The sequence below is a fragment of the Grampus griseus genome, assembly GCF_964374135.1.
Source record: "Grampus griseus genome assembly, chromosome: 5".
Taxonomy (NCBI): Eukaryota; Metazoa; Chordata; class Mammalia; order Artiodactyla; family Delphinidae; genus Grampus; species Grampus griseus.
This window is the reverse complement of record NC_138998.1, coordinates 28,484,787-28,587,149: the sequence shown is the minus strand read 5'-3', so window position 1 is coordinate 28,587,149 and position 102,363 is coordinate 28,484,787. Positions and strand designations below refer to the sequence as shown.

The window sequence follows — 102,363 nt, the reverse complement described above, 5'->3', positions numbered from 1 at the left end:
CCAAAATTTGGTGCTGTGAGGCTTTGAAAGTTTAGCCACGCTAATGGTGATGTAGTGGTATCTCAGTGTGGCTTTCATTTCTTTTCCCTGATGACTAATGGTATTGAGCACTATTTAATGCACTTATCAGTCATTTGTATATCTTCTGTGAGATGTGTCCATTGATCTGTCCATTTTCCTTAAATTGGATTGTTGACCAATTTAAAGTATATTATTAGATTATATATACTTTTGGTGGGGGACAAGTTCTTGTCAGAAATATGTATTATAAAAAATTTCTCTCCAAGTTTGAGGTTGGCCTATTAATTTCCTTAACAGTTTTTGTTGAGCAGAAGTTTTTAATATTGATGAAATCAAATGGATTAAATTTTAGTTTTATGGTTAAGGTTACTATGTCCTTCTTAGGAAACCTTTCCTCAAAGTCATAAAGATGCTCTCCTATTTTCTTCTGGAAGCTTTACAATTTAGGCTTTCACATTTAAGCCTGTGAGCCGTTTGAAATTAATTTTTGTGAGGGAACGATTGGGGTTAATTTTTTTTTCATGTGTAGGTATAGTTGTTTCTGCAAAAGTTGCTGAAAAAAATTTATTTCCCTATTAACTTGCTTTGTTGAAAACCAATTGATTGCATAAGTATGGGTTTATTTTGGACTCTATTCTGTTTTATTGACCTATTTATTCTTATTCCAGTACTATACTATTTTGATTACTGTAGCTTTATGATAAGTCTTGGAATCAGGCCGTGTAAGGCTTCCATATGTGTTTTTCTTTTTCAAGATTGTTTTGGCTATTCTAGCTCCTTTACATTTTCATATACATATCAGAACCAGCTTGTCAATTTCTGCAATTATTTTAACTGGGATTGCATTGAATCTATGGATCGATTTGGGATAAAACTGAAATCTTAACAAGACTGAATCTTCCAGTACATGAACATAATGTTTCTTGACACTTATTAAATAGTCCTTAATTTTTCACAGCAACGTTTCATAGTTTTTGGTGTGTATGTTTTGCACACCTTTTGTTAAATATATCCCAACATCTACATCCTAAGTAATTAACAGTTGCGTTTATTGCCATTTCTTCACATTTTTCTCTTATCTATCTACAAAGTATTTTGGTTTATATCAGAAATGAGAATCAAAGAAATACATATTATAAATAGTACATTATTAATAGTGTACATTTTTGTATAATGTTTTTATTTGGAAATAATTTCAAACTTACAGAAAATATGCAAGTACAGTGTAAATAATCTTTTCTTGAACTATTTGAAAGTAAATTACTAACCTGATTTCCTGTTATCCCCGAACACATTATTCAACATAACCACAGTACAATCATCAAAGTCAAGAAATAAACACTGATATATTATTACTATCTAATCCCCAGACCCCATTTAAGTTTTATCAATCATCCCAATAATGTCCTGAATAGCAAAGGATCTAAACAGAATCATGTGCTGGATTTATTTGTCAAGTCTCTTTAGTCTGTCTTAGTCTGTAACAGTTCTTCAGCTGTTCTTTGATTTTCATGACCTTGATACTTGTGAAGACTACAGGGAGGGTTATTTTGTAGAATGCCCCTCAGTTTGGGTGTGTTTGGTGTTTCCTCCTGATTAGAAGCAGGCTGTGCATCTTTGGATTGGTTGGAATGGTTGAATTGGTTAGAACTGATTGGATTAGTTGGAACTGATTGGGATTAGTTGACACTAGTTGGACTGGTTGGAATTAGTTGGATTGGTTAGAACTGGTTGGATTAGTTGAAACTGGTTGGATTGGCTGGAATTAGTTGGATTGGTTAGAACTGGTTGGGATTGGTCGGAACTGGTTGGCTTGGTTGGAACTGGTTGGATTGCTTGGAATTAGTTGGACTGGTTGGAACTGGTTGGATTGGTTGGAATTAGTTGGATTAGTTGGAACTGGCTGGATTAGTTGGAATTGGTTGGATTGGAATTGGTTTGGATCAGTTGGAACTGGTTGGATCAGTTGGATTGCTTGGAATTAGGTTGGATTGGTTGGAACTGGTTGGATTGGCTGGAATTAGTTGGATTGGTTAGAGCTGGTTGGGATTGGTCAGAACTGGTTGGATTAGCTGGAACTAGTTGGATTGGTTGGAGTGTCAGAATCAGAAGAATGTTCTCTCATATTATCCTCTCAGGTGACACATACTGTTGATCTGCCTCCATGATGATGTTCACTTTGATCACTTGATTAAGATGGTCTGTCAGACTTCTGCACTGTGAAATTATTCTCTTTCCCTTTGTAATTAATAAGTTTTTGTGGAGAGCTGCTTTGAAAAAATATAAATTAAAAGACCATGACAATTACCGCTCATTGTTAACACAGGTATGCTAAGGTGTTTGTCTCTTTAAAAGGGCTGGAAACATGTAACATCTGCAAATCCTCTATTAAACACCCATCTTTCTCAATAATTCAGGCTTCCATACATTTTTTGTTTCTATGAAAAAAAAAGGAAGAAAAAACAGAAAAGTCTTCATGATGCCTTACATGCCGTAAGAGAGTTGGACTGGTGTCATCCTGAGCCCACAACTATAGTCCTGAGGAAAATGATAGAACTCAGGAGTCCTCACCCTCTCTCTCATAACAGTCACTTTCAGAGACTCAGCTGTCAGTCAGTGGCAACTCTCTGTGGTGCACCCCCATCATGGACTGAGCCACACCAGGGCCAGGACTCTGGACAGCTGAAGAACCTCACTCCTAGGAGCAGCGCAGGAACAGAGAGGTATGGGAAATACCTGGACCTCGAGAAATCCTACATGAGGTAGAGAATGAATGGCGAATGTGTGGCACCTTTTGACCACACTGTCTCTTGATATCCTGCAATTCCTGTCTTAGTCACAGAAGGAACCCTAAATAGTCTTACCCAGAGAGAGAACAGGGTTCCTGGGTTGGCAGACCCTAAAGCACTGCTTTCAAGGAGTTGACCTGGTAGACAGGCAACGCTTACACAGATGCCTCAGTGCATAGCCACCCCGACCTCAGCAAATGGGAGCACTTCCTTTGAGGACCGCAGTGAACTCAGAGCTCTGAGGAATACGCGTGGAAAAAGAATTGGTGAAAAATGCTATTACTCTCAAAGGGGATATAAGGTATAGACACAAGAAAAGACAGTCGTATGGGGCAAAAATCTTAGAGCCACGACAGACAGCATTCAGACCAGCCTGGAAATGTCTAAAGAAGTCTCATCATAACAACTCTGCTGGTTATGCATTATCCGTCCTGTTTACATAAAGAGCATGGAGGCTCAGAGAGGTTGAGGAAATCATTCACAGCAATAAGTGGTAGGACCAGGTGCTTAGAATTGATTTACAGACAGAATACAGCCAGAGGAAAAGTTTTATAACTCTAGAGTGCTAGAATATCAATGCTGGAAGGCCCTTAGGTATAATTCACCCAACATCCTCATTCCACAGGTGAGCAAGCTATAGCCCAGAGAGGTTACATGATTTATCCAAAGTCCCGGAGCTGGCTAAGAGAAGAGGTAAGAACTACATCAAGTCTTCGACTTCCGGTCCGAAGATCTTCCCTCCTCCCCCACCCCGCCCCCTGCACACTATCCTCAGCCTGACATTGCTTTCTCCCTTTTAAAAATCACTAGGCTTTTGGAATTCACATGTAGAGTGCTGGTGCCACAGAGAAAAATAAAGGAGAAATCAGATGACTCAAGACCACTGCCGCTCTTCTCTCCAGGAAGTGCCTAGAGCCTGAGCACGTACCCTGATGGACTGAACTGACTATGAGACATTTTAAAGTGTGCTTTCAAAGGTATCCATATTATACATCATCCAGATGATCTTATGATAAAGCCCTCCCTTCCGCTGCCAGGACCCATGCCTGCATCACTTTAGAGTCAACCACCACTTACTGTCCAGGACCAGGGAATAAAAGAGCAGACCCTGGCTTATGGAGTCACTTATCACAGGCACAAATGAAGTAAGGCACTCTATAATGAAAGTGCAGTGCACAAAATATCAAAACATATTTCTTGAATAAGCGAATGATTTTAGAGAGTAGTGGTGTGAGAACTGGGTCTGCAGAGAGGGCATAGTTACAGACACATGACCAAACTTAAAAGAACCGATACCATATTCTCTCAGCAAGCCACAATTATACTTCAACAAAAAAAGATGTCAACATCGAATTATACTGATTCATATTTTCTTGTTTTTTTAGTTTTATGTTAATTCATGTTTGAGTTTTATGGTTGCATAAGCACTATAAGCATAAACAGCTTACACCCAAGTTTATGTGTGTTTATATTTAAGTGCACAAAAAATTTGTCATCACTAGAGATCCAAGATAAGGGTTTTTTTTTCCCTTTAAGATGGAAGGTACAATATTAAAGTTTGAGAAGGCTGTCTGTCACATACTACTGGCAAACAATATCTTTTTTTTTTTTTTTGAGGTACGCGGGCCTCTCACTGTTGTGGCCTCTCCCGTTGCGGAGCACAGGCTCCGGACGCGCAGGCTCAGCGGCCATGGCTCACGGGCCCAGCCACTCCGCGGCATGTGGGATCTTCCCGGACCGGGGCACGAACCCGTGTCCCCTGCATCGGCAGGCGGACTCTCAACCACTGCGCCACCAGGGAAACCCACAATATCGTTTTTATACTCCACTTCCCGCTCCACACCATCCTCCTCGCCCCCCAACCCCAGTCAAGTGCTGGAAGGAAGCTCCTCTTTGAGGCTTACCTGCAGGGCCATTTCCTTCTTGCTCCCCATGGCACTGCAAAGAAGACAGAAGCTCTGTTACTGACAAAACGTTGCGCTGATCAGCAAGCCGAGACCCTCCTTCAGACAAAGCCCCCCCGCCCCTTTAAGTTAGAGTGGCAGCAAATAAACGCAATGATGCAAAATGAACACCCCACGGGAGAAGCAGAGCTTGCGGCCCGCGGGCTCATGGCTCGCCGGAAGATTTTCTGAGGATTTGCGGAGCCCCTTTCCCGCCCCGGAGCTGGCCAAGGGGTACGCGCAGAGGCCAGAGTACGAGCTCCCGGGCCACGCAGCCCGTCAGGTATCCGAGCGCCTGCCGAGGAATTCGGATGGAAAAAGTCTACAGAACCTTGCTATCCCTACTGTTCCAATTTATTCCTGGGAAACTGAGTCACTGCAAACAGATACACCGTCTTCAACCTGCAGCGAGAGTTTCCAACAAAATTTGCTGCGACCCAGCCACGGTCGTCATGGCAACACAGCGCTGGCCTAAGGCGGCCAAGAAATAAACAGGAGTACACATAAGCCACGCCTACTCTGAGCCCAGCGGAAAGGCAGGAGGGTGTCCCGCCCCTTGCTGTCAGAATTGGACTGTAGGAACACTTCATTGGCTAAAGAGTTTGTCCCTGTCGGGGGCATATGAACCCACCACGCAAAGACCCGGTGCATTCATGTACTGTAGAGTTGCATCCTCGAATCCCTGCATCCCTTCTGTCCCACCAGGACTGGCATGCAGCTTTTCTGTTGCTAGTTAATACATGCCGGGCAGGGGTGGCTCCAGGGTTTGAGGGTCGAAAGAGGTTCCCTTTAAGACAAAGAATACAAAATTACAGATTCAAAATTAAGTATGAAAGTCAAGTGGAGCAAATAGAAAACAAGTACAAACCTGTTGTAAATGATCTACACCAATTAAAAGACGGAAATTGTCAATGGATAAAACAACAAGGCCCAACTGTATGCTGTCTACAAGAAATCCACTTTAAACATAAAGACACAGGTTTAAAAGTTTAAAAAAAAAAGACACTTAAAAGTAAAGTAAAGGGGTGGAGAAAGCTATGCCATGCTAACACTAATCAAAAGAAAGCTGGAGTAGCTATATTAATTTCAGGCAAAGCAGATTTCAGAACAAGGAAATGTATCAGGGATAAAGAGAGGGCACTACATAATGTTAAAGGGATCAGTTCTCCAGGAAGACATAACAATACTTACTGTGTATGCACCTAACAACAGAGCATCCAAATACGAGGAAAAAACTATCTGAACTGCCAAGAAAATATAGATAAACCCACTATTATAATTGAAGACTTTAACACCACATCTTTAGGAATGAGTAGATCCAGCAGGCAGATAATGAGCAAGCATATAGTTGAACTGAGCAAACATCAGCCAACCCGATCTAATTGACATCTAGACAATACTTCCTCTGAACAGCAGAATAGATTCTTCTCAAGTTCACATGGAACATTCACCAAGATAGGCCACATGCCACGTCATAAAAATACCCTAACAAACTTAAAAGAATAGAAATCATACAGAGTATATCCTCAGACCACAATGGAATTAAACTAGAAATCAGTAATAGCTGGTGAAAGACATCTAAAAGATTTATATAAATGGAGAGATATTCCATGCTTGTGGAGGGGAAGAATCAATATTTTTAGATGTGATCTATAGATTAAACACAGTTTCAGTCAAAATCCCAGCAAGCTATTTTGTAGATAACAACAAACTAATTCTAGATTTTATATGAAAAGATAAGAGACAAAGAATAGTCAACACAACAGTGAAGAATAACAAAGTTGGAGAACTGACACTATTGGACTTCGAGACTTACCATTAAGCTACAATAAGCAAGACAGCATTTTAGTGAAAGAATAGATACATAGATCAATGGAATAGAATAAAAAGTGCAGAAAAAGACCTGTACAAATGTAGTCAACTGATCTTTGACAAAGGGGTAAAGGAAAGTGATTGTAGAAAGAATGGTCTTTTCAAAAAATGTTGCTGGAGTAATTGGACATCCATTTGCAAAAAAAAATCTGGACGTAGACCTTACACTTTTCACAAAAATTGACTCAAAATGGATCATAGACATAAATATAAAATGGAAAACCTTAAAACTTGAGAAGAAAACAAAGGAGAAAATCTAGGTGAACTTGGGTTTGGCAATGACTTTTTAAGATAAAACATCAAAAGAATGATCCATGAAAGAAAAAATTTATAAGTTAGATTTTATTAAAATTAAAAACTTGTGCTCTTCAAAAGACTGTTAAGAGAATGGAAAGACAAGGGAGAAAATATTTGCAAAACACATATCTGATAAGGGACTTGTATCCAAAATATACAAAACTCAACAATACGAAAACAACCCAGGATTCCCTGGTGGTGCAGTGGTTAAGAATCCGCCAGACAATGCAGGGGACACAGCTTCGAGCCCTGGTCCGGGAAGATCCCACATGCCACGGAGCAACTAAGCCCCTGTGCCACAACTACTGAAGCCTGCATGCCTAGAGCCTGTGCTCCGCAACAAGATAAGCCACCGCAATGAGAAACCCGCGCACGGCAAGGAAGAGTAGCCCCCACTCACCGCAACTAGAGAAAGCCCGCGCCCAGCAACGAAGACCCAACACAGCCAAAAATAAATTAATTAAACAAAAAAATTTATTTTTTTAAAAAGTAAACAACCCAATTTTTAAAATGGGCAAGAGATCTGAACAGATACCTCACCAAAGAAGATATACAGATGAAAAGTAAACAAATGAAAAATACACTCAACCCCTTTTGTTATTAGGGAATTACAAATGAAAACAATAATGAGAGACTTCTACATACCTATTAGAATGTCTAAAATTTTAAAGAAGACCTATGTTAAATGCTGGTGGAGATATAGAGCCACAGGCACTCTCATTTATTGTTGGTGGGAATGCAAAATTGTACAGCCACTTTGGAAGACAGTTTAGCAGCTTCTTACAAAGCTAAGCATAGTCTTACCATATGACCTAGCAATTGTGCTCCTATATATTTACCCAACAGACTTGAAAACTTATGTGTACACAAAAACCTGCACATAAAAATTTATAGCAGCTTTATTCATAATCACCCAAAATTGGAAGCAACCAAGATGTCCTTCAGTAGGTGAGTGAGTAGTCTGTGTTACATCCATACAATGATATCTGTAAGACACAGCATTACCGACTGGGTCTACTAAGTGCAAGTGATGTTTTTGGCCACATGGTGGTGGTTATTCAAGTTCTTGAATCATTTGAAATCTCCCTTAGATCTTCGTTCCCAAAATAAAATTCAAATCAGGTACTAAACTCCTCCTGCCAGCACTCAGAGAGATAAAGACTTTTTGTTCACTTTAAAAAGGTTAGATTTCTCATCACGTGGTCTCTGCTATAAAATGCAGTCACAACTTTGCCAGGCTAAAACACAGAAACAAATATGGGGAATAACATGTCTTTACACCCTGACCTTACACTTACTGTCCCGTGTAATTAGTAATAGCAATGCTTTTTACTTTCAAAAGTGTACAGTTTACAGGACTTCCCTGGTGGCACGGTGGTTAAGAATCTGCTTGCCAATGCAGGGGATACGGGTTCGAGTCCTGGTCCGGGAAGATCCCACGTGCCGCAGAGCAACTAAGCCCATGTGCCACAACTACTGAGCCTGTGCTCTAGAGCCTGCGAGCCACAACTACTGATCCCGTGTGCCACAACTACTGAAGGCTGTGTGCCTAGAGCCTATGCTCTGGAGTAAGAGAAGACACCGCAGTAAGTCCACACACCGCAACGAAGAGTAGCTCCCGCTTGCTGCAGCTAGAGAAAAGCCCACGCACAGCAACGAAGACCCAACACAGCCAAAAATAAAATTTTTTTTTAAAGTGTACAGTTTAAACAGTATGGAACCTCCTCAATTTTCCCCCAAATGGATCACTCCAACTTTTAACGTCTTGATTTAATGAAATTTCCATGTTACCTATTTTATGACATGGGTCAGTGATTTGATTGCTTTGCCCAGAAGTCAGATACCTTTTTCAAAGACACCCGTTTTAATTAAGTCCATCCTAAGGAAGGTACTTTTTCCATTTGTTTGTTTTGCTTTGTTTACTGCAAAAACTTCCAACTTAAGTGTTACCACTGTGTTTTGGAGTTTGAAAGACTGGAAACAAACAGACAAAAACCCTTCTTTCTCGTGCGAGTTATGTTCATTGCCACAAGGTGGTGGTTTCCTCAAGGGAAACACTTCTGTGATCCAAACTGAACACCAGGAGCATTTTCTCGATTAAAACTCTTCAGAGCCGTGATGTGACCATGTAAAAGAAGAATGAACCTACTCGCTTTAACAGCAAATCACAAACCAGAGCAAATTATTTCCCCAGATAACTTCCAGTCTTCCATGTTAGATAAGAATACATATACATATTAGATACATATAATACATCGTTGTCTATGCTGACAAATATCTCTGCTTCTGGATATTATGTTTTCTTTTTCCATAAGTACCAGCATGTCCCTACTGTAACTTGCTCTGAGGAAGGCAGCCAGGAGTCATAGAACTGGGAACTTTCGAGTCTAATAGGCTTGGGTGAGCCCTGGACCTACCACCTACTGCCCGTGTGAGCTTGGGCAAGTTACTTCAACTTCTTCAACTTCCTCAGCCTCGGTTTCCTTGTCTTTAAAAGGAGGAGTATAATACCTACCATTCAGGGATGTTGTGGAGAGAGATAATGCCTTTTAAAGTTTCTGGACAGTAAAGCCGTTATTGGTATTGTTGTTAAAGTATCATGTTTGGAGTGTAGGATCATTGCTGGGAGGTAGCTTCCCAGTCAAGGATCAAGATGACCACTCCCTCCCTTGCCTACAGATGGAGCCATTGGATTAGTTTTCCTCAGTCAGGGTGGACATGGTTAGTGTTACTCGGGGGCCTAAGTGGTGAAGTATCAGATGTAGAATCTTCCACACTCTGCTCCTAGCTGCCAGCTTGATGTTACCAGGATGGCTTTAATGACCAGAAATTTTACTTTTTTTTTTTGAAATTTTACATTTTTGATGAGATTTAATTTACCAATTTTTTATTCTATTTATTGTTTTCTTTGTCTGAAGAGATCTTTTCCTAAGGAATCTTTGCCTACTCCCATGAAGACATACCCTTTATCTTAAAGTTATAATACTAGAAATTATTTTTTAATTATAATAAAAGAAGTTATTTAAAATTCACATTTAAATGATTAAAATTCACATTTGAGATGATCCATCTCAAATTCACTTTTTCATTGAAATTTTTATTGAGATAATTATAGACTCACACAGTTGTAAAAATAACCTTGAGAAAATCTTTGTACACTCTGCCGAGTTTCCCCCAATGGTAACATTTTGTAAAACTATAGTATAATATTGCAACCAGGATATTAACATCAATACAATCCACCCATCTTACTCAGGTTTCCCTAGTTTTAGTTGTACTCATTTGTGTGCGTGTGTGTGTGTGTGTGTGTGTGTGTGTGTGTGTATTAGGTTCTATAAAATGTTGTCATATTTAGGTTCATGTATTCACCACCATAGTCAAGATCCTGAACACAAGGATCTTCTGTGTTGCCCTTTATAGCCACAACCACCTCCCTTCTACATATCTCTCCCCACCAGTCCCTAACTTCTGGCAACCAGTATTATGCCCTCCGTTTCTAAAATTTTGTCATTTAAAAAATATCTAGTATAGCACAGGGAATTCTGCTCAATATTCTGTAATAACGTAAATGGGAAAAGAATTTTAAAAAGAATGGATACATGTATATGTATACCTGAATCACTTTGCTGTACACCTGAAACTAATACAACATTGTTAATCAACTATACCCTAATATAAGATAAAAATTTTTTAAATGATATCTAAATCATATCACACAGTATGTAGCCTTTGGGGATTGGCTTTTTGTCATTCAGCATAATTCCCTACAGTTGTTGCATGTATCAATATTTTGTCCCTTTTTAATTGCTGCACATCCCACAGTATGGTTGTACCACTGTTTCAGATTAATTTTTGTGGAGGATATGAGATAGAGGTCAAGGTTCTTTTTTTATTCCATATGGATTTCTGACTGCGAGCATCATTTGTTGAAAAACTTTCCTTTACTCCATTGGATTATTTTGGCACCTTTGTCAAATATCAATTGGTTGTTAAGTGTGAGTTTCTTTCAGGACTCTCTAGTCTATTCCACTGATCTATTTGTCTATCCCTATGTCAGGACTCCTCTGACTTGATTATTATAGTTGCATAGTGTTATGGGCTGAATGTTTGTGTCCCCTCGGAATTCATATGTTGAAACCCATTTCCTAATGGGATGGTATTTGAAGGTGAGGCTTTTAGGAGGTAATTAGGTTATGAGGGTGATGCCCTCATGAGTGGGATTAGTGCCCTTATAAGAAGAGGCCAAATCATTAGCTAGCTCTCTTTCTGCCATGTGCCATCCTAAAATTTGTGTGGACATCTAAGGTCTTGATTCTAAATGGCCTCTGAGTTCTCTAAACTTCGTTAATATTTATCTCAAAGATTTGCATGTGTCTTGGAATACTACCATATACATATCTGTTTTAATGTAAAAATAATGTTTTAAAATCCTAACCATCAGAGATCTAAAATTCTTCTGTCTTGTTTGTTGACGGGGTGATGCTATTGGATTTCAGAAAATTGGGCTAAATTGAAATGAGCCAACCTTGCATTTTCAGTTTCAAAATCCAAGCAATTTCCCTTTTTCTGACTTGGTATTATAATATTTCAAATACTAAGACATGAAAACACATGGCTACAAATGATGATCATTTTCCAATCATTTTGCAAGCTGGGGCTGGGCATTAGTCAGAAGTGGTGCTGAGGATGCTGGTCCCAGGCTCTGAGCTGCAGAATGATGTTGGGGGCTGGCCACATTGTTAATGTGGCAGAGAATGGCTCTCACTCAAGATCAGCTTCTTATCAGCTGCCAGGAAATGGGTTTTTTCATCAAAGGGTTTTTTTCAATGAAGAAAGATTTCTGACACTTAAAATTTTATTTTTTACCCTGCTGTCAGCAATATAACTATGATGAGCCTGCGTGTAGTTTTCTTTGTGTTTATCCTTTTTGGAATTCATCAAACTCCTTGAATCTATGGATTTATGTCTTTCACCAGTTTTGGAAAATTCTCTGCCATTGTCTCTCTGAATACAGTCATTTCCCACTTTTTGAAAGTTCACTTTATGTCACCTTGCTTTTATAAAAGACCTACATTAGTACATGTTTTCACTAATAGAAAGAAATCCATAGAGGCTTTTCACTTTTAAGGAAAAAGGAAAAAATCAAAAATAACATTCAGCATTTGTTTTGCATGGAGCTGTTACAGAAGCAGCAAAAGTAGCATCGCCACACTCCTTCCCAGGAACTACATTCAGTGTCTCAGCATCAAGGCACCATAGCTTTGAATGGTGTCTGTGAGCATGTGTGCCTTATTTCAATTTATTTTGTGCATCTATTAGCACAAAGGTAATTGCTATTTCATTTTATACTATTTCAGCCTATGAAAGTTTTCATAGGAACGTTCTACTTTCAGATAGTGGGGAAAACCTGTATTGCTTCTGTTTCATTTTCTCTCTCTCCTCTCCTTCTGCGAATCGGGTGATATGAATGTTAGACATTTGAATATGTCCCACATATCTTTTTGATACTATTATCTCTTTTTCTCTCCATCTTTTTTCTCCCTCTGTGCTTTAGTTTCAACATGTTCTTTTGACTCATCTTCAAGTTCATTAATTTTGTGCTCAACAGTGTTCAATCTGTTATTAAACTTATCCAATGAGTTCTTGATTTCAGTTATTATACTTTTTAAGTTCTAGAATGTTCACTTTGTTTTTATAGTTTTGGTTTTTTGGTAGATTCCACTTATCTGGTGCCATTTTTCTCCATCTAATCTGTCTACATTTTTCTCCACTTTATTCAACATATTAATCTAAGTGAAGGTATTATGAATTTTTAAAGTACAGTTTACCCTTGAAAGGCACGGGTTTCAATTGCACTGGTCCACTTTTACGTGGATTTTTTTTCAATAAATATACAGGCTGGTGGCCCTCGGTATCCATGAATTCCACATCCACAGATCCAACCAATTCAACCAACTGCAAATCGCAAACTGAACACATGCTCTGAGGTTTGTTGAATCTGTGGATGCAGAACCAGCAGATACTGGAGGGCCGACCATGGGGCTTGAGCACCTGTGGAGTTTGCTGTCTGCATCGGGTCCTGGAACCAATCCCCTGTGGGTACCGAGGGATGACTGTGTAATACACATACAGTGAAATGTGTAAAGTGTGCTAATCATTAATGCACAGCTTATTGAACTTTCACGTTGGTATATATTCATAAAACCACCACCCACATCAAGATACATAACACTTCTGGCACTTCTGTCCCACCCAAGCTGTTATCTTCCTCTCGCCCAAGAGAAAACCACTATTCTGACATCAATCACCATCAGTTAGTTTTACCTTTTACTGGACTTCATAAATGTCTTTTGCATCTGGCTTCTTTCACTTAATATAGTATCTGTGAGATTCATTCCTGTTGTTTTTGTATCATTCTTAGTTATTGCAGTAGAGTATTCCATTGTATGAATAAACTACAACTTATTTATTCACCCTCCAGTTAATAAACATTTGGATTGTCTCCTGTTTAGGGGCTAATTTCTCTTAGAAATATACCTAGGAGTAGAAACGTTGAGTCCAAAGGTAGCTGTATGTTTAGTTTTAGTAGATTCTGCTAAACAGTTTCTCAAAGCCAGTTGTGCCAGTTATCAATTTATTACCTCTCAGATCCAAATCCATACTTAATGACCTGCCCTGTGCTAATGGAGCTGGGCCCTGCAAACATTTCTCCTTTGCCATCTGGCACAGTGTTAAGGTTTGTCAGTAGGGAGCACTGGCAGTCACTGCAGGAGAAAGAGGACTCTCTTCCTGGTTCTGATGTTCTCACCTGGAAGACTCCTGCAGCATGTGGCAACCAGAAATACAAAGCACATCTCCATGGGCAGCTTCCTCCAAAACTCCAGAGGTTGACCTGCCAATGCATCACTCCTGGGGGAAGTTTTCCAGCAATTTCCACGGTGTGGCGCCCTTCCAGGGATGGCTTCCCTCAGCAACAAGAGGAATGCTTTCCAATGAATACCATCTGCATAGACCTTCAGCAAACCTCTTCATCATCCAGTGGGTCATGGCTACATAATCTCCAACAAGGTATGGTTCTCAGCCCCCTGGTAGAAGGTGAACGTTGGGACTCATACAGACTTGTTCCTTCTTTGGGTGCTCTGTCTCAGCCCAAGAGGCTTCTCCCGACATCTGCTGTAACTATCTTCTTCAGAGTTCTCTTTTCTCCTTAGTAGGTAGTCTCCTCTAATACTTAATAATTCTTTATATTAAAATTTCCTGTCCAAAGTACTGTGTAGTTTCTGTATCCTGCATACACCCTGGCTGATGCATGGATATACCATTTTACACCTCCACCAGCAGTGTATGAGAGTTCCAGGTCCTCCGCAGTCAAAGTCCTGTCTACTGACTCCAATATCTGAATGATCTGGGTGTCTACAATGTTTTCTCTTCCTTATCAGTTATATGTTCATGCCTCTTCACAAGACTAGTTATGTTTTACTATACACACACATGGTAAATAAGAAGTAGAGAGACTCCAGATGATGTCATTTGACCCACAGTGTTCCCTCTTTCCTCTGACAAGCAGGTGGGTTGAGGAGTGATCACCTCAATCCATTGAAGGATTGAGCTGGGTTGTGGCTGGGTTTCAGTTTTTACAGGACTCAACGTATCTCCGGTTTATCCCTATTCCTCGTGTGTGGATTTTGATCGAGAGCCTTGCAGATCTCTGCCTCCTAAGCCATGGAAGGTTATGGAGAGTCAGCTCTGCCCTTCAGAAGTTCCCGGTCCAGCTCTCTGGCCACTGTCCCCACGGAGCTTCAAAATCTGGCAAATCTCAGGAGGAGGCAGGAGCTGGCCTCGTTTTTGAGGCAGGCTCTTTCTTCTTGCGAAGGCTTTATTTTCTAAGCACTGTGGGACTTTGGAAGATTTCACTCTGCTTTTTAGATGCATTTAGATTCGTTCCAATACCATGTGACCAGTAAAAGCTTTACTGGTTTCTCTTTATCCCATTAGAAGTCTTCTTTCTGGACAAAGATTGATCATCAGCCAGTGCCCCGAATTAGCAAATGTCCTTGGGGAGGGGAGAGGGAACAGCTGGAGAGCCTCATCTCATTTTGTTGCAATAGGAGAATTGACCGGCCGCAACCTACCACGTCCTACTTAGAAGAGGAAATCTCCTGGGCTTATGAAACTCAAAACTCTTTTCAAACTATTGTCCCTAGCATGTGTTTCAAAATCTTAGAGTAGACTTTTCTTTCTTGACAAATTTTTATCATGTCACTACCCTGAGGCTATAGGTGTCAAAACATGGTTCACGGGCTTCCCTGGTGGCACAGTCATTGAGAGTCTGCCTGCCAATGCAGGGGACATGGGTTCGAGCCCTTGTCTGGGAGGATCTCACATGCCGCGGAGCAACTGGGCCCGTGAGCCACAATTACTGAGCCTGCGCGTCTGGAGCCTGTGCTCCGCAACAACAGAGGCTGCGATAGTGAGAGGCCCGCGCACCACCATGAAGAGTGGCCCCCACTTGCCACAATTAGAGAAAGCCCTCACACAGAAATGAAGACCCTGCACAGCCATAAATAAATAAATTTAAAATGGAAAAACAAACAAAAAAAACGCCACGGTTCAGTGTTTTTCAAACTGTAGGTCACAACCCATTAGTGGGGCATGAAATCAATTTAGTAGGTCTTGCTAGCATTTTCTAATGAAACAGAATAGAATAGAATAGATCAGAGTGCATGGCACATAGTAACAATAAGTATTGTTTCATGAAATTTTTGTTGCACTTGTGTGTGTATGTCTGTGTTCTGGTTTGCAATGTCAAACCTCTTTATTGCTATGGGTTGCAGGCCAAAATGTTTATTTATTTATTTTTAAAAATATTTATTTTGTTGTGCCGGGTCTTAGTTGCAGCAGGTGGCTTCCTTAGTTGTGGCATGCAGGCTCCTTAGTTGCGGCATGCCTGTGGGATCTAGTTCTCTGACCAGAGATCGAACCCAGGCCCCTGCATTGGGAGCATGGAGTCCTATCCACTGTGCCACCAGGGAAGTCCCCCCAAATGTTTAAAAACCGCTGGATTTTAGTTTAAACAGAGGAAGGACGAAGTGGAGAAAAATAAATGATCAGAAACAAATGTTAGTTGAGTATGGACAACTCTGGGGAGAAGTTTGGCCATGAGTGGGAAGTCGATTGATTAAAAGCTGCTCTTCTGGGGGCTTCCCTGGTGGCGCAGTGGTTGAGAGTCCGCCTGCCGATGCAGGGGACGCGGGTTCGTGCCCCGGTCCGGGAAGATCCCACATGCCGCGGAGTGGCTGGGCCTGTGAGCCATGGCCGCTGAGCCTGCGCATCCGGAGCCTGTGCTCCGCAACGGGAGAGGCCACAACAGTGAGAGGCCCGCGTACCGCAAAAAAAAAAAAAAAAAAAAAAAGCTGCTCTTCTGGCCCCAGAGAGCAAGAGGGAGCCCATGCAAAGGATGGACCGCAAGCATCAGTAACCTTAAGCATCAGAGAAGAAAATCTTGGGAGGCCTAGCTCCTAGTGGGGCTGGGGCAGCTGTGGCAGGTGCAGAGGGGTAGCAGGGAGAGCTGAAGCTGAGAAACAGCTGAACCTGCGTTGGTAAAGCCCATGACAGCCCTGAGAGAAGACCATGGAGTTCCTGGTGCCAGATCACTGACCAAAGGTCTTGTAGTTGGCACAGAAGGAAGGTCAGCTGAGGGAAAGTACAGGCCTGTGGGTGGGGTGAGGCTCTTTGGCTAACCCATCGTTGGCGCTCCAGGGTCAGCAAAAGATAAATTCCAGCCACAGGCCCGAGGAGACTGGGACTGGAACAAGTGCTAGTGTTTTCTTCACCTTCTCCCTGCTTTCCCAACACCACCCCCCCCACACACACACACACAACTGACCAACCTGCCCGCCGAGGCCACCAGACATAGGAGAGAGAGTGGAGGCTCTGTGTTCAGAAGGCCCTGACTCTCAGTCCACTGGCTGGGTTGGACTGGGCTTGTGGTCTCCTATGTCTAAAGCAGGCCAGTGAGACCTTCTGCCCGGGTCCTTGGGAGGCGTGCAGACCCATCACTGTGCCCGTGTCTGGCATGCTGTGAGGGCTCCGGAGCCCAGAGCTGCTGGAACCTCCAGGGGCCGCACTGGGGCAGAGTTCTGGAGGAAGGTTGTGCCACCGTGACCTGGCTGGCTCCTGGCCCTGAAGTCCACAGGCCCCCCGGGTTTGCCTACTGAACCCCAAGACACCGGTGTGGGTCTTCTGTGAGGCGTGGCACTCAGCAAGGTTTGGGCAGAGAGGCTGGCACGGGACGCCCTGCAGCGCATCAGGCATGTTTGCTCTTGTCGCTGAGCGGGGAAGTTCTACTCTGGGTCACAGCTCCGATCTTTGTACTATTCCAGGAACTGTCTCCTGGCCTCGGGTCTGGCCTAGGACCTCAGGGCCTGAAATTTGGCCTGAGCCCTGCCTGGGTTCTTGACCTTCTATCATGCCCCATGCACACCTGGTCAGCCATGGGGATCTGCTGGAGTTTGGGGAAAGATTTCAGCTCAGTCATACCTCAGCCTATAAGGTTTTCTCCCTCCCTTCACAGCCTAGCTGATTGGTCTTTGCCCATCAAACCCTGGCTCCATCAGCACCTCTCACAGAAAACCTGCCCTGGGCACCTGCCCCTCCCCACACTGGGTTACGCGCCCCTCCTCTGGGCTCCCTCTGCGCCGCCTCTTGTTTCCACACCACTTACCCCTCCGCTGGTGCGGAGGTAGGACTGTGCACAGCACCGGCACGTAGTAGGTGCTCTGGCAGCATTTACTGAGGAATGAACCATCAATCCCAGGCCTCCCTTTTCTGCTCAGTGGTCCTGTTCTCTAAAGCTCCTGTTTGCCAGCAGCTGAGCCCTGCTTTATTTCAGGGCGCAAAGAGCAGAAGTGGCAGCCCAAGTGAGATGAACACCCTGTTGTAAGACCCCAGCCATAACCTGCAGGGTCTAATCTCACCATTAGAGAATCCCAGGTACTTGTGTGTGATTACTAGCTGGTTAAGTTCCATTTCTAAGGCAAACAGGTTCTTAAAGCTTTGTGTATGAAAGGGGTATAAAGACAAAGTTTTGACTCGTGTGCAGAGACAACCAGGACACACAGACCCCTGCCTGCCTCCCCCAGGGCCTGTGGTAAATGGAAGGGGGAGGAAGATGCGGGTCCCAGGCCAAGACCAGCCGGTCAAGATGAACATCTGTCCCTCAAGGCCCCTCCTCAACCAGTTCTTTTACTCCCTACCGAGATGAGATACTCTTGATGGTACCCAAACCTTCCCCCGAGCCATGGGGACCCGAGGGGTCCACGGGGCCTTCAGAGCAGCAGGTGGGAGTGGCTGCAGGGGGCACAATAGCTCTCACCAAATGGCTGCTTGGATGCCTGGGGTGCCAACTGAAACCACCATGGCATGAATGACTCAGGGTAGCAAAGTTTCCTGAGACCTGGGGTGGTGGGCGAAGCTCTCAAAATGATAAGGGAATGAGTTCCCCAGATGTGTAAAGCTGGTTCCAAGTCATCATCAAGGTCCGTCTACAAAAAGAACATCCTCAAAAATGACACTGATAATCTAAACTACAGTGAGATACGGCCCCCCCCCCCACAATGGCTGTAATCAAAAAGAGATGATAGGGCTTCCCTGCTGGCGCAGTGGTTGAGAGTCCGCCTGCCGATGCAGGGGACACGGGTTCGTGCCCCGGTCCGGGAAGATCCCACATGCCGCGAAGCGGCTGGGACCGTGAGCCATGGCCGCTGAGCCTGCGCGTCCGGAGCTTGTGCTCCGCAACGGGAGAGGCCACAACAGTGAGTGGCCCGCGTACCGGAAAAAAAAAAAAAAAGAGAGATGATAACAAGTGTTGGTGAGGATGTGGACACATGGAATTCTCATACATTGTTGGTTAGAATATAAAATAGCACAGCTGCTTTGGAAAACAGTTCGGGGGTTCCTCAAAATGTTAAGCATAGCTAGCATATGACCCACAAGTCTACTCCTAGGTATTGATATATACCCAAAAGGAATGAAATGTTCATACAAAGACTTGTACACTAATGTTCATAGCAGCTTTATTCATAATAGCCCAAAAGTACAATCTGTCCATCAGCTGATGAAAGATAAACAAAATGTGGTGTATCCACACGATGGAATGCTATTCAGTCACGACAAGGAGTGATGTATTTCTACATGCTGCAACGTGGATGAACCTTGAAAACATCCTGCGAAGTGAAGGAAGCTGGGTCACAAAAGACCACATGTATGATTCCACTTTCATGAAATGTCCTGACTAGGCAAATCCACAGAGACAGAAAGTGGATTAGTGGTTTCCAGGGGCTGGGGAAGGAGCAGGGAATGGGGAGTGACTGCAAATGGGTTCGGAGGTTTTTGTTTGTTTGTTTGAAGAGGGGGGGTGTTATGAAAATGATCTGGAATTAGGTAATAGTGGTGGCTGCCACTTTGTGACTATACTAAAAACCACTGAATTTTCCACTTTAAAAGCTGGAATTTTATGGTATGTGAATTACATCTCAATTTTTAAAATAAGGAAAAAATGACGCCGATGGAGAGGAGTTAGAGGAACTGAAACAATGAAATGGATCGCGAGTGTCGCCCGTCCCCGTCCGTCGCCTCCATCTGAACGAACTTTAGGCCCAGGAACCTGGCACCGAGAGGGCCTGGGGGAAGCAACGCTGGGGACTGGATCGAGGAAGAAACACGGCCCGGGATTCGAAGGGAACGCGGTTAAGGTGGCGGGCTGGGATCGCCTAGGTCGGGGGAGGCGTCTGCAGGCTCAGAAGTTGGCCGGGCGGGAGCGGAGATTTAAAGGCTGGAGTGCAGAGGCTCTTAAAGAGGCCTGGGCGAATTCCCATTCGGCGTCCACTTTAAAGCCAGCTCCGCCGCGCAGAGGGTAGGACCTGGGTAAGTGCGCGGGGCCACGGGGGAGGCGGCGGCGGGGTTCCGTGGCCGGGTCCGCTCGCCCTGCCGGGTCCGGGGCGCTCGGCGCGGATGGCCTGAGCATCGGGCCGCGCCTCCTGGGAATCTGGGGCCCGCGGGGTGTCAGGGTCGCGGCGCCGGGCCCGGCCCCCACTGCGCCCACGGCGGCGGCGCTCTATTTTTAGCAGCCGCTGTTGCATTATAAGGAATGCGCGGCGCGCCGGGCGACCAGGGCGCGCGCGGGCTGCGCGGTCGCTTTAAGGAGGCGCCGGGGCGGGGACAGGCCAGAGCGGCCGTGAGGCCGCGGGCCGGGAGCCGTCAGTCCGGCTGCCGCGGGGCCCGGCGGGCGCGGCGCTCCCTTCTCGCCGGTGCGGGCATGGAGGAGGCGGCCTGAGGCCGGAGCCGAGCCGGGCTGGAGCGCGCGGTGAGCGGTCGGGCAGGCTGGGAAGGGAGGGCACCCGGCCGGGCGCTTTGTTCCGGGGGGGAGGTGTGGCCGCCCCGGGCCCGGCCGCGCTCGCCACAGGCGGACTACGCTCAGGGGCTGGCGGAGAGTGGCCTTTTGCCCCCACGGCAGGCTCCAGCGTGACGGTGTGCGATAGAGAATTCGGAGACGATCGAGACCCCAGTGAGAAGGGCCTGCCCACCGCACAGAAAGCCCCTTTCATGGTAACCGCCCTTGGGTTCCTTGTCTGCCCTGGCGAGAACGCGCGGGGAGGTGGGCGGCGGGACTCGGGTGGATGGAGGCGGAGTTGGGGGATCTTTCCCCTTTTAAAATGGCGTTAACGAGGGCAGGGATCGGCCGAGGGAGTTGTCAGATTCATCTGAAAGATGAAAAGCAGGCTGCTTCATAAACCTTTGCTGCGCCGGGGGCCTGGGTCTCTGGTCACAACCAGGGCCCGGCTCATTCATTGACGGGAGCTGCAGGGGCGCCCACCGAATGTAGGGCACAGTGCCAGTTACCGCGCCGCGAGGAAGGTAGGGGTGCAAACTGAGCGACAGCCCAGCGTGGTCGGTACTGGGATGAGGGAAGCACGGGGGCTGTGGGAGCAGACAGCGTGGAAGGGCAGGGAAGGCCTCCTAGGGGAGGGGAGGTGATGCCTGGCGGGAGCGTGGGCACTGGTCACCAATTAGACTTTGTGGCTGGAACTGAGGTCTGTGCTGGCCAGGGCCAGAGCCGAGGCTGGAGAGGTGGAGAAGGGCCACTTCATCCCGGCCCTGATCCCCGGAGCTCTGGGACTGCCCCTCCTTCTCCCACCAGCGCCTACTCCGAGCAACCCTCCTTGGGCTTGAATGGTTCTTGCCCCTTAGGACTCACACTCTATCCTGGACCTGACCAGAGAGGGTGACTGACAAGGCTCAAAATTGTGGCCTCAAAAGAGTGACCTCCCCGGCAGCAGGAATGATAAGGAAATCTGACTAAAAGCCCTGAAGCTCCGCTGTAATAACAGCTGCCAGCAGGGCTGACACAGACCAGGCACTTGACGTGGATGTGCTTGTTCATCATTTGACAAGACTCCTGCAGAAGGGCTTTATCATGACCCCCATGTGCAATGGGGAACAGGGGCTAGAAAGAGTAACTTGCGCAAGATCATATCTAGGGTCCATGATGTAGACCCCGCAGCCCCTCAGGCCCCTCTTGTGAGGGTCTGGCTGACCTGGCCTGAAGGCTCCAGGTGCAGCTTGTGTTAGGCTTTGGCTCTATTGCCTTTCACTGGTTGGGTGAAGTGTGGGGTGGCGAGCTGCTGGTATTAATAACTGACACGTGTCAGGGGCTTTGCAGTGAACAAAGCACTTTCACCAAGACAGTTCTTAGAGTTTCTCCTACTTTTCTTCCCAGGAAAGAAACTTGAGCTGGCTAACATTTTTGTAAGTCTCCTAATTTCCTGTAAATCGCATGTCCCTGCTGACTGGGGCTGAAAATGTTCCATGAAAACATTCATGGTTTTGACCCCCAGTCTGTTCTCACTCCCAGCCAATTAGCTTTTCTGTCTGTGGTTTAAGGTGTAGTTTGTCCTTTCTCTGCTAGGTCAGGAAGGTTGGAGCTTTAATGCTCTGGGGTTTTCGAGGCACAGAGTCTGCCAGCCTCTTTGGGGGTGCGGGTGGAGGTTGCGTAAGCCGGGTGCTCTGATAGAAGCTGCCCCCCGCCTCAACATTTCCTTATGGGGGGGCAGTGTGGCCCTCTGCTGAACCCTGGTGGGGCAGTGACAGTCTTCCAGGGCTGCCAGCTCTGTTTGTATTTGCCACTACTTATGTTTTCACCTACCTAAGACATCTTTGTGACAGGTATAACTTTTATTAGCTGTAACCACAGGTATTTCACACTTTCAGTTGATCTGAGCTGCTTATAGAGAGGCAAGTCCATTATCCCTGGGGTTGGTTCCTGAGCTTGAGTGATCACCTGGCACCAGGGAGGACTTCTGGGCTCTGATGGACTGAACTAGCTCCTGGGGTGCCTGGTCCTAACATCAGCCTGATTCACATGGTGACCAGCCTGCTGCATCAAGTGACTTCTTGGGGAAATGTGGCCTCCATTTTATATTTCACATCTGGTGTCATCATTGTCTACCAATGAAGTCCCCCATATGGAGCGTGCCTCCCTGCAAGCGATTGAAAACATACCTGCTCATGAGCATCACGTAGTTTGCACAAACCATACACATGTGAACGAATTGGGAACACGTTCTTGTGCAAAGCTGGGATGTTCTCAAGTGTCCAAAGAATGTGCATTGAGTTCCAGAGGCTCTGTACTTACCTGGCCGGGGGCAGGTATCTGGCTGGCTAGGAGGTAAAGTTACCTTTGTCTGGGGATGGGAAAAAGGAAGGAACTGGGTGAGCTCCCTGTGCCCGGGGCATCTGGCAGCTGTGCATGGTCTAGAGGCTGAGCCGAGAGGTCGAGCTTTGAGAGGAATTTTGTTGGTGGACTCTGAGGCCTTGCCGCCCCTCACAGTCTTGGGTGATGCCACTGGGCCCCGTGGTACCGGATCAGTGCGGGTGCTTTTGGCTGCAAATAACGTAACCCAAGTCATAGTGGATTAAGGAGAGCTTAGATCTCCCAAAGATGTTCTCAGCTTTTGTGAAGTCTCTGGCCACAGGGATGGGATATTAGTGCCACTTCCAGCAAGTTCTTGCACGGGACAGGCAGCCAAGAGGGCTGAGTGTTCAGAGCAATGATTACCTTCTTGGGCCACTGCCTCTTTAACATGCCAGTGAGAATCCCAAAGAAAAGTTCCTTGGATGTATGAAGTTGGGCATTCAGTTTGGGAGATGTGTGGATCTCTGAAAATGAGCCCTGGATCCCAGGGTAGATCCCTTGCTTCACTACTGTTCACTGAGGACCTACCCTGGGGCTCTGCCTTCCCAGCCAGGCCAGCAGGCTGTCGCGGTAGAGCCGGTGTCAAGAGTGGAAGTAGAGCGGGACGGATGTCAGTTCTCAGCTTGTGGGTGGAAATCCATGCAATCAGCTAGTGGGTCTGTCTTGTGGAACTCTGACTGAGAGGGCAGTGCCGCCACCTCCTGCTTCAGGCAGCAGAGGACGTTGTCGAGGCTGAGGTGACAGCCATACTGCACTCCCTGGTGTCTGCCATGCATCCCTTGGTGCCCATCTCCAGTCTTCTAGGTAGCGTTCCTGCTGCGCATAATGAGGCTGGTCCCGCCTGTTTTGAGATTCCCCTGGCCTTCCACTGAGCCCCACCACTGAGCCAAGGGCCTGTAGCCCCTTGGTATGATCCATGGCAGCTTTCTGCAGCCATCCCCCTTGTAGGGGTCATGAAGTAGCAGTGTGTATTTAGCTTTTTAATGTCGCTATCATTGTCCTTTAGTATTTTTAAAGTTAATTATATGTATTTATTTTTGGCTGCGTTGGGTCTTCATTGCTGTGCGCGGGCTTTCTCTAGTTGTGGCGAGCGGGGGCTACTCTTCGTTGTGGTGCGTGGGCTTCTCATTCTGGTGGCTTCTCTTGTTGCGGAGCATGGGCTCTAGGCGTGTGGGCTTCAGTACTTGTGGCTCATGGGCTCTAGAGCGCAGGCTCAGTAGTTGTGGCACACGGGCTTAGTTGCTCTGCGGCATGCGGGATCTTCCCGGACCAGGGCTCGAACCCATGTCCCCTGCATTGGCAGGTGGATTCTTAACCACTGCGCCACCAGGGAAGCCCTCCTTTAGTATTTTTGATAGCTTTACTCGGTGGAACCTGTTGATGGCCAGATGGCCAAATGACAGTGTGGGTCATCATTGGTTGTGAAATGACATTCTGGGTCTCAGAGAGGCATATTTTCACCTACGGAGCCTGGCATCTGGCCACCTAAATGGATAAAACATCGTGATTTGGATCTGGGTTGTGTTGCTAATGAGAGTTTGGACGGTACCAGGAAGGGATTTGGCTGTGCAGTGTGTGGCAGTAGAAGGAGGGAGGGGGCATGGAGAGTTCAGCGCTGTGATTCAGGTCCTCTGTGACTGTTGACAGGGCCTTGGGAGAGTCCTGTGCTGCAGGGGCCCAGGCTCTGTCTGCGACTTCTCTACCCCGCCCTCAGGGTTGTCATGGGGATTAGATGAAACACACAGATGAGAACATGCTTGGGAGACCAGAAAGGGCCGTAAGAATTAAGAGCATTATCAGTATTCAAGCAGCCTTCAGATAACAGAATCATGGACCCAGAAGGGGCCCCTGGAGCATATTCAGTCTCAATTCAGACCCAGGAGAGCACGTTTCTCATAGTGATGAGGGAGATGGTTTCAGGTGGGACACATTTTAATAGTTTTATATATATGTATATATACACACACTTATGTGTACTATAAAAATACAGGTATGACATCAAACCCTTTTTTTTTTTTTTACTGGCTATTTTACTCAGATTAAGGCTGAGAAAGAATTTTAAGTTAAAAAGTATGGTGATTTTAAGGTAAAGATTAAACCAGTAATAGTTCAGTAGTAGACAAATACAGCCCAAATGGGAAAGTGACCCTTGAGTAGAGGCTGGGAAACTTTCAACAGGGGGTCCCTCCGGTGCAGCCTGTGAGGGGCGGGTCTTAGCTGGACGCTTTCAGAGGCAGGGTGCTTGACGCCCCTTAAATCAGTTTACCCCATTTGGGGATTCACTTATCCTGGCAGAGTTCTTTTCTTTCTCCCTTTAACCTGTCCCACTGGATCTGTGCCACGTGAACCTTGACAATCGTGCTTTTCTCCAGCACAAGCAGCCTGTGCTTTCTCCAACTGCTCCTCAGGTGGCATGGCTTAAAGACGGCCTCTCTGGAGGTCTACCCTCTCTCCGCTCCCTCCTTCCCGTCGCTTCCTTCCCTTCCTTCAGTGAAGACTTGTGGGCTGGGCTGGGGTAGATGCTCAGCATTGGCCATCTCTAAGCCTCACAACAGTTTTGCTGTTAGCCTCTTACAGATGCGGAAATGGGGGCTCAGGGTGGTTAAGTAGGCATCCCCACGGCCATGGCCTGAGAGGAGCAGAGCCTGGAAGGAGTCTCACCAAGGTCTCTGTGGTCCTGGAGCACATGCTCCGTCTGTTACTCGGTGCTGCTCCCAGGACTGATGACTTTGGTCATTTGATGATACACCCCTTCTCTCCTGGTGCTCATGGGACATGGCCCACAGGGTTCTGGCCATATATAATCAGTGCTGCAGTGGAGTGAAGGCCTCGTGAGGAGAGGGGACAGAGCAGTTCATGCACAGCGACGCTGTGAAGCAGCAGAAGCCACGGAGGTGCAGGCGTGGCTGGTTGGCAAGAAAGGCAGAGGGAGCCTAGATGGAAGTGGTTTTCCCCGATTCTCATTAATCTCACTGTCAACCAGGAACCCCTCCATCATTTGTGCCCTTGGTATATTTTTTAATTTTCAAAAATATAAAAAGATGAAGGATAATATATAACAAGCACCATGTACCCGTTACCCCAAATGAGCAGATGCGACCGTTTTGCCGGCACCTGATCCCTTTGGCAGGGCTTCAGCGCGTCCTTGGTCAGGAGGCCTGGCTGGCTGGGCCTGCCCTCAGCCTCCGGCTGGCTTTTAGAGCCTTGCTCCCAAGTTTCCGTGTCTTGGCTCTTTCACCTCCACGTCCCCAGCGAATTCACTGAAAATGCCACCTGGGTCTCCATCAAGGTTGTCGATAGATCCTTTTGCTGCCTGAACTCACCCCGGGGAGGAATGAGTGTGCATCTCGGGATTGAACCTTTTTCAAAAAGTTCCTCTATCCGAATACATACTTGCCTTGACCACTGTGGCTTCAGGCCAGGCTGTGGAGCATCATTTAGTCAGAGCTGCCCAAAGCGAACTGTAATTTAAATGGTAAATGTATATATTTGGAAAAGAGAGAAGAAAACCCCATGATTTTCTTTTTATCATTAGATGACACCGACTTGTGAAGCCGCTCATCGTCAACAAACCTGAGCAAAATACATTTCTGGTCTCAAGTGTAGGACTGCTTTACAGGAAGGAAGACCAGAGTGCAACGTAGTACCTTTGTAACCCCTAACGTGGCCTTGCCAGCTCTCCCTTTCCTCGGCTCTCACAGAAAGATGGTGTCCCAGGTGTGTGGTCCCAGGTCCTCCCCTCTGCCAAGCTCTCCAGCTGCAGAGGGGGAAGCTCTCCTTGACTACAGGAGACAGGAGAAGGCTTCTCCCCCAACTGTTTGCAGCCTCCTGCTACCCGCCCCGCCCCCGCCTGACCCCACTCCCGAGCTGGAGCCTGACGTGGCCCATTTGCAGGTAGCTTGGGCTTGACTTAGGGCAGTTAGCAAAGCACCACTTCTAAAGCTGCGCAGAAAAGATGAAAAACCTTCTGGAAAAGCCTTGCCTACCCAGGCAGATTCCATTTTCAAGGAGTCAAGGAGTTCAAACCGGGGACAGAGATGTGAACGAGTTTCGTAATAGAGCACGGAGATCTGAGGCGTCCCTGAGTTTTCTTTACTAAGTGGTGAGAATGAGTTGAGATGTTTTCCATTCCCGAGTTGCCGACAAAGGATAACACTGCCTGCGTCCTTTCCCCTGACTCCATGGAGATGCTGCAAAAGCCAGCAAAGGCTGGGACCCCAAAGACCTCAGAAGGACCTGCTTTGTTGGGGTTTGTCTTGCAGTAGAAGCGGTCAGAGACTGTACCAATGAAGGCAACTAAGCATATTCTAAAGTCCATTCCTATTGGTTTATGCAAAAATACACATACATGTTATGTTGACGGCCTACTTTTTAAAGAAAAGCTTTGGTTTAAAAAGAATCTGCTATACATACTGTGTGTTAGGCCGTCCCTAGTATCCTAACTACCCAGATTCAAAGTACAAATATTTGTAGGCATGTGGTGCTGTGTGGAGATCGCTGAAGATGCGCTGGAGTTGGGGAGGCCCACTCTCCGCTTAGGGCTGACTATTTTTAGGGGGGCCTGGGGACAGGTTCTTGCCTCCCCAAAGCATATTATATATTCACTTCAAGAGCAAAATTCATTTTAACTCAGTTCCAGTTTTTTTTCTTCTTCTTCTTTTTAGCCTTTAGAACTTTAACACACCTTCTTGAAAATTCCCCCTTTTAGATGACCGCCCAATTCACCCCTTTATATTTTAAATTCGCTGGGAATGGAGGTCCCCAGGAAGAGGCAGAGGCAAATGCATCTTTCTTGGCGAGTACCATTCTCTCACAAGGAGGCTCAGCAGCCCAAAAATAGCATCTATCATGTTCTTCTTTCAATGCCTGCTTTATTGTAACTGGAGATGATGGGAAAGGGTGGAGCCACGGTCCCAAAGCCTCGGGGGCATATATTAAATACTAACTTGTAGGAGATGTGTCTTCTCAGTGGTCCCTCCACACCCACATTCCTCAGGTTGAGATTCCCCGGGGGACAGAGTCAAAAAGGCCTAGCACTCCCCATACGCTCCGCACACCCATTCTCTTCCCGCAAAGGAAGTCAGGCCCCGGTGGCCTGCTGGCGCTCCCGGGAGCGAAGGTCAGCTGGCATCAGAGCCTTCCGGGCCACCCCACTCAGTGACCCCCGGCCCTGCCTGCCCGCAGTGGCCCCAGTCCACTTATCTGGGGCTGGGTGGGTGTTTCCTGCATGTTTGAGATTTTAAGCAGGAAATCAAAATAAAGAAACAAAGCCTTTGTTTTACTTCTGGGCTCAAACTGGGGATGGCTGGAGGGATGGAAAAGGGGAGTGGGAGCAGGTCACTTAGCACTTGCACCAAATAACCATTCTAATAAAGCACTCAACAGGGGCTGTTTTCTCCTTAGGGCTGGTGTGTGTGGATAGGAAAGCTGGGTGGAGGCCGGGAGAGCCTCTGCGTGGAAGGAGGAAGGAGAGGGCCCCAGGCAGGGTCTGGCACCACCAGCGATTGGCAGCCAGAGGGACCTCGGAACCTCAGCCCTCCCTCCCTTCCTCAGAAGACCCACAGGAGAGTGGGAAGGGGCCCGGGCTGCAGGCCAGAGGGCCTCCCTGCTGAGTCTCTGCCCCCTACCTGTCCTCTGTGTGACCTTGGGCAAGTCCCCATCTGCCGTGGGCCTCCTTAGCGGTGTCTGTAATAGGGACAGTGCTGCTGTGACACATGTCTCAGGCATCCCCACCCCCCTTTCTCCTCTAGCCCGGTCATGCGGGGCCAGGCCCTCATCCCACATATGTGGACATGGAGAGGTGCTCGCCCCAATAGATCTTCATTCTTCCCCAAAGAGTTTCTCCCTGTGCAAGTTTTCTGAGTGTATCATTTATTTTTCTTTGAAGATTACGCAGTCGTTGATGGAAACCGTCCCCATCTGCAGTGTTTCTGGGGATTGCAGGGTGGGGACCATGCCAGCAGGCCATCTGAGCTCCGGGGTCAGCTGCCACACTTTGCGTGGGTACCATAGGCGTGGCTTCCTCATTCCCTAAGCCCCGCTGAGCCACGGCTATTGTACGTAACAGGCTGTCACCAAGGGCCTCTGAGAAAGGGGGCTGCCCGTAGCTTAGAACGGGGCAGAAGTTAAAACTGAGCGTCAGACACCCTTCCCTTGCCTGCTCACACCCTTGGAGACTTTCTCCCCGGCTCTCTGTCTCCTCAAGCCTAGTTGACTGCCATTTTCCAGGGACCAATTTTTCTGGGCACTTTCCCCCAGAACTTCTGAAAACTCCCAATTTCCATTACTTTTGACTATAGAGGAGTAAAGACATGGAGACAAGGCTGGGAGCCTACCCTTTTACTCCTGAAAAGAGCCAATAAAGAGCTTGTCTGAGCAAGAGGCATATGCACCCCAGACCTACACCGTGACCTTCTGCAGGAACCACAGCAGGAGCTGTGGGGTGGTTACTGTCACTGTTCCAAGCCAGGTCAGAGTCTTAAGTCGGGCTTTCCCAATGACCAGAGCAAACTCAAGTGTTAATCTTTTTTCCTTTGTGTTAGGACAGTGTTCAGAGTAGCTGTGAGGATTAGAGCTGATGCAGATCAAGATATTTATTGAGCATCTTCTTGGTGTCAGGCATGCGCTGGGCTCCAGAGATACAGTGGAGAATAAAACGGAGGATGGGCCCTGGCCTCCTGGAGCTGACAGTCTGGTGGGGAAGACACATTACATCATAAACAATTAGGCAACTGAGTGCAGCATGCAAAGTGCTGTCAAGACAGACAGCTGGGTGTCTAGGGAACTAGAGCAGTGACCTCACCTAGTCTGAGGTGCTGGTCAGGGAAGTGTGGCATGTGGTCAGGACATGATAAACAGGCATTCTAATGATCGGCCCTGGCCACAGCACTGGGCCTGATTCCACCTCCAGCTGATTGCTGCTACCCATTCACCAAGGATAGTTTTGCACGGAGAGGTTTATACGTAATTTGTCCGAGGTCACACAGCTAGTAAGTGGCACACCCAGGATTCAAAACTGGGTCCGTTGGATTCATTTCCACGCTCCTGACATCTGCTCTGCCTCCAGCTTTACCCTACTTGGGCTCGTCCCCCCACCCCCCACCCCCGCCCGATAGGATGTACCTCCACAGTTTCTCCTTTCTCTGCACCCCCGAAACAAGCCAGCACGGACTGTGGGTGGCGATCATTCCTCAGATCGTCCCGGAATAGAATGTGCTTCCTTGCTGAACCCTGGGGTGGCCCAGCGGCAGGAGCAGTGATCCTTCGGCAGGAGCAGTGATCCTTCATCCCGCTGGGTGGCTGAGGTCTCCCTGTAGAGGAGGCTGCGCTGTGCGCCTCGCGGGCTGAAGGTGGTGATTCAAAAGCAGCTGCTTCCTTCCCCTCCTGCCCCCGGTCCTGAGTGCTCTGGGGCAGCCTGGAAAGTAGCCTTGTATGGCCCCAGGAACCCTTCTGTGCAATTTGGTGGAGGGGATGTTGGAGAGAGTTCCCACAACATACTTATGAGGATGACGATGATGATGACAGTAATAGTAACACTTTCTGTGCCAGGCACTGTTCTAAGTACTTGCGTGTATTGGCTCATTCTGTCCACAGAAAAACGCTGTGAGGTGAGGACATAGATAACAGATGAGGAAACGGAGGTGCACACCCGGGTTGAGTGATTTGCCTGACGTCACATTCCCAGCAGAGGGGCAAATGCTTTGATTCATGACTTCTTATAAAAGTGCTGTATATAGAAAAAAGAGAGGTGGGCGGCCGGTCCCCTGGCCAATGGCGGCTTCTAGATGTCTCCTGCCCCTTGGGAACGGAGTAGGTCTGCCCACTCTGCCCTTTGCCCCCTCTGCATCCAGGACTCGCTGTCTGGCCTGGCCAGGCTGGGTAGGAGGGCAGGAAAGATGCAGCCACTCTATAGGGTTTGGGGAGAGAGATGTGAATAGTGGCCTCCTCCCCTTCCGGAGTTTGGCAGGGTCCCTGAGAAGACATCCCTCCCCACCTCCAGCCTGGTTCAAGCCTCCACAACAAGGCGGCTGGACCCTCCCACCCTGGTCCTGCTTCCCTGGACTTTCCCTTTGCTGAGGAAAACCCCACACCTCCCCGGCCGCTCATTGCGCCTCGTGTTCAGGAAGTTTCCCTTTTGTTTTGCCCCAGCCCTTCTCTCTGCAGTCTGCTTACTCGTTTCGAATGGGGATTGGGTCACCTCTCCTCACCTCAGGGAAGGGCCTAGATCCTGTTTCTTTCTCATTTTGGGTCGAACATAAAATTTTTCACATTTTTCATTTATGATGTTTAACCTTTTGAATACAAACGATGGAAACAAATCAAAGCAGCAGTCATTTTTGAATGTGCCTTTCTGCCCTCTTCCTCCGAGGGCTCTGCCGTGCTCCTGGGGTGGCTGTGTGCTCTCCCCCAGCTAAAGACGGCTAGACCGGAAAGTTTCCAGGCTGAGTAAGCCCTGCAGCTGCTCCGCAGTGTCACTGCCACTTCCTTTAACCTCACACCTCTTTGCGGCCGAAGCTAGGCCAGGCCAAGGCAGTGCCAAGGGTCGTCTGCCTCGGAGTGGCCACACCACTCAATGCTGGCATGCTCGAGGTGGCAGGGTAGCAGCAGGTGCCCTTATGGGCTGCCCGCCCCCCACCCCAGGGAGGTGATTTATTTGGCTTATATAATGTGTAAAACTTTTTAATTGGTAGCCAACATGTAAAAAATCATTTTCACATAAAAATTCAGATTTCTGGCTACGCTTTAAAAATTTTGACTGTCTGGAAGCCCCGTTGCAGATATGCTTCTGTCATGGCGGTCAGGTGGTGGAAGGTACCAGTGGCCTCCTGTTTACCACAGGCCCCACTGCTCCCTATTGCCTGTCCCTGTCCCCTTCTCTCATTTATCGACCTGGCCTCTGCCTACACATGAGTTTGGGGTGTCCATTTGTCTCCTGAGTCCCTCTTTCTGCTATTGTAGGGTGAAGCAGTTGAGGTAGTGGGTCAGGTAGGATGCGGGGGGCTGGAGTTTAACCGTTCAGCCCTGGCAAGAAGCGTCCATCTCATAGGCAGGGGGTTGCTGACACAGAGGGAGGCCTGCCCCCGGCATCCAGGCCTTCCCTTTGCTGTCTGTCACCACCCCTGCCCTTCTCCTGGGCCGCTTACCTGCTGCGCTGGTGTGAAGCCATATGTTCCAGGAGGCAGCAGCTCTGGGCTGGGGCAGCGCTGAGGGACAGCCTGTGACGCTGTGCTCCGGTTGCCTCCACTCGGGAGAAAGACAGTATGAGAACCTCTGCCTTGATGCCATCAGGGGGTTCTGGGGACGGGGTGTGGCATCCCCAGCCCGAAGGCAGGGATGGTCAGGGAGCTGGGCCCTGGGAGCTACAGGGGTCTCAGTGCTTGGGAGTGTGGCTGACAGGGAAGGACCCCCGTACAGTCACCCACTCCTCCTCTGGGCTGGTACTCACATGGTATCTCCCTTGTGAGGGCCACCACCCCACTTCTCTGTGTGGCTCACAGCACTTCAGCCTACCCGCCACCCAAGCAGAATCCCAGCCAACTCCCAGGGTCACCCCTGCATTTGGGGAATGCAGACGGCAGACGCCGGAAGCGTTTCTGTGCGGAAAGCTATGCCAGGGCTCCAGGGTGACCCCGAGATAAGGAAAATGAAGCCCAGCCTGTAGCCCCCAGCCCCAGCCCCGCAGGGGAAATGTGACAGTAAAACAACTCCCAGCTCCTAGATTTGAAGGGAGAAGAGGCAGCGTGGCCATGTGGCTGAGCCGGGAGCTCGTGGTCACTTGCAGGCGGCGATGCGTGGCATGGACAACCATGGAACCTCGGGGACCTCAGGGGCTAAACAGAGCCTTCTCCACGAGGTGGCTGTGATGAATCGGCGGAATAGCGGCTGCAAAGCACTCTGGCTGCCACCTGCCACCTGGCGGCACTTCGTAGACGCAGGCAAGGCGGCTCAGTGGAAGGAGGCCTGGGGAGCAGGAGCGGCCGGGAACGAAGGGGTGGCTTCGGGAGGCGCAGGGCGGCCGTGCCTCCTAGAGGGAGTGTTTTCACAGGCCGGGGAGAGTGAAGAGGCAGTGCGGGCAGGCAGCATTCCCTGGCAGACTCCGTGAGGCCCTACGAATTGGGCACCGCCCCTGCCCCCAAGGACGCCGTACTAGGAATCAGTGGGAGAGAGGCTCTGGGCGCCGGGGACGTGATGCCGGGCAGCTCAGGGAGGGCCCGTGGGGAGAGCTTCAGGCTCCGGGGCGGTTTCCGGGAGGAGCACTGCGCCCGGGCTCGGTTGAGGGGTGGCCGCGCTGGAGTGGCGGGAGGGCGGTGCCAGTGAGGGGGGCCCAGGCAGAGGGCAGAGCCAGCCGCGGAGGGAGATGTGGCACGAGGTCTTGGCCTGGGATTTGAGGTAAAGGGATGTTGGAGCTGGCGGGGGAGGCCGAGGAGAGAGGGGCAGGGCGGGCTGGCGGGGGTCCCGTGTGCGGGGTTGAGCCTGAGCAGCCCGGGGTGTGGGGGGCTTGCAGGAGCCCCTCCTCCAGGCATGGGCCGAGGGAGCAGCTGAATCAGGATGCGGAGCGGGCTGCCAGCCTTTGGGGAGTCTGAGAGCCTCACTTTGGGGAGCCCCAGAATGTCCAGAAGACGACCCTCCGCATTGGGGTGATGGCCTGGGTGACTTTCCCGATGGGCATGCAGATGCCGGCCTGAGGCTGGGAAGCTCCTCCTCAACTGCGGGTGGGACTGCCCGGCCCTAGGGAAATCGGAATGGCCCCCAGGACTGAGAAGAAGAATCCAAAGATAAAGCCACTTCCTCCTCTCTGCCCCTCGAGGAAGCTGCGGGCCGGGCGGCAGCCCTGCCCCTCACCCCTGGACTGAGTGCAGCCCCAGCCTCCCTGTGGTGGTGGGACATGGGGACACAGGGGGCCGGGCATTGGGGTGCGACCTCAGCCCGTGAGGACGTGGGCCTGTGAGGGCCAAGCGGCCGGGTGGCAGCACCCTTGTGGCCCGGGGATGCCAGTGGAGCACGTTGTTCTGAAGGGTCGTGCGGACCCTGAGACACCGAAGCCCCCGTTAACCCCTCAGCCCGGAGACCCCCGCAGACCCACCCAGCCGCCTGGGCTAGCTGGGCGGGGAGTGGGGCAGAATTCTAGTTTTTAGTTGTCGGTCTGGATGCCAAATCCCAGCTTCACCCTTTCCCAAGCCGTGCCCTCGGGCACATGCCTCAGCGCCTCTGACTCTGCTCTCCGCTGGTAAATGGGGAGGCCAAATGCCACCCCACACAGCTCTGCCTTTGGGCCTTTGTGGCCATGCCAGCTCCGCCTGCGTGACCTTCCCGCTCCCACCAGCCTGCAGCCCTTTCCCGTCTGCTTCCCCTCTCCTCTCCTCTGAGCTTCTGGAGCCCTCAGTTTGTCCTGTGCGAGTTATGCAGCGTCCGCTGGGCTTTTCTGGCTGGTGAACTTCACTGCGGTCATCAGAAAGGGCTGTGGGCCTGCTGGACCGTGCAGCCTTCCAGTGAGCCTGCATGGCGCGCCTGTGGGGAGGGGAGGGTCCGGGGGCCTCGGGGTCACGCGGGGCCCCTGTGCTCCCCAGAGCCTCGCCCTGCAGCCCCTGCGCTTGTTCCTTCATCATTCTGTGCTGAAGAGCAGCCACTGCGTGCCCGGCACTGTGCTTAGTGCTCTGGATACAAAGACAGACGCCCCCAGATGTCAGGCAGCCAACAGGAGCTCCTCCCCACTCCCCTTCCCCCTGCACCGCACACGTCACACATTCTGCGCTCCAGTCACACGTGTTGCTTGCAGAACTTGGCACCTTCTTGGTTTTCCACACCTCTGTGCTTTACAGCTTTGCAACTTCTGGTCCTCACCTGGGATAGGCTTGTCCCTATCACTTCCCTTAGCTGATACCAACTTGGCCTTCAAGACCCCATTTTGTCATTGCCTCAACCGGGAAGCTTTCTGCAATGCCCCCAGGCTGAGTGAGATGCCCCCGGCTGCCCCTGTGCTCCCACTTAGCCTTGTATACTGTAGTCCTCTGTCTGCCCCTCCCCCACACACACCCCATGAGCCCCAAAGCCAGGCGCTGGGGCTCATTCATCTCCGTCTCCCCAGCTCTGAGGACCAGGCACATTGGAGGTGCTCTGGGAGTACTGACTAGACGTGCAAGTCTCCCGGATCTGACCCTCTGTGTGTACTGGGGGAAGGGTGGCCAGCACCGGTGGCCTGTCCACTTTCCTCCTCCTGGATCATTCTCCTCTGGGCTCAGGAAAAATGGGCCCTTTCTCATGTCATGTGTCCTTAACAGGTTTTTCTTTCCAAGGATAAATCCACCAAAACAGGAGGAACCCAGAGAGGGGCTAGGCTTTAGGATGGAGAGCACTTCTGGGTTTAAAGACCAGAGGGAGAAACCGTTTCATGCCGAGTTCCCAGCAATTTGGTATCTGCTGCGCAGTCTATTCAGTGAACAAGCATCTCCTGAATATTTGGGGAAATGTCTTTGAGGAGCTTAATTTTCCTTCATCATTGGGTCAGCAGCATGCGGGGCTTGTCGTCCTACAGCATGGCTGCAGGAGGCTGCCCCCCAAGGCGGAATGGGGGAGCTGAGACCAGCTGGCAGATGGGCGTGAGAGCGCCCCGAGGACGGAGTGGCGAGGGGCTGAGTTCCGTTGAGCTGTCATCTGTGGAACCAGCCAGTTTGCAGGGCATAAGCTCAGGAAAGACTCTGGAGAGGCAGGAGGGCTTCCTGCAGGAGGAGGGACGTGAGATGGACTGTGAAGGATGCTGGTGATGGTAACTCCCTGATGTTTATTGAATGCTCTCTATGGGCCAGACACTGGGCCAAGCAAATAAATGTAGCCTATCATGACCACCACAAGTCAAATGCTGCCACTGTCCCCACTTTTACAGAAGAGAAAACCGAGGGACAGAGTGTAAGTAACTTGCCTAAGGTTGCAGCTGTGCGAGTTCCTAGCTCAGGCTCCTTGGTGAGGGGTTCCAGTTGAGGCACCAGCCCCCAGCTTGGCGGGGAGCAGCCGGTGTGTAGGACCACAAGGAGACAGGCTGGGGCAGGGACCAGCACAGTGGAGAGGGGCCCGACAGGGGTGCTGAAATAGGAGGTCTCAGAAGCCCCTGGTGTTCCCACGATGCTGGGCAGCTGCCTGATCCCTCAGCTTTCTCCCTGGTCCTCAGGGCAGGAGCACCTGGCGGTACCAGACCTGTGCCCTATTTGGCAGACTTTGTCCCAGTTGGGATGGGGGGGCGCGTGTCTGTTCCCAGTGACTAGTATTTACCCTGGGTGCCCCTTGGGCCCTGACCCGCTCGGCTGCTTCTCCCACAGGGGCAGCAGTCCGGCCTTGGAGGCCTCCCTGACTCTGACACCACCTCCCTGGCTCACTGCTGACCTCTTCCCAGCACTTCTGGATCTGCTGCCTCTGGCCTGGCCCGCGTCTGCACCCATCCACCACTCTGCCCCACGAGAAGTTGCCTAGCCTGACGCACTGGCCGTGGGCTCTGGAGCCACACTCTTGTGGTTTTAGATCCTGGCACTGCTGCTTTCTAGCTGGCTGACCTTAGAAGAGTTACTTTACTTCTTGGTGTCTCAATTTCTTCAATTGTAACACGGGGACAAAGTTATACGTCATAGGGTTGTTACGACAACTAAATGAGTTAATTTGGTAAAATCTTCCAACAGCATCAGACACATCGCCTACGTTAATTAAGTGCTCCTATCATTTTTAACATGATCACCCTTGTAATTATTATAGCAGGTCATTTCTGGGACTCATAGCGCTGGGTTGTAGATGGCTAAGCTCCAGGCTCTGTCAGGAGGTACTCACACACTAGCAAGTAAGACCCTAGTGTTAATAGTTGTGGTATAAGGAAGCACGTGGTACTTGGGGTTCATGAGTAAGGTCAAGGGCCTGGCTTACTTCAGGCATTGGCCTTTGTCTGGATCTCAGGACTCCTGTCTGATATTTCTGCCCTGCTATCAGCAGTCCAGGTGTGATCCTGGCAGAGGAGCTTGGATTTGATGGGGTAGAAAAGCAGGGGCTAATGTATTACCCAGAAGACTTGGGTAACAGAGTTCTCCAGAGGTAGCCAGGCAGGCTCCCCCAGAAGGTCCTGAGCCCCTCCCATGGAACAGGACAGCCAGTAGGTGGGATGTTTTGGAGGGAACTTAAAGAGTAGTGGGTTCGATCTGGGACGGCAAACAAGTTTCCTCTCCGGACCAGTCACCTGGTTGTGGCTACCAAGGGTGCTGCGTTGAAAAGGGTTGTAAGACTGAGCAGGAAAGAGGACCACGATGGACTGTGGTGTCTGCCATTGGCGCTGGGAAAGCGGGGGAGGCACCCATGCCACATACCATCCAGACCTGCTGATGTTTAAGGTCCTGTACAGCATAAAATAACACACGGTTGGATTGGTGGTTAAATCTTAATAATCAAGTGAGCTGAATGCGCTGCCTTCCCGGAGGGGTTGAGTGATGCAGTGACAGTGCTGGGCTGGGATTAGCAAAGGTGGGAGACAAAGGGCAGAGCAAAGTCTTAGGGAGGGGAGAGTGGAGCCTTAGGGATGCCAAGTGGCCTAGACCCCTGGCGGGGCCGCACGCCACTTTTGCACAGCCTGCAAATCAGCAGCCCTGGGGAAGCTGCCCATTTCTGGGAATTGTGCAGAAGGGAAGGGCAGCTCCTGGAATGCAGAGCCGTTTCCTCCACATGGGTTGGGTCACCCCCCAATGTATCCTCATCCCCCTGCACTGGGCACACCCAGACGTCACAGAGATGAGATTAGCTTCCCAGGGCTGATTCAGCTCAATGTGAATGAAAGTCCATTCACTCTCCCAAGAGCTGCATTAATAACGAACGTGTCCCCCTCTTCCAGCTTTATTTACCAGACAACTCGTAGTTTGACAGATGGGGTTAGGGGAGGTCTTTAAAATAATTAGTATGGAAATAGAGAAGCAAAAAGCAGTGAAAACTAAACCTTCAATTAAGTTGGTAGCATCTTTGGGAGAGGCTCTGGGATGACCACTGCCACAGCTCCTATAGTCAGAGAAGATAAAGAGTGCCCTATGGGTTACGAGTCACAAAGACAGTCAAGGAAAAGTCCTGTGATGTTGCAAAACTAATGACCGAAAGAATTCTAGGCAGTGCAACACGACGGTTCCAAGCCTGACCTTCGGTGTCTGATCCACCCACTGCTGATGCCCACTAAATAGTGGGGGTTGTTACTGCCATGTAGCCTCTCCTGGGCACCTCTTCTTCTGGCTAGGACTATGACATCACTTCGGAAGTGGTACTTGGGGGATGGGGAGCATGGAGAGGCCAGGAAGCCCGTGAGCCCCTTGACAGTGTCTGCAGCCAAAGCCATTTCTTTTACCATGTGCCCACTTAGAAAAATGGGCAGTGTTCTGGGCTGTTCTTCTGGGAAACAAGCTCTCTAGAAGCCCTAGAAACTGGGAACTTGGGGAGAAGGTGGCAGATTTGGTAAGAGATAATAACCACTGGGCACTGCTGTTTTGGGGGGCTGCTGGGGCCCACTGCTGTCCTAGGATTTGTTACTATGTTGGGTCCTCCAGCAGCCCTATGCGTTCAGGTGCTCTCAGGGCCATGGATGGGGCAAGCAGGGGTCCAGATCACTAGGCTCTACCACATTGCAGGGAGCCCAGGGGCCCAGCTGCTTTGCACATCAGTGCAAATATGCCCTCACTGGGGGGCCCTCCATTTCCCCCCCCCCCACTGGGACTGTAATTACACATTCTTGAGGGTCCTGTTCTGTTTTATAGATGGGGAAACTGAGGCTCCCTGAAGTTAAGAAACTCGCTCCACGTCACACAGGGAGTCCGTATCAGAGACACAAGTGGAATTCAAGCTGCCTGGCTGAAGAGTCCAAGGCTATGACTGACGCTCCACCCCAAGCTGCCCCCCTGAGAACAGAGGGGGCTTTGCACAAGGCTTCCCAGGAGGTCTCAGGAACTCCCTCCAAGCACACTTTGAAAATTGCTGGGTGAAAAGGTTATTCTGGGGTCATGGGTCCACCCAGCCCCCACTTCCTAGGGACACGAGCCTACCCCTGTCCGAAGGGAGGGTGTCACGCCCTGCTTATTGGGCCAGTATGGAGTAGTCAGTCAGCGAATACACCCTGAGGTTCCCACGTGTTGGGCCCTGCCTGGCCCTGTGAGAGGTCAAGAGAATGAGGAGACGTGGCTGTTGTCCTCTTGGAGCTCCCCAGTTGCTGGGAAGACGAAATCTGCCTTTCAGGAAACAACTTCAAACCAAGCAGGCCCAGGGTGCTAATCGTGGGGAGAGAAAGGGAGCAAAAGACAGTCACCAAAAAAGTTTATTTCTCAGCCGAAAGATGCCTGAAGTTTTCGTATACACGTCATTAAAATCGTCGAGGCAGTGATACTGCCTTTTAGAGAGAAGTTTCCAGTATGAGCCGGGGTTTGGGTTGCTCGGGCACTGGGAAGGGCTCTGGGAGCGGTGGTTGCCATGGGAACCAGCGCTCGGCGCCTCCTCCGCCCAGGGGCTGCGGTTCCAAAAGTTGGTTTCTGAGTGGAGTGGGCTGTCTGGAACCTCGGAGCCATTTCCCATGGAAACAGTGTTCTAACTGATGGGTGACGTTGCCACACGAGCCTATTTAATCTGACTGCAAGGGAGCTGAGGTGGCAGCGGGGCTTCTGATGGGGGCGGGGGAGGAGGCTGGGAACCGCGGAGCCTCAGAGTGGAGGGAGGGAGGGAGACTGTGGGTCCGCCTCTTCTGGGAACAAAGTAAACAGGGCGAGAGAACAAACATTTGAGCACCTTCTTTAAGCTGGGCTCGCCTCATACATTTTAATTTCCCGCTTAGAGCAATCCTGCAAAGGATGATTCTCTAGCCAACTCTATCTTTCAAGTAAAAAAACTGAGGCTGTGAAAGGTTAACTCGCCCAAGGTCGCTCAGCTGGTGGGCAGGAGAGTATCAGGCACGGAAAATTGGTGGCGAGACTTTAAAGGGAGCCCCGGGCCCACCTTATTCCACTCTCCCACCTCGAAGGGGCCATCTATGACCCCCAAATGGTGAAGAACCAGCGTTCTAGAATGATCTCCAAGGTGCCGTCTAGTTGAATAGACTGGAGAGGAGAGGGATGTCCTAAATGGAAACAGTTTGCTCCTTAAGCACCGACCAACATTTTATCCTGTGGTGACTTTCGTCATAGCCTCTGGTGACTTTAAAAATTCTTTCTCCACACCACGTGAGATCAGCCGATTTTGTAGGAGTGTGGTGCACGCCCCTTGGCGTTTTGACTGCCCTCCCTGTTTACAAAGACATCATTTTAGTCAGGGATTATTTCGGGGGAGGTTGAAGACTGGAAAAACATGTGCATGAAGAGAAGATCTGGCCGAGAGCCCTTATAGATTGAGGGGTTTTCTGGACTCATGGTCCCGCCTTTGTAAACCTGGGCTCACACTTGCTTCCTGGAAGGGTCTTATCTGTGTGATCCGTCTGACTTGGGAGAAGGAGGGAGACAGTCCCAAGGCCTGGCCGGGAGAGCTGCCCCCGAGCCCTCTGTGTGGGGAGGCCAGTGCTGTGGCTGGTGGGTTGTCTGATGGTTGTTCAGAAAGGCCATTGTTGGGCCCCCAGTTCCTCTAGCTGACGTCTGTCCTTGCTGATGTGGTGCTGGGCCTTGGTGATCCAGGGAGGGACGAGATGCATCCCTGCCCTGTTGTGTACAGTAAGTATAGAAAACTTCAAGTGTGGTGGTGGGCTCTGCAGCAGGAACTGTGGGGCACGGGGTCGAAGGGGGTGCCTCCCGAGAGGCGATTCCTCGGCCTGGGCCTGACCTGTGAAGAGGTGTGCGCTCTCCCCAGGGCCCCAGTAGGAGGTGGGGTGGGCAGAGGGCTCCATAGGGCCACAGGGCACGCTGGGGAACACAGAGTTGCTTGGGAGAGAGTAGTGTCAGAGGCTGCAACGTGGGTCCCACTGGAGAGGTCAGCGATGGCAGCCAGTGACTGCCTTGAATGTCCAGTGAAGGGGCGAGGACTTGACCCATCAGGCATGGGAAGCACTAAAGGGTTTCTCCCCACGAGGGACCCAGTCCAAGGTTTGTGTTAACCGTGCATTCTAACCCTGTTCCACTGAGTCTGAGGTGGGAGGGAACCCCAGATTGGCCCCCCGTGGCCTCTCAGGGCCCAACTCCTGAGTGCAGGGCACTGTGAAAGGAAATCAGCCCTCATCTGACCATTTCCTGCCAGCTGCCTTGCTTCGCAAGCAGAGGGCGATTTTTTTCAAGTCCCCAGGTGGTTCTGCTGTGGGTGGTCTGAGCACCGCCTCAAAGGTTGGTCCTCTATCATATTTCCTAGTGTATTTCTCATCTTGTTTTATCTTGAGAAGAAAATCAAGGGAAACGGTTTTCCTTCCCGATACCTTCCCACCCACTTAGTATTTTTTTATTCACGTTACTGCCAGCGAGAAGGGAAGGGAGCTTTCATTTTTATTTATTTTAATTTTTTTTATTGAGGTATAGTTGATTTATAATATTATATTAGCTTCATGTGTACAACATAGTGATTCAAACTTTTTATCGATTATACTCCATTTAAAACTATTATAAAATATTGGCTATATTCCCTGTGCTATACATCATATCCTTGGAGCTTATTTATTTATTTATTTATTTATTTTTACATCTTTATTGGAGTATAATTGCTTTACAATGGTGTGTTAGTTTCCGCTCTATAACAAAGTGAATCAGTTATACATATACATATGTTCCCACATCTCCCTCTTGCGTCTCCCTCCCTCCCACCTATCCATGTGGTCACAAAGCACTGAGCTGATCTCCCTGTGCTATGCGGCTGCTTCCCACTAGCTATCTGTTTTACGTTTGGTAGTGTGTATATGTCCATGCCACTCTCTCGCTTTGTCACAGCTTACCCTTCCCCCTCCCCATATCCTCAAGTCCATTCTCTAGTAGGTCTGTGTCTTTATTCCCATCCTACCCCTAGGTTCTTCATGACATTTTTTTTTCTTGATTCCATATATATGTGTTAGCATACGGTATTTGTCTTTCTCTTTCTGACTTCAATTTTTTTTTTTTTTTACGGTACGCGGGCCTCTCACTGCTGTGGCCTCTCCCGTTGCGGAGCACAGGCTCCGGACGCGCAGGCTCAGCGGCCATGGCTCACGGACCCAGCCGCTCTGCGGCATGTGGGATCTTCCCGGACCGGGGCCCGAACCCGTGTCCCTTGCATCGGCAGGCGGACTCTCAACCACTGCGCCACCAGGGAAGCCCGAGCATTTGTATCTTCTTGGAAGGGAGCTTTAAAAACAGCCTCTTTCATAGGCAGACACGTTCACGCTGGCTTAGTGTCACCATCCTCCCCAGGCTAGGACAGCGGTTCATTTTTGTCTCCCTCACCTCCTCTCTGGCCCCTTTGGACCACCAGCTCTGTCACGTGGGAGAGCTCAGTGTGTTGAAGGCTCAGCTTAACCCCACTGTCATCCCCACCTAGGGGGGATGGGGGCACCAGATGCTGGGGCTCAGCTGGGACCTGGTCCTTCTATCCCGCACCAAAGGAGTTATAAATCCCCACTCGAAGGAGAGGGAATCGCACATTTTCAGGTGGCCCGAACATTTTATTTGGTGGAAATATTTTTTTTAACATCTTTATTGGGGTATAATTGCTTTACAATGGTGTGTTAGTTTCTGCTTTATAACAAAGTGAATCAGTTATACGTATACATATGTTCCCATATCTCTTCCCTCTTGCGTCTCCCTCCCTCCCACTCTCCCTATCCCACCCCTCCAGGCGGTCACAAAGCACCGAGCTGATCTCCCTGTGCTATGTGGCTGCTTGGTGGAAATATTTTAATACTGTTCAGCTTTTCTGATACACAAATAGAACACATGCTTCTTGTAGAAAATTGAAAATCTGAGAAAGTGTCCGTAAGTCTCCTGTAGAGACAGCTACGTGCCAATCCTCTCTATGCCTAGAACCACCCTAGACATGTAGATTCATAGATGGTAGCTTCATGGAAGTGTAATCATATGTACTTGCTGTTTTGCAGACTGGGTTTTTTTTTCCCATGTATATTATAAACCTTTTCTAGGCTAGGGAATATCGTCCTTCTGAATGGCCGTATAGTATTGCATTGTATGGATAAATTTTTCTTTAACTTGCCCCCCAGTATTTAAGTTATTTCCGTTTTTACCCCTGTTCTTAACATCTTTGTACACTTGTCTGATTACCTCCTTAGACTACATTCTCACATGTGGTATAGCTTTGAGAGAGGATATGTCTGTTTTAAATTTTGATGTATTTATGCAAGTGTATTCTCAGTCCAGTTTGGACAGATTTACATTCTCACCCACAACGTGTGAAAGCGCCTACTTTCCCTGCCACTGCAGGGAAACCCTAAATGTCAACATCAAGCTTCAGTAACTGCAAAAGATTATGCAACGACTCTCGCCTATAGCCCCATGCAAATCAGCGTGGCCACATAACCTACATTTGTGTCTAACGTCCTTTCTGTTGAAATCTAGAACGGAGGACTCTTTTAGAGCTAAGAACAGCTGTGAAAACCCAGCCCTTTAATCTATTACGTAAGGAAACTATGGCTCAGTCAGTGGCCTTCCCGAGCAGCAGTGATTGCACACAGGACACACAGTTCGTTGTCCCCTGGCGTGCTGCCTGCCCCCCTACCCTTCTATGAGTCCTGAAGCTACCCAGGAATGGCCCTACCAGAGGTGGTTTGTGCTTTTCCCTAGTTAGCATCTTAGGTCCCTGGCAACACCCTCAAATTGTTCTTTAGGTGACTCTCCTCCCTCATCCCGTACCAGTGTTTAGCCTTCGGTGCTGTCAACCTCCTCCTTCTGGAAACCCTGGGCTGCCATCACTGTGACAGATCCTGGTTCCCCTCCTATTTTTCTGAATGCTCCTTCCATGCTCTCTGCCCGCCTCTCCTCCTTGGTACTTTGTGGTGCAGTTTCCAAAGTCACTCTTCACTTCTCTGCCATCACCTCTACACAGTCAGTCCTTATCTGTTCAGGCTCAATTGCTCTTTAGGATCCTGGTCGCATATTTCCAGCCCCTGCCTAGTCAGCTTAGCTCAACGTTTCTCAGCCTTGGCACTGTGGACATTTTAGGGTGGTTCTGGGGGTGTTTTCCTGGGCATTATAGGATCTTTAGCAGCATCCCTGGCCTCTGCTGACTAGACGCTGGTAGCACCCACTTGGTTTTTGCAACCAAAAATATTTCCAGACATTGCAGATATCCCCGGGGGACAAAATTGCCCCTGGTTGAGAACCACTGCCTTAACTGGACTCAACGTCATCAAAATAAAACTTATCCCTGATCCTCCTCTTCTTCCTCCCCAGCTAAAAGAGGGGTTGACCAGATGTCATGAGAGTCTAACACGACTTTCTACATGATAGAGGCCAAGGAGATCAGAGAACAGAGCCAGGATCACAGAATTCTGAGAGTTGGAAGGGGCTCAGAGACGCTGAGCTCAGCTGTGCTAAGCTGTTGTGACTGTCTTTTCCTTTAAGCTCAGACAGCCTCCCATTCTTCTCAGCACCACAGTCCAATGACCAGAGTTGATGTGAAAGGCGAACCTCCTTGCCCTCCCTGCTCAGACTAACGCCCACGTGTTTAACTGTACAGGACTAGGGTGGAATTTGATGGTGGAAAAACTTCGTTGACATGGCCTTTGGCTGGTTAAAGGCTGTGTGGCATTATATCCCCAAGACCGGGCCTGGCACATAGTTGACATTCAGTAAATGGTTGAATAAATCATTTTAACAGTTATTGTCTCTGGGTGAGGGACCTGGGGTAGCACTTTTCTCTTGCATGTCTTCATTTTCAAAACTTTCTACAACTGGGAGTATTTGTTACTCTGTAAGAAAGGAGGAAGCCCCGTGAATATTTTCCCCTGAGTCAGAGAAGAAGAAGTCCCCTGTCTCATTCCACCTATCTTGCCTCCCCAGGTCTGACCTACCAGCGACATGGCGACCAGTGCCGTCCCCAGCGACAACCTTCCCACGTACAAGCTGGTGGTGGTGGGAGACGGGGGTGTGGGCAAGAGCGCCCTCACCATCCAGTTTTTCCAGAAGATCTTTGTGCCTGACTATGACCCCACCATCGAAGACTCCTACCTGAAGCATACAGAGATTGACAACCAGTGGGCCATCTTGGACGGTGAGACGCGATGCAGCCCTGCCTGTGGGTGGGGCGTTACGCGGGGGTCAGGGAAAGTCGATAGGCTTCAGCAGGGCATGCCAGTTTCTTCTGTGTTGCCATTATGGGATGGTTGGTATAAGGCTGTGTATGTTTTCCAGGGTGAATTCTGAACAACTTTGTGGAAACCAAAATGTGTATTCGACAAAGAGGCAAGGCTAGAATCAAGCCAATTCAGTGATGTCATGTTTATTTCTCTCTCATCAGAAGCTCTGATTAACATTTATAGATGTCTCTAGCTAATTAAAAAGGGGGAAATCAATTTTTTCTCTTAATAAACATAGTTTATTTGAAAACTGTCCCTGGGGTGGGGTGGGGAGTCTTGCATCTGACATTGTGTTTCTAGTTTAGTCTAAGTTGGTCTGGAGTAGCAGTTCTCAAAGTGTGGTAGCCAGACCAGCTGCAGGGGCACCAGCAGGAAACTTAATCGGAAATGAAAACCCTCAAGCCCTACCAGTTCAGAAATTCTGAGGGTGGGGCCCAGCAACCTGTGTTTTAACAAGCCCTTCAGGTGACGAAGTTAGAGAACCACTGTTCTAGATTCTTACTGATTCTTACTTTATACCATCTCAGTCTCGAAACAAAGAGCCATTAATCATAGAATGTCATTCTATGACATTTGAAAACCACGGGGATACAAGTCCTCTCTCAGACATGGGATTTGCAAATGTTTTTTCCTAGTCTTTGGCTTGTTTTTTATTCTCTTAACAGTGTCTTTCAAAGACGAGAGTTTTTAATTTTGATGAAGTTCAGTTTATCCGTTTGTTCTTTTAGGTGACTCTCCACCCCGCTTCGTGTTGTGTCTGAGAAATCTTTGCCTGACCCAAGGTCGCAAAGGTTTTCTCCTATGTTCTCTTTTAGAAGTTTAATGGTTTTAGGTTTTATATTTAGGTTTATGATCTATCCTGAATTAATTTTTGTATATGGTATGAGGTATGGGACAAAGTTCATCTTTTTGGTATATGGATATGCAGTTGTCCCAGCACTATTTGTTGAAAAGATTGTCCTTTCCCTACTGAATTGCCTTTTTTGTACCTTTGATGAAAACTGATTGTCCATATATTCTGTTTGATCTATTGTCTGTCTTAACACCAATAGCACACTGTCTTGGTACCTGTAGCTTTATAATAAGTCTTGAAATCAGGTACTGTTAAATCTCCAACTTCATTCTTTTTCAAAGTTGTTTTGGCTAGCCTAGGTCCTTTGCATTTCCGTATGAATTTTAGAATCAGTTAAATTCTAAGATTCTAGATTTTGATTGAGATTGTGTTGATTCATATTCGTATGGATGAATATGAGGAGAATTGACATCCTAACAATGTTGAGCCTTCCGACTCACGAACACAGTATCTCTCTCCCTTTATTTAAGTCTTCTTTAATTCGCTTATCAATTGTTTTGTAGTTTTGAGTGCATAGGCCTTTTACATATTTTGTCAGATTTATGCTTACCTCTGTATTATAAATGATACTGTTTTTTTAATTTCAGTTTTCAATTGTTTATTGCCAGTATATAGGAATACAATAGAATTTTATATATTGTAACTTGCAGCCTTGCTAATTACTTATTAGTGCTAGTGGCTTTTTTATAGGTTCTATTAGGTTTTCTGCAGAGATGATCATGTCTGTGAGTAAAGATAGTTTTACGTCTTCCTTTCCAATCTGGATGACTTCTGTTTCGTTTTCTTGCCTTATTTCATTGACTTAAAGACATACTTGTCTTGTTCTTGATCTTCAGGAGAAAGCTTTCAGTCTTTCAGCATTAAGTATAACATTAGCTGTAGGGTTTTTATAGATGCCCTTTATCACGTCAAGGAAGTTGCTTTCTATTCCTAGTTTGCTGAGAGTTTTTTATCACGAATGAATGTTATGAATGACATTGAATGTTATCAGGAATGTGATATTGTCAAATGCTTTTTCTGTGTCTATTGAGATAATCATATGGGTTTTTCTTTTTTAGTCTTTAATATGGTAAATTACATTGATTAGTTTTTCTAATGTTAAACCAAGATTGTATTCCTGGGATAAACCCCACTTGGTCATGATATATTATCTTTTTATATATTGTTGGCTTTGATTTGTTAAAAGTTTTTTAGAATTGTTGCATCTATGTTCTTTTTTTTTAATAAATTTATTTTATTTATTTTATTTTTGGCTGCATTGGGTCCTCGTTGCTGTGCACAGGTTTTCCCTAGTTGTGGCAAGCAGGGGCTACTCTTCGCTGCGGTGCACAGGCCTCTCACTGCGGTGGCCTCCCTTCATCTCGGAGCACAGGCTCCAGGCGTGCAGGCCTCAGCAGTTGTGGCACGTGGGCTCAGTAGCTGCGGCTCACGGGCTCTAGAGCACAGACTCAGCAGTTGTGGCGCACGGGCTTAGCTGCTCTGCGGCATGTGGGATCCTCCTGGACCAGTGCTCAAACCCGTGTCCCCTGCATTGGCAGGCCCACTCCCAACCACTGTACCGCCAGTGAAGCCCCATCTGTGTTCTTGAGAGATGTTGGTCTGTAGTTTTCCTGTAATGTCTGAGTAATTCTGGCTTTATAGAATGACTTGGGAAGTATTCTCTCTTTTTCAATTTTCTGGAAGAATTTCAACGACATTGGTATTACTTCTTCCTTAAATGTTTGGTAGAATTCACCTATGAAGACATCTGGGCTTGGAGTTTTCTTAGTGGGAAGGTTTTTAACTGCAAATTCAATTTCTTTAATAGATATAGGGCTATTCAGGTTATCTATTTCTTCTCCAGTGAGCTTTTGTAGTTTGTGCCTTTCAGAAACTTGATCGTTTCATCAGAGTTATCAAATTTATTGGCATCAAGTTCATAATATTCTCTTATTATCTTTTTATATTCCGTAGGATTTGTAGTGATGTTACATCTCTCATTTTTGATATTGGTAATTTGTGTCTTCTCTTTTTTCCTAATCAGGCTGGCTAGAGATTTGAAAATCAATGCCATTGATTTTCACAAAGAACCAGTAAATTGATTTTTCCCATTTAATTCTATTGATTTCCATTCTTTTTTTTTTTTTTTTTTTTTTTTGCGGTACGTGGGCCTCTCACTGTTGTGGCCTCCCCCATTGCGGAGCACAGGCTCCGGATGTGCAGGCTCAGCGGCATGGCTCACGAGCCCAGCCGCTCCACGGCATGTGGGATCTTCCCGGAGCGGGGCACGAACCCGTGTCCCCTGCATCGGCAGGCGGACTCTCAACCACTGCGCCACCAGGGAAGCCCGATTTCCATTCTTATGTTTAGTGTTCCTTTTGCCTTCCTACTTTGGATTTAATTTGCTCTAATTTTTCTAACATCTTAAAGTGGAAGCTGATGTCATTGATTTGAACATTTCTTTAATAAGATATTCATTTTGGTGCTATAAATTCCCCCTAACCACTCATTTAGCTGTATCCCACAAATTTTAATATGTTGTGTTTTCATTGCCATTAGGTTAAAAATACTTTCCAAGTTCCCTTTTTATATCTTCTTTGACCCTTAGGTTATTTAGAAGTGTATCATTTAGTTGCAACTATTTAGGAATTTTCCAGAGATCTTTCTGTCATCGATTGCTATTTTAGTTTCATTGTGTCAGAAAACATACAATATATTATTTGAATTCTTTAAAACTTATTGAGGCTCGTTTTATGACTCAGGATATGGTCTATCTTGGCAAATATTCCATGTGCACATGAAAAGAATGTGTATTCCACTCTGTTGGGTGGGGTGTTCTACGAATGTCAACCAGATCAAGCTGGTAGTGTTCTCTAAGTCTTCTGTATCCTTACTGATCTTCTGTCTACTTGTTTTGTCAATTATTGAGAGAGGGGTGTTGAATTTCACAGTTTAATTGTGGACTTGCCTATTTTTTTCCTTTTAGTTCGATCAGTTTTTGCTGCATGTATTTTGACACTCTGTTGTTAAGTGCATAAATGTTTAGGCTGGATCATCCTCTTGATGAACTGACCTTTTTATTATTATAAAATGATATTCTTTATCCCTGGGTTTCAACACTGTGGCCTAGAAGCTCTCTCAGGGCAGTAAGCTGGGAAGCTGAACGTTCATAGGTGCCTTTCCCTGTTTTTCGTTTGTTTGTTTTGGCCTTGGCTTGCAGGATCTCAGTTCCCCAGCCAGGGATTGAACCCAGGCCACAGCAGTGAAAGCCCAGAATCCTAACCACTAGGCACCAGGGAACTCCCATGCCTTCCCCTCTTTTGTATCCCATCTCTCAGGGGTCACCATCCTTTGTTGCCTGATGTCCAGTGTCTTGAAATCCAGTTTCCTATATTTTGTCTGTTTTTTGGTTGTTTAGGTGAGAAGGTAAATCTGACCCCCAGTACTTCATCTTGGCCAGAACCAGAACCAAATCATCACTCTAAAAAAATAGAACAACTTTGTGTATATACACTTTAAAAGGGCAAATATTATGGTATTTGAATTTGATTTAATTAATTTTAAAAAGCATCCCTTAGGGTTTGTCTGCCGCCCTGGAACCTGGAACCGTTCCACCAGGTGCCAAGCATATTCTCACGTCAGGGATTTGTGTCTGGTGTTCTCTCTGCCCAGCACGTTCTTCCTGCAGAAAGACAGTCTCCTTCATTTAGCTCTCCGTTCAAGTGTCCCTTTGTCTGAGAGGTCTTCCCTACACTAGTACTCACCCCACCCCTGTCACTTCTGTCCCCTTGCCCAACTGTTTTTCTTTATTCTGCCTTTTACTGTTGAACATATATTTATATGTGTTCAATATATTTTTCTGTTTGTTTGAGTTTTTGTCACTCCCCACTAAAAAGTAAATTTATGAGAGCAGGGACTTTATTTTATTTACTGCTACATTCTCAACATCTAGAATACTGCTGGGCTCATAGTAGGTCCTCAGTAAATGTCCGTGGAATGAGTGAACGAATGAGTCCTGAGCAATATATGTGCAATCATAGGTTTGATGTGCTAGCTATATTATTTGCCAACTGACATCAAAATAAATATATATAACCATTAAAATTAAAAACATTTATGCACTTTCTAAAATCATCTCATGCATCACCCATTTGAATATACACCACTCTTTGGGATATACTGAGTTAAATAAATGTAAGCAGTTTCTTTACTGCAGGGCTTGAAAGAACCTTCAATATACAAACATACGTTATAAGTATATTGGAAGAATATATTATCCTTAGGGTTTCCCAAAGGACCATTTTTTTGCACATCATTCTGGGCTAGTTCCACAGAAGACATTCTGAAAAGCATTGCATAATGCATATGTAAGAGAGTAACGTCATGCCTTGGTTCAATAAATATTATTTCTATCTACTGCCATATTAACTTTTCTAACTTTTTTTTTTAATGATGGAGATTTTTTTTAATGTTTATTTATTTATTATTTATTTGGCTGCACCGGCTCCTTAGCACATGGCTCCTGAGTTGCTGCAGGCGGGCTCCTTAGTTGCGGCGCATGGGCTTCTTAGTTGTGGCATGCAGGCTTCTTAGTTGTAGCATGCGAACTCTTAGTTGTGCCATGCGTGTGGAATCTAGTTCCCTGACCAGGGATTGAACCCAGGCCCCCTGAATTGGGAGCATGGAGTCTTAACCACTGTGCCACCAGGCAAGTCCCTCTAACATTTTTTAAAAGTAACTTTGGATATTAGATTACCCAAGGTTGTTTCTAGAAAAAGATTTTTTTTTCCTCAAGGGTGGTTTTAGGAAGATTTGGGGATGACATTTATAGCAGTGGAGGAAGCATGGCCATAGCATTACTTTATAAGTGTGAATTTGCAGAGCTTGTGTTCTGAAGCTCCTGGGCTCCCCTTAGGTGCTACGCCTCTGATCCTGCCCCCAGAATCAGGCCTGATTTAGGGCATTGCCCACCCAGGCCTGCCTCAGGAGTAGGTACTGGATTCCCAGATTAGCACACTTCTCTACTCAATTAGGTCTTGTTTTAAGAAAAGAAAGGCTTAAAGCATTACAGCTAAATACTAATTAGTCTGGCATTTAAAAGGTTGTCCCATATTTGGGGAACTTTAATCAAAGGCTGGTTGTATTAGGCTTGGGTGTAACTCTGACCCCTACTGGGGCTGAACTCTTCTGGGGTTGTTGGCTGCCCTGGGATGGACGGGACTACCCGTGACATCCTTCTTCCCTGGAGCCCACAGCATCCTGGGGGAGGTGCTAAGCCTGGGATGCCTGCCAAGCACTCTGAACTCTGGGGTTTCTCTTCTTCCAAATTCAGAAAGAGAAAAACATGGCAGCGTGATAATGATGATGAACAGGAGGAGACAATAATGATATCTGTTGGGCAGTTACTGTGTGGAAGGCCCGTGCTATGTACTGTTCATCCTTACAAACACTATTGTGGTAGCTACTTTTGTTATCACTATAAAAATAAAGCACAGAGGGAGTCACACAGCCAGCAATGGTTTCAACTTCCCTTTGTCTCCTGTACTCTCCGTCAGTGTGGCTGGGTGGGAAAACCTCTCCCACCTCACACAGTTGGTCCCTGCACCTCTGGGAATGGAGCTGAAATCCCAGGGAGAAGGGGGCGTGGCCTGGACTATCAGGGTCGGCAGACACACACACCTGCCCTTCCAGCTCCTTGCCCAAGGTCTTCAGAGGACCAGGGGCTCCAGTTCTGATCTGAATCTCAGAGCAGAGATGCTCAAACTTGCTCAGGGGGCCTTCTCTGTGGTTTCCATACTGAAGAGTCTCAGTCTTCCCACTTACAAACCTATTTCTTGTTGTCTTTCAAGGAGTCTCATTGCCCTGGTGCTCGCAGAATCTAAAAGACAGGAGATGGCCGACCTCAGGGGCCAGCAGCCAGGTTCCCCAGTGTCTGTGGGGCCCCCCAACATTGGAGCAAGCCTGCTCTGTGTTCTTTCCCACAAGGGTTTGGGACCTTTGTCTCACCTTGCAGTGTTAAGGGCCCAACTCTGGGGGCATCGCCTCCTCATCATCTGGGCCCCACCTCTGCGCTGTGGGGCTGCATCGGCTCCCCATCTCCCTCTTCGGGGGTCTGTGGCTTTGGACCCCATCACCCTGTCTGTCAGCTGTATGACTCCCCGTACCCCAGTTCTCCGGCTTCATGAATCAGGAAGACCCGAGCCTTAGTCAAAGTCCTGGAGGTTTTTTTTTTGTTGTTGTTGTTTTTTGCGGTACGCGGGCCTCTCACTGTTGGGGCCTCTCCCGTTGCGGAGCACAGGCTCCGGACGCGCAGGCTCAGCGGCCATGGCTCACGGGCCCAGCCGCTCCGCGGCATGTGGGATCTTCCCGGACCGGGGCCCGAACCCGCGTCCCCTGCATCGGCAGGCGGACTCTCAACCACTGCACCACCAGGGAGGCCCAGAGTCCTGGAGTTTTGTGTTTGTTTTTGTTTTTTTTGTGGTAAAATATACGTAATGTAAAACTGACCATCTTAAGCATGTTTAAGTGGACAGTTCTGTGGCATTCAGTACATTCACATTGTTCTGCAACCATCACCCCCATCCATCTTCAGAACATTTGCATTTCCTCCAGCTGAAACCCTGTACCTGCCAAACAAGAGCTCCCATTTCCCCATCAGCCCCAGCCCCCGGCAACCCCCATTCTACTTTCTGTCTCTATGGTTTTGACTACTCTAGGGACCCTGTACGGGTGGAATCATACAATATCCGACTGTGACTTTCTTATTTCACTTACCACATGGTTCACCCATGTTATAACATGTGCCAGAATTCCCTTCCTTTTTAAGACTGAATAATATTCCACTTTATGCACCTACCACATTTTGTTGAGCCTCTCATCCGGCAATGGACATTTGCATTTTGGCCATCGTGAACAAAGCCGCTGTGCACGTGGGCATACAGATATCTGCTCCAGTCCCTGCTCTCACTTCTTTTGTCTTGGAGTGCTTGCCTGCCTGTTCTTCCAGTCTGTTTGGAGCTGGAAGGCTCCTGAGCGCTGTGGTATCAGCCCCCTTTACTTTACACCTGAGGAAACTGCAGTGCAGATGGAGAAGTGACTGCCGGGCTCAGACATCTCTAGAGGCAGAGCCAGGCCTAGGGCCTCCTCACTCTGCCAAGTGCGTCCCATCCTGTCAGCCTGCCTCCCACTCTGGCCCAAGCCTCAGTCCTGCAGGGTAGGATGTTGACCAGATCTTCTGCCCACTTAACAATCTGGGCCTTCCCACCCACATGGCTGCCAGCCCCGCCCTCTGCCCAGCCAGCCTCTGGAAGCTGGCATCTTTCTTCCATCGACAGAGGACAGTGGCCTTGCGGACACCCCTTCCCACCTAGGGGCTCTTGGGCCCCGCTCTGCAGCCACTCTGTCCCTGGCAAGGGCTCAGTCTCTGCAGAGTGAAAACCCTGGCTCCCCTCCTGCACCCTCAGAAGCTGGGACGTTTCCACCCTGGCTTCTGCCCAAACCGCAGACACAAGTGCTGTTGTCTTCACGGAGGGGCCTGGACCTGGCTTTTCCCCGAACACTTGAATCCACATTCTTTCTGGGGAGGTGGGGGGAGGAGGACGTGGGTAGGGCAGCAAGAGGACAGGAACACTTAATGAGAGTTTTTTCTGAGCTGGGGGCTTTGCATGGTGGGCTCTATGCTCAGCAGCCCTTAGGCCAACTTCAGAGTAGACCCCTCCTTGTGGCCCCCACTAAGAGGGGGGTATGGGCAGAGCTGGCCGTCCTTCCACCCGTCCTCCCACCCATCTTCCCCTTTCCCTGCCCACAGTGATGTGGGAGGGATTTCCCTCTTTCTTTTCCTTTCTGAGGGAGCATGGCCGCTGGCCTGAGATTATGCAACTCAGCCCCGCAGGCCTCTCTGCCTGACCCTTCATCTCACCTCCATCAGCCATCCCTGCTTGAATGCTTCCAGTGACGCAGAGCTCACTGATCTCCAAGGTGCCTGGGGCGGTGCTTGCTGGTAGAAAGCCCTTCCTGACCCTGAAGCCTGGTCGCTGTCGCTCCTTCCGCCCTCAGCAGTGTTAGCAGCTACTGCTGGACAGCTGCGGGAGCAGAAGGTCTGCGTTCCCAGGGGGAGGGCTCTTGGGGACACAGGGTAGCAGCGGTGGCAGCAATTTTCCGATGGTACCGAAGTATTTTACCATTTCACCCACTGGTGCAGTAACACTGGTGTGTACTGGCCGAAGAGCAGCTGTGCTCACCTGTAAAGTGAAGACACTAATCTCAATTTAGCAGGATTGCTACAAGGATGAAATAAAGCAATCCCCGTGAAGCACTCAGCACAGGGTCCGGCCAGTACGCAGCAGTACTACTGTTGAGATACATGTATATGTATAACTGAATCACTTTGCTGGACACCTGAAACGAACACAACAGTGTTAATCAACTATACTCCAATATAAAATAAAAAGTTCAAAAAAAAAAAGAAACATCACAGATTGTAAGCTCCTTCAGGAGAGAGCCTTTGCCCACCATTGTATCTCTGGTGCCAGCAGCGCCTATTGGGTGCTTAGTTATTTGTTGAGTGACGGAGGGAACGCAGCACCTTGTGAAGCTCAGCACGTAGAAAGCCTCGGTAATGCTTTTGTTGCTAGGGCTGTTCTAATATGATTTATATTCAGAGAGTGGCTTGGTGCTTTCAAGAATAGGTCCTATCACATGTGCAGATGAGGGGTCACTGACCCATCTGCCTGCATCTGGGGAGGTCCAGAGTGAGGCTTGATCCCCTGACGTGGAGCTTCCACCTCTCCCCGCCAGTGTTGTGTGGATCGGTCCCCGAGACTTATGTATGTGGGACTGTTCACTAGTTCATTCTAGAAATACTTCTGGGCACCTGTTGCTGTCTTTGGGGCGCTTTGCGTGCAGCAGTTGGCAAAGCTAGGGCCCTGCTCTCATGAAGCTTCTGGTAGAATGGGGGAGACAGGGCATAAACAAATATGTACTGTGTCAGGTGGTGATGAATGCTGTGAAGGAGAATGAGGCAAGATAGAAGGGAATAGACAGTGAGGACGGGGTTGCTATCTTATCTGTGCCCATTAGGGAAGGCCTTCCCGATGAGGTGGTGTTGGAACAGAGACCTGAAGGGAAAAGCTGTGCCTGTACCTGGGGGGGAGAAAATCTTGGACAGAGGATCAGGTGCAAAGGTCCTGAGGCAGGGATGTGTTTGGGGAATAGCTAGGAGGCTAGAGTGCAGAGGAAGTGAGAGAGAAGCTAATAGGAGACATCAGGGAGATAGCTAGGGAGCAGTGATCTTCTAGGGCCTTGTAGGGAAATAAGCCACTGGAGGGTTTTGAGCAGAGGACAGGCATGGTCTGACTGATGTTTCAAAGGCTCACTCTGGCCGTGGTGTGGACAATAGACCAGAGAGGAGCCAGGGCAGAACTAGGGAGACCAGTTAAGAGGCTCCTAATGGTAGACTAGGGCATCGATAAAGGAGGTGGTGAGAAGGAGAGTCTGGATGTATTTTAAGGAGGAAGTAACAGAATTTGTCGATGGAGTATGTGGGATGGGGTAGGAGTATGGAGGGAAGAGCCTTTGACCTGGACAACGGGTAGAATAGAGTTACGTTTATCAAGATTAGGAAGACTGATAAATCAACTATACTTGAATGAAATAAATTTTTAAAAATATTTTAAAATAAATTTTTTTTAAAAGTTTAGAAAGACTGGTAAAAGCAAGTTTGAGGGAAAAATTAAGAGTCTAATTCTGGATATGTGAAATCTGAGATGTCTTTCACACATACAAATAAAAGTCAAACCAGCACCTGGGGTCTGAGTCTGGAGTAAGGGGAGGTGTGCAGGCTGGAGATGGAAACTTGGGAGTTGCCACATGAAGCCATGAGACAGGAGACCTCTGAGAAAGTGAACGTGTTTAGAGACGGGGTCCCGGGATTGAGCGCAGCGACCCACTGATGCTCAGAGAGTGATTAGGGTCAGAGAAGAAGCAAGATAGAGTGACATACCAAGGCCAAGTGCAGAAGGCTCTTCAAAAAGGAGGGAACCATCAAGTGCATCAGATGCTGGTGAGTGATCCAGTGGGATGAGGACCACGAAGTGTCCACTGGATTTAGTGACACGGAGGTCATGGTGACTTGACAAGCTCAGCTTTGATAGAGTGGCCTGATAACAGTGGGTTCAAGAGAGTGGAGAGGGGGAGGGAGGGAGACGCAAGAGGGAGAGATATGGGAACATATGTATATGTATAACTGATTCACTTTGTTATAAAGCAGAAACTAACACACCATTGTAAAGCAATTATGCTCCAATAAAGATGTAAAAAAAAAAGAGAGAGAGTGGAGGAGAGGAAGGGCAGGCAGTAAAAACAGATCGGTCAAGGAGTGTGGCTGTAAAGAGGACGAGAGAAATGCACGGCAGCTGGAAGGTGTGAGGTCAAGGGGAGGGGTTTTTTATTTTTAATTTTTTCTTCTTTATCTTTGTTCATTTCTTTTAAGGTGAAAGAAATTATACCATGTTTACATACTGGTGGAAATGAACCGATAGGGAAACGGATGATGCAGGAGGGGGAGGAGACAAAATAGCAGCAATGTGCTTCCATGGGTGACAGGGGACGAGATCCAGTGGGCAGCTGGAGGGATGATGGTCTTGGACAGGAGTAGGCCGGGGCGTCCACCGCAGAGAGGGGAAGGCGGAGCACGCATTTCAGAGAAGGGAGGTGGGTTTTTTCCCTCAAAATTTAGATATAATTCACGTGTAAAATCCCCCCCTTTTAAAGTGTACAGTTCAGCGGCTGATAGTATATACACAAAGGTGTGCAATCACAAACTGCTGACAGATGTCACAGATCAGCGAGCCCTGGGATCACCACTGTCTCATCCTCAACATTTTCGTCACCCTCCAGGAAACTCACACCCATTATCCGTCATTCCCCCCACCTTCACCTCCCCCCAGTCCCCAAGCCACTCATCTCCTTTCTGTCTTTATGGATTTTCCTATCCTGGACATTTCACATATGTGGAATCATATAACATGTGACCTTTGTGTCTGGTTTCTGTCCCCTAGCACAGTGCTTTCAAGGTTCATCCATGTTGTAGCATGTCTCAGGATTTCATTCCTTTTTACGTGTGAATAATATTCTAGTACAGTTGATCCTCGAACAACGTGGTGGTTAGGGGTACCGACCTCCCTCGCAGTTGAAAATCTGCTTATAACTTTTGACTCCCCCAAAACTTAACTACTAATAGCCTGCTACTGATCAAAGCCTTTACCAAAAGCATAAACTGTCGATTAGCGTGTATTTTATACATTACATATATTATATACTGTATCTTCACAATAAAGTAAGCTAAAGAAAATGTTATTAAGCAAATCATAAGGAAGAGAAAATACATTTACAGTACTGTATTTATCAATACCATAAGTTTATGTCATCTGTTTATATCTGTCTGTCAGTACCTACATCACTTTTGTCTTATAGGATACAAAGCACTGTAGATATTATATGTGTTACTAACACTAAACATCAAAAATGAAAGGATACTATGAAAAAGAAGTTCATATTTATACACAGGTATAATGATTCATGCATTGATAACAAAGAAGCAGCGACATGAGCACTTTATGGTAGCCTAGTGTAACCGATACAGCTGTTTCCCAGTAGCCTAGCTTTAACACTAATGAATGAATCGTTGTAAAGTTTTTACAGCATACAGTATTACAGTCATATTCATAATACAGTACTGGAAACACTGTTACTTTTTTTTAGAAACCACTTACTCCTGATGATAGACTCATATGCAGTTTCTCTAATTACAAGCTGAGGAGGGGAAGAGACATACTCTGCAGTTACGTAATTCTTTGAAAGCAAAGTTATAAAACAATAAGAAAACTAACAGATTAGTAATTTTAAATATCACTCACCTTATGCCTAATGTAAGGATAGGCCATCCACTTCAATACAAGTCTTGCACACGATGTTCTACACATATACTTTTGTATATTTATTGAAAAGAATCCCCGTATAAATGGTATAAATAGACCTGCTCAGTTCAAACCCATGCTGTTCAAGGGTCAGCTGTATATGGAGGGATGACATTTCGTTTATCCATTCATCAGTTGATGGACACTTGGGTTGTTTCCGCTTTGGGTCTATGATGAATAATGCTGCTGTGGGCATTGGTGTGCAAGTTTTTGTGCGGACATGTGTTTTCAGTTCTCTTGGGTACACCCCTGGGAGCGGAATTGCTGGGTCCTGTGGTAACTCTGTTTAACATTTTGAGGAACTGCCAAACTGTTTTCTAAAGTGACTGTATCATTTTACTTTCCTCACCTGCAGTGTATGAGGCTTCTGCTGTCTCCAAGGCGGGTTGGTTTGGAAAGTTGTGGAGTTTAGCTCCTGATAATCTGTTTCTGATCCTCAGCTGGGGGTGGAGGCTTGAGGAGAGAGGAAGCGGTGGGAAATGGTGGCCTGGGAATGGAGGGACTGGATGGGGATGTGTTTAGATTTACTGGGTGCTCTAAGGGTGCCCTGCGAGCTGCTCTAAGGGAACCAGGCCAGCTCAGCCGAGGTCTCTCCTCCTGGCTCCACGTGGCTGCCCAGGGGCAGATGTGGAGTAGGTGAACGGTTTGGGGTGACCAGGTGGGGGTGGGGGGAGGAGGCATAGCCTCCAGGACTTTGTCTTCCATCCCCACAAACCTCAGGTGTTCCGTCCTCACCCCTCCTTTTAGGCCTGCCCCTCTTCACAGGCCTTGGGGACACTGCTGCCAGCTCCTCACTCAGGGACTGGCAGAGCCAGGCCGGGACCCAGGCCCCCACCTGTCTCTGGGATGCTCCTGGGTCCCTGGTTACACAGGTGAGCCCCGCTGCTGCTCTTTCCCCTCTTTCTTCTCTTCCCTCCCTGAGAGCAACATGGAGGTGGGGTGCGGGGAGGTCCAGGCTCCTCTAAGAATCCCACAAAGCCATGGATCCCCTCCCTGAAAGGGTGTGCACCCACACATGCAATGTGCCCACCAAGTCCATGAATCTGTGGACCTCATGGAAACGTCTCCCAAGACCTCCCCCACTTTACCCCACTCCTGCAGCTGCAGCGGTATGGTCATGAGAACAAGTGTCCCCTGGGGCCGGTGGCCAGCACTTTTCCCCTGGGGTCAGCTAGTCAAGGTTGGGGCCACTGCCAGAGGAAATCTTCCCCCATCGCCAGGGAGCCAGCTGGCGCCTGCCACGGGATTTTAGCTCCCTCCCCTTAGAGCGGCCTGGCTCCCACACTGGGCCAGCACTTTGGAGAAGGAAAAAGCGGCCCTTTTTCTGGGAACAGTGCCTGGTCGATGCATCCAGCCCTCTGCCCGGCACCCAGCCTACCCAATACACACCCTCTCCCAGAAAGGGGAGGCTTCATCACTATTGACCCTCAACTAGGTGGCATTTCTTAATGGGAGTCTTTTCTTAGGAAGAGCACAGGCTTCGCTGCCTGACTGCCCTGTAAAATGGGCACATCCCTCCTGCCTTGCACAGTGGGCCCGTGCATGAGAGGGGTATAGAAAACACCACGCACGGTCCTTGGAGGCATATTATCTCCAGAAATGGTCATCTGTGTTACTTCATGTTCCAGAACCCTTACTTCACCCTGAAGGGTGAGTTATAGGACTTCAAAAGTCTGTTTTTAGTGGTTTCCCTTACAGCTGGCGTGAGCTGCTTGAACACAATAACTGCATTTCCTGTAGCGTGCGTGCGATTTGTCCAGTCATTCTGTAAATATTTTTTGAGCCCTTCATTGGGTGCTGAAGCTTTTGGGGGACCCAGGGAAATGAAAGCCAGACTCCCACGCTCTGGGGCTCCACCACCTGGTGGGGAGCTGAGCCCGGCCTAGAGGCACAGTCTGGGAGGAACCAGAGCCACACACACCAGCAAGGGTTCAAAGACGGAGGTCGGAGGTCAGAGGCCGGCGGGGCCCTCAGGAGAGGAGGAGGGCTGTAGCCCTTCTGGAGGGCAGCTGGGGGGAGCCCCAAGAGGGCATTCTGGTTGGAGTCATGGCTGGGCAAAGGCCTGGAGTCGAGACACAGCCCGGCCAGATCCACACCCTCTGGTTGAAGCAAACAGCCTGGATGAGCTGAGGCAGCTGGGCCTTGGGGAGTTAGAGCACCCTCCTCCCCAGCGTGTGGCCTTAAGCAGATCCCTTTAACTCCCTGGGCCTCAGTTTTCTCATCTGTGCAAGGGGGACAGTAATACCTTCTTTCCAGGGCCATGAAAAGGACTGCAAGGACGTGTGTGTATAAAGCCCCAGCGCGGTGCTTGCCGCCAGTCGGAACAGTGAGTGGGACTGCGCTTAGCCAAAGAGCTTGGACTGTACCCTGAGCTTGGGCCAGTGTCAGAGCCACCAGACCCCTTGCCAGGGTTTGCCTCCCTCTGGGAGCCCTGGAGGAGGAGGAGGAAGGAGAGGGAGAGACCTAGGGAGGGGGATGGGGGGAGGGTTCAGCAGGGCCCCAAGCAGGTGCTGCCTCCATGCTGGCTGCCCGCCGGCCTGGGGCCCCATCCCCGCCAGCATGTGGGCTCGGCTTCTGAATCCACCAGATCCAAGAACGGCTCCAGGGTTTCCACTTAAATCCTCCTCAGCAGCACTGCAGGGCCCGTCCACCCCCGGGTGGGAAGACTGGGGCAGGGCGGATGGAGATGCACAGCACTGGCCCCCTCTGTCTCTCTCCTCCCTCTTTCTCCAGTCTGGCTGCCTCTGTCTGTCCCTGTCTCTGTCTGTCTGCCCGTCTGTCTCGCTCACACATGCACACATTGGCAGAACACCTCTCACAGTGACTAATACTTCCTGTCTCAGGAGTCCTCCTACCTTCATGACATCAGGCATGGGGGATGCAGGCAGAATCATGATTTTTTTTTTAAAGCATAGCTGCCCGTTTTCTGCAGCCTCCCCAGAAGTCTTGGAGGCAGAGCTGCTGACCAGGGGCCTGTGACCAGGCTTTTGCAGGATATGTGGAGGGGAGGGGTGGGCAAGGGGTGGACCGCAAACCAGACAAGGCCCAGCTCGGCCCCCACTCCTCCCTGGTTGAACCTGCCTTCCTGGGGCCCAAGGTTTGGAATTTCCAAGGCGCCCTCAACTCTGCTCTCCCCCCTTGGCCCCCATTCCCTGTGTTCCATGTCCTCGGGGTGCCCCTGTTCATTCTTTCCCCTCCCTCTGAAGCACACTGCCTTTGCTTACACCCTGGTAGCCTCTGCTCGGGGTCCTTCTCCACCTCTTCACAAGCACCCTCCTTCAGCCCCCTCCCTCTCTGGATGCCAAACTCTCTCTCCCCTGACTACATCCCTTTCCTTTCTGGACCTTCAATAGCTCCCCAGTGCCCCCCAAGTTCTAACATTTTAGTTTAGGATCCAAGGTCCCAGCCTCTGATCTCCCTGTCTCCTCTTTCTCTTTCTCCCTCCTCTTCCCAACACAGACCTTTTCCCCCAGCACACCAGCCTCCTCACTGCTCTCTCCTTTCCAGCCCCCGGGCCCTTGCCCATGCTGTTCCTCTGCCTACGAGGCCCTTCCCCAGGCTCTGTCTTTTTGTGTGTGTGTGTGGTACGCGGGCCTCTCACTGTTGTGGCCTCTCCCGTTGTGGAGCACAGGCTCCGGACGCGCAGGCTCAGCGGCCATGGCTCACAGGCCCAGCCGTTCCACGGCATGTGGGATCTTCCCGGACCGGGTCACGAACCCATGTCCCCTGCATCGGCAGGCGGACTCTCAACCACTGCGCCACCAGGGAAGCCCGATAGTTTCTTTTATACTCATGTTTCTGTTCATTTCTGATGACCCATATGACTTATGCTTTCTGGAATTTGTTGAAATTTTTATTTATGGCCTAATATATGGCCAATTTTTATGACAATTTCATGTGTGTTTGAAAATACTTATTTATGGTTTTGAATGTAAAGTTCATTCTTTCAGTCTCTCAGATTACATTTGTGAATTGTATTATTTAACGATAAATCATTATTTTGGGAGTCACTTGTTCTATCTCTAAGGGAGGACTGTTCAATTCTCCCACAATGATTGTGGGATTTGTCATTTCCTACTGTTTTAAAAATTAGTTTTTTATACATATATATATATATTTTAGGCAACATTCTTATATGCTTATGACTCATGACTTTGGCATTTCTTGATGCTGTACTTTTTCCTATTATAAATACCCTGGTTTGTTCTGTTTAATTCCTTAGCCTTGAATTCTGTTTTGTGGATGCATGTGGCTAGCATATCCTTTTTTATCTTTTCATTTTTCACTCTTTCTGTGTCATTTTGTTTTAGACGTGTCTTTTATAGTAGCAGACAAGTGGATTTTGTACTGAGTATCTGTTTTTAATGGGTGAATTTAACCCATTTGCATTTACTGTCATTCATCATAGGTTTATTTCTGCCATCTTATTTCATGTCTACTTTTTTTTTTTTTTTTTCGGTACGCGGGCCCCTCACTGCTGTGGCCTCTCCCGTTGCGGAGCACATTCTCCGGATGCGCAGGCTCAGCAGCCGTGGGTCACGGGCCCAGCCGCTCTGCGGCATGTGGGATCTTCCCGGACCGGGGCACGAACACGTGTCCCCCGCATCAGCAGGCAGACTCTCAACCACTGCGCCACCAGGGAAGCCCTCATGTCTACTTTTTAAACTTTCTTATTTTTGTATAGTTTCATTGGATTGGTCCCGTTTACTTAGTCCTGTTTTTCTTTCCTCTAATGATTAGGAAGGTTTGAGTTTTATTTCAGGTGGTTATTCTATATACATATGTGTGTATATACTTATGTTTTTCTATCAACATCTGGATGTGATCAATATCTTTAAACTCTTCCCAGATAAGGCAAGCACTTTAGTAATGACTTACTTTTTCCCAGCCCATACCCTCACATATAGATCAGCATAGATTTTAGTTCTAAATTGCCATTCATTTTCTCCAAGTTGTGTTATATTTATTTAAATTTAACTCTTAGGTTTTGCTGTTTCCTTTGCATACCATTGGTACCATTGTTTATAATACCACTTGTCTTTCTTTCGTGGATCTATTTTTTCACTTTGCTGGTGTATATCCTCCAAGAATTCTCTTAGAAACTGTGGGTAATGTAATTTCTAAGGCCATCAATGTCTGAAATGACTTTTTCTCCATTCTAGAGGGTCCATTTTGATTTTCAACTCCCTGTTGAATCGTTTTTTTTTAAGTTCTGAATGATCAGATTTTTAAATATCTTAGACCTCTAGTTTTTGTTTTGGATAATATACACCCTCAAAATCTATGAGCATATTAACTACAATATTACCTGAATGTCTTTTGCTATTCAGTTCAGGCCTCCCCATCCCCACTTCAGCCAAATCCATGCCATTTTCATCTGTTTTCTTGATTGCATTTCTGAGTGGGACTTACTTAGGACCAAAGGCTCCACTCCCTCTGGGTGAAGGTGCAGTCTTCGTTCCCCACCCCCTCCCTAGGAAATTGGGGAAACTGCCTCAGTCACCCCACTGGTCCTCAGCTGTAGATCTTATTTTCTTAGCCCCTTCATTTGATATCCAGACCAAAGAATTCTAGGATATCAGAACTCAATCCTGAAGACCCAGGAGCCCTGCCCCGCCTTTCGTCCATGAGGAGACCGAGGCTCTTGTGCGTGGGGCACAGCCTGGGTCCGTGTGTCCGCCGAGCCTTGCCCCTCGGCCATGCTGAGTGACTCAGGAGGGTGTGCAGGGGCGACAGGCTGTGGGGACGAGGTCACTTTCTCAGGCACGGGCTCAAGATGTCTCCTGAGGAGACGTGGCTTCCTGGGGGTCCTGGTTAGCCCGTCCTGTGGCTTTCCTTGCCATCCACACACATGTAGATGGATATATCCTACATCTGTATCTCTTGCCCCTCTTCTCAGTTTCTGACTGAAGTCTGCAAATGCCTATTTGAAACCCACATAGGAGTCTGAGAGGTTCTGAAGTGTGTGTCAAAAACTCAGCCCTGGGCTTCCCTGGTGGCGCAGTGGTTGAGAGTCCGCCTGCCAATGCAGGGGACACGGGTTCGTGCCCCGGTCCGGGAAGATCCCACATGCCACATAGCGGCTGGGCCCGTGAGCCATAGCCGCTGAGCCTGCGCGTCTGGAGCCTGTGCTCCGCAATGGGAGAGGCCACAACGGTGAGAGGCTCGCGTACCACAAAAAAAAAAAAACAGAAAAAAACAACTCAGCCCTCCTAACCCCCTTTTTCACCGTCTTCCCCACCTCGGGATGTGACACCACCATTCATTTGGCCCAGGCCCCAGACAGCCACTGTCCTCAACACTCTTCTCTCCCACTCCCACGTCTGCATATTTCCACCCAGAACGCCCCGCTCCTGTTGGCTCTGTCTTAGAAAGTGGCCTAAGCCTGGTCACTTCTCACAGCGTCCACCCCATCCCACCGTTGGTCCAGCCCTCCATCCTGTCTTGCTGGTTAACCTGGTCACTTCTCACAGCGTCCACCCCATCCCACCGCTGGTCCAGCCCTCCATCCTGTCCTGCTGGTTATGGCATAACCTCCTACCTAGTGCCGCTGCTTCTACTCTTGGTCTGGGTTTTCCCAACAGCCAGGATAAACTTTTCAAATGTCCTATAGATCATTTCGCTCGTTGGCCCAGTCTCTGCGGTGGCCCGTTTCTTGCTTAGAATGAAGTCAGCCTTACCCCGGTGCAGCAGCCCACGCCCCCCCATCACCTGCCCCCACCTCCTATCCTCCACTCACCAGTCCCTCCGCTTTCCCAGGCCAACGGGCCTGCCCTTGCACACCTCCACGCACTGTGTTCCCTCTGCCGGGAATGCTCTTGCCCTCGGCCACGTGGCTCCCCCTCCCCCATCATTTAGTCACTGTTCAAAAGCTTCTCCTAGAGACGCCATCCTTCCCTATCCAAAACGACACCAACTTCTTCCAGTTTCCTTGAACTGGTGCCATTGTTCTTCATAGTATGTGCTCATCTTTACTAGATATAATATTATCCATTCATTTATCTGCCTTCCTATCAGAGTATATGTAAGTCCTATGGGAGCAAGGATTTTGCCCCATTCCCCCTGTATCCATAGTGCCTAGAACACTGCCTGACACACAGTAGGCTCTCAGATATTTCCTGAATGAATGAATGGATGCATGAAACCAAATAGACTTCACATTCATTTATTCATTCAACTACTATTTGAGTACTGTTTGTGCCAGGCTCTGAGTAGATGAGTGACACACAAACCAGGTCCCTGCCTCTGGGAACTGACAGTCCAGCTGGGGGCCTTTTCATGGGCAGTGAGAACAGCGTCATGAAGGGTCTGTATGGGGGTGGTGAGAGTCATGGGGGCTCAGGAGCAGAATTCTGTGAGTCAGAGCCTGCTCACCAAGCTAGGGGAGCAGAGAGGAGGGGTGGCTGGGGGAAGGAGTCCCAGGCCCGGAGGTGGGAGAGGACACAGGCACACAGCAGATGCTCCTATAGGGCTTCTTTGTGCCAGCACTGCTCCGAGGGCCTGAGTGCATTCACTCAAAACAGCCCCGACAAGCCCCATTTTAGGAAGAGGAGGCACAGAGAAGTGAGCTTGCCCAGGGTCACACTCTAGGGATATGAGGAGCCAGACTCAGCCCAGAACCCGGCTTCGAAATTGGTAACTAGCCGCTCCGCTGCGTGCAGGAGAGGGGAAGTGAGTCTGGGGCAGGGGCTTGCAGGCCGCTGAGGGGTTCAGATTTCACAATGCCCACAGGGCTGGAGCCGGCCAGGCTTGCAGGTCTAAAGGGAGACACCCCCGCCCCCTACGCCGCTGAGGCTGTGACCTCTCTCTGAAACAGTCAGGGAGAGCATTTTATCTCTGGAGAATAGCGGTGCAGGTAGTGGAAGAGATGGATGGGTTGGGGGGAGGAGCCTTTGTGGAGAGGTTCCCCCCGCAGCCTCCGTCTCCCCAGCTGCCTCAGCTCCCACATCCCACCACCCTGTAGCAGCCGCATCCTAGGTGGCGAGGGCCCCGGCTCTTAGGGGGCTGCTTCTTCTCCTCGCCCTGCCTGGCGTCTGTCCGCACAGGGACTGAGGACCCTTCCTGACCCGGGGATGGCCTCTTGGGGCTTCCATCAGGCTTGTCCCAGGGCTCTCCTCCAAAGGAGCTGCAAGGTAGAGGCATTGTGTCCATTTTTTTTTTTTTTTAGTTTATTTATTTTTATGTTTGGCTGCGTTGGGTCTTCGTTGCTGCGCGCGGGCTTTCTCTAGTTGCGGCGAGCAGGGGCTACTCTTGATTGTGGTGCACAGTCTTCTCATTACGGTGGCTTCTCTTGTTGCGGAGCACAGGCTCTAGAACGCAGGCTCAGTAATTGTGGCTCACGGGCTCTAGAGCGCAGGCTCAGTAGTTGTGGCACACGGGCTCAGTAGTTATGTCTTGCAGGCTCTAGAGCACAGTCTCAGTAGTTGTGGCTCGCGGGCTCTAGAGTGCAGGCTCAGTAGTTGTGGCACACGGGCTTAGTTGCTCCGCGGCATGTGGGATCTTCCCGGACCAGGGCTCGAACCCGTGTCCCCTGCACGGGCAGGAGGATTCTTAACCACTGTGCCACCAGGGAAACCCCATTGTGTCCATTTTACAAAGGGGAAAATGGAGGCTCAGACAGTCAGGTGACTTTCCCAAGAATCAGCTTGTAAGGGCTGCAGCAGGGCTCCAAGCCTAGGTCTGGGGACTCCAGAGGGGTTTTGCGGCAGAGTCGATCACTGGCTTTATGAGGCTTTTCTGTAGGCAGAGAATTAAGGCCCAGGGAACGCCGTGGGCTGGAGTCAGTGGGTCCACACGTGAGTCAGTTAGAGCCGCACACTGAGGTGTCTGAGGCCCCACTGGACCCTTACCAAGCACAGCCTGGAACCTCTTGGGGGGAGCTCGATGGAGCCACCCCAGGGGCCGCAGCAGCAGCCTCGGGGTCCACAGGCCCCAGGGGCTCCAGGGTGGGTGGTGACAGCCCCTGAGCGGCCTCATCCCACCCCAGTTCTGGACACAGCCGGACAGGAGGAGTTCAGCGCCATGCGGGAGCAGTACATGCGCACGGGGGACGGCTTCCTCATCGTCTTCTCGGTCACGGACAAGGCCAGCTTCGAGCACGTGGACCGCTTCCACCAGCTCATCCTGCGCGTCAAGGACAGGTGAGGGCGGCCAGGCTGGGACCTCCCCATGCCTGGCTCAAGGTGGGCTCTGTCTGTCTGTCTGTCTTTCTCAGATCTTCAGGTGAAAGCTGAGGTTCGAGGGGCAGAGCTGAATTCAGACCTTTCCACACAGCCAGAGGAGTCTACACGCAGCCAAGGCCTCGAGGCGTCCGCCCCGCCCCCCCCATCTCTCCTAAACTGTCCGATGAGTCAAGGAATCATAAATAACATCTGTTTTTCAGCTCCAATGTAACCAAATTTTATTACAGTCAAAGAAAAAGTGAATTTTCTCTCCGGCGTACATCGTAACTGGTTACATCACATTTGACTGTGAGATTTCTAAGCCCCTATTAAAGGCTCATGTTTTCCTTAGCATAATATGGCGTAGCTAAATAATTTGGAGTCTGTTTTAAGCCCAACTGGTCTTTTCAGTTAATTGGCTCTTAAAGAGGCAATGTAAAAGTAAAAGGACAAACTAACAGGAAAACAGCAAGCTTTGAGCAAATCTCGAAAATTCAAAATTTTCGAAAATTTCAAAATTCGAAAAATCCAGTTAACACTTATCTCAAAGGCAAAGTGTTAATAACTTTTCAAGGTAAAGGGATATACAGTCACACACACATACACATATATACACATAGAGCTCCAAGAGACAAATGTGGGTTAAGCCCCTGACTAGGAATCTCTAAAGAGAAAACATACATGACACAGATACGGGAAAATATTCAACCTTCTTGCTAATCAAAGAAGTGCAAGGAAGAAGGATAAAGTACCATTTTTCACCCATCAAATTATAATTTCTTTATGAAAATACTCAACGCTGACAAAGACTGGCATTTCATTCACGTTGGGTCAGCAGTTTGGCCCCATGTGTCCACGGGAATCTTTAAGGCAGACATGCCTCTTGATCCCCGCCTTCCACTCTTGGGAGCCATCCTGACTTTGCGGCTGCCATTTATTGAGTGGCAGCTGTGTGCCAGCCCCTGGCCCTGGTGCTCTTCACAAGTCACTGCCGATGGCCACAGCATGATGGCCTGCACGGGTGGTGTGTCAGGGTGACTGGGAGATGAGAGGAAGCAGGTCTGGGAACCGGGCCGCTGGCCCAGTCAGTGCAGAGCCAGGGGATTCCCAGGAGGGCCTGCACTCACCTTGCAACAGGCCTGAGGCTTCAAACCAAGGCAGCCAGCAGCCCCCGGGTCCCTCTTCCATTCCAGGAGATGTGGAGGGAAAGACTCTGAAGTTAACCCAGCCCCATAGGGAGGTGCTGTGTGCTGTGTCAGGTCTGAGGCGTGGGTGCCCCGCCTTCACCAAGGGAAGCTCACAAGCTGCTGTTCCTTTTTTTCCCAGGGAGTCATTCCCGATGATCCTCGTGGCCAACAAGGTCGATTTGATGCATTTGAGGAAAATCACCAGGGAGCAAGGAAAAGAAATGGCCACCAAACACAATGTAGGTGGTGTGTGTGTGTGTGTGCGCGCCCGTGTGTGTGTGTGTGCGCGCACGCCCGTGTGTGTGGGTGTGTGTGTGTGTGTGCATGTGTGGGTGTGTGTGTGGGGGTGAGGGCTCAGGGGATGTCAGTGCCCCCTCACTCCTGCAGTCCTAGTCTATTGGAATGAAACACAGGCCTCCTAGGTAGTGGGCTAGGTCCACATAGAGGCACATGTGATGTGGGATATTTTGTGAAACAAGACAACAGGCCAGAGAGAAAGCACCTTCTTGGCAGTCGTTAGAGGCCCTGCTGTCGAGAGCAGGTACCTTCACCTCCTGGCCCCGACGCAGCAGGCTCCTCGCTGGGCTGTGCAGAGGCTTGGCTGCGTCCCTGTCTCTGAGCCAGTGCCTGACTATGTTCAGAATCGTCAGATCAGCCGCCTTCACTGAGCCCTGCTCTGTGCCAGGCATTGTGCTGGGGGAGCATCCACTCCCCGCAACCACACATTGAGGTAGGCACCACTGTCTTCATCAAGTGATGAAACCGAGGCTTGCCCAGGCCACACCGTGCATGTCAGCAGACACCTTTGGGTTGCTTTTTTTTTTCAGTTCACTGTGATGCCCCTTTGCCCACTGGATGGTGGGGTCACTGGGCTTCTTCCCACCCCTCCTCCCGCATTAGCACAACCATGCCCCAGCCTCAATGCTCAGTTATGTAGAAGTTCACCCAGCCTCCTGGAAAGTCTGCAGGGTTGCCCCTTCCCTCTGCCCAGTGGGCCCAGCTCCGTAAGTAGAGGGAGGGGCCCACTGCAAGTTCGTTTTGCTTGTCTCTGCCTTCTGTGTTTATTCACATATTCATTCAACAGTCCTAGGCCCTGGCAAACAAAACTCCTTGCCTCAGGGTGCTTGCTTCTAGAGACGGCAGCAAATTAGAGCGTGTCAGAAGGTGACATGTGCTCTGGGGGAAAGTAAATCAGGGAAGAGGGTAGGGAACGTGGAGTGGGGGGCTGTTTTTACACATAGGTGGTCAGAGAAAGCCTTACTGGAAAGGTGCATATCAGTGAGGACTGACAGGAGGTGAGGGAGTGAGTCCTCTGGATATCTGGGGAAAGCATGTTCCAGCAGAGGAATAATCAGTGCAAAGGCCCTGAGGTGGGAGTTTGAGGAACAGCAAGGAGGTGAAAGGAGGCCGGAGCAGCCAGAGCAGGAGTAGGAGGGGTGAGTAGCAGGAAGTGAGATCAGAGCGGGGGGGTTAAGGCCTTATGGGCTTTTGCTCAGAGTGGAGGGGAAACCACTGGAGGGTTTTTGTTTTTTTTTTAAAGAAGATGTTGGGGGTAGGAGTTTATTAATTTATTTATTAATTTTTGCTGTGTTGGGCCTTCGTTTCTGTGCGAGGGCTTTCTCTAGTTGTGGCAAGCGGGGGCCACTCTTCATCGCGGTGCGTGGGCCTCTCACTATCGCGGCCTCTCTTGTTGCGGAGCACAGGCTCCAGACGCGCAGGCTCAGTAGTTGTGGCTCACGGGCCCAGTTGCTCCGCGGCATGTGGGACCCTCCCAGACCAGGGCTCGAACCCATGTCCCCTGCATTAGCAGGCAGATTCTCAACCACTGCGCCACCAGGGAAGCCCCACTGGAGGGTTTTGAGTGAGGAGTGACATGGCCCGACTCATGACTGAACAGCTTCCCTCTGGCGCCCGTGTGGAGAAAGGTCTTTGGGGGCTGCACTGTAAGCCGGGTGCCGGCTGACGTGCACCCGCGTGGTGCCCGTGGAGGTGGCAAGGAGCGGGTGGATTCTGGTGTCTTTCTGAAAGCCGAAAGGATTTGTCCACAGACCGGATGTGGGGTGACAGAGAAAGGATTTGAGGAGGATGCCAAGGTTTGGGGCACGAGGAACTTTCAGAAGACTGGAGTTCCACTAGCCGGGCAGGGGGACTAGAGCACCGAGGACGTGGGGAACACCAGGAGCTTTGTTTTAGGTGCTTAGTTTGAGGAGCTGAGGGGATAGTCAAGTGGAGATGTCCAGACCGCTGTCAGATACACCATCTGGAGGTAAATATTGGAAATCAGCAGCATGTGGGTAGAATCTAAAGCCATGAAACCAGAGTAAATCTTCAAAGTCCTCATCACAAGAAAAAACAGTTCTGTAACTATATATGATGGATGTAACTAGACTCATTGTGGTGATCATTCTGCAACATATACAAATATCGAATCATTACGTTGTACACCTGAAATTAGTGTTATTTCAGTTCTACCTCAATTTTGTGTGTCTATATAATTATGTATTTATATATACACACACATAGAGGTAGAGATAGAGATATATACACACAAAAAGAAAAAAGCCATGAAGCCCAGGGGAATGGGTGTCGTTAGGGCAGGGGTCCCAGGCTTGAGGCTGGGGACACTTCGGTGCTGTGGGTATGGGGAAATGAGAGGAAGCAGCAAAAGGGACAGAGTGGTCAGTGATGTGTGAGGACCAGAGTGGGGCCTTGGGAGCCAAGGAAAGAAAATGCCTCGAGGAGGAGGAAGTCATCAACCAGACAGGTGTGCTCAGAAGTCTCCAGGTGAGCACTTGGAACTAACCTCTGGGTTTAGCATTAGACGCAGGCCTCAGACAGTAGCGTGCCCGTGCCCTCCACCGGCCAACCTCCTGCACAGAGAGAGGCCAGGAGCCATTGCATCCCACAGCCTCGGGCTCCGCACGGTGAGCTCATGCTAAGCGCCTTCACAGACCCCTGGGTGGGTGCATGGCTGGGTGGGGACGGGGGAAGGGCACTGCACGGGGGTAGCGGCAGCCCCATTCTGCAGGTAAAAGGGAATGAGACACAGGGGGCTGAGGGAATTCTGGGGGCTTCACGGCTGGCGAGGAGTACCCACCCATCCCCACTAGAACCCAGGTCTCCAGTCTCTCAGCTGACCTTGCTCCTACAGCGAATGCTGCTGCCTCATTTATCATTCGACCAAATGACCCTGTGAGCTACTGTCCTAATTTTAGAGCTCATAAGGCAAGTTCTTCTTTAGCTGACCACCCAATGCAGGAACGTGGCATTTCCTGGCCCTTCGGTGGAGTCATATAGCACTACCACTTATTGCAGGGTTTCCCTTAGTTTAAGTCTTGTTACTACGACACCCTAGAATTCTAAGAACCCAGATAATGCACATCAGTGTTTCTTCAGAAGCAGGATCCCTAGGAAGAAAGCGGAGGCGTCTGGGGACCTGGCGTACTACAGCGCTGTGCCTGTGAGCAGGCAGCGGAGGTCCGAGGCCCCAGGAGCCTGGGACTTACGAGCTGGCAGGATTATAGGATGTGAAGAGCCTCCGGGGAGGTCCCAGCCCCAGCTGCCCTCCCGCTTCCCCGCTGGGTGAGTGCGCACAGGGAAGAACGCTGTCCTGCCCTCACGAGCTTGCACAGGACTCTGGCTCCCAAGAGCTATCGGGGCACCTGCCATGCCTAGAGGAGGCTCCGCAGCAGACCTCAGCACCTCTACCTGTCCGTGCCAGGCCATGTGGGAAGTGCAGCGTGCACTTGGTCCAGATCTTGATTCTCTGCTGGCCACCGTGTGGCCTTGGGCAAGTACGTCACCACTCTGAGCTGAGTCTCCCCAGCTGTGAAACGGAGATAACCGCTTACCTCAGAGGGTTAACGTAAGGATTAGTGAGGTCAGGGACGTTGAGACCTGGGAGACCAAACAGCCCACGGTCACCTCAGTGAGCAGCCTACAGTCCAGCAGCCTACAGTGGAAGGCAGTTTCCTCTCGGGGTTATCAGAGGCTCAAATATTTGTCAAATGAAAATTTCCAAGGTCTGAGCCATGTCCTTTGTACTCTGCCCTTTGTGTCTGGGTCGGCTAGAGCAAGCCCCTGCTTGAAGCCACAGCAGTGGGTGAACATCTGATCTCCCGCGATGATGGGAAGATACTTTATGATGTGTTCTGGGCAATCAGTTACGACATGCTCCTCTAAGATAACGACTTACCCTGTTACCCCGGACCCCCATGCATTTAAAGTGTTGATTGTTTTTATTTTCTTCTCTGTGCTTTTCCTTTTCAAGTGTGTTATAATGAAATGCCTTAATTTTGTAATCAGGAGAAGGTTGCGAAAAATACCAAAGTTCTTCAGTCTAATCATGATTGGCTCACCTGCATCTCATCTAAGGGGCCTGTGCGTGTTGTCCAGAGTCCACACACTCGCCTCTTGTTGGGGGAGTGGGCATGAGCCTCCTGACTTTGTGGGGTCCCTGTTAAAGGAGAAGACCATGTCCTGACCTCATGGAGCCTTTGTTTTCCTCCCTGTGCCAGTCCGAGGCTTGGGGTAGACATGGCCCTATAGGGTCCCCTCAGCCACATCTCGCAGTTACTGCTGCCTTCCAGCCGGGTAACGATCCTCAGCCTTCAACATGCAGACATAAGCCTTCTGCAAACATGGCTGAGCTCCGGGCTCATAGATGCAGACCAAGCAAGAGCTGGGCCAGGCAGACGGTTGAGGTCGGGGTGGGGTGCATAGACCACCGGGGTCGCCAGGGTGCAGAGTCCTGCCCAGGGCCAGCCTCGCCTCAGCCTTTCCCACCGTCGTCCCCTCTGGAGGACCTGAGAAGAGGGGCAGAATCCTCTAAGGTAGAGAAATAGACCTCAGAGAGAAAACTGAATAGAATCAGAACATACATCAGTTTGATAAATGAAACAGCCTTTAGTCTTCAAGTGTCTAAAAAGATCATTTTTATTCTGTTGTTAGGGGGCTCTTAAATATCTCTGTGACCAGAGAACACGAGAGAATCAGAAAAGCTGTCAGTAAAACTTTCTGACTTTAGAGTGAGAAACCACTGAGGGCTTGAGGTTGTAGGAGCTGGGGTTCCATGGGGGCTTCGCGGGGTTCCTTGGGACCTCTGAGAATTTGCCTCTTTAGGGAACAGGACTTTGTAACGCTGTTACAGGAACTCCGTAACGCTGCTTTGCCTTCCAGATTCCGTACATAGAAACCAGTGCCAAGGACCCACCTCTCAACGTCGACAGAGCCTTCCATGACCTGGTTAGAGTAATTAGGTGAGTGAGGCTCGCCTGCCTGGAAGCAGGGCCTCTGTGGCCAGACGGACACCGGGAAGGCTGGAGGAGCATGGTGCCGTGTCTGAGGCCCAGGCTGGGCAGTTCTGGGCCTGGTTTTGGATTTCTTTTTTTTTTTAATTTAATTTATTTTATTTATTAATTTTTTGGCTGCATTGGGTCTTAGTTGCGGCACGCAGGATCTCTGTTGCAGCATGCGGGCTCTTCATTGCAGTGCATGGGCTTCTCTTTAGTTGTGGCACCCAGGCTCCAGAGCACGTGGGCTCAGCAGTTGCGGCATGCGGGCCTAGTTGCCCCGCGGCATGTGGGATCTTAGTTCCCCGACCAGGGATCGAACCTGCGTCCCCTGCATTGGAAGGCGGATTCTTAACCACTGGACTGCCGGGGAAGTCCCTAGTTTTGGATTTCTTACACTTCTGTCCATCTCTGTCCTTCCCACCTACCTTTGCTCTCCCCGACTCCCTATGCGTGAAGCCACAAGCTAAACAAAGTGCTTTCCTGCGCGAGGTGCCTCCCTGGCCTCCCCTCCATCCTGCAGCTCAGGCTCCCCGAGGGCAGCGCCTCCATCCTGCCCCCGCTGTTCTCCCAACACCAAAGCTGCCAACATGGTAAAAAGTAGGCCATTCTCCTCTTCCCTGATGTCAGAGCACCCCTTGACGTTTCACCTGAACAACCAGCATTCTGATCCCCAGGCTGCAATCACAGAGGCTTTGTACATGTGTCTCCTCTCCAGCCCCCACCCACTCTCGGTCTCCAGGGAGTGTCAGAAATCCCAGGCTGTAGTCTCTTGTGGGTTCCTTTGCATAGTCAGGTCCACACCTTAATCATCTCATGCCTAGACGACGGAGACAGTGTCCTGGCTGGTCTCACTGTCCCCCCACCTTTGCTGTTGCCAAAATCTTCAACGTACAGAGCGGCCTAACCAGTGGTTCTCAGACAGCATGCGTTTGGTGTGTTGTCGTATGCCGACCTGTAGGGCTGTTGCTTAGTCATGGAATCGCCGTGCACTTCCCAACCTGCCGCCTCTCAGCCCCCCCAGTGCGTGCACACACTCACACCCATACACACACGCCCGACAACCCCCTTTTCTCATCATTCCCCAGCGTGGACTGTGGTTTGCAGCCTTCACCTTATGCTTTAGCTGGCAGGCCTGCACTCGGAAAGCGATTTTCTCCTGGGCCTTTGCCTGGAGTTAGGAGATGCTACCACACCAGGAGGGGGTGATGTCTTGGTTATGGACCTCGAGTTCCGAGGGCAGGTTTTAGATGTAGGAAAAATGAACAGGAAACACGTAAAAAGCTTTTGTGCTCAGTTGACCTGTCATTTTATTTAAAATATGAAACACATAGAAGCCAACCTTGTATAACATATAACATAGCTTGTGATTGAAATAAACATAGCCACAGCATGGTATCAGGAAGTCTCACCAGTAGCATGACAGGTTTGCTCTGCCCTCTCTCCCTTCCCACTTCCTCGCCTTAGAGACACCGTCCAGGACCGGCTCTCTTCCTCCAGCATCCAGGACAGAGGCCCCTTCTCCCCCTTCCCCTCCCCCTCCCCCAGCCCCCTCCCCCTCCAGAGCCAGAACTGGCCTCCCAGCCGCAGACCCAGGGGCAAGGGAGGAGAAGGCAGGGAGAAGCAAAGCCCTTTCTAACGTTGTTATTCTGCCCTTCCTTGTCTCAAAAGGCAACAGATTCCGGAAAAAAGCCAGAAGAAGAAGAAGAAAACCAAATGGCGGGGAGACCGGGCCACTGGCACCCACAAACTGCAGTGCGTGATATTGTGATGGCCCGAGGCCCTGGGCACAGTGACCGGGAACTGGCCAGCCCTTGGGACCCCTCCACTGCCTAACCGCACTGAAGACCATTCTAACCATGACCCTTGGCCCAAGGACTTGACACAGGAAGGGAGAGAGGGAGGGTGGGCAGGGAGGAGATAGAGTCTGGCTTTGCTGGAAGGGCACGGGCTGCCCTGTGTCTCAGCAGCAGCGAAGAGGCAACAGTGAACAAAGCAGCATCCAAGTCCCTGTGTTGATGCAACCTGGTCCCTCCCCGCTCCTGGTGGCTGTGTTGTTTCTTTGAACTACATAGTGTGGGTGTGATGTGGAAGTGTTTCTCCACGTACAAAAACAAGCCATGATCACGCTTCCCCCACCCCAACCCCGGTCCACAGTGTCTGAGCTTGGGTGTCTTTTGTAGATTTTTAAATTATTTTAGGGATTATTATTTTATTAAAGGGGTCTGTGCCCACTGCCTGGTGAAGTTTCGAGTCTTCAGCAGACCTCTTCTATAACATGTCTGGAATATGGTTGTTTTTTAACTGAAATTTCCCAGCCGTGCCAAAACTCAACTCAACGTGAAAGCAGAGTGACCGAGAGACCAGAAGTTCACGGGGACCGTGGCTGGAGGCCTCGGGAGGAACAGACCCTACTCATGGCCTCCTATAAACTGGAGAGAAGAGAGATGTGTGTACCCAGAAGGTTTTACTGTGGTTGAGGATGCAGATAGCAGGGAACAAAATTTTGTTTTGCTGAGGGGAGAGACGGGCACGTCAGTTTTAAAAGGGCTTCTCATTACCCTGGAAATATATAAATTTTAAGTAAGTTTATTGGAGTCGCAAAAGTGTTCGTGTATTTTTCAGGTGGTGTGGGTTAAGTTCTGTGTTCTTCGCAGCCGTGGGAGAGGGCTTTCTCCCATCACCTGTGCTGTCTGGTGCCTCTGATACAAACACACTGAACAGGCGTGTACGGTCTCTGCGTCGAAGTCAGCTAACATGGACAGCATCTGGAAAACTCTGGTTCGTGCTAAATCTTAACCAAAAATGATCCAGTACTGTTCTTACTGAAACAGCACCAAGACCTGAAGCCATTTTCCCTTTGAGTCAACTGACTCACTTCTTAAGCCCAGTAAATGAGCAAAACCCCTTGAAACATTTGCAAACTTAGTATTACAGGTTGCCTTTCTGGCAGGAACTTTTATTAACCTCTTGGATCTTAACTATGCTATATAAGTGGAGGAGAAAGTAAGGTTGGGGTGCCGACATGGCTCCCATATACCTGTTTCTACAAGGGGCCAGCCCCCTATCTTCCTGACCACGCCCACCTGCCTCTCAGGTGCTGCTGGTGTGAGCCAGACTGGGGCGGGATGGATGGACAGCGCACCCTCGAGACAGAGTCAAAAGATGAGGCGGCCGGCTAGTGACTTTAGTTTCCATCTGTTACAAATCAGGCCACCAAGCAAACTAGAATATCCCTAGTGAGTGGCCTGGTCACCATTTGGAGAGAGAAACCTGGGTAAAGTGAGCACTCAGCCAGACATCGAGACCCCTGGATTCTTCCCTAGTTTTGAAAATGCGCTGAGTTCCTAACTCAGCAAGAGCACCAGCAACGTGGTGGAAGGGGAGCGCAGCCAAAGAATGATTCTGATGCCGGAAAAAACAGTTGGGACTTCTGTTTGTTGGAAAATCAAACTTCTTTGTCTAAATGGCCCTTTTTTTCTGACCCTAAAAGGAAGGATAACAAAGAATATTCCAGATCAGGCACTTCAGAGCTTCCCAAGATCCTGTAATGTTAATGGGCCTTCTAAACACTAACAGGACAAGGCTCTTTCCAACCAATACGCTCCTCTGAGCCACACCCTAGCAGCCCAGGTGCAGTTGGGTGGCAGCTGCAAACTGGAGATGAGGAAGAGGCAAGACAGCGGGAAGAAGGAAGGATGGAGGTGCGGTGATGGAGAGAGTTGGAAGAGCAGGACAGGAAGCCCGGCTCACGGGGCAGCGTCCGCTTCAGAAAGGTCCCAGGCACGGACCACCACCAGCACCCCGGCCCACGGTGGAGCCTGCAGCTCCCTGACGGCACCGGATGGGGAAGTCTTGTTGGAAACAGATCAGTTGACTGAGAACGAAGCCCTTAGCTGTGAATGTAACCAGACGAAGAGATTCCAGCTGCTTCTAGGCCCTCCGCCCAACAGGGCAGCACATCTACCCCACCCCCGGCCCCATCTTCCATCTCTCCTGCACTCAACCCACAGTGCCGGAGGGAGAAACTGGGTGAGGGATGGCCTCCTGCAGCCTCCCTGTTGAGCTAATGGTCGGCCTTTGTCTCCCGTGACCTCATTTTCCCCATAGGTGAGATGGGTAAATAACACTTTTAAAAGGCGGTTCTTTGCGTTTTAGAGAACTGTGGACACTCGTGGCAGTGGGGGCTTCTGCACAGGCCTGAGTGGAGCATACCCAAGGGCATCCCCGGTACACGGTCACCTGGCGGGGTCAGTCTGGAAAACCAGTTGGCCATGCTACTTCATGACTGTGGAGCCCAAGGGGACTTGTGTCTTTGGTGGCATTCTGGTGTTCCCACTGGTTTTCCATCTGAATTAGTGCTCCCTTCATGCCCGCTGGAGCACACCCTTCCTGAAATCCTCTCACCCCATGCCTTTGCCACTGTGTGCTCTCAGATTTCCTTCTAACATTCTTCCGCCCCTCCCCCACTTAGAGGGCTCTTTTCTCCCCAGCAAGTAATGCTAGCCATCCTCTCCACCCCCAGCCTGGGGCGATGGCCACTGACTTTCTCTCACAGGGGACATTTGGATGGCTTCTGTTAGGACTTTGCCCCCCATCTTCTTGTGGAGAATGCCTGTCAGCCTGGTGCGGCCTGCCTCGTGTCCCTAGGAAGAGTGACCCACTAACACGTGGCAGCTCTAACCCAAAGGCCCCTTGGACATGTTACAGAAAATCCGGAGCCAGAGGCAGTTTCCCTCCATTCGCAGCCCATTGGATTAGAAAGTCCATGTCGGGTTTACTTAGAATGAAAGATACTTGAATTACTGAGCGCCCGTGAGCGCCCAGCTTCTGTTACACAGTGTTAGCCATTGTCTACACAGGTGGCCATTGTCGTGAAATGAGAGTGATGCCTGAAGATCTCAATGATGCTTGAGCCTTTTATGTAACTTTTATTAAGTCTTTGTGTATCCCAACTCATTAATAAACAAAAGAAGAGGAACACTTGTCTGTCTGATTTCCTCTTACTCAAATATTCCTGACGTTTTGCTGAGAACATTAAACGTTGTCAGCGTCTGACCCAGAACACTGCCCTCTTGCGAAGACAGCTGGTGTCTCTGAGGGTTGTCCCCGTCCTGCCGGTCTCCTGATGTCCAGCAGCCCTGGATGTGGGCTCTGCCTCTGACTTTTATGTGCCTTTGAGCGAGTTACCTGCTTTAATCTTCAGCTGCCCCGCCTGTGAATGGGACAATGGTGTGCGCTTCCTAAGCAGACGAGGGCTAAAGCTAAATGCGGGCGTTCGCGGTACAGATCCCAGAAATGACGCTCTTTGTAAAGGACACCGATTGGATTGTCTGATGTTGCTTTTCATGAACACTGCCCCCTGCCCCCATCTGCAAGATCACAGTCTTCCATATAATGTGATTACATTTCTCTTTTGATTGAAACTGCTGGGTAGTTGGCCAAGCTGAGCCTCTTTGGGTCTTCCTCCCAGGGAATAGAGGGCCAAAGCCCTCTCCTGGTACTTCTTTGGGTGATGACAGCTGACGCATGTAAACTTGGAGGCTAGGGGTGCTTCTCACACCCTCCGCGCTGGGGGCAGAGAAGGCCGGACTGCAGACTAGAGCAGGGAGGGGTGGTGTGGCCGCCTGCCCATTCATCCCTCCCATGCAGACTTCCTGGGCACCACCACGTGCCAGGCAGTGGGCTGGGTGCTGGGTGGTGGTGAGCAGAGCAAAGGGTCTTCTGATAGATCTCCTTTAGTCCTGTCTCCTTTAGCCCCGTCCTGACCTACTCAATCAAAACCTGCATTTTAACAAGATGCCCAGGTAATTCACATGTGCAGTAAAATCTGGGTATCACTGCCCTACGACATCAACCCCAGCATTGGCATGAAATCTAGCCTGGATCTGAGGCAGGAGGTGGATGGGCCCCAGGCTGAGCCGCTGGAGTTGGTCCCCTGTGGACAGACACTCCACGATGAAGACAATAGCAGGAGGGAAGAGGAGCTGAGCTCCGCCCAGATAAGAGACAAAGAGACCACCTGTCCCTCATTCTGAGGCCAAGGAGAACTTCCCGACTACACATGCGCAGAAAGGCTCCTCGGGGACCAAAAGGGGAGGGGCATCATCCCGTAGTAGGTGATGTCAACCTACCCATAGGCCTCTTCACTAGAATCCATCTTGGCTAAGAGATGTGCACGCACACTGGGGAGGACGCTGAGTTACACCAGATATACCAGATACGGACTCAGAGCCAGGCAAAGCAAGATGATTGGCCAGAGGAAACCCGGAAGAAATGCCCCATACAAATGATTCAAACTACCACGAGGGCACGACCCTCCCTCTGAGCCCACCCATGTGAGTCTATTCACACGTACTCTTTTTTTTTTTTTTTTTTTTTTGCGGTACGCGGGCCTCTCACTGTTGTGGCCTTTCCCGTTGCGGAGCACAGGCTTCGGACGCGCAGGCTCAGCGGCCACGGTTCACGGGACCAGCCGCTCCGCGGCATATGGGATCTTCCCGGACCGGGTCACGAACCCATGTCCCCTGCATCGGCAGGCGGACTCTCAACCACTGCGCCACCAGGGAAGCTCCTCACACGTACTCTTTTTACTCCTAATGAACACTTCATTTGTTTCACTACTTTCCATCTCTTTGTGGAAATTCATTTCTGGCTCTGGTGGTCTAGTGGCTAGGATTCAGCGCTCTCACTGCTGCTACCTGACTTGAATCTCTGGCCAGGGAACTGAAATCCCGCTTCAAGCCGCTGCAGGCCGAGGCCGCCCGAGATCAGACTCACTGTGCCTCAAGACCCAGTTCAACCACGTTCACCCAGGGGCAGCCTCATCTGCTTTCAGCTCAGCAATTAGAGTTTACTCCTCTGCCTGGAACAGCTGCAAGGTTCTGCCTGGCCAGGCAGCGAACTCAGAAGTATCCCCACAGCCAGCAAGTGGTTTCCTTAATTAAGGGAAGTGTTTACACAAAGGCACATTGGATCTCAGTTTGCTTCTCAAACTCTCTAGCATTTTTCTGAAAATGTGGACAACCACATTCAATGCACAGAGCTCCAAATCCGAGCTGAGAACACATAAAGGCTCTGTGTTCTTGGAGCTCTCTCTAAAGGTGGATGTTCTGTGCCAGCTAGGGATACTCTCATCCCCCAAGACTTGCACTTTGCGGAGCTCCACCACCGTGCCAAATAGCGCACTATCATGCTAATGTGAAATTTTAAACCTAAGAAAAGAAAACTGAGTTCCTACCAGCCAAGAACTGATGGATACTTTCAGTAGAACTTACATCCTGGCGATGATGTGGGAAATCAGACTCTGACTCAAACCAGCTTCCTACTCAGTCACAGGACCCGCACCTGGGGTGATAAAATAATCGGGCAGGTGGTTCTCAAAGTTGGGTCCCCAGACCGGCAGCTTCAGCATCACCTGGGAACTTGTTATAAATGCAGATGATCCGGGCCCATCTCAGACCTGCTGAGTCAGAAATTCTGAAGTGAGGCTCAGCCCTGTGCGCTTTAACAAGCTCACCCGTGATTCTGGTGCTCCCTAAAGTTTGAGAACCACTGAATTAATACCTGTAGGTAAACATGAAAATTCCTACCACGTGGAGGTAAACGGCAGCTTGTTTTCTTCTTGTCTGCAAGACAGCAGCCGGCTCTCTGGGCAAAGTTGCCCAGATCCTTCCCCTCTCCTTCCTGTGTCTGATTAACAAGGGTCCCTTAAGGTCTGGAGCCCAGGGACACTAGTACATAGGTTATTAACCTTGGCTCCGTGAGGTGACAGGTGGGGTAGCTGACCCCCTCTCGACCCCTCTTCAAAATCATATGCAAAATTGTATGTACACATGCATTCTTCTGGGAAGACAATCGTTTTTATCAGATTCCCACCATACCACCGTGTTACCCAGTGAGAAAATGAACCGGCCCCTTGAACCTCTTTTTCTGTCTGCGGGCCCTTCTGGTAGTTTCAAGGCCACTGAGAGTGGGGAGAGGAAATGAAATGAGCAAAGGTCCATCTTCTAAGCAGCTCTGACAGCATCCTTCACACGTCCCTGCATTGCTCCCACAACATCCTGAGGGAGGGGGTGGCCTCAGCCCTTCTCCCCGTCCCCCACATGACTCAGTGTGTGACCCACACATGATTCTCCCACCTCTTCCCACCGGGGTTACCACCACCTGCCGCTCAGGCCCCAGCACCCTGGGCCAGAATTGGCAAAGGCGAGAGGAAATTCAGGATGCAGTGTTGGCCTGGGAGCGCTTAGCTGGCCACCCCAGGCGGGAGTGGGGGCTGGGAGCCAGCTACAGAGGAGGGATGTGAGGCGTGTAGCGAAGGCACTTGGTGTCCGATGCCATCATCTCAAATTTGTAACCAGTGGTTTGCAAAGGGCCGTGTATCAGTGTTAGCATCACTTCGGGAGTTTTGGAAGGAATCTCGCTGCCCAGGCCACACCCCCAGAGGATCTGGTGCCATTGGCTTGGGTCAGAGCTCCCCAGGGGATTCGGCTGTATGGCCAGGGCTGAGGCAACCAGCTGGGTTACACTGTATGATGGTCCCTTGAATCCTACGGCTTCTCAGTGAAAACTGGTTAATAAAAGAAACAACTGCGTGGAGAGCCCAGCCCTTTGTAAATGAACACTTGACTACGAGCCTCTGGGAGCCTGGCCTAACTTGTTGACTGGTCCGGTCCAATCTCCAATGACGTGTATGTCCCCAGGTCCAGGGGAGGGCCTGGGGCTACAATGTAAATGCTGAATGTTTATTAAATAGATTAATAGTTATGACAGATATCAGCAGGTATCCATGTCTTCAAACCTAAGTCAGATAGGTTCCTACTTCCCTCCTTCGCCCCCAGTCCCCAGCCTATGGCAGCCCCAGGGCAGCTGCAGACTCAGTTCCTGCGGGTCAGTGTCCCACGGAGGCTTCTGCCTCTGACTCCGTCCCACAGACTCTCCACTCTGAAGTTCAGGCTCTGCCTCAGTTTCCACAAGGGAAGCCCACTCTCAGTAGGCCTTCAACCCATACCTCGCCAGACCCCCTCCCACCCACGCTTCCCCCAGCAGCGGCCTCCCCGGTCAGCTGAACACCACCCCTCAGGTTATCTCCCCCTTCGCCTGGTTCGCTTTCTTTCGTCACCATCCCATAACCCCTTCCTAGGGTACAATGTGGTTCCAACTGGGGGACCAAGGTTCCCGTTTGCCTGTGACAGAGGAGCTTCCTGGGATGTGAGACTTGCAGTACTAAACCCAGGACAGACCAGGGCAAACTGCGACAGTTTGTTCCCCCTATTAGTAAGAATGAAAATTTTCACCTTGTTCTATAACAGCAATACTAATAATTATCAATTAGGTGGCCGTTCTCAAATGTTAGCATCCATTAGTCACCTGGGAGGCTGGATAAGACACAGGATTTTCTGATTCAGCAGGTCTGGGATAGGGCCCGAGCATCTGAGCTTCTCCCAAGTCCCCGGGAAGTGATGCTGAGAACCCTGAATCAGCTAATCCATATTCCTTGGTCTGCACAGGTACTTAGACCTCACATGCTAGTTACCAGCGAGCATTTCGTGGAGCTTCCGGTAAGCCAGGCGCTGAGTTACTTGTGCATATTATCTCACCCCGTGAGGTCGGTGGTAGGGCACTTATTCACAGAAAGGGAAACCGAGGTCCAGGGACAGCCAGGGCTGACAGGGCCTGGCCTTGCACGCAGATCTGTCTGGCTCCCAAGACTGTGCTCCGTCTACAACCACCCCGGCCTCGCTGAGGCTGAGCGGGTCCCACCAGCCGCCCCACCCTTTTTAAATTTTAACCTGTTTGAGGCAAATCTTTCACTGCATCTCCCACATCCCCGCCTTCTTCCAAGTGAGCTGAAGGCAGATCAGCTTCCCCCGAGTGACTCAGCAGAGGCATTTTGAACCTAGAGCACTGTCATTTTCCAGAGCTTCTGCAGTGGGCCTCCTCCCAGGGGCACCGCCTAGCCCATCTGCTGCCTTTTTCCAGCCTAGTTTTTCTGAGCAAGGCCAGCCAGCCAGCCAGCCCTTAGCAGCGTGGGTGAAACCCCAGCGGCCTCAAGGGGTAGTCTGGGACCTCTGGCCTCCAGCCCGTGGGAGCAGCCTGCAGCCAGGGGCCCCCTGGGACCCCTCCTCAGCCCTACTGGAAGGCAGCCTGGAGGAGCCCTTGATGCAGGGCACCAGAACAACTCCTCCCCTGCCCCCACAAGCCCCCCAACAGTTCAGACTTTTGTTCCTTCTCTGCGGTTGGCATTATTGGTGCACAGAGCTGCGTGAGGTGGTGCCCAGAGCGCGGCTGCCCAGGTCTAGCCCGGCTGTGCCACAGGCCGGTGACTTGGGCCACGTGCCTGACCGCTCTATGCCTCGATTTCCTCATTTGTCAAATTTTTAGGTTTGAATTAGATATATACACTTTTCAGAATAATGGCTGGCACGTAGAATCTCTTATTTAAATGTTAGCCAAGATCCCAGAATCAAATCAGTAAATGCCTTTGGAGTGCCTACTAGTAACTACAGCCACCATTTATCGACCACCTAGCAGTCATTGTGCTTTGCCTGGGTCACCTCACTTAAGACTCGGAGGGGCTGGGTGACAGCCCCAGGAAGTGAGGTGCTAGGATCCAGGCCAACCTGTCCCATGGGGCCCCACTGCCTCACTCGGGGGGCAGGTCCAGGGCTGGGAATCAGCCGTCCTCCCTTGGAGGGCCAGCCTAGAAGGCTCTGTCCTACACCCCCATCCTCTGGCCTCAGCTCCTGCCCTCCCACCCCTCCCGAGTCTGCCTCCCTCCCCCGCCCCGAAGCTCTTCACCACCTGAAGGGCAGCTTCCAGACTCCAATCACTACCTGTTATCTTCTCCTCTCCTGGTCCAGGGCTACTCTGAGTTCTGCTCTTACCCAGCTCCCCTTGTCAAGCAAAACATAGTATACCTTCATGGGAAGCAATTTGGCATCCAGCATCAAGAGGTTTAAAACACCCTACCCTAAAAATTCCACTCCTGGAATCCTTTCCTAAAGAAATCATCAAAGTTGCAATGAATGATGAACAAAGATGATCTTTGCATTCATACGACAAAAAAATTGGAAATGATCTAAGTGAACAATAATTGGGAATGATTAAATAAATAATGCTATACCCACATAATGGAGTATTACCCAGCTATTAAAGAGAAAATGTGTGAACCAGCATAAGAAATGTACATTTCCTTTATTTTCACCATCCCTGGATGTTATCATCTTTTTGAAATCTTTGCTTAATGGAAACGTGAAGAAAATTGTATCCGGTCTCTCTTTTATTTTCATTTCTTTGACCACCAGTAAGACTGGATGTTTTAAAGCTTGTCAGGTTTTATTCCTTATAAATTGCCTATTTATGCCATCTCTTCGATTTTCTACTGGAAATTTCATTTTTCTTATTTATTAGTTTTTATGTATTATTGACCACTTCTATGTCATATTTATTGCAGAAATTTTCCTAGCATCGAATTAATCTTTTAATCTTATTTATGATTTATTTTTACACTATAGATATTTTTAATTTTAAATGTTTAAAACTATCATTTTCTCCTTTATGGTTTTTTGCCTTTGGTGTGAGACTCACAGGGTCCTTTCTCATCCAAATATTATTTTCTTCTAATACCTTTATATTTACACCTTTTTTCCAGATGACTTCCTATCCATTAAATAATAAAATGGAATCACCCATACCTCATACCATTGTAGTGAAGATCAGATGAGCGAATTCAGGCAAAGCTCTCGAATCGATAACGGGCACATAGTAGGTGCTCTGTCATCGTTAGCTATCCTTAACTTAAACTTTACTTCACTGGAAATGCATTCTGGGGTTACATGTAAAATAGGTTTTCAGCTTTGTGTTAAACCAGTTGTCCCAACAAAAAGCCTGTGTCTGAAAGGTAATCTTCTTGTTGACCCCAGAGTTCCAGAGGGAATTTCCTTTGCAGGGCAGTGAGCTGGGAGGGCGTGAGGCTGCCCCGAAGCTCCCTGTGCCCGCTCTCACTCAGGACTTGCCCCCGTGCTAAGTTCAAGACCTCTGCCACAACAGGTTTCCTAAGGATAGGGGACAGAGCCAAGACATGCTCAGCCTGACTGCCATCTCCTTTTCCAGCCCAGCTTCAGGGCCTCCTAGCCTCAGTCGTTCCACAAACCCTCCCTTCACTAGGGCCTCCGGGACCAATGAGACCTGTGTTTTCTCTGACCACACACCTCCTACAGCTCATTCAGTCGGCTGGGCCAAGGTCACCAGTGGCCCCCAACCTAGACAGAAAGTCTGGGCAGGAGCCAGGGGAAGGACAGGCCCTTTGTCCTGCACTGGGTGGCAGTGAGGGGATGAGGGATGCTCTACCCCCGGGCGAGGGAGGGGGTGTCACCCGGCCAGGCTCTCTGGCCACTGCTGGTTCCTGGGTCCAATAAGGGCCAGATTTCCTCTGTCTGAAGCTGAAACAGGGTTAATCCCTCTCCCTGGTCATTCAGCTCTGCAAGGAAGTTCTTCAGAAATGACACACGTGTTCGCTGGGGCGCAGGGGAGAGGTGGGGTAGCTGTAAGTAGCATCACAGTTTGGGGAAGGAGATGGATTTATTGACAGAGACGCCACTTTCTGTCAGGCAAAGAGCTGAAAGGCCAGTTGTTGAAGGCTTGCTCTGTGCCGGGCGGGGCCGGGGCTACCCGGTGTGAGGCACCACTGCCATGGCATTTGTGTGAATGGTACCCCGGGGCCGCACAGAGCTGAGCGCTTTCACCACACCACGCCTCACTGCATCCCCAGGAGGAGGACACGCAGCTCCCCTCAGGAGAGGAACCTGAGCTTCAGCGATGTTAAACAACTCCCTCCAGTTCTCACAGGCCTGAGTGGCAAAGCCAGGACCTCAAGTGTGTCCTCCATGTGAACTCCCAACTGGGATCAGAGGACACTGCCTCACCAACGACGTGGCCTCGGCAAGTTATGCCAGCTCTCTGGGACCGGGCTCCGTCATCTGAAAAACAGGCTCATATGAGTGTTTCCCTCTATTGTCGTGAGGATTAAATGAGTCAATGCATTCTAAGAGCTTAGAATGCTGTGTCTGGCCTATACAGAGAACGTTCTCGATACTTCATAGCTGCTGTTCTTGGCGTTACCAGCATTGTTTTCGTAGTGGTAGCAGCACTGCTACTACGTGGGTATGTGCTGTCCGCATTTGAGGTTCCCCTGGCCTGCTCCGAGAACGCCAGGGAAGCCGGGCCAGTGTCCCTCTTGTCCACCAGGTGGCACCATCGCAGAGAGGATGGGTCTCTTTCCAGCCTCACGGGGTTTGCACCGGAAGGCCGCCGGCTCAGCTCCCCGTAGGAGTCCTAGGATATCAAGAGTCAGACCCCTCTACCGCCTGCCCCAGCTCTCACCCTGCCCTCTGGGACTTCCCGCTCTCTCGAAGGCCTGCTTGGATACAGCTTCACGTACACCCTGGGGACCCCGGGTCTGGCGTGTAGCAAGTGAACACACAGGTCTAGGCTGGAGGACCCTCTTAGGAACCGTTAGATGAACCCCTCTGGGTCTAAACACCCACCACCTTGGGAGACCCCAAGTCCCTGGCCTCTGGCCTGTTCACTCTGCAGCCAGCGCTTACCAAAACGTTGTGTGTTTGGGGCGGGGGGGGGGGGGCGGGGGGGGGGGCTCTGCCTCAGTCACAGCTGGAGCTTATTAACAAGGCAGATTCCAAAGCCCCACTTGGGCCAGCGGTTCTCAACAACTACACATCACCTGGGAACTTGTAAGAAATGCAAATTCTCCCCGCTCCAGACCCACTGAATCAGAGACTCTGGGGTGGGGTCAGCAACCCGTGGTTATCAGGCCCTCCAGGTGACTCTGCTGCATTGGGCAATTTGAGACACACCGGCCGGCATTCTCCCCTCTTCTACCGCAGCAGGAATCCCTCTCTCCAGAGCTCCGGTGGGTCTATGTTAGGATTGCCAAGGGGCTGAAGTGTTTTGTCAGTGGTGTGGTTAGCGGTTTGTGCGGTGTGCCACCTGACAGGGTTGTGATAGGTACTTTCCCGTATGATGGTGCTCAAAGCTATCGTGGTTTTCGTTTTTAATCTTGATGAAAATGTGTAATGTTCTCATGACAGTTGCTTAGCAAATAGAACCTGACTTGTGACGGCTGACTTAACAGATTATCAGATTTCATGATCTCTCTTGTTCCTAACAACGACACTACTTTTCTGCTCTGAGGCAACGGGAGGTTGCACTGAGACCTTGACAGAGCCAAGGGGGAAGAGATGCTGGCCCTTCTCTTACCCGTCCCCTCCCCCCATGATGTTATGAGAGCCCCAACCCTCGGCAAGTGCCAGGCCTGCGAATGGAACAGCGTGGTACCCGGAGGAACGGGTCTGTACCTCTCATTCCCCCATTCTTTAGGAAGCTCACAAACTCAAATAGACAAATTTTTCGCAGAAAGTGTGAACAGTTCATTCCTTTCCCTGTTGGTCACCTCTAAGAGAGGAATTTCACAGAACTCAGCATTGCCATCCAAATCCCCCACGTGTATGGTGAGAGAGAAGAGAGAGACTTATTTCCTGTGAAAATGGACCTGGTGGCATCATGTAAACAAGGCTCTCTTACTGATGCTGGAAGGCAACGGAAAATAAAGATTTTTAAATTTTAATTACAAACAAATGTGTTTGTTTCTCAGAAACGCTCAACCCAGTTCTCATGATTCTATAAATAGAAGAGTAGTGGGTTGAATAGTGGCCCAAAAAAGATATGCCCAAGTCTTAAACCCCAGTACCCGTGAATGTGACTTTATTTGAAATTAGGGTCTTTGCAGATGTAATTAAGTGAAAGCTATAGTGAGGAGATTATCCTGGGTTTAGGGTGACCCCTAAATTCAATATCTGGTGTCCTCATGAGGAAAAGCAGACAAGATCAGAGACACACAGGGGAGGCCATGTTAAGACGAAGGCAGAGATTGGAGGGATGCAGCTACAAGCCTAGGAATGCCGTGGACTTCTGAGAGCCTCCAGAAGCTAGGAGAAGGCATGGAACGGACTCTCCCTCAGAGCCTCCAGAGGAAGCAATCCCATCAACACCTTAATTTCAGACTTCTGGCCTCCAGAACTAGGAGAGAATGAATTTCTGTTGTTTTAAGCCACCCCGTTTGTGGTAATTTGTTAACACAGCCCTAGGAAACCAACACAAGAACATTATGTGCTACTTTATGGCAATAAATGTGGAAGCCTACAAAGAAAAGGAATGATTTTCTAACACAGAGTATATTGCCAGATATGACCCAGAGAGAGGAAGAAAATGTGAAGAAAAGAGTAACAACAGAAAAACTTGGAAACATTGTTAAAGATTTATCACTTTTTAAAAGGCACCATGGGACTTCCCTCGCGGTCCAGTGGTTAACACGCCACACTTCCATTGCACGGGGCGGGGGTTCGATCCCTGGTCGGGGAACTAAGATCACGCATGCCTCATGGCACGGCCAAAAAAAACAAAAAACAAAAAAACCCAGCACCTGAGACTTCCCTGGTGGCACAGTGGTTAAGAATCCGCCTGCTAATGCAGGGGACATGGGTTTGAGCCCTGGTCCGGGAAGATCCCACATGCCGCGGAGCAACAAAGCCCGTGCGCCACAACTACTGAGCCTGCGCTCTAGAGCCCGCGAGCCACAACTACTGAGCCCGTGCACCACAACTACTGAAGCCTGCGTGCCTAGAGCCTGTGCTCCGCAACAAGAGAAGCCACCGTGATGAGAAGCCCATGCATCACAAAGAAGAGTACCCCCTGCTCACCTCAACTAAAGAAAGCCCGCGTGCAGCAACGAAGACCCAATGCAGCCAAATATTAAAAAAATAATTAATTAATTAAAAAAAAAAACGGCACCATGCCAAGACTGTTTTACACCTAAGTTTACTTAACCAAAAGAAACAATTTCCTTTTACTCAAACTATGCACAACTATACGGAAAAACCCCTGAGTAATTTCATAAAGCTAGAAATACCTTCGTGTCCAAGTCTGGTAAAGCACGTAGAAAACAATAAATGAGAAATTTCGTGTATGAAATAAGGACAGACGTTAAAGTATACTAATAAATCAGGCCATGTATGAAAAGCACACTGTGCCGTGATCAGGAGGATTTAGTCCAGTGTGCGGGGCTGTAAAGGCAGCGCTTCCTGATGTCTGAGTTTTGGCAGAACCTGGCAGGCCAACAGCAAGAGCAGAGCTGGCAAGCACCTCCCTTTCTTGAGGGAGTCACCTGACCTCTGCCAGCCCATGAGAACGTCCATGAGGTTAACTGAGGGGCTGAGGAGGAGGCGGAGTGAGGGAGTATTCGGAAAGCAAGTGTTGCCAATGAGCGTACCCTCCCTCACCCTGGCCTTCCACCTCAAGTCAAAGGATGGGCTCCTGAAACCTGAGGGACACAGGACCCAATAAAGACTCAAGGTCAGAGACTGGCTGGGGCTGCCCTTGTCTGATAGCAGATTATGAGTGAGGACTGTCTTAAGAAAGACGAATGGATAAAGATGATGTGGCACATATATACAATGGAATATTACTCAGCCATAAAAAGGAACAAAATTGGGTCATTTGTAGAGACATGGGTGGATCTAGAGACTGTCGTACAGAGTGAAGTAAGTCAGAAAGAGAAAGACAAATATCGTATATTAACGCATATATGTGGAATCTAGAAAAATGGTACAGATGAACCAGTTTGCAGGGCAGAAATAGACACACAGATGTCGAGAACAAACGTATGGACACCAAGGGGGCAAGGTGGAGGGGGAGTGGTGGTGGTGGGATGAATTGGGAGATTGGGATTGACATATGTACACCAATATGTATAAAATGGATAACAAATAAGAGCCTGCTGTATAAAAAAATAAATAAAATAAAATTCAAAAACAAAAAAGAAACGCAAAAAAAAAAGGCCTGCACTTCAGACCTTCAGGCCTTCAGCAGTGGCATGTGCGTATTTCCTGTGGGCCAGAGGTGGACCCTAGGGAAAGAGTGGGACTTAGTAGAGATTCCCCACACTGGGCAAAAGGACAGCCAGGGGACTGAGGGAAGAGGTTGACACTATCAACTCGAAGAGGCATCGCCTGGATCAAAGTCTCCACAGGAAAGAGCCTCAGGGTTGGGGAAGCAAAGCCCTTCTCAGTAACTGCAAGAGCAACACACCCCAAGGGCACCAACACCAGGTGACAAAGTACCAAACTAGTAGGACCTTCTCACTCCTCAACTCTGCTCTATCCCAGAGGGCCCCTGTGATTGTTAACTCTACATGTCAGTTTGACTGGACCATGGGGTACCCAGATATTTGGTTCAAACTGAGGACCTGAATAGAAAAAGGTAGAAGAAGGGAGAATTCACTCTCTCTGCCTGATTGCTGAGCTGAGATAATGTCTTCTCCTGGCCTCAGATTAGGAATTACACCAGCGGTTCCCCTGCTTCTCAGGTCTTTGGACCCAGACTGAGTCATGCCACCAGCTCTTCTGGGTTTCCAGCTTACAGACCCAGATGCGGGGACTTCTCAGCTTCCAGAATCATGTGAGCCAATTCCTTATAAAAATTTATTTCGATATAGATGTAGATATCCTATTGGTTCTGTTTCTCTGAAGAACCCGGAGCAATACAGCTCCCAAAACAGCACTTAGGAAAGAGGTGAAACCCCTGTCCCCATCTCAGATTTCCCAGTCAGAGGCAGAGCTAAAGGAGAGGAGAAATTTAAATCAGATAAAAGGTTGGAGTTTTAAATATTGGATTGAATAGGGCTTTTTTATTACTAAAATGAAAGTGTTCTTAGACTGAAAATAATTAGAAAAGCTGAAAGCTGTCCAAGATTTCATCCAGAGCAAGGAGGAGCACACCCAGCGAGTGGGCTTGAAGGATGGTAGAAAAGGTTTGCTTTCTGCTTGTACCTTACTAAGTAGACATTTATACAATAAGCTGGTTCCACACTGCAAGTGTGGCTCAGTAAGAGGATAATTTAAAAATCATGTGGTCATATCTGTAGATGCCAGGAAGACATTTGATAAAATTCAGTGCACTTTCCCAACAGAAAGCACTGGATAAATTAGGAATAGAAAGAAACCACCTAAAATTTTAAAAACTGTGTACTGAAAACCAAACACTAGTATCTATTTTTATTTTAAAAATTCAGAAAAGTACAAAGTAAATCACAAATCATTCATATTCCCGTAACCTGAACTAATAATAGAACATATTTGCTTATTGTTTTTTAAAAAGAATAATTATTTCACTGCATAATCATGTTTGTTAAAACAAATTCAAACAATGCAGAAAAGCACAACCACACAATTTTTCTTTAACCACCAACCAGAAACAATCATCATTAATATTAGGTAAACATCATCCCAAGTATCTTTCAATACATATTTACAGTTAGAAGGTTAGAGATACATACATACATACATGAGTATTAAATTTAATTTTACTTAAATTTGCATCTATATTCATGAGGAATATTGGCCTTTTTTTATAATAGCTTCATTTGGTTTTGGAATTAAGGTAATACTGGCTTTGTAAAATGAATTGGGAAGTATTCCATACTTCCCTATTATTTTTTTTTTTTTTGCGGTACGCGGGCCTCTCACTGTTGTGGCCTCTCCCGTTGCGGAGCACAGGCTCGGGCCGCGCAGGCTCAGTGGCCATGGCTCACGGGCCCAGCCGCTCGGCGGCATGTGGGATCTTTCCAGACCAGGGCACGAACCCGTGTCCCCTGCATCGGCAGGCAGACTCTCAACCATTTGCACCACCAGGGAAGCCCCATACTTCCCTATTTTTTTAAAGGAGTTTGTATAGGATTGGTTTTTATTTGTAAAATGTTTCATAGAATCCATAAGTGAAGCCTTCTAGGCCTGGAGTTTCCTTTGTGGCAAATTTTAAATTACAAATTCAATTTTTGAAATTAATATGGGGCTATCCAAACTTCCTGTTTATTTTTGTACCCGTTTAGGTAGTTTTTGTCTTTGAGAGAACTGGTCCATTTCATCTAGATTGTCCAATTTTGGGGCATAAGGTTGTTCATAATATTCTATTCCCTTACTATTCTTTTAATTTCTGTACAGACTATTGTGATGTCCCCTTTTTCATTCCTAATATTAATATTTTATGTCTTCTTTCTTTTTTTACCTTTGTCAGTTTAGCTAAAAGCTTATCAATTTTACTGACATTTTAAAAGAACCAGTTTTTGGTTTCACTGATTTTTCACTATTGTTGGTCTCTGTTCTATTTCATTAATTACTACACTTGTCTTTATGATTTCCTTCCTTCTACTTACTTTATGTTCCACTTTGTACTTCACTATACAATTTCTTGAGGTAGGGACACAGATCATTGGCTTTAGATTTTTCTTCTTTCTAATATAAGCATTTAAAGCTATGAATTTTTCTCTTATTTAGCTGCACCTCACAAAATTTTATGTGTTTTATTTTCTTTATCATTAGATTACAATATTTTCCAATTTCCTTTGTGATTTTTTCTTTGACTCATGGATTATATAGAAGTGTTTTTGAATTTCCAAATATTACAGGTTTTTCTAGTTATTGTTATTTAGCTCTGATTTAATTCCACTGTGGCCAGAGAATATACTCTGTATAATTTCAATCCTTTTGATTTTATTGCTTAGCATCTGGTGTACCACATACACTTGAAAGTAGTCAGCTATTTTGTGGTGCAGCGTCTTGCAAATATCAGTTAAGTCAAAGTGTAATAGTGTTGTTCAGATTTTCTATATCTTTGTTGATTTTATGTCTAGTTCTATCAATTGGTGAGGGAGGAATGTTAAAACGTCCAATTATGATTGAAGCATGGTCAGTTCTCCCTTTGCTTAATTTTTTTAATGGTGGAAAAGGAGGAAAAGGGAATAAACACCAGATGGAAAAAATTGAAAGCAAAAGGCAATTCAACAGACTTAAACCCGACCTTGTCAGTTATCACCTAGATACAAAAGGACCGAACACTACAGTAAAAACAGAGATTTCTGATTAGTTTGTTTAAATGACCTAACTTTATGTATATAAGAGACACACTTTATTTATTTATTTATTTATCTATCTATCTATCTATCTATCTATCTATTTATTGGCTGCGTTGGGTCTTCGTTGCTGCATGCGGGCTTTCTCTAGTTGCGGCGATCGGGGGCTACTCCGTTGCGGTGCACGGGCTTCTCATTGCGGTGGCTTCTCTTGTTGCGGAGCACAGGCTCTAGGCATGTGGGCTTCAGTAGTTGTGGCACGTGGGCTCAGTACTTGTGGTTTGCAGGCTCTAGAGCACAGGCTCAGTAGTTGTGACACACAGTCTTAGTTGCTCCGTGGCATGTGGGCTCTTCCCGGACCAGGACTCGAACCCATGTCCCCTGCATTGGCAGGCAGATTCTTAAACATGGCGCCACGAGGAAAGCCCAAGAGACACACTTTAAATATAAGAGCACAGATAAGTTGAAAGCAAAAGGATGAAAAGAGATATATCACACAAACAGTAAGAAACAGTAAGGACAGAAAGCTGGACAGGTTATATTCATATTCAAGACAAGGAGAACTATCAGAGATAAACAGTGACATTTTATTATAATGGTGAATTCATTAAGAGACAATTATAAATGTGTATGTACCTAATATCAGAGCTTTAAAATCCATGAAACAATATTTGACAGAACTAAAAGAAGAAAGAGACACACCAACAGCCACAGTTGGAGATTTTAACGCTCCTCTCAATAACTTAAGAATAGAAAGACAAAAAGTCAGTAAGGATACAGAAGTTCTGAACTATACTATTAATCCTTTTGATCTAAATGCCATATACAGAATATGATACTTGACAACTGCAGAATACAACTTCCTTGAAAGCACACATGGAACTAAGATAGAGCATATGCTGGACCATAAAACAAAACAGCATATTTCTGAGGATTGAAATCATACAAAAGATGTTCTGCAACCACAATGGAATTGAATTAAAAAATCAACAATGAAAAAAGTAAAAATTTCCAACTATCTAAAAATTAAATAGGAACTTCTAAATAATCAATGGATCAAAGAGGAAATTACAGTGGAAAATAGAATAGTTTTTAACTGAACAAATAAAATACTATATCATATTGAACCTAAACCTGACATAAGAGTAAATAAAATACCTGAATAGTCATAGGTGTTAGTGAAATTAAATTAATAATTAAGAACCTTCCCACAAAGAAAATTCTAGGCCCAGATGATTTCATTGGTAAACTCTACCAAACATCAAAGGAAGATATAATATAAACCACATACAGACTCTTTCAAAAATAAAGGAAAAAGGAAACTTCTCACCTCATTGAAGAGGCCAGCATAATCCTGATATCAATAACTGACAAGGAAAGAAAATTACAAGAATGGAACATTTCAGACCTATACCCTTCATGAATACAGATGCCAACATTCTATTAGCAAAATATTTGCAAAGCAAATACACTAATAAATTAAAAGGATAATACCTTTTATGGGTTTTATTCTAGGCATGCAGGGTCAAATGTACACAACCATTTAATTTAATACCCATAAATCAATCACCATAATTTGCTGTGTTAACAGAATAAGGGGGGAAAACTGTATGATCATCTCCACGATTCAGAAGAAGCATTTAATCAAATTCAACATCAAATTCAGCAAACTAATATAAAAGGGGAAGTTTCTTAATCTGATGAAGGGCATCCTTAAAGAATTACAGTTGAATCATGCATAACGATAAAATATTGAATGCTTTCCCTCTAACAGCAGGAACAAAACAAGGATTTTTCTCTCATTCTATTCAGCATTGTACTGGACGTCCTAGCTGTTCCAAACAGGCAATGGAAAGATATTAAAGATATAAAGATTGAAAAGGAAGAAGGAAAAATGTGCTAATTGGCAGATAACATGATTGTATTTTTTATTGTATTTTTAGAATATCTAAAAGAATCTACAAGCAAACTAGTAGGTTAAGTTAGTGAACACAGAGTCAATATACAAAAATCAACTGTATTTCTATATGCTAGCCACTAGAACTAGAAAATAAAATTTAAAAATCAACACCACTTACCATAGCATCAAAAATGTTTAAAACCTGGGAGTAACTCTTACAGAAATTGTGCAAGTCTTCTATTCTGAAAGCTACAAACATTGTCCTAAACGAATGAACAAATAAAACCAAGCCTCAAACTACAGAAGTCCTTACTAAATGAATGTATATAATATGTTCATATGTTCACGGTTGAAAAACTCAATATCGTTAAGATGTTATAGGCAAGATTCTAAAATGGGCCCATGATCGCTGTCCTCTGGTATTAAGTCTTGTATAATCTGATCTGTCCCCCTTGAGTGAGAGCAAGACCAGTGGCTTGCTTCTAGCCAACAGAACATGGCAAAGGTAACAGGCTATCACTCTTGTGATTATGTTATGATAAATACAGGCAGTCTTCACTTTGCACCGTAGTGTAGGACAAGCTGAAACCGTTCAAAGTGAGCTTAATAATCTGATTAGTTTAAGACAAAACTTAATGGGAAAAATTCTGATTAGTTCCTGACCTTTAAAAATGCTTGACAAAACATTAAAATCTCCCATACTGTTAATTATAAATATGTCGGGAAATGAGAAAAATAGTAAAGCTAATATTTATTTAGGACACTGTAATTTAAAATATTGGAAACATTGGCAGTAACTATCAAGACTAAAAATTCACATATCCTATTACCAAGCAATTCTACACAAGCCCAAGAGAGTATAAGTCCGCCTAAAAATATGTGCAAGAATTTTCATAGCAGTTTTATTTATTATAGCCAATAACTTTTTTAGAACCCGCTAAATTTCTGTCTTCAGGAAAATGAATCAATAAATTGTAGTATATCCATACAATGGAATATTACATGGCATTTTCCAAAAAAATCATGCATACAACAACACAGATTAATGTCTAAAACATTGAGTTGAGCAAAAAAGCCAGACACAAAGGTATACATACTCTTGGGCTACTGTTGGATTTGATTTATATTAAGGTCAAGAACAGGCACATCTAATCAATGGTAATAGAAATCAAAAGAGTGTTTACCTTTGGACATGGGTAATAACTGGGAAGAAGAAAGAGGAAAATTTCTGTAGTGATAAAGATGATCCATATCTGGATCTGGTAATAATACTGATGTATAATTGGTGAAGATTTGTTAAACTATACCTTTAAGATCTGTGAATTTTACTATATGTAAATTATGTTCAATAAAAATATATAAAATTTAAAGAGAATGTTTGTAAAGGTTTCAATACAGTGCTTTGCACACAGTACGACCTGAATAAATGTTAGCAATTTGTTATTTTAAAAACTTGTAGGATGCAGTTGTAGCAGTGCTTAGAGGGAAATCTATAGCTCTAAATGCACATACTATAAGAGAAAACAGGTTGAAATTATTATCTTAATTTATATCTTAAGAAGCTAGCTAAAAGAAAAAAATACAAGCAAAGTAAATGCAGAGAAAGTAGAACAGAAATAATTAAGAAAGAAGCAGAATCATTGAAATAAGAAGCAGACATAAAATAAAGAAATTAATTGAAGCCAAAAGTTGGTTATTAGAAAAGATTAATAAAATCAATAAAGCCCTAACAAGACTGATTAAGGGGACAAAAAGAGGAAACACAAAGTACCTATAACAAGAATTTAAAAGGAACATTACTACAGATCCTACAGACATTTAAAAAAATAATATTATAAACACTTCTATGCCAGTACATTTTAAAATTTAAGTTAGATTGAAAAATTTCTTGAAACTACCTCATAATTAGTTTTGAAAACACAACTGATTAAGAAAAGAAAGAAAAATTTAAGGTCTTATAATTATTAAGGCAATTTAACATGAAATATAGAATCACTGGGTTGAAGCTGAGGGGCTGGAGGTAGAACTGCTGCCAGTGTGGATTTGTGCAATTGGACAGCCCGCTAGTTTTCAAGAAGGGCAGTGAGGACAGAGGGGACTGCCCATCTCTCACTTGGTCCCTGTTCCTGCAGAGCCAGGTTTGCACCTTGGCCAGCACTGGCATGCATTACATAGTAGTGATTGCAGCAGCCATGACAGACCTCCAAGTGGGGTTGAGCTGCAGTGTCAGTGTGCATTACCTGAGAGACCAGTGACCTTCCACAGCGGGCACTCCTGTCACTCCTGCACTTCCGCCACTCCTGTATCTGCCAGTCCCGGGAGGATCTGTGGGACATGACCTTCTATCGTAGGTGTCACCCAGGCAGGAACATGAGGAGCAATTTCCGGGTGAGTAACAGGACTGTAACTGACAACAGATCCCAGATCAAAGAAACACATGTGTGAAACAGAATAATTGGTTTCTGACAACACTGTGTGGGAGAAGATGCTAGATAGAGATTCTCTGCTGAAAACTAGGACTGCTGTCTGAGGTCAGGGGAGTGCTTTTGCCTGCTTCTAGTCACAGGAAGAAGCAGCTCAAAATTATATCAGGTCCCTAAAGAGTAGAGTGGAGTACGTTAGTAAAAAATATATATTAGCTAGCCAATCAAGCCAGAAGAATAAAATTAGGGGCTTCCCTGGTGGCGCAGTGGTTGGGAGTCTGCCTGCCGATCCAGGGGACACGTGTTCGTGCCCCGGTCCGGGAATATCCCACATGCCGCGGAGTGGCTGGGCCCGTGAGCCATGGCCGCTGAGCCTGCGCGTCTGGAGCCTGTGCTCCGCAATGGGAGAGGCCACAACAGTGAGAGGCCCACGTACCGCCAAAATAAAAAAAAAAACTAGCTCTGCTTATATGTCTTTGTACAAATAGAGAAAGAGAAGTGAGGAAGGATATAAACCAAACAGAAACATTGATCACACATGGAGTGCATGATTTTAAACTTCTTTATATACCTTTGTATTATTTGTTAAAGCAAGCATGAATTACTTTTGTAATTTCCTGAACGTGAATAAACTAAATTTGACAAACAAATGAGAAACATTATGGTGTTTCCTAAAAAAATTAAACATGGAATTACCACATGATTCAGCAATTCCACTTCTGGGTATATACCCCAAAGAATTGAAATCAGGGCCTCAAACAGATATTTGTACACCAAAGTTCATAGCAGCATTATTCATAAAAAGCAAAAGATGGAAACAACCCAAGTGTCTATGAATGGAGGAGAGGATAAAAAAAATGTGGTATATACACACAGTGGAATGTTATTCAGCCTTAAAAAGGAAGGAAATTCTGACACATGATACAATATGAATGAACCTTGAAGACATTGTGTTAAGGGAAATAAGTCGGTCATAAAAAGATAAATATTCCACTTATATGAGGTATGAAGAGCAGTCAAGTTCATAGAGACAAAAAATAAAATGGTGGGTGCCAGAGGCTGGAGGTAGGGGAGAACAGGGAGTTATTGTTTAATGGGTACAGAGTTTCAGTTTGGGATGATGAAAAAGTTATGGAGATGGATGGTGTGATAGTTGCATAATGATGTGAATGTACTTAATACCACTGAACTGTGCACTCAAAATGGCTAAGACATTAAATATCATGTGTATTTTATCACAATAAATTTTTTCTTCATTATACAGGGACTTCCCTGTGGTCCAGTGGTTAAGACTCTGTGCTTCCACTGCAGGGGGCATGGGTTCAATCCCTGGTTGGGGAACTAAGATCCCAAATTCCACGTGTAGCTCAGCCCCAAAAAAAAAAAAAGAAAGAAAGAAAATTATATAGATAATACACAAAAACATTCTTGCTATAAGTCAAACAATACAGACAAAACTAAAGTCTTTCTTGACAACTTTCTTATCCAGATACATAGCTTTAAAGACATTGGGTCTTACTTAATCCTCATCACCAGCCCATGATTTAAATATTACAATGATCTCCATTTTACAGATGAAGAAACTGCCCTGCAGAGAAGTGAAGGACCTTCCCTGGAGTCAGAAAGTCCTCCAGTCTAGATTAAACTCAGGCAAACGAATTACAGACTGTGCTCTTGCCTCTCTCTTTGTGTCAAACTCTGGCTGGGCACCGAGGACATAAGATCTATTGGACACAACCACTGCCCTCATGGAATTCTCAGACTGATGGAGAGGGTAGACAAAATGAATCCAGCCCCACGTGCAAATGTAACAGTTAAACTACTGACATCTACAGAGCAGAGGCTCTTTATCTTTCTGTTCCAAAAGAGATGCTTTTACTAGATATTATTTCTTTTAAAGATGAAGTTGTATGGGCTTCCCTGGTGGCACAGTGGTTAAGAACCCACCTGCCAATGCAGGGGACACAAGTCCAAGCCCTGGTCCGGGAAGATCCCACATGCGGTGGAGCAACTAAGCCCGTGAGCCACAACTACTGAGCCCGCGTGCCACAACTAGTGAAGCCCGCATGCCTAGAGCCTGTGCTCTGCAACAAGAGAAGCCACCACGAGAAGCCCACGCACTGCGACGAGAGTAGCCCCCACTCGCCACAGCTAGAGAAAGCCCATGCGCAGCAGTGAAGACCCAATGCAACCAAAAATAAATAAACAGATAAATTTAAAAAGAAAAGATGAAGTTGTATGTAGACTTTTTTAAAAGTTGGGTCTCAACTCAAATGTCACCTCCTCAGAGAGCCCTTTCCAAATTACTTGGGTTAAAACAGCCCTCTGCCCCTTGCCAGTCACTCTCTCTCATACAACTGACTGCCTTTCCTCACAGCATTTTCCCTTACCTGCTATTTTCTGTTCTTTATTCACTTGTTTGTTGTCTGTATTCCCCACTAGAATGGCAGCTCTGTGAGAGCAGGGATCTTGTCCATTCTGTTTACACTGAATCTCCTGTGGCTAGAACAGTGCCTGGTTCTTAGTCAGTGGCTGTATTAGTTTCCAAGGGCTGCCGTATCAAAGTACCACAAACTGGGTGGCTTAAAACAACAGAAATTTATTCTTTCACTGTCCTGGAGACTAGCAGTCCGAAATCAAGGTGTTGGCACGACCAAGCTCTCTCCGAAGGCTCTCGGGAAGAATCCTTCCTTGTCTCTTCCTAGCTCTGGTGGTTGCCAGCGATCTTTGGCCCTTGGTTTTGTACTGCATCACTCCAGTTTCTGCATCTTTCTCCACATGGCCTTCCTCCCTTTGTATATCTCCTCTGTGTCTCTGTTTCCAAATCTCTCTCTTTATCAGGACGCCAGTCGTTGGATTTAGGACCCACCCTAAGCCAGAATGATCGCATCTTAACTTGATTACATCTACCAAGACTCTATTTCCAAATAAGATCCCATTCACAGGTACCAGGGGTTAGGACTTCAACATATTTTTTGCGGGGGCGGGGGGGACACAATTCAACCCACAATAGCAGCCAGTAAATATACTGAACAAATGAGCTAGCGTTCTCTGGAAAAGTGGTATAATATGATGAATTCTCAAATGGGTTCAGGCAAAGGGTCTGGAAGTCATCATTTCCCCCAGGTTTTGCTATGATCAAACAGAACATAAAATGTCTTTTGCTGGCTGTAGTAACCAAAGTAGCATGTCCAGGTCAAGGAAAATAATGGCTCCAATGTTCTAGGCACAGATTTGACCTCAGGTGGGATATCGAGTTTTAGATGCCATATTCTCAATGTTCTTATATATTTAATTTATGAGAGTAACGTAATGACATTATAAATAAATTTAGAAAAGAGAGAAAAGAAAATCAACCATAATCCCACTTCCCTAATGTACCTTAGAGGAAATTTATGTGGGGATCATTCCGGTTAGAGGGAACAGCAAGTACTCAAACCTTGAGGCATAAATGAGCTTGGTGTGTTCAAGGAGCAGAGAAGGCAGTGCAGCTGGGGTAGCCACGTCCCGCCAGGTGTTCCAGGTCTCATTCTGGACATCAGCTCCCAAATCAACAACCTTCCTTCTCTGGTAATCCTCCCCAAACACACTAACCTAGGAGGGGGCTGTGGTGTAGACCTGGTGTGTGTTAAGAGGGAAGGGGATAATAGATACAGTTGGGTCCTCTCTCCAAGGCATTTGGAATTGGGAAGGATAAGGGTCAAGCAGTCTCTCTGTGAAGCTCTGTGACCCTGGAAGCTGTGAGGAAGATGCTGTGTTCTCTACTTCAGCCAAAGGCAAAGGAGGCAGGTCAGCGAGGAGAGCAGCAGGGTTGCTGAGCCGAGTCCAGCCAGTTAACTTCCGGGTCCATCCATCATGGGAGTCAGCTGCATTCCTGCCTCAGGTTCCAGGGGCCTTCCCTAGAATCTCTATCATACTTTCTCATTCCTTTAGCTCAAGTTGACCTGGGTCAACCACTAGAGGAGTGTTTTGAGAATGGAGTTCTGTGGTCAAATAATTTGGGAAACAGTGGGTTAAATCAAATATAATAGCTTTTTATCTGCAGGACTTCTCAGAGCCTTTAATAGGATTAGGTACATTCAAAAAGGAACTCTCCAAAAAGGAACGCAAGTGAGATGCATTTCCTACATTGACTTCCTAGGTTACCCTGGGAAATGTAGTGTAACAGAATGTTAAGCTGGGAGGTTTCAGCTTCTGCTTTGGCCAGTCCTGGAAGACCAAGAACAGAGGAGGGTCCAGCTATTATGACCACTAGGAACACACGTGTTGCTGAAAAAACTCATCACAGCCAGTAATTTTATCCAGGAAAGAGGAAGGAAAAAGCCAGAAAGACAGACAGAGAGATGCCTGAAGGACAGAGGAAAAGAGAATTCAGTTACATTGTGCTTGCTGTCGGTTGGGTCTGGTCCTTCAGTAAAACTACTGAAAGAGTGTAGAATAATTCCAAATCATTTGTCAACTCCAAAATCACATTCCAGTAATTGATGTGCTCACTCAGGTGAGCCGCCTAAAATGCATGTCACCCACAAGACCTTCACCTGCTCTGATCATTCAGAAAGGATTAGGTAGAAACCTTGGGCTTCACAACTGGCCGCCAAGCACCCCAGGGCTTGCTCATTATTTCTCTTGTTAGTCACCATCGCTTGCGGTGCCGGGCGCCCCCAAATGAGGAGGACTGGCCCGGCCCGGGAAACTCCCGA

The 102,363-nt window shown here is 48.2% G+C and overlaps 1 protein-coding gene across 4 annotated transcripts; it reads left to right on the top strand.

Annotated features, from left to right (window-relative positions):
• The first annotated feature begins 19,760 nt into the window (after positions 1-19,760).
• Positions 19,761-78,323, top strand: MRAS (muscle RAS oncogene homolog). 4 transcript variants are annotated; one of them, XM_082654125.1, is made up of 6 exons: positions 19,761-19,846; positions 44,615-44,825; positions 66,704-66,857; positions 68,205-68,304; positions 73,244-73,323; positions 75,028-78,323. In XM_082654125.1, the coding sequence occupies exons 2-6, from the start codon at positions 44,633-44,635 to the stop codon at positions 75,125-75,127; spliced, it is 627 nt and encodes a 208-aa protein (XP_082510251.1). In that variant the 5' UTR covers positions 19,761-19,846; positions 44,615-44,632; the 3' UTR covers positions 75,128-78,323. The 4 variants fall into 4 exon arrangements, with proteins under 4 accessions (XP_082510251.1, XP_082510250.1, XP_082510253.1 ...); XM_082654124.1 differs by lacking the exon at positions 19,761-19,846 and adding an exon at positions 20,123-20,285; XM_082654127.1 differs by lacking the exon at positions 19,761-19,846 and adding an exon at positions 20,459-20,527.
• The last annotated feature ends 24,040 nt before the right edge of the window (positions 78,324-102,363 follow it).

Excerpts from the sequence above, each read along its gene's own strand:
- MRAS (XM_082654125.1), top strand. The coding sequence starts at position 44,633 with ATGGCGACCAGTGCCGTCCCCAGCGACAACCTTCCCACGTACAAGCTG. Across the intron at positions 66,858-68,204 it reads ATCCTGCGCGTCAAGGACAG|GGAGTCATTCCCGATGATCC; the intron begins GTGAGGGCGGCC and ends TTTTTTTCCCAG. Across the intron at positions 68,305-73,243 it reads AAATGGCCACCAAACACAAT|ATTCCGTACATAGAAACCAG; the intron begins GTAGGTGGTGTG and ends TTTGCCTTCCAG.